This window comes from Scleropages formosus, chromosome 4 (genome assembly GCF_900964775.1).
Source record: "Scleropages formosus chromosome 4, fSclFor1.1, whole genome shotgun sequence".
NCBI classification, from domain to species: Eukaryota; Metazoa; Chordata; class Actinopteri; order Osteoglossiformes; family Osteoglossidae; genus Scleropages; species Scleropages formosus.
This window is the reverse complement of record NC_041809.1, coordinates 27,789,601-27,916,609: the sequence shown is the minus strand read 5'-3', so window position 1 is coordinate 27,916,609 and position 127,009 is coordinate 27,789,601. Positions and strand designations below refer to the sequence as shown.

The 127,009-nt window shown below is 43.4% G+C and overlaps 6 protein-coding genes across 13 annotated transcripts; 5 read left to right on the top strand and 1 right to left on the bottom strand.

Moving 5' to 3' along the window:
• The first annotated feature begins 7,758 nt into the window (after positions 1-7,758).
• Positions 7,759-9,427, top strand: LOC108934190 (endonuclease domain-containing 1 protein-like). The gene is made up of 2 exons (XM_018751718.1): positions 7,759-8,052; positions 8,740-9,427. The coding sequence occupies exons 1-2, from the start codon at positions 7,759-7,761 to the stop codon at positions 9,316-9,318; spliced, it is 873 nt and encodes a 290-aa protein (XP_018607234.1). The 3' UTR covers positions 9,319-9,427.
• A 3,309-nt stretch (positions 9,428-12,736) lies between these two features.
• On the top strand, positions 12,737-15,402 carry LOC108934286 (endonuclease domain-containing 1 protein). The gene is made up of 2 exons (XM_018751874.1): positions 12,737-13,106; positions 14,471-15,402. The coding sequence occupies exons 1-2, from the start codon at positions 12,819-12,821 to the stop codon at positions 15,077-15,079; spliced, it is 897 nt and encodes a 298-aa protein (XP_018607390.1). The 5' UTR covers positions 12,737-12,818; the 3' UTR covers positions 15,080-15,402.
• A 3,966-nt stretch (positions 15,403-19,368) lies between these two features.
• LOC108934275 (erythropoietin-like) lies at positions 19,369-24,548 on the top strand. 3 transcript variants are annotated; one of them, XM_018751861.1, is made up of 5 exons: positions 19,369-19,432; positions 21,097-21,227; positions 21,321-21,404; positions 21,509-21,673; positions 24,110-24,548. In XM_018751861.1, the coding sequence occupies exons 1-5, from the start codon at positions 19,417-19,419 to the stop codon at positions 24,260-24,262; spliced, it is 549 nt and encodes a 182-aa protein (XP_018607377.1). In that variant the 5' UTR covers positions 19,369-19,416; the 3' UTR covers positions 24,263-24,548. The 3 variants fall into 3 exon arrangements, with proteins under 3 accessions (XP_018607377.1, XP_018607376.1, XP_018607375.1); XM_018751860.1 differs by having other exon boundaries at positions 21,318-21,404; XM_018751859.1 differs by lacking the exon at positions 19,369-19,432 and having other exon boundaries at positions 21,075-21,227; positions 21,318-21,404.
• Positions 24,549-26,596: 2,048 nt separating this feature from the next.
• Positions 26,597-29,179, bottom strand: pop7 (POP7 homolog, ribonuclease P/MRP subunit). The gene is made up of 2 exons (XM_018751848.1): positions 29,071-29,179; positions 26,597-27,762 (listed from the first exon to the last, which is right to left on the bottom strand). The coding sequence occupies exon 2, from the start codon at positions 27,756-27,758 to the stop codon at positions 27,312-27,314; it is 447 nt and encodes a 148-aa protein (XP_018607364.1). The 5' UTR covers positions 27,759-27,762; positions 29,071-29,179; the 3' UTR covers positions 26,597-27,311.
• Positions 29,180-31,021: 1,842 nt separating this feature from the next.
• Positions 31,022-48,482, top strand: LOC108934057 (GRB10-interacting GYF protein 1-like). 5 transcript variants are annotated; one of them, XM_029251527.1, is made up of 26 exons: positions 31,022-31,272; positions 35,111-35,224; positions 35,368-35,477; positions 35,751-35,813; positions 37,500-37,629; positions 37,714-37,809; positions 37,908-38,022; positions 38,114-38,222; positions 38,552-38,745; positions 39,093-39,307; positions 40,208-40,313; positions 40,457-40,618; positions 40,726-40,877; positions 41,056-41,218; positions 41,362-41,528; positions 41,659-41,759; positions 41,981-42,069; positions 42,195-42,268; positions 42,408-42,521; positions 42,635-42,850; positions 42,929-43,113; positions 45,008-45,165; positions 45,298-45,461; positions 45,584-45,628; positions 45,732-45,876; positions 46,831-48,482. In XM_029251527.1, the coding sequence occupies exons 4-26, from the start codon at positions 35,779-35,781 to the stop codon at positions 46,896-46,898; spliced, it is 3,003 nt and encodes a 1,000-aa protein (XP_029107360.1). In that variant the 5' UTR covers positions 31,022-31,272; positions 35,111-35,224; positions 35,368-35,477; positions 35,751-35,778; the 3' UTR covers positions 46,899-48,482. The 5 variants fall into 5 exon arrangements, with proteins under 5 accessions (XP_029107360.1, XP_029107361.1, XP_029107359.1 ...); XM_029251528.1 differs by having other exon boundaries at positions 40,205-40,313; positions 42,414-42,521; XM_029251526.1 differs by having other exon boundaries at positions 40,205-40,313; positions 42,638-42,850.
• Positions 48,483-55,410: 6,928 nt separating this feature from the next.
• Positions 55,411-84,740, top strand: LOC108934191 (ephrin-B3-like). 2 transcript variants are annotated; one of them, XM_029251308.1, is made up of 5 exons: positions 55,411-55,700; positions 68,183-68,478; positions 80,717-80,809; positions 81,695-81,769; positions 82,406-84,740. In XM_029251308.1, exons 1-5 carry the CDS (start codon positions 55,519-55,521, stop codon positions 82,810-82,812), a joined length of 1,053 nt encoding a protein of 350 aa, XP_029107141.1. In that variant the 5' UTR covers positions 55,411-55,518; the 3' UTR covers positions 82,813-84,740. The 2 variants fall into 2 exon arrangements, with proteins under 2 accessions (XP_029107141.1, XP_029107142.1); XM_029251309.1 differs by lacking the exon at positions 55,411-55,700 and adding an exon at positions 66,378-66,415.
• Positions 84,741-127,009: the final 42,269 nt, after the last annotated feature.

Here is a 127,009-nt window from a genome sequence, read left to right as displayed (position 1 = left end):
TTGTAGCAGGGGTGTTTTGGGGAATCTCTTCATTTCTTAGGAACATGTTTTGTGCTGTCACATTCTGTCTGACTTTGCCATTATATCCACCGGCTGTTCCCCCGAAATTCTCTGACTGCAAAGCCCCCGACCCGTTTCCTAGGTGAGATGAAGGAACACGGCTCCAGACAGGTCTCCCTCGAGTGGCCATGAAGACAAGCATTTTTTTTTTTTTTGTGTACCTGAATGTGTGTGCAGACCAAATTGTGTGTGTTTGTGTTCTTTGGGTGTCTTAATTTTACCCATCTTGCTTATTAGTAAACGGCCTTCAGCCTTAAGATCTTGATTATGTAAAACGGTACTGTAATCTGATAAAGAACTTAATTTGTAATGAAGGTTGACATGTTAATGACATCTCAGACATTTTCTTTATCAGCACTTGTTGTCATGTGTATTGTTCACTTTTCAATCAAGCAGTTGCCAAAAAACACCCGTAGGCCATTTTTGGGGAGGTTTGTACCATTTGCGCTCATGTTTTCTTTACTGTATCAGAGTCCTCAGGACCCTCTGGCTAAAATCCAGTTGTACATACATTTTGAATTTGATTCGCTGACACATTACACCACGTGAAGGATGAGGGGTCAGGTCATCGCCGAGTGAGGAATTCATTTATGGGCTGAGAAAATGCGCAGGCAGAAGGGGGAATGATTCTTTCAACAGTATGAAGAAATGGACTAAGCTGTGTTTTAGTGGTTTCACGGAGCTGTTATTGTTCCCCTGAAGGTTTCAGAAGCCCAGTAGCACACACTCACTCAGCAACAGGCCTACCTAACATTCTTATAATGTTGTTCTAAATACAAATAATAGACGAGTAATATCAAAACTGGATATTTACAGTGGTAAGATTGGATTGCCAAAGATCCTTCCGCCAGTTGTGTTCATTCAATTTTCTTTTGTGAATTCAGAGAATCGAGACTTGAGACAAAGAAAAAACATGTCAATAAAGGATTTAAAACAATTGTAATGTATTGTAAAAAAAGGCATACATAAATGAGGTAATGATATTTCTGTTTATTACACACTGAATGCTGTGTAAGAGATTTGGAAACATTAAAGGACATTCATAGACTAACGCCTGTCTTCCATTGCATTCATTTTATTATCGGTGTGTTTCATTGCACATTTTACTGTTCCATTGTTCTTTATTCGTATTTAGAGCCATTTTGAAGGGCTGTAGACGTCTGAGTAATTAAGCAATAATGTAATCATTTTAACGTAAACTTTTGTATTGATCTTGTTAGTAACTGATAGAAAAGTGGACCATGCAACAAATATTTGATATATATGACTCATTGTACTGAGTATCCCTCACATATGGAGCCAAGAAAGAAGGTACCATGTCAAGATGAGTATTAAGTTATTTTATTATATTTTCTGCTTTTAATTGTTGTTCTGTCTCTGGCCAAGTTCAGGATGTGGAATGCTCACAGTGCAGCACTAGGTGGTACTAAATGTTTGCATTTAGGTGGTAGATGTCCTCAGAGAAGGGGGGTGCAGTGGCGCAGCGGGTTTGGCTGGGTCCCGTTCTCTGGTGGGTCTGGGGTTCGAGTCCTGCTTGGGGTACCTTGCAATGGACTGGCGTCCTGTCCTGGGTGTGTCCCCTCCCCCTCCAGCCTTCCACCCTACGCTACCAGGTTAGGCTCCAGCTCGCCACAACCCCACCGGGGACAAGCGGTTTCAGGCTGCGTGTGTGTATGTCACTTTTTAGAAAAGTCTCTGCTAAATGAATAAATATAAATTTAAATGTAAATGGGGTTGATTTGAACAGCTCAGCTTCAGTTCTAGACAGAAGGTGATACATTAGAGCACCCTTCTCTTTATTTGGAGTTTTGTAGAAGGAAATTTTAGGAGGTTAGCATTAGACAAAACCATCAAATCTGCAGGCATATATAAACACCCGCTAACCTGCAGGTGCCGTTTTCTGCACACTCACTGCTACCCCACGCAAAGAATCCCTTCCAGCGGATTCTAAGCCAAAGCGGCATTTTCGCAAACATAAAACTGCTCTCATTTTGCCCAAATAATCTGGGGTAAGCCCAATGTTGGCAAGCAGGCATGTCTGTCCACCAAATATTGATAATGTTGGTAATGTTTCATTCAATCTTTCATTATCAGTAACTAGCTGTTCTAATGCAGGGTCTCGACAATTACTGGTAATATTCAAGTTGTGAAGCACATCGCCCCTTTTGTAAAATGCATATCTCCTTTTCTTTAGCATTGTCAAGAATCTGCAGGTTACTGAATTTGAAGTTGTACGCACACCTCTCACAACACCACATCTGTCACCCTTCAAAGAGTCTTCAGATTTTAATGTGAACTGCAGAAATATAGCATCTGCTTACACTCAGCATTCTCTTCCCCTTTCAATTGTATGCTAGCAAAGGCACACAGCATGTATCTCAAGATTGCACTTGTGAGTGTGAGTGTTTGTGCGTATGCATGTCTGTATAATGACACCCAGTTTAGCTCAAGATAGCAAGTGCCATGGAAAAAGACGGAGCAAGATATTTGCCGTTTCTCCGTGTACCATGATTTATACAATATGTCATGAAAACAAGACTGATCAATGAATTTTGTTATGGTGGACTAAGATGTGGACACATTACAGGTTTACTAGTAATTATATTGTTATCAACAAAACAAGTTTACTAGACTTGCTTAAAAACAGCAAGCATCCGAATGTGATATAATGTCTCTGTTAAGCTCCGATCTTTCACCCCCGCAACTAGAATCCACATTCAAGCAAGTATAATGTGGGATGCAAGAGAGGTATCATCCTAAACTCAAGGCCCAGATTTACATAATTGTGACTCGTTGGCTGGAACTGATAAGAACATCTATTTGGAGCCCCGTACAGCAGAAGCTTGTTCGGCAGGTAAATGAGACTAGTGCCTCTGCCACTGTGGCAGCTTGGGAGAGAGGAGATATCAGCCACATGAATAATCAGCTACAAGCTCCCTGTTACTCCCTTTTGGTGCTTCTATTCACAGGAAGATCAGGCAAAATGAAAGTGAGAGCATAAACATGCCTTAGCAGCTAGAAAGGATTTGCATGACTATCACCTCACCTCACTTGCGTGAGTATTCTGGGCCTGGTTATATGGGCTTTCGAGAGAAGGTAAAGTTGGTTCTATTACTAATGTATGGGGCGTGCAATGGGGCGTGCAATGGGGCGTGCAATGGGGCAGCCGGTAGCGCGGTGGTTAGAGCTGCTACCTGTGAATGCAAAGGCTGCTGATTTGAATCTCACCTCTAGCTGTAGTACCCTTGAGCAAGGTACTTACCCTAAATTGCTTCAGTAAAATTACCTGGCTGTATAAATGGGAAAGTAATTCTAAATAGACTAGCACTGTAAGTCACTTTTAGAAAAGCATCAGCTAAATGAAGAAGTGTAAATGAAGTGTTGAAGCCAACAAAAGAATAGAGAGATGGGGAAAGACAGAGACAGTGGTGTTACCGGAGCAGCGGTGTCAGGCAGTTTGGATTCAGAGAGGAAAATTTTACAGTTTACGTTCTGTAGAAAAAAGGAGGATTCAGACAAAAGCAGGAATTGCACACAGCTATCCACCTCTCAAAAAGGAGTCCAAAAGGCACCAGATGCGATCCTGTTTCACTTATTACATATATAGGTGCTGCAGTATAGAGGTGCCTGGAGAGCACTGGGTGTAGACAGCTGGGTTAATTCTGCTGAAATCATTTTAAATATTGTTACCATACTCTTCTCAAAAATGTGATACAGCACTCTGAGCAATAGAGTATACAGGGTTGGCAAAAAATGACAACGAAAAGAAAGCAAAGGTACAATAAATATATGTTTGCTAAAGTACATGTGCTAATGTCATTCATTCATTCATTCATTCATTCATGTGATCGAAAACCACTTGTCCTAACGTAGGGTCTCAGTGAAAACAAAAAATTTGCAGGTCAAGAGCTTGTGAGACGAATAAAACTGTGGTTCCAAGCACCAGTGATGTCCCATTCTAGTGGATTAGAGGGAGGCTGTGTGGGGGGCTTTCTTTGGTATACATTATATATTAATCCCAGTTGACCTGAGTTCAACTGAGATTAATATATAATGTCTGGGATTATGCATTATATATCTCGGATTAGCAGACATGTTTTACCAAGGCAAAATTATAGATCCGTCTAAACAGACTTTGACGCATGTGCCAGAGCTATGCAGCCCCACTATGTCACCTTATATGACCCTGCCAGGAGGATCCCAATATACTACGCCTACACCTTTAAAAGGTCTGATGGGAAGAAGTGGGTCAGCACACCTTGGATGTATGGTCGCAGGTACACTAAATACATCCCAACTAAAGTGTTGGTTATTCATCTTTTAATCTGACACTTTTCTCCAAAGCGATTTCTAGTGTTAAGATACAATTATTCACCAGTTTTTACAGCTGGGTAATTTTTACTGGAGCAATTCAAAGTAAGTACCTTGCTCAAGTGTACTACAGTAGGAGTGAGATTTGAACCTGGGACCTTCAAGTGTGATATGGTGGCTCTGAAAACTACACTGCTCAGAGTGGCACTAGATATTGCAGTTAGGGTTTGGTGACATAAAGGAATGGCCTAGGAAGTCCAGGTAGTGAGGCACTACTCAAATTCCTCTTGTAAACTCATTATCAAGAGATGAATGGCTCTTGTTGACTTTGTGGCTCTCTGTCCAAGCTGGTTTTTGGGCTCTAGCAAGAGCGACATGGTGCCCCTCAGTCAAGGCCGCAATGGCTCACATATTGAGAACTCACAGGCAGTGTTGGAGGACTATGCCAATATTGTGTCATACAAGCGTGGTCAGCTCAATCCATAGAGACACATCAGCAGAGCCTTGAAGACAAGGCTGCCATCTATATCCTGACCAATGTGATGCGTCAGGATAAAGACTTCTACCACAATAATCAGTCTTATTATCAAGAGCAGATCCGCCTACAGCTGAACAACTGTTGCCGTGGGACAGCCTTCATGGTCACAGGCATCCCTACCTCTCGTAGCACTCTCCGCCGAAGCCATATGGATAGTGTGGCAGTACCCCGATACATGAGGTCAACCTACTGTTGCTCAGACTTTGACCTAGCATGTCCTTTGAGGTCCGTTACATGCTCCCCACATTTGCTGCCTACGGTCTAAATTATATAGTTGGTAACTCTGCTGGGGAACTTCAAGTTGATCGCCTTGAGGCTCTTATCAAACATGAACTGCCTGTGGAGTAGAACTTCCAATTCATCTACCAAGGCTGTGAGCCAGAGGTCTAAACCCTGCCAGAATTCAAGTGTGCACCTGAAGTCAAGTTTGTTTAATTATTTCTGTAATTATGAAGTAACTTTCAAGTAAGGATCAGACTTTGGGGGCTATGGATCCCAAGTTTCATCTCATAAATTCCTCTTAGCAAACTTCATGTAGTTATTTACACATCTGGCGTTCTCCTTTGGTTTAGTGGTCCCAAGCTACATGAGTAGTTAGTCCCTTCTCCTGAACTGTCCTTAGACTATTGTAACGATCCCGCATTACTGTTTTAGGAGGGAAACTCCTAAATGTAAATAGTTGCGTTGCGGGAAATAATGTTAAATGTGGGTGTGCAACCACTGGGGACACTTAGGGGGAAAGTGATGGGGTGACTGTGACTACCAGTGTGTTGGGGAGAGCATGGGGGCGCTAAACAGGCTGGGAAGGTTGGCTGTAGGTGCAGGTCCTAGAGGGAACGGGGTTCTTGGACCGAGAGCATTATTTCCCTGGTGATGGTGTTCAAATAAGTCGTTCGTGATGAACGATGCCTCTGCGTCCTTCTTCGCCCCATCCAAACCCACAGCACTGTGTGCCACAGTATTCTTCGGCCAAGGTGTCACCGGAGTGATGATGAGCCGTTACTGATTGCAGTTAAAACTTCTCACATTGTGATATTTCTTTTCACAGATTTCTCTTGTTCTTTTTTCATGGATTCAATGACTTACATAACACATACACACAAACACAGTGACAACCTGTAAAAGCTCTGCAACTAAGGTCCAAACACACAGCCCAGCACTTGTGAGGCAACAGAACTGCCCACTATGCCAATGTGGTGTCTAGAGGTAATGTCAGTTTTGATATATGCATTAAGCATGCAGCATGGTAACAAAGCGAGTAGCGCTGCTGTCTCACAGTGCCAAGGTGGTGTGATAGGACATGGGTTCGATCCCTGCTCAGTCTGTGTGGAGTTTGCATGTTCTCCCTGCATCTATGTGGGTTTCCTCTGGGTGCTCTGGTTTCCTCCCACAGTCCAAAGACAAGCTGTTCAGGTTCCCCCATAGTGTGTGTGTGTGACAGAGAGAGTGTGCTCCACTGATGTATGGATGAGTGACCCAGTGTAAGTTGTGTATCTAGCAGTGTAAGTCACCTTGGTAAATAAGATGTGTGGGCTGGTAACAATACATAGAGTTCACTGGAAGTCACTTTGAAGAAAAGCATCTGCTAAATAAATAAATGTAATTAATTATGTGATTTGGATATAGTGTGATGAGTAAATAGAGACACAGTTTACATAAAGCAAACTTTTGCAAGTGTGTTTTGGCAATAACACAATGAGTTTTCAGTAGGTACAGGGGGGCATGGTGGCACAGCGGGTTTGGCCGGGTCTTGCTCTCTGGCGGGTCTGGGGTTTAAGTCCTGCTTCGGGTGCTTTGCGATGGACTGGCATCCCGCCCTGGATGTGTCCCCTTGCACCCTGTGTTGCCAGGTTAGGCTCCAGCTCACTGCAACCCTGCTTTGGACAAGTGGCATCAGCAAATCTATGTGTGTGTATGTGTGTGTGTGTGTGTGTGTGTATGTGTGTGTGTGTGTGTCTGTGTGTGTGTCTGTGTTTTCAGTAGGTGATTATCGTACTTCATGTGCTCTGCCCCAACCTGTTTTTCCCACTGAAATTGTTATTTTTGCTTTGCAAAAAGGCATAATACATTTTCATAGAAACCCCACTATTGTTTTGCAGTAGAATTGACTATATGTATTCATGTGTGCACACATGAACAAAATAAAACGAATACTTAAATGTATATTCATACTGAGGACCTAATAAAGATAAAATCCACCCCTGAAGAAAAGCTTCCAGTTCTTAAAGGGATGAAGGAGCTGGAAAGCTGCTATTTCCATAATTTCAGTCACACTTTCTCACTTCCAGACTCCTGCAAGGTTAGGGTTCGACAAGGGATGAACCTGCCCGGAACATCTGAAGTGAAATTAATACCAAATGATCAGTAAATTAGCAAAAACTAATATTGCTGAATCAAAATGAACGTAAATCTAAAGTAAAATTGGTACTAGAACAATAGAGGAGTCTTCAGTGCTGAATGTGTCTACTGTAGTTTCTCATGGTGAATTACTCCTCCCAGTGATAAATGTGTGATGTGCTCCAGTGGGCCTGGAGTATCTTTCTCCTTCGGCTGATTTGCATGCCAGGCCCAGCAAACCAGGCTTTAGTAGGAGTTTATTGCTCAGAACAGGGACTATCACCAAGCGTGCCTCACGTCTCGTTCCCTTTCTCTCCCTGCAAGTATTCCTCACGTTTCTCTTTTGCTCCCTTCTCCAGTTCTCTAACTGCAAGTGTCTCTCCTCCTCCTTCTCTGCAGGTATCCCTTACATGTATCTTTCACGCACCCTGTAGGCTTCCCATCGTATTTCGCATTTGTTCTCTTTCTGGGAGTGACCTTTGTGCTGCTCCCTTGCTCTGCATTCCTTCATAATGGCTAAGCTGGCAGGCTTGCTCATTTGTCTGCAAGGCATACCCATCTTGCTGGTGGGGGCCAGTGTGTTGAGGTCCTTGCCTCCAGACTGCCAGGTGTTCCTCTTCAGGGGTGTTCCGCCGAAAGGCCTGCAGGATCCCACATTGAGGTACGTGTGCCAACAGTACCATGGCAAGCCACGCTTCCTCACTCTCTTTGACCCAATCGACCACATTCCTATCTACTCCGCATACATCTTCCAGAAGTCGGATGGCCTCAAGACGATGGACGCCCCCTGGATGTTCGAACCACAGGTACGCGCAAGGCCTTTTCTCGCGCTTGTGTTCACGCCTTCATTGAGTTTATACCCTCTGTGCTTCAGTTCTGCCGTGAAATTCATAAATCCGTGTAATTTTATTTGCACGTATACGTGAGATGTTTTATGATGCTACTTTACACTTTAACCCAGGGTGTCATGGGTAGCACTTTGCCACATGGTGTACCAAGCTGCTGTATTTCAAACTTCACAATGAGCTGTGTTGCAGAGGGTATCGTGTTGTACCACATTTACTTTACCAGTGACTTTCCTCAGCCTCTGTCATTTTCTGTACTGTATAGAGTAAACTGCAGTTTCCATTATTAAATAATAAATCAGTCAGACAGTCAGTCTATCTATCTATCTATCTATCTATCCAACATCCAGTGGAAGCAGTTCAACACTTGTGTCACTAATAATTATATACCCCTTTAGTTATGCATACATTTAGTCATGCTTTCACCTTCAGCCTTACATTTACAGCACTTTTTTTTTGAACACCTGAAGATTATCTGAGCATGGGTTGTTTTCATTTCCACAGGTTGTCGCTTTTATTATTCCACATTTTTCCATCTGACTGATCAGGTACACTCCCTCACCCAGCTTACTCTATGTGTCACCTCGACCCCATCCCCTAACTCCTACCCCTCTCCCACTGACCTTCATGAATCTTCCTGTGCTCCAGCTATCCTCCATCCTGGAGACAGCAGAGATGCAGCCCTTTGTGCAGGGCTACCATCACCAACTCCTGCATCGGACCCAGGCAGTGCTGGAGGACTATGCCAATGCTGTCGACTTTGAGCGTGGCCAGCTGAATCCCGACGAGCACCATAACAGCCCGGATGACAAGGCTGCCACTTACAGCCTGACCAATGTAGTGCCGGAGGCATCAGGCTTCCGAACCGGACCATGGCAGGAGTACGAGGACAACATTCGCCGGCGACTCAATAACTACTGCAGCGGCGTGTCCTATGTGGTGACGGGCATTACAGTGTCTGGTCGCATGATATGGCAAGATGGCAAGCCTCGCCTGGCAGTGCCAACACTCTTGTGGTCAGCCTACTGCTGCCCAGGCTACGATCACAACGCGCCGTCTGACGTGCACTACATGCTGCCTGCATATGCAGCATATATAGAGAACATGAAGAGCATCCACGGGGTAAAGGAGCTGTCCGTGCGAGAGCTGCAAGACTTCCTCAAGGACGTCACCTTTGTGGACAAAAGCTTCCAGATCTTCGTGGATGATTGTGACTCACCAGCTTAGGCTCCTGTACAGTCGACATCAGGGGCAAACCTATCTTAGGCATACCACAGTCAAATGCTCTCTGTACCTTATTTCTCTGAACCAGAATTATAGTTAATAACTGGTGTAAGCCCACACACAGCAGCACATCTATTCAAAGTAGGAGTACACTCTCCAGATTTGTGTAGCCTGAATCTGTGACCTGTGTTTTTCTTTAACAACAAGGGGAAGAACTGGCCTTTCTTTACCTGTTTCTTTTTCAGCAGCTTGCAATATGAAAATTAAAAAAAAAATGTATTATTTTTGTAGAACTAAAAGATTTTTCCAACTAAACTGCCCATTATGCTACATGTATTATTTGGCTCTTAAATGTTTTATCACTGTCACGTGTGTGAGGGATACAAATATTTGAGACAATCCTCCGTCCACTCATGTCCACTGACTGATAGTCAGTTGCCCCAGTTTCTCATTAATTTTATGTTTCTGCTACTTCAGAGGTAATCATTTTTTAAACCGGAAGATTTAAAGATTAAATCCAGCAGTTATAACATTCATTGCTGGTGATAGTGGGGCCTCGAGCAGAGAAGTCAGTATTCACTTTTTATCAAAGTTATGAAAATTTTTAATTAGATGGACATAAAATACTGTATATAATTAAACCCTAAGGGGGGCACTGTGGCGCAGTGGGTTTGATCAGGTCCTGCTCTTCAGTGGGTCTGGGCTTCAAGTCCTGCTTGGGGTCCCTTGCGAAGGACTGGTGTCCCATCCTCGGTGTGTCCCCTCCAGCCTTACGCCCTGTGTTGCCGGATTAGGCTCCAGCTCCCCGCAACCCCATACGGGACAAGCGGTTTCAGATGATGTGTGTGTGTCTGTAATTAAACACTTATTTTTCAACTGAAAATTGATACCAGACAATACCAAATAAACACAATATTAACAGAAGGAAGATGAGAATCAGACAATCTGTCATGGTAGCGCTGGATGAAGGATGGACTCAAGTGCAGAGTAAAGAGTTGCGAAGTTTAATAAATCCAAATCGTTATCCAAATTCAGGTCGTGGGACAGGCAATCGGCAAACGTCATACAGAGGACAAGACAAAGAGCGTGGTCAAGAACCAAAAGGCGAAGGTCGGTATCGGGCTGGGTTCACGGTAACTGCGTCATACTGGAAACAAGGGAGGCAAAACGAGGTTCCGCACCCTGGCTTCCTCGTTGTCCCTTTTTATGCTCGCTTCCATCAGGAAACGGCAGGTGTCGTCGATGAGTTGGGGGCGCAGGTCGTGACACAATCCTCAAAAGAATTTTACGTAAATTTAGGTAATAGAAAAATCCCAGCAACAATTTTAGAATCCATCCATCTATTCATGCAATTTCAAAAACCACTTGTTCTGGTCAAGGTCACGGTGATCCTGAGCGTATGACAGAAGTACTGGGTGAAGGACCGAGGGTGGTATACCCTGGACGGGACACCAGCCCATCACAAGGTAGCCACACACACAGTCAGTCACATGCAGTCACTCACCTATTAACACACTAAGGCTTTAATGCAAATTAGATTTAATTAAATCATTTGTGGCATACAGAAGCATAGGCCACACCCTCATCCTGGATTATCAGATGATCACCTTAGTGGGAGATGAGGCTCAAGTACAGCTAAAGAATTTAAAGGACTTGATGGGAAAAAAAAGAAGCAACTTGAGTGTGGAACCATGCAGAAGAAAAGTGTAGTTTATGTTTGATTAAGCTGTGGCTATCGCACTGTTTGTTTCAATAAACCCCCAGAAGTCCACTCTGAACCATCTCATGCCCAGTCATTGTCTTAACTCAGCACACAGCTGCATGTTACATAATTAACTTATTATAAGTTTTTTCTATTATGGAGTTTGTAGGATATATGAGGAGGTATTAATATGGAATATTATTGTGCTGTTTTTATACTGAGAGAACATATTGTATTTGTATTTGATGGGCTCCAGGAACTGACTGGAGTAGAGATCATAAGAAATGTTTATATACATTTTCTTTTTTTGATTAACAGAATAGCACTGGGTTACAGCAATACAGAGACAGATTCAATACATAAAAAACATAAATACATCCTCAAAACTCATACAGTATTTGATAGGTGTCATAGATGTGTTCACATATTACTACCTAAGGATCCAAAAAAACTGTCCAGATATTCTGATATTTTACTATCATCATGCAGATTAGACATTAATTATTTTTTGGTCATCAACATATTGCATTTACAGAGGGAACAACAGGTATAGACTGTATCAAAAAAATTCTTTTTCCTCGGCAACATTTGTATATTTTTTATTTCTTAAATGTTTACCATGGTCCATTTTGTTTGCACCTCCACTCCTTATATCGCTTTAGTCAATGCATCCCTTTGGTATTTGTACTTCTGCACAACCTGTCCTCATGAGTGCCTCCACCGGCCTCACAACCACCCTTTTTTCTCTTCACCTTCAGTGCTCTGTCACTCAGCAGGGACACTGGTCACACACTAACTCCTCTGTACCGATAAGGTCCACACCAGCACAGCCTTGCTCTCAGAACCTACCTCCCCAGCGCATTTCTGAAGAACCTTTGTTTCCTCCTGCACCACAGTGATTGATAAAGCCCTACTTTTCATAACCAGGCATCTGCCTAGGTGGAGCAGCAGGTATGTGAGCAGGCAGATAATGCAGGACAGTTTTGAAACCTTTTCAGTGTTAACACTTTGCTTTGGGGTGGGACGGTGTTTATTCGTCTCACATTGCTCAGCTCACATTGTTTCGCACGCACACACTCTGCACAACTACTGGCAAAAGCCACCATAACTCCATCCAATGATTTAACCATTTATACCGCTGGGTCTTTTTCACTGTATCAGTTCAGGTTAAGCATCTTGATCAAGGGTAATAGGAGAGGAGGGGGGATTCAAACCCAAAACTTTTCAATGGGAAGATGACAGCTCCAACTATTAAACAGCCTACTGCCCCCAAAAATGGTGGGAGGAATGATCCAAATGAGTCAGAGCTACTTGCATCCAGTTGTCTGAAAAGACCACCACACACACACTTGTCCCATACAGGGTCACAGGGAACTGGAGCCTACCCAGTAACACAGGGCATAAGGCCAGAGGGGGAGGGGACACACCCAGGACAGGATGGCAGTCCATCACAAGGCACCCCAAGCAGGGCTTGAACCCCAGACCTACCGGACAGTAGGACCATGGTCCAACCCACTGTGCCATCGCACCCCTCCACCAGAGACCACAATATTCATATTGAAGCCATGTCCCACAAACCCCCCTCATCCAGGTGCTGGGGTAGGTACCTCCTGTGTGCGGCCCATCTCCATGTGACCAGAACGAGCCACAGAGTACTTTGCATACACAGTCAGCAAGCCTTAAATTCACTTTGCAGGACAGCGCTGTCATTGTGCTGCATCTCCTTCAGCTGCTCACAGACACTCTTGAACGCTCGCTTTACCGTGTCCCAGATCCCGTGTCCTCCGTCGCACCGGTCACCATGCAGCCCTTGCTAGGCAGCCTGCTTCTCAGTGCAGTGGTGGTCCATGCCACTGTGGTGGAGGACTTCAACCATGTTGAGCGCTGCAAGGACTCACTATACATGGGCACACCACCCCGCGGCATCATTTCTACCACGCTGAAGAAGATCTGCCAGCGCTATGCTGACAAGCCTCGGTACGCAACGCTGTACGACTCAAAGCAGCGTATCCCCATCTACTCAGCTTACACCTTCAAGAAGACAGAGGGGGACCGCCGGGTTGACTACCCCTGGATGTATGAGCCGCAGGTGAAGTATCTTCAGTGGAGATTCAATTGCCTTTCTAAGTGCTTCTCTGAAGACTGCGCTGTAGACGTCACGCTATAGATTTATGACTGATTGTTGTTTTTGCTTTTTAAACGATTTCGCTGCGATACTTTGGTATCCTTTCTCAGTTATTGATAGTTAATTCAGATGTCAGTGCTGGTTCTGTCCCTGTAAATTGCTTTGGAAAAAGGCATCAGATAAAGAAAAAAGAGTAATAGGATGAATGTTGTATTAGATTATATCCAGAAAAGTCATTGTTATTGATGCCCTTGTTTTACTTCACCAACGTATCATGTAAGCTTGAGTATATCAGAACCAGCACTTAACACATCTGAAAAGGCATTTTGTTGAGGGCAAGCAGACAGGCAAAGATATGGTACTGTGCAAAAGTATTAAGCACTTAGACGTTTCACAAAAATATTTGTTTCAGACAGTTATTTAATGTTTTCTGCATTGGTGTCAATGGGAAAGAGCATATTTTAGATTTCCAAGCATTCGTTTTTGCAAAAAGTTACTGTATTACAGTAAGGGTTTTATATGTTGTTGAAGAAAGTAAAATAGTAATAAACCATTTAGCTGATGCTTTTCTCCAATGCAACTTACAATTATTACAATCAGTTACCCATTTATACAGCAGGGTAATAGTACCAGAGCAATTTAGGGTAAGTAGCTTGCAGAAGGGTACTACAGCCCAAGGTGGGGATTGAACCTGCAACCTTTAGGTCTAAAGGCAGGCACGCTAACCACCACACAACCAGCTGTGCCGAAGAAAGAACTTGGGGTGTTGGTATGGCACACTGATTAAGTGAGGCAGAAACAGCTGTATAGAGGCAATAAAATTGGGCGAGGGACAAAAGTACTGAAAATATGAGGTTTTGTCAAATGTAGCAGTTTAATTCACAGATCTTACACCATGGCAAGAGTGAGTATAGCAACAAGACACAAGGTGGTCATCCTCGGGACAAGCGTTTGTTGATGACGGATGGTTACTGAGCTTTGTAGGAAGTTTATTAATTAAGATAATAAATATATTATTACTATATATAATAATAATTAATAAAAATCATTATTTTGGAATCATTATCACTTTACAGCTTTTTTCTCCAAGTGCCTAAAACTTTTGCACAGTACTGTACATGTATACAGTGTCTTTATAACCAGAAAGATATGAGCAGAACCTGAAAATGTATCTTTGATCATTTCTCAGTTTCCATCCTGTACTTGCATTTTTTTGTCAAATTACTCCAGATCCTTTGTCCTTCTATAAGCTGTGAATGATTTTTTTATCCATGGCACGGTTCACTGACCCACCGCTCCCTGCACTGCTCCTGCTCTTTGTCCCTCAGCTCGCAGAAATTGATGGGGACGGGAACATGCAACCCTTCCCGCAGGGATATCTCCACATGAAGTTCGAGGACAGCCAGGCAGTCCTGGAGGACTACTCCAATGTTGTCATGTACGAACGTGGCCACCTGAACCCAGACCAGCACCAGTCCGATCCCCATGACAGAGCTGCTACCTACACGCTGACCAACGTGGTGCCCCAAGTCCGTGAGTTCAACATCGGCCCATGGAGGGAACACGAGGAGCGCATCCGTATCCGGCTCAATAACTACTGCCGCGGGGTGGCCTTCATCGTCACCGGAGTTACCACGGCAGGACACATGATCCGTCGGCATAACCAGGACCGAGTGGCAATCCCTGAGGAAATGTGGTCAGCCTACTGCTGTACCGAGTACGACCGCAATGCTCCTCATGATGTCCGCATATTCTTCCCCTCTCACGCAGCCCTGGCCAAGAATGCCAAGGAACAGAACGCCGTCCATGAGCTCTCAGTGCAGGACCTAGAGATCTACCTGAAGAACAAAATGGCAGTGGACCAGAACCTCCAGATCTTCTATGACAATTGCATCTCCCCCTCCCCTCTTCCACAGTACCTGCACCACACCATTTGAGGGAGTGCTCCAAACTGGCCCTTGCATTGCCCCGAAATTAGTTTTAATGCCTTTTGAAGCTCTTCTTCCTCCCTATTTAGCCAGCATGATATTTTAAACATTGTTTTGCTTTAGTGTGATGGAAATATCTTACTTTAAAATTGTCACATCTCCCAAGCTGTAAACATGGCATGACTTTGGTGCAGAAAAGAATTAAAACTTTTTTCTTTTCCGGAATAATAGTTTATAACAAGTTACCTGTATCCAGATATAGATGTAAGGCCACAATGTATGTCTAGAATACAAATGATGTGATGTCATCAACAAGACAATGTGCCAGTAAAGATGGAGTAAATAAAACAGAATGTACAATTAAATTATGATTCATTTAATTTCTTTTACTTGAAAAGAAACAGTCGTTTCAGAAATTCTGTTACTGAAAACGTCCCTGTTTCAGTTTTTACTGAATTCAGCAAAATTTTAACAGTAGTTTTTCATGCAGGTGCACAAGGAGGAGGGTATCACAATTCATAAACACACACAACAAACCACAAACCCACTTTGAGCTGGGCTGTGTGTGAAGATCTGACATTGATCCATAAGCCTGCTCTCTACTTCGCTTTCATAGCGGAGAGGAAATCTCTTATTGCACCGTGAAGGGCAAAGGGATTTAACGAGGGTGCATAATTAGCTTAAACGTCTTTTACAAACATTATAAATTAAAACTGAAAAACATTACTGAAGTCTTTTCTCCTTCAATTTGACTGCGACCTCAATTTGCATGTTTCATTTTTTTGCTTTCACTGATACTCTGGGTGAGCAAATGTTATCAGGTGTTCCTTTTGTCGGTAGCAGGAGGAGGGCTGTTGGGTTCATATCTTTTCCATTCAAACGACATGTGATCAGCAGTAGTGGCTGTGCAGCGCCTGAGCTGTTTCGCGTTGCACTCCACCAGCAAGCTGCATCACTGAGGGACACTAAGGCTCTGTGTCTTTGGATTACACTGGAAACAAGGTACTGCTACACCACTAATAAACTACATCAGTGCACTGCATCACCGACAGGTACATCCCTATCATGCTGGACCACTGGTTTAACAGTACTATCATGTACTACACATTTATTCATTTCGCAGATGCTTTTCTCCAGAACAACTTCCAGTGAACTCCATGTAGTGTTACCAGGCCACACACCTTATTGACCAAGGTGACTTACACTGCTAGATACACTACTTACACTGGGTCACTCATCCATACATCAGTGGAACACACACACACTCTCTGGGTGAACCTGAACAACATGTCTTTGGACAATGGGAGGAAACCCACACAGACACAGGGAGAACACATAAACTCCACACTGACCAAGCCAGAATTGAACCCATGTCCTCTCACACCACCCAGATGCTCTGAGAGAGCAGTGCTACTCACTGTGCCACCCACCACTAACCATTATACCACTACCAAGCTTCACTTGTGCTATACTAGTGCTCTACAGTAAACTGCATCACTGTGCAACATCACCAGCAAGCTTCTTTCACCCATCTGGTTACCCTCACTTGCTCATGTGACACATTTTCCTGCTGGATGTCTTAAACTATTCCCAACTGCACTGAGTGAGCTTCATCAGCGTATAGGACACAGGACAGCTGGGAGTGTAGTGGTTAGAGCTGCTGTTGCATTTGAACCTGAAGGTCGCAGGTTCAGATCACGCCTCTAGCTGTAGTACCCTTGAGCAAGTTACTTACCCTAAGTTGCTTTAGAAAATATACTCAGCTGCATGAAGGAAGGGGGTGCAGTGGCACAACAGGTTTGGCTGGGTCTTGCACCCTGGTGGGTCTGGGGTTCAAGTCCTGCTTGGGGTGCCTTGTGAGAGACTAGCACCCTGTTCTGGGTATGTCCCCTCCAGCCCCATGCCCTGTGTTGCCAGGTTGGGCTCTGGCTTGCCACAACTCTACTTGGAACAAGTGGTTTTAGTGTGTGTGTGTGTGTGTGTGTGTGTGTGTGTGTGTGTGTATGTATGAAAGGATAAATAATTGTAAGTAGCTTTAGAGAAAAGTGTCAGGTGAATGCAATGGATCCTCCTGTGTTTCCCAGCAGAGGGCAGAATAAACCCTTTCTTTACATGCATTTTTTTTCCCCCTTATGCTTTTTCTCCAAAGTAATTTAAATTTGCATTTATTCGCTTAGCTGAAACTTTTTTCTCAAAAATGGTTAACTCATTCATGCAGCTAGGCAAACTCCACACAGACTGAGCTGGGCTCAAACTCACAGCCTCCCACACCACCCAGGTGCTATGAGAAAAGAGCACTACTCGCCGTGCCACTATGCCACCAACGCTAGTAAAAAAATAACCACATGTTTACAAGCACTGCTGGAACACTGCGTATCAGTTAATTCTTCAATTCTTTGTGTATAACTACAGTATTAATGGATCCAGGTCACTGTAGGGCCACTCTAATACGAGCACAACCGAGCCAAAAGGCCAAGGGAGTTTCAGATTAGTGTTACAAAATGTGGTGATCCACTCCATCATAATTTCACTGAAGTTCTCATTGCTAAGGAAATATGGAAGCAGGTGACACAGCGATTAAGGACACAGTGGTCTCCATGTCCTTCACCTGCACACGTGTGTGTGGCATTATATGTGTCTTGTGAAGGCAAGCTGAGTTCATGTGGGGTATGAGGGGTACTATCTGTGTGGGGTCATGTGGACGCAAGATCCCGTTTGCAGCCTACAAGTTGTACCTTCACCTGCCTTCTACCCCACCCCCATCCCCGTTTGTTTGGGGTCATACTGCAATCTGATTTCCCCACACTCACTCCCATGGGGGTCACCACCCCTCCTGGTGGAGCTCAACGCGTGCTCTGCTGCACGTACCCATCTCTACACAGTTTTTCTTTGGCGTACGTACAAGCTGGCTCAGACAGAGTAAACAACTCCACACGCTTACACACAGGCTGGCCGAGGCAAACAGCTCCACAGACGCAGGCACGTGCACACAATGCACAACCACGGTGTCAGATGCACGCATACATGCAGTAGCATTAGAACAAAAATGAAGGTGCATAGGAAGCATGCAAGTATTTCTTCTAAAAATTAGGAGAATTACACTGTGTACCTCACACACACACACACACAGTCTGAAACTGCTCAGCCCGAGTGGGGTCGCAGCAAGCCAGAGCCTAACCGAGCAACACAGGGTGCAAGGCTGGAAGGGGAGGGACAGACCTAGGGGGGGACACGAGTCCACCACAGGGCACCCCAAGCAAGTCTCAAACCCCAGAGCAGGCCTTGAACCCCAGTGCAAGCCCCGGGCAAAATCCGCTGCGCTACCGCGCCCCCTACTGTGCACCTCTTGCCATGGTACTGTGGTATTGTATTTAGCGAGCTGAAGCAGCCTGCAGTTCCGCATCCAGCCACTAGTTAGCAGTAAAACGTACCCAAAGAGAAGAGGAGTGCGAAGCACCGTTGAATCATTTTTTTTATTTCAACACCAAAACAAAAATTTAAACATGACTACAGCAATAAAGAACAAAACTGTGAAAAGGCATGTATATAACTCTAATCACATTGTTGGTCAGGGTTAAATTCACGCATATTCCAAACAAGTTATACAATTCAATATAGCCTAATAAGATTTCAGTGGTTCATTTTGTAAAGTTTTAACATATATTGTTTCAATTCAGTTTTCAGAAGAGTAAGGTTTATCATTTGACCATATTTGCCAAAACTTATACGCAGGTTTACGAAAAAGCACATTTTTTGATTAATGCCGTTTCACTTAAACACAAGGAAAACATCTTATGTGAGAAATTCACATTTACTGTCAGGTGTATTGACAGTAAATTAACGCATAATTAAATTTCTTCTCAGAAATATGGATACCATTTAATGATGGGTCATGTGAAGCATTAAATTATATAGCTCACGCCTCTTGTTTTTGAGCGCAATCCAGAATATGAATATCGCATATCACGCTACTCATGCCATGGCATAAAATCAATGAATCGACTGTTTTAAACGAGCACAGCTTAGCGGATATATTTTATTTTCAGTGATTTAAGCTTTAATTTCAGCGTGGCTTGAAGTTAATAAAAATGCTGTTCCCGCCATCAGTTTGTCGCTGCCTCAATAAGGAGATAAACGGGCGATTATCTTTCAAAGTTTTGTGCGGGGATCGGCGACAGACACCCCCCCCCCCCCTTCCCCAAGTCGTCGTCCCCCCCCCCCCCCCCCCCGCGATCGCGCAGTGGCACGAGGTGCTCTTTTCTCCTCGCGCCGAGTCGGACCGAGACACGTGCCGGAACGATCAATATTCACGCCAAGTGTTTTAAAAATGCAGCTCCTCTTCGCGAATGTCTTCAGGTACAGGTGAGGCTGACTGCAACCCGGCGTTGACGGCTGAAGTCGCGTGTCGGCGCAGGTGGGAAGTGATTTATTGATCGGCGTCAGTACGGCTGTTCTGGTAACGGGACAGGGCTGAAAAAGAGCTGTAAATGACCGGAGACGTCTGCAAGTAGCGGGTTGTCAGGCGTGGTGTGGTGTCGGTGAGTGATCTGGAGATATTATGGGGATTTAAAAAAAAAAAAAAAAAAATCATTATGATAAATGTGACCATGTATCATGAAGGCATGAGATGTAATTGTGCAGTCATTGCGATGTTCAGTGCTCCACAGCAGCCATTCCTGCAAGTTTCAATGATGTTCAAAATACACCTCACATCAATACACATGAAAAAAAAACAAAAAAAAAAAAAAAAAACCACAGGATTTTGATTATGATTCATTGGGGGAACTTTAACTTCTGCTTCAGAATGTGTGTTATGCAGAGCATGTTTTGGATCAGTCTGATTTTAAATGCTCTTTGAAAGAGAAACTTTAGGTTTTTCATCAGTTGTGTTTTTCTGCGTTTTGGCACAAAGTTTTGCTACCCTACCACAGAAAGGTGCACCCAACACTTTTCTGACCGACTTCTCTTTGCTTGGCTGTTTCGAAGCAGTTCTGAAGGTTAGAATTCATTTTGAAGTAACTCGCCTTGGGCAAACGTGTCAGCGGAATGAATAAATTGTGTGGTTGTGGTTAAGCACTTTGATCACACAGCCAAAAAAAATCGAATACGCTAGATATATGCCACGTACCCCCATAAGAAGCTGCGTCTTGAGTGTCCACAGAGTACAGGTCCATGGCCACTCTGGGTTGTGCACTTGATAAGGTTTAAGGCAGTCTTCCAATAACCGTGCAATAAACTGCTGCTCTATAGGTCTGCATTGTCATATAGTTGGTCTAAGACCTGACGATGAGCCTCTTTACATTGCTGTTTGATGAGAATCATTCTACCCATGAGAAAAACACGAAAACCCTAAGAAAGTGTAGGCAAAGCACTAAGCTTCCAAGGTCCCTCAGCAGGATGTCACGTCACTTGTAGTCCGTGTTGATCAATGACTTTTGATATCTGGCAGCATCGGTGTTTCCTGTATGTGGAAAGGTATTCAGCAAGTACAAAGGTATTAGCAGCATCCTGTCAGCCAGTCTCCTGCGCAGGCTAACCAAGCTGACTGCCCAGGCTGGCTCTCCTCACAGTGTGATCTGTGTGGAACTCTCTACACCAAGCTTGCCAAGTTCACCCCTGGGGGTAGTCCAGCACAGAAATAGAGGACGGGAGGTGAGAAGGTAAATAAAAAATTGGCGGTTAGTACAGAAAACTGCCCTTTTACCTTTTAGTTTCAGCCAAGTTCCTTGTTTAGTCACACAGTGGCCTACAGTCTTGGGTTGCATTAGTGCATATACCATTCTCTGAGATTATCTCTGCATGGTAGTGTGCAGAACAGAAATAAAAATCATTGCCCCGTTCATGTGACCATGCATCGAGCACGCAGCATGCCTTTCTATGATTATATAGGACCGTAGTAAATTACCATGCATGTATCATCAATGTGTGTGACTCTCATGTATGTGACTTCCTGACCTGGGCACGAAATTTGATTTTAGAAATGTGCAGGACGTATAGGAACTAAATGCAGACATACGTTGTCATAGGACTTGTTGCTGTGCTGCTGATTGTGCTGGAGTGGACTCGCTCAGGAATGCCTTCAGTTCTGAAGCCTGTCTGCGACCCACGTGTCCTGGACCGCTTCATCAGGGAGGCTCAAGATACAGAAGTTGCCATGGTGAGGTTATGCCTAAGCTCCGTTATTGCCAGAGCACTTGACTGCAGTTGAATTTACATGCAATAAATCTCATCTGCCTTCTTGTCACAGCAGGCCTGCAGAAGAGAGTGTGCTCTGTCTCTGTCACTCACTGTTCCTCTGACAAGTGTTGACTTTGTTGCCTGGGATAAGAAAAATGTAAGTCAGCTCCTGCCAGAATATTTGAAAAGGGCCCTGATGTTGCATTGGTCATATGTGATAATCCATAGATGTGTATGCCATTTACTGTGGTGTATCCATAGGTCCAGGAGCAAGCTCAGGAGGTCCAGTCAGGTCTGTGGTTGCTGGGCAAGGCCATTGATGTGGTCCGGGCTTCGGTCTCAAACACAGCACTGCAAAGTATGCTGGATAACAGCTACAGTAACATACACAGCATCAGACAAGTGATTCGCACCCTTAACATACAGGTAAGCTGTGGGCAAGGCCTAGCTGGTCAATGGAGTAGACAAGGCATTTTGAACAAGTTGGCATACAGGGAATCTCAGGATGTGATCACAGTATAGAGAGTAATAGTTACAGTATGTGAAAGTGACATTCCTCATGCCTATTCAGCCTTAGTAAATGAATCTCTGCTAGAAAAAATGGTAGCAGATTATGAGAAGAAAGTTGCAGAGGCTGTGAAACTGTAATTCATGTTTATACATTTAGCTGATGCTTTTCTCCAAAGCAATGTGCAGTGTTAAGATACTTCCAGTTATTTACTCATTTATGCAGCTGGGTGGGGGGGGTGTGGTGGCACAGCAGGTTTGGCTCAGGACTGCTCTCTGGGGCATCTGGGGTTCGAGCCTTGCTTGGGGTGCCTTGCGGTGGACTGGCGTCCTGTCCGGGGTGCGTCCCCTCCCCCTCCAACCTTGTGCCCCATGTTGCCGTGACCTCACTCGGGACATGGGGTTGTACCCATTGCGTGCATAACTGGGTAATTTTCACTGGAGCAATCCGGGGTAAGTACCTTGCTCAAGGGTGCTACACCTGAAGGTGGGAATTGAATCTGTGACCCTTGGGTCCAAAGGCAGTAGCTCTATCCACTACACTACCAGCTGTCTGCCTGCAGTTAATACAGTCTCTGCCCACCTAACTTCAGGGTTAAGACCCAAAGTGCTGGTGGTAACTGCTCTTGTCTGCTACCCATACGATTGTTGGACATTCCCTCTCCTATGGATGGAAACATTTTACTTAGACAGTTGGGACATGGAAAAATACAGCTATTTTAATATAGAATGTTGAAATAACACATTACATATTGTGCCAGAGTTGTAAAATGAATTTAAAAGACTAAAATTTCAGTGGCACACAGGCACATGGCCACACACACATAGTTTGTATTGTACTGATGAAGGACAGGAGTCATTGCGCTGCGAAGCTCAGGCTGTTGTTGATGTGGTTGCCGCCAAAAGATCCTGTCTTGTGTTCCCTTATGTTCTTGTTGCACTATTTGTATTGTGTCTGTAATAAAAAATCTCCATAATTCCACCCCATATCTCACACCTGATCGCTCCCCAAATCCTGCATACCCAGTGTGTCACGATATTTTAAAATAAAATGGAATAATTTCTTTCCTTTATCCATGACATCATTTGATGCAGAACATACACAATATACAGTATTTGAGTATAATAAAATATATTATTGCAGTACCCACTATTATTTTGACTGCAGTTTTGTTTTCTGCCTACCAAAAATACCAAAAACTAGGAAAACTTACCATCTTTATTTAACATTAGGTATGCATTAATGGCAAATAATGTGCAATTGCAAATAATTAATAAAAATTGCTATTTATTCCTCATACAGATGTAAACAATGCCAATGCACAAGCCGTGCTGCATGCGTGGAGTCCCGTATTATTATTAGGTCATGGTTTGATACAAGGTGTAATTTTAATGAAAATGTGTCTATGAGCACAGTTCCTAAAGTGATCATTAGTGAACATGGTCCAAAGATGCATGGTCTAATGCAAAGATGCATGTCTATGTATAATAATGCATATGCGATGATTACCTGATTAGCACCATGATACCATGGTGCTAATCAGGTAATCATTACATATGTGTTATTAATTAGTTGCAGAACTAGGTACTTTACTGTTTAGTGATTGGAGTAATGAATCCCAAGTGAACCTTCTGTTGTACTTGTCGCATTCTTTTTTTAAATGCCCAGCTGTTGTATTACATATGTTGTAAAATTTGCTGTTTCAAACTATCAGCTGAGCCATAGATGCAGGAAGGGGAGAAATGGGAGGTAAGATACTCCCCCAGTGTTCAACAAGCCTGATTTTTCTCCTCTGTATTTTTGCACAACTCCATTGAGGACCATCGCTAATATTTTCGGTCCTCCGAACGCATTCTTACCCCACCAGGCTGAACATATGAAATACACGGTACAATCTGTACCTTCTGAGGTGTATCGGCTTGAGTCTTATCCCAGAAAGGTGTCCCAGACTATTACGCGATGACTGTAGACACCTGGCAACCCACTTGCGGAACTGGCTTACAGACGAAGGACGCGCTTAGGATACTTTGCGTTTACATTTGTTCGTTTTGCAGATGTTTTTCTCCAAAGCGACGTACATCTCAGAGTTCACGCTATGAGAAAAATGTGCCTGGTGCCCACAGAGGGGCCCACGCTGAGCAAACGACTGGAGCCACGTTAGCTATTAACAGACATGTCCACTAACCCCGCTACTCCATGCTGTTTGCTGAGTGGGCTACCAGTCAGCCTTCTTCTCAGTACTGTGTGCATTTCCAGGACCTTAGCGTTCACGGTCCACGTCTGGAACCGAGCGATAACGTGTGATTTATTCTGCCGCTGACTCTCTCTAAATCCAGTGTCCTCCTTGTCCCCAGGACTGGTCCCCTTCCCCTACTGAGTCAGCCAGTTTGGACACCCGGCAGGTATCATCCACACCCGAACTCTTCCGTGTCCAAACCAACTTCCTGAGGGGCAAAGTTCGCCTACTTCTGTCCCACGCACCAGCGTGCCACAGGAGCAGCAGCTGACCGGACCTGCAAGGTGTAGGAAGGGTTCTGATTACAGCAAACAATCCAGGGGAGAGGACACGGTGTACTGAACCTCACCATTATTACCTCGTATAACAAAACGGATCAAAGCCATAACTCGAAGGGGCGGGGGGACACGTCCCCTTGTGCTCCAGCAAGCCTGCATCTGACTATTGCACTACCTTCTATTGTAATTTTTTTGTTAACTGAATGGATTCCATCCACAGTTGACAATCCAGCCAAAACTGGAGGAAGCCAGAGACCAAACTCCCAAAATTCCATCAAACCTCACTTTCCCAAATGCATCTGCCACATCTAGTTGTGGGACATATACACACTACATACAGAGATGTCAGGAAAAAACCTTTTTCATACATGTGTGTCTGCCTTTGTAGTATGTTGTATGAGATTTCTGAAAAATTATTTTTATTTTTGTACATTTCAGTCTCCCTTTCTCATTGTGTAAAAGACTTAAATGTTTATTGATGTGAGTGTCTTTCATGGTCGAAGCCATACCTTTGGTGGATGTGAATAGGTGTGTGTGTGTGTGTCTGCATGTGTATGTGTCGAGTATTAACAAGAGGAATCAGAAGGGTAGAAACGAAGGGGTTAAGAAGCAGAATGTGGGTTCAAAATGTGTCAGATGCCAGTAAGTGCAGTAACCCTGCTGATGTACTAAAGATGTTTTACCTTTTCAGGATAAGTACAGCTACATGACTTCTTGAAATGTCTAAATAATGATGTTCCTTTAGATATGTCTTCTCAGTAGTTGGTTGTGAACAATAATAATTACAGGTAATGGTCTTCCTTAGAAGACAGTGTATGCCTGAGCTATATATCACATCAGCAATTGAGACCCTTCTACGCAATGTGCCACAGAAGGGAAACAAAGTAGGAAAAAAGGAAATGCTGTGTGGAGCAGGCTGTGGGCTTCAGTAGTTATAAACTGAAAAGCAGTGATTGAAATATTCAATGAGAAAGAGAGAATGCATGCAGGAGCCCTGAGAGGCACTGCTTATTCTGAAATGTTATCAGTGAGTGTTCTTTGCATGCACATGAAGGTCCATGTGCTTCTCTGTAAAACTTGTGCAAGAAAGGTAACAAACATTGATCAGTTTGTAGATGAACCCCAAGCCTTTTTCTCAGTAGCTAGAAAGGTCATCCACTTTCACATAAGGCGGCTTACGTTTAATGAAAATGAGTCTGTTTCAGCATTACTTTTTAAATGAGTGTTTTTACAGATGTGCACTTATTTAAGGATATTTATAGTTTAGTTATGGCAGGTTTTATATTACAATAAATACTCAGAAAATTGGACATCTTGTAATTATTCACATATTGCTCCACGTAGCAACATCACTCCTGTTTCCTCTGCAGCATGTTTTCAGCATACCACTTTTTACTTCTATTCATGGTGTTTGTTACCATTGCCCCTTTTCCCAATTACGTTACTTATGTAGCAAATCTTCCAGATATTTTTGTCTTATGTACATGCTCTTAAAAGTCAAGCATATTAAGTTCTATGGAACTAATTCAGTTTAACACTTGGGGGGAAAAAAATGCATTCAATGCATTAAACATAGTCAATGTATTTAACTTAAAAGTGCATAGATCTGTTTAAACTATAGAAAGCTAACTTTCTAATATTTGGTAGTTAATATTAGTGACATATGATTGCACTTTGACAACCACATACTGCATTAAACTGTAACAGACCCTCAACCTAACTCTTCTTGGACTTTCCTGCCATCTAAAGGGCAAATCAGCCACATCTCACCTGACGGTACAGTCTTCCCCATACAACCAGAACTCATAAAGAGAACTGGAACATACAAGAGAATATTCTGCACCCTAAATTTTGTAAAAAGAGCTAAAATAACACTACCATTCATTGTAAAAATGAGCCCTACAGCACAAACATTTAAAGAAAGTTGAAACGGCACAGGAAAGCCTTAACTATTTCAGATCTGAAGTGAAAACACAGAATTCTCTTGCAAGGCAAGAACATTATAAATGTCCAGCTGTGTGACTTCTACTCATTTATAAAAAAATGAGTTACAAAAAAGCAGAATGGGGTTACAAGTGATCACAGTAATTACATTACTAGAACTGTAATGTGAAGTAATGTTCTGATACTCTGGCTTTATCCAAAAATCTGGAATTTAGCAGGTTTAAAAAATAGAGGGGTGAACTTTTTGCTTGGAAACCTGTTATTTTCATTTATATTAATGGTAATGAAGATTTCATTTTACAAGAATGGACCCTACAAGAAAATTTTCATTATGTAAGGGAAGCCTGCATGTATATCACAAGAGTGATGGACTAAGCAAGTTAAAGAATTCACTTACACTTTATTAATGTACTTCTTGCAAAGCCACACCTATCACCCCATCAAAACATAAAAAAAAAATACATCCCAGGAAAAAGCTTCTCATTAGTGTTGGTATTGACCTGTTAATTTTATTAAAGACAGGATCTATGAAAGCTAAATAAACACCAATAAAATTTAGCTACCTAGACTGATTAAATTTTCAAACACTAAAATCCATACTCTGCATCAACATGCATGCATTTATGGCTCATTATATATTAAACTGCATCTAAGGGGGCTAGGGTGAAATTTTCATGAAGCTAAATTAGTTAAACCCTGAAAAACAGTCTCTTGTCTACAAACCAGTTGCAACTTTCTGGTTAAAAATAAACAGAGAAAACATTAAACTGCTCCTAAAGTTAAAAATCCCATAAACATTCAAAAACTTCACTGTGTTACAATCACTCTCTCAAGCATGCAACATCTAACAAAGATCAATGAGAAAAATTAAGACTTCACATCTTACATGTCAAACAGTAAAGGGCATGCAATGCCAGTGTGACAATTCCACATAACGCCACATTTCACCTGTTTATTACTTATTGACAGACAACTGCTGTCCATCCAGAAGAATTTGCATTGGGACTCTTCTTGGTGTATTCATATTTGCAGTAAAGGTTTATCAGTCTGAGGTCAGACAGGCCCAAGCAGTCTCCAGAATAATACCAGCCAGCAAACTCACTGTGGGTAGAACACCTTGATGTGGATGGCAGAGTTGTTACGAGTGCGAGTTAACGTCTCCCCTTCATCAGGGTCCTCAGGCTCCAGGTCATCCACAAGCTCTACAGTGGAGGTATTGGCAGCCAGCTGCAGCGCCCCCTGGCTGCATGCCTGAAGCTGCAAAGCAATATTTATGGCCCGACTGATCGCTAGCCCCAGTCCATGAATACAGATCTCTCTGGGGCCTGGTCCAGCTGAATCCAAGAGCTTCTGGCAGCGTGCCAGCTGGGCACGGAAGTCTGTTTTCATGTTAACGTAGACATCGTTACGGCGTCGAGGCAGCTTCCTGGGCAGCCGTTTGCGCAGGGTGAACTCCACAGGATCCATGTCCATTGCTGAGCCCCCTGCTACACCTGGCAGTGACTGAGACTGTGACAGGGACACAGCACCACAGGACTCTGACATTCTCCTGATGGAATGGGCACATAATGAAATGAAAACACATGAAAAAAGTATTTATCTGAATCAAGGTACAACATTTCAAGAGCTGGACATACACACTACATGCTAAGCTGCTCCTTAGGGTTACAGCATGGCATCACTTGGGACTCAGATCATAAATCAAGTCAAGCTCTTTGCACCTGCTGTCCTAGCTACAATAAAGATTTGTACAAAAACAGAAACATATATAGATAAGTACTCCAGACACTAGGTCAACACTAGAGGACTAAGTAGTTTGGATATGAAAAAGAACTGCATTGAGGTAAATTTGTTTTAAGAGTCGGTAGCATAGCAGTTAAGGATATGCACTCATACCCTGAAAGTTACCATTTCAAGCCACATTTACATTATTCAACACTTTTCTCCAAAGCCGCTAACAATGCTGAATTACTTTCAAGGTGCAAGATTTGTCTCACAGTGCCTCGGTGGTGCAAGAGGACATGGGTTCAATGCCCGCTCAGTCTATGTGGAGTTTGCATGTTCTCCCCATGTCTGCGTGGGTTTCTTCCAGGTGCTCTGGTTTCCTCCCACAGTCCAAAGACATGCTGTTCAGGTTCCCCCATAGTGTGTGAGACAGAGAGTGTGTTCCACTGATGTATGGATGAGTGACCCATTGTAAGCAGTGTATCCAGCAGTGTAAGTCACCTTGGTGAATAAGGTGTGTGGGCTGATAACACTAGTTAGTTGGAAGTCACTTTGGAGAAAAGCATGATGCATCTGCTAAATAAATGTAAATTTGAACCTGGTACGACATACCCTGAAATGCTCTATTAAAACTACCCAGTTGTATAAATGGCTAAATAATTCATATTTTATTATTGACACATTGACTAACACTAAATATGACTCAAAATACTGTCACTTTGAAAACGTGTCAGCTAACCAATACATTCATATGACAAATAGCTCAGGTAGAGTATCACTGTGTCTGAATGTGGAAAAACAGTGGCAGACAGAAAAGCAGGAAACTAGCTGAAGTACAAGAAGAAGTTGCTTCATTCGGTCTGAGCCTACATAAGAGCGAACAAAGTTATCATCGCCTTCACGGACAACTTTGCGCCACAAATTATACTTGACATTTAATTAGCCTTTGGCTAAGAGGCACTATTGGCTTTTCGACCGCCGAGTAACCGCTAACCCGTAGCGTAGGCAGCAGCCATGTCCCCCCCAGTGAGTGAGGTAAGCAAGAGTCAAGTCGGCCAACAAAACCAGCAGGACAAACAAGAAAACGTTGTGTAAGACTTAGCGTTCCACAATATTACGTTTAAACACTCACTTTATCACCTTGCTTCAGATGCTGGTCTTGGTACAGGTATAGGAATTGTAGTATCTCTGTCTCTCACTTTCACTCTAAACCTAAGGCCACCGCAGTGCAGGCTGACTACCGTGACCCGGAAGAAGAAGTGGGAACAGGAAGGGAGGGAAAGAAGAGGGAACAGGAAGGGAGAAGAGGAAGAGGAGGAGCTACACAGAGCGCGGGGACGGCGACGGCGACGGCGACGGCCCTTCCTCTTTGGTCCCACTGTTAGTGCGGAACAGTTACACTTGTCGAATTAAAGCCTATATTTAAATTCTGTGTAAATAATTTCGTCTCGTTGAAAACGACTCCACCAGTCTCAATTAGAGATATTCCAGCCATGTCACTAATAAATAACCCTAGTCGGTTACCTTACTTGAGGAGACTCAAGTCTGTTGGAGTCTGCAGGTCATTCACTGCATCTTGTGCTTCTATTCTGATGTAGTGGATGCAGTCTCCTACCAAAAGTACGTATATGTGTCATTTGTGCAGTAACTTACTGAGTAAGTGCTTTTCATTAGAGTGTGATGTATGGATGAGTGACCCATTTGTAAGTAGTGATCTAGTGGTGTAAGTCACCTTGGGGGAAATAAGGTGTGTGGGTTAGTGACACTACATAGTTTTGTAAGTCACTTTGGAGAAAAGTGTCTGTTAAGTGAATAAATGTAAATGGATGTAAGTTGGGGAAATGGTCTTTCTACAGGTGTTGCCTGCACACTGAATTATTTAATTGGGAAGGCAGGCTCAGTCCTGGATGTTAGACTGGACTCTCTGTAGGAAGTACAGTAGACTACAGACTGAGGACTCTAAAACTCTTGGCATTATGGACAGCAACTGTCACCATCTACATGCTACCATGACTAAGCAGAGGAGTACCTTCAGCAAAAGCCTAGTCCAGTTTTGTTTCTCCAAGCAGTACTTGCTGAGGTTATTCCTACCAACTGCTATTAGCCTGTTTAATGAGTCCTCACTGTCAGGGTGGCGCTGACCTGTCAGTGCTACTTAGTATTTGGCACACTTCTCTCAATGTGATATTTATTCATTCCAGTGTTTTTAGTCTTTTCTTTGTTGTGTGTTTTGCTTCTGTGACCTGAGGAAATTTGCTTTGGAATTAATGGGAGGTACCTTGAAGATTTTCATTCTTCGTATTGATCAATTTATCAATCAATCAATCAATCTATTAGAATACCAAGCTTGATATAATCATTCTGCTAATTAGAACCAAAATTTCACCGTGACAGAATTAAACAGTTTGTAAACAAAAGTAGGTTTAAAAAATTTTTATTCCCCCCCTTAGCTTAGTTTATCTTAGATCGGATCATTGGTGTTGTGTTAGATAAAACACTGGGACTCTGGAAAATAGGCTGTGTTGTTATGATATTGAGAATCTTACAAACTCTCAGACCCTTCTCCTCCTATTTTTCAGGAGGATCATCCAGTTCAGCTTCTCTACAGTATTTCCCCAGAAGGAGCAGTTTAAACATATACGTCTGGGCCCATTTCAGTTTTGACTGTCCCGTGTAAACATGGCTATAAGTATGATTTTAAAAATCAGTCTAATATGGTTATACAATACACTGTTCCCCATGAGATTTTGCTGCTTGAAAATGACCCAGACAAATTTAACAATAGAAATTTCTACACATGTAGAAATTTAAACTGTTATAAAATATGTGGCATATTTGCGATATGTACAAAGGAAATGAAAATCTTGAACTATGCAAGATGCATCGATATTGCCTCTGGTGTCCGCATGACCTCTGCGACTAATTTGCAAAGAAATAGTAATTGTACAGCTGGAGCGAGCGGTGCTGTGACGCGTGACCCCCCCCCCCCGCCCCCGTCACGTGATCAGAACAGTCAGGTTGCCTTTTTTTTAAAAAAAAAAAAAAAAAAAAAAAAAAAACACAAATAGGAGGAGCGAGCGATACTACGTATAAACACGTACTGAGCGCCGTTGAGTGTTGTAGTAGGAGTACAAAATAAACAAAATACAGCAAGGCAACGCTGTGACATAAAGTTGGAAAATACAGTTTATTAGATGCTGATGTTACGTAATGCGAAAGAATACCCATATTTTCACCTAGAAGAGGACAGTATATTTTAAAAAGACTGAACTTAAAGCAGCTTGCTAACGTTAGCTAGCTTTAAGCTTAGCTACCTAACGTTAGCAGTGCGAAGGTAAGCCCCGCGATCTCTCGTCGTGTTCTGCTAATTAATGTTAGAAGAAGGGTTTGCAGACACTTGTGCTGTTTTGGATGACTGTTTGCCGGAGCGGGGGAGGCGAAAGCAGTGGGTGGAAGTGTTTCCTGTGTGTTTGTCTTACACTGTGAGTTACAGGCCGCGGAGCCGCGGTGTCGCGCCGTAGTAGCGCCGTTACGCGGTAGCCGGCGGGGCTCCCAGCCCGTTCGCTTTACACGTCCCGCACAACTTTGAGACTTGAGGGCCTGTCTGTGTTGTTACGGAGCTGGGTGAAGGAACTTTTGCACATGGAGTCGTGTTGTGGTTGGTGGTAGTTTTTTTTTTTTTTTTTTTTTTTTTTTTTGCTGATGTGACACAACGGCCCGAGTCTGCTGCTTCATGCTTGGTTGTTCGCCTGACAGTTCGACAGACAGGTCGGTGATGGCAGCCAACACTGCGGAGCAGCTGGTGTTTCGCGGCAGGAGCTCTGCCATCAGAACACGGCAGTTAACAGACTAACTACTCGGGTTACACTTACTCGAGATCAGTAGCTGAATTGATGACAACTTGAACTTGTAACTGTGAGTGTTGTTGGAAACTTATTATTTGCTAGGTTTGAGCCAGGGGGAAACGACTGATCACAAACATAAGTAGAGGTATTTTGTGATATAGGAGTTTGTGTTTACGGCGGTGGGCTGATCACTCACTCACTGTGATCATATTATTTTCTCTAGATTAACAACAGTCGTGTGTGTTTAGCCTGAACTGAAGAATGAAACCACGTTGGCCTTCTCAGGCCTGTGTGTGTGAGGTGGGGTTTGGTTCAAGCTAGCATGATGGAGCTATGCAGTGGAAGGTGCTGGATGGTCCTTTAGGTACACACACCTGCTTCCTCTCTGACATTTTCCCAGGGCTCTCATGGATTTTCACACTAATTCTGACAATTTGGGATTTGCATTCCTGTGTTAAATGAAGTTTTAGATGTATATTTAGGATAGTAGGTAGCGTAGTGGTTAGAGCTCTTCTTGCTTTTGGACCCAAAGGTCGCAGGTTCGAATCTCACCTCTGGCTGTAGTACTTTTGAGCAAGGTACATACTCTGTACTACGCTAGTAAAAATTGCCTGCCTGTACGAATGGGTAACTGTAAGTAGATTAACATTGTAAGTCGCTTTGAAGAAAAGCAGTAGCTAAATGAATAAATGTACTAGGTGTTTTTTTTTTTTTTTTAGGGTTAAATTTATTAATTTAGCAGATGCTTTTCTACACAGCAACATACTTTTTGTGTTATTCTCCAAGATGTATGTCAACATAAGGAGAGATTTGGGTGCAGACATGAGTGATTAGTCTATTTGTCACTTATCAGATATGTGAACCAGTATATGTTGTGCAAATAGGTGCATGTAGGCTTTCAATTGGTAAACAAATTATAAACTTAAACATTAAGTCTTTCGTGCAACTGCTGCTTTACTTTGCAGTGTGAAGGTTCTCTGTTATGTTGTAGTGTTCTCGATCAAGGTATTTATCTTGAATTGATACTATAAGAACATATTGCTATATAACTTGGTGAACTATAAATTTTCTTGATAACATTCTTTTGCACAAAGGTCTCTGTAATAAAGATTAATAAACACTAATGTCATGTAAATTGTGTAACAGCGAGCTAGCATGAAATCATGCCCCCACCTCAAAAAAAAAAAAAAAATTTTGGTGGCCTTGGTTTTTTTTTTTTTTTTTTTTTAATTTTATTGAATAATATATTTGGCATTCCTGCTTTGGCTCAAAGAGGAATTATAAGTGTTTTGCAGAAGCTTCTGGGTTGGAATCAAGGCTTGCGATAGACCTCCAGCTCAGTCTGTGCAAATGAATGTGATTGTAAACAGGCTGTGCAAACTGCAAGTTGGAGAATTTCCCCCTGCACAACCTGTTCTGTGTTAATATGGATCACTGCTACTCTGCAAAAGTATGTGAGCCTCCTGTGGCATTTCCCTGAGGTGTCCTATGCTCACTTGGCTTTTCACATGAAAAGCGTGTTCCTGCATGGGTAATAACAGGAAAAAATGTGATCCCTGTCATCTCTGATGTTCAGTCTGGGCATGTGTTTAGCTGTACTTCAACTTTTTTTTAATAAGATTAAAAAAAACACTTGCATGTAGAAGGGAGTAATGTTTGCACTGTATTTGACAAGTGCGTGGTGTGAAGAGTTTTTCAGATGGTGCAGCTGCATGAAAAAACAGATTGCCTCATTGCAATATTTAAAATCCCTGCATCAAAATGCAGAACTGCTTAGTTTGAGTTCTGGGTGGAGAGCCAACTTTGAAAACTCAGGGAAGTATTTGGGTTGTTATACTTCTGACACATGCTTTGTATATGTAAACAGAAGGTTTTGCAGATGTATCATGAACTTTTTTTTATATATATATAGAGGCTTAATTATGTTGTGTACCTACCCAGTAAAGTTTTTAAATAACCTGCCCAATTCCAACCGTTTCACTAATATGCTGCAGTAGCAGAATTACTTGTCAATTCAGAATCATTTAAGATGGTGACTTCTGCTTTGTTTGTTGTGACTCTACCAGAACTGAACCAGTTGCTCATGCTTTGACTGCTGTTTTGAGCTATTATAAATTCATGCCATGAGTTTTTTTATTCATTCTTGTGAGCTGTCAGACTTTGTGTAAAAGAAATGTGTTAAAGTACCTTTTTATTTAAAATTAGGCAGCATGATGGCACAGCAAGTAGCATTGCTGTCTCACAGTGCCTGGGTGGTGTGAGAGGATGTGGATTCTATCCCCGCTCAGTATCTGTGGAGTTTGCATGTTCTCCCTGTATCTGCTTGGGTTTCCTCCTCCAGTCTAAAGACATGCTGTTCAAGTTCACCCATAGTGTGTGGGTGACAGAGAGTGTGTTCCACTGATGTATAGATGAGTGACCCATTGTAAGCAGTGTATCTAGCAGTGTAAGTCACCTTGGTGAATAAGGTGTGTGGGCTGGTAACACTACATAGTATCCATTGGAAGTCGCTTTTCTCCAAAGCGTCTCCTAAATAAATGTTCATGCCTCGTAACTTTATGATCATCCCCAGATAAGCCTTTACACAGCCGCTACTCCTGTATTGTATGTAAATGTTTGTGTACCTTTATAAAAAATTGTAGGAAGGTTATCAGGATAGGGCTGTTCTGCATTTTTCGTATCTACTTGAGCAATGAACATTGGTGCATCAGGTGGAAAGTAACAAACTAGGTTTACTTAATCTTATGTCTGCTGCTATGTCTTTCTCCTAATGTAATGCACAAATTTGTATTTTTGCTAAGATGTACGTCGCTTTGGAGAAAATAGTCTGCTCAGTGAATAAATGTAAAATTTATTAATTTGGCAAATGTTTTTTGACATGGCTTTACATTCAGTGGATACAATTATGTCATTTAATAAAATTTCTTCAGATAGCGACTCTCAAAAAGCAACTAAAGTCAAGTGTAACTTTTGGTATATGGTCAGTAGAGCTGGGCTAAGGTACTTTAGAAGAAGGATGGTTTTGAAGTCTTCCTTGAAGACTGTGAGGATTCCTTGAAGGCAAAGTTTGCTCCACCACACTGGTCTGGACCTCTCAGCATTTGTTAAGCTTTAGTGACTAGGTCAATCTGACTGCAGTACTGTGCTCCTGAATCCTGCAGCTGTATGAGCATTTTTAGTCTTGAGAGTAGTCTGAAATTAAAAATGATCTTTTCAGCTCATCAATACATGTTTCCTGTTTCTAGGCTGGATTTTGAATTTTTGATAGAATTGGGAAGACCAAACTACAGTATAGCTGTCAAAGGTGTTTGTCCTTCTGTTTTGCAGGAATTTGTGAAAAGGAAACTCCAAAGAACAGAACACTCACCTGCACAGAGGAAACGAGCAGAAGAAGCTTACCTCTGCTTATTTCAGCATTCTTCATTTGTTTGAATTTGATACGTCAGTATTGATGCCGTTTTATTATTGCCAGTAGTAGTGTTGTTATTCCTCACTTTTTTTGTGGAAGATTTTGGTTGAAGTTTATTTTTGATGTTAAGCAGCACCTCGCACACCGCAGTCCTCCTGTTCCTTCCCTATATCAGTATAGGCAGCTCTTCTTTCACTGTCAGGGAGACAGCGGTGTCTTCACACTTCACAACTAAGTCTGACACAGGCCTAGCCTAGGCCCACCTGATCACCTTCTCTGTCCAAAGTAAGTATGCCAGTAGGTCATTACTTTTGCAGCACAAAGGAGGATGTTTTGTATTTGTCAGTTGTGAGTTGGTGTGAATGGGTGAAATTTGGTTGGATACAGCAGTCATACCATTAAGAGGACTGTTGGCTTGATTGAGGATTTGATTGGATAACATGCTAGTAAGTGGGGAAAAGGTTGAACTATTAAGCATTTTAAAGAGAATGACACAATGTTTAATGTGAAATTTTATGAGGTATGCTACTCAGTGACGTTGGATATGTTTCTCTTTAGACATTAGGCACCTTACGGAGAAGAAAATATGACTGCTGAAACTCTGAACTTTGGCCCAGAATGGTAATTCACCTCAAATTTTATCCCCTCTTATTACCTCCTTTTTGTTTCTGTGAAGAATTTCTGTTATTGCCCCTCCTTCCTCTTGTCCTCTTTTTTTTTCTTTTTCCCAGCTTCAGGTTCTTTATGTCCTAAGGAAAGCTTTAGTTTTCCAACACATACAGGACAGACAAAATTTTGTTTTGGTTCAGTACTCATTTTAAGTGAAGCGAAAAAAGTGCAGACTGTTAGGTTTAGTTTGAGGGTATTTACGACTATATTGGGTGAACGGTGTAGGGAAGAAATGGACATAAAATTGCCATGTATAGTACTTGATTGTAAATCCTTTGCATTTGACTTTCTAAAGTCTACAATCCATAGACATAACCAGATGCTGGGTGTCTCTCCTGAGTATGCTTTGCCAGGCCTGTACTGACACCATTTTCTGTTCTTGCTTGTTTTTGGGGGTGTTTGTGTTTCATTTACTGAAGACAATTCTCGGTGGGATGCAGGTCAGGTGAATGATTTGGCCACTCAAGAACATTCCTCTTCTTGGCCCTGAAAAAAAAACCCATAGTTTCTCCAGCAGTATATTTTGGTTTGTTCAGTTACTATTTGCTAAGCTCACCAGCGTGTTCTTTCTTATCAACAGTGAACAAAACGGTTGATTTTGATGCTCTTAATATTTTGGCCAAGTCTGTGACTTACGCAGTATTTTTCAACCTCAAAATTGCTTGCTTTGCTGGCATTGACACTTCTTTGGTTGAGAGACAGCAGCAAGAGGTTCTAGGTGCAAATGCCACGGCTAGATGAGGATAAGACAGGTATTTTATTAATCTGTGAAAGGAAGTTCACACACAGCATCTAGACACAATGTGTAACACCAAAGTGCACAGTTATACCCACACAAAATAAATAACAAAAGTAGACAATGACAAATTACTTGCATTAGACAATTAAAGTTCAGTGCCTCTAAGGTCACAAGACACTTAACTGGTTCTCTGTGTTGAGGAGTTAATGGGCCTTTGAGTGGTGTTATAGCAGAGGATGGCTTTCGGTATGAAAAACCCCAAAAACACTTTGTTCACTGTAGTTGAAGAATCTTGTGGCTAAAGAGCTAATGGTGATCTTTTCATGGAGGGAATGTATTCAGTTTTCCGTAAAGGGTACTAGCTTACTCCACATCCAGGCCTCTGCCACTGCCTCTACTGAGTCAGGAGTCAAACCCATGACAGTAGCTAGTTTCTTTATGATTTGCTTGGTGAGTCCCACAGGTTCAGATGAGATGTACGGAACAGCATAAAACCAAACTCTGACTACAGTTTGGTAGAAATGTGAAGAATTTTCCTATTCATTGTAAAGGGCCTGTTCTGTCTTTCATAAAGTGACACACAGCTGGCAAAGGAACAGCTGAGCATCAAATTGTCCAGATATTTTGGTTGCTTAAAAAGGTGCTACTAGGTATAAAAAATGGCTGTATTTCTACACCCATTGTAGATGCTGCTTCATATCAAATTCCATATACTGGAGTACATGGCTAAAACAACAAAAATTCACTGTCCAAATACATACTGTACTGTATGGTTTACATTGTTGCTATTGTGTGATTTGTGGTGTTTTGAGGATAAAAGGTTGTTCGTTCTTTTTTTTTTTTCTTTTTCTTTTTTTTTTTTCCCCTCTCCTTTCTCCCTCTCTCCTCTCCCCCCCCAGGCTCCGTGCGCTGTCCGGTGGAGGCAGTGTGACATCCCCCCCTCCTTCCCCTGCTATGCCAAAGTATAAGCTGGCCGAGTACCGCTACGGCCGAGAGGAAATGTTAGCACTTTATATCAAAGACAACAAGGTGAACCTCTAATGTCTCAAAAGGCATGTTGTCAGCGCTACATGAGGTTGTGGTTAACAAGCTGTGTGTGTGTGTATTTGGCAGGTCCCAGAAGATATGCAGGACAAGGAATTTGCTGCTATTCTGCAGGAAGAACCTTTGCAACCCCTGGCCCTTGTACCTTTAACAGAAGAGGAACAGGTGAAATTAAAACCCTCAAGTCTTTAAGATTCTCTCTGTCTAGAGTTAGCTTGTATGCACAGAGTGCTCTTACCTCTCGTCTCCTTTCCTACCTCCAGAGGAACTTTTCAATGTCGGTGAACAGTGTGGCTGTGCTGAGGCTTATGGGAAAGGCAGGAGGTCCTATCCCAACAGCTATGGCCAGAGGCAGAGGCAGTACACGAGGCGGTAGAGGTGAGGATTGGTAATGGGTAGTCATGGGGGCCAAATGCCGGAGCTAATTCCATTGTTGTACCACTTGATGTAACTCCCATGTGCCTCTCAGGACGAGGAAGGGGTGAGAGTGCATTTTACCAAAGGAATGCTGAGGAAGGAGAGGTGGGCTTCAGTCGGAGCACCAGGGAGATCCACCGCAGCCAGAGCTGGGATGATAGGTATTCCCATATGCCTTTTTCTCTGGGTCTTTGCTGATTTGTTCATTCAGGAATTTTACTCATTCATTCACAGATTTGTTGCCTCAATCTGTTTCTACTGACATATCAAGGCATTTAGGTTTTGTAATTGTTTTTCTAGGGTATAGTGGAAGGAGGAGTTTTAGTTCACATTTTTATGGGCTGGCAGAATACAGGTGGTATTGTGTTGTCTGGCAGAACACAGCATGGAAATTTTACTTCTACAGTTAACTTTCATTACTTCTGTGTATATGTAAGAAGATTTGCAAAATTGTGTGAAACGCTTTGGCCTATCTTTCCTTGTCCCACAGAGGCGAGCGTCGTTTTGAGAAGCCCTTGCGGCGGGATGGGATACGTGTGGGGTTTGAAGAGGTGGGGCCTACTTCCCGGAAGGAGTACACTCGTTCAGACAGCGAGAACTGGCGCACTCTGAGAGAGGAGCAGATGGAGGATGAGGGGAGTGAGCCTGGTGGAAGCTGGAGGATGGCTGGTAGCCGGAGAGAAGGTATATTTTTAAAGGACTGCAGGACCAACAGTCTTGGTTCGTTTACTTTATACATAAATACACTGTGTGTGTGGGGTATAATGAACAGACTTTCATTAGTCCTCTTTTAGTTGCTTTATCGCTGTAGCTTTTAGGAGTAGTTATTTGACTGTGGACATCAGCTGTTTTTCTGCATTTTTTGAGTTCCATTGTAGAATGCTGTACATTTAAAGCTGTGAATACATTATAAGCCTAGGATTTCAGACCTTTACTCCAGGCTGCTGGCCCTTTACAGCATTTATAGTCAATACTGTCATGTGGTCATTATTACATGGCGGTATTTCATGAGCCTGCCACTCTGTTTACAGATGGAGGCCCTCGTTCAGCAGGCTGGAGAGAGCATGGTGAGGGTCGGCGCAGGAAGTTTGACTTTGATTTCCGGGAGCATCCAGAGGGAGGACGCCGGCGGGCATGTAGTGAGGGACTGGAGGAAGAACGAGATGGTCTGCCAGAATGGTGCACGGACGAGGAGGATGGGGAAATGGGCACCTTTGACTCGTCTGGGGCATTTCTTCCAATCAAGGTAATGTGCTTGTGGGGGTGTGTTTTATACCGCTGTTAACCACAGGATTCTACTTTCTTCTTGTTAACAGCTTGGAAACAAAGGAACAGCACCGAAATTTAGTCTTACCTATTGGGTAGTTGCTACCAAGATGTTTTGCATGGCTCCATGTCTTCCTTTATACCTCTCTCAACCACTCTTCTGCAGGGCTCTGTGCTGTACTCCATACTTGGCTCTGACATGACATTGTCCTTTATGGATTTGCTGCTATGCTGACGATACATAGCGCCTTTGTTTTATTCCTATCTGCAACAGACGTATCCTTATGCATTGCAGCTTGCTTTTTGGTAGTCTGTTTTGATGGCTGATCACTACCTGCTCAGTCTATGCAGAGCTGAGGTCTAGAATGATATGGCACAAGCTGTGTTTTACTTGGCAAAGCATTCCCATGTATCACCCCCCCCCCATCTGTCTCCACTGGTTTCCCATGGCTGTTGGTGTCAAGCTCAAGACATTGGTTACAGCCTACTAGATAGTAAAAGAATTTGTACCACAATATCTCCAAGACCTCATCATTCCCTTTACTCCAGCAAGGTTATTACGCTCCTCCATCTGTGGCTACGTGGTGACCCAACTCTCAAGCTCTCCAAAATTGAAAGTCTGAAGACTTTTTTTAAAAAAAAAAAAAAAGGGGGTTTTGGCTCCGATCTAGTGGAGTGGCCTCCCCTCTCTCTCAGAACTGCTAAAAGCGTTTCATCTAGTTTTTTAATGTAGTATTGAATAAACTGACTTCAATAATTGCATGTTCATATCTTCAACTCCATTAAAGCTTGTGAAAATCCAATTTATTCTGTGATCTAAGTGGCTTTGGAGAATTATAAAGGGCATCAATGTTTTAACTGCTCCCTTTCAATCTAGAAGGGCTCCAAGGATCCCATCCCTGAGGAACAAGAGCTGGAGTTCCAGGGGCTAGAGGAAGAGGAGGAGAGGAACAGTGAAAGCGAGAGAAAGAACAGTGATGAGAAAGGTGACAAATGTGCATAAACGCAGTCTAGGATGTTTTTGTCCAATGTGGCAAAGGAATGCATCGTCACACTGTAGTTTTTCAAAAAGAAGTACACTGGAACTAACCCATGACCAGTTTAATAATCTCTTTTTTTGTTCCTGCAGCAGAGGCAAAAGAAACTGCTGCAGTTTCTGGTGATGAAAGGAAATCTGTGACCCCACCTTCTCCCCGCATCACTTCTGCCCCAGAACAAGCCTCCAGTGAACCCCAAACAAAATCAATCCCAAACAGTCAACCCATGAACTCTAGTAGGGTGCCAGGTGAAGGTATGAAGTTTACTGTAGTGACATTCCAATTTTGAACAATAAGGGGTGTAATGAAATGGTCAGTCATCAGCATGATTTTTGAAACTTCCATTGCCATTCTTCTGCAGTGACTGCACCTGCCAGCCACATCAGCCAGCTGAGTCCTGGCACTTCCTCCAGTCTGTCCTCTTCCCCACCCTCCTCCTCCTCTGCTGCTATAGAGCTTCCTCTGCTAGGGGGTGACACTGAGGATGATGAGGGCATGAAGCACCTGCAACAGGTATGTCTTGTTTCTGTCACTCAGCAGAAAATTGGGTTCTGATGCTGTCGTGGTTATTGATATAACAGGTCTTCCTGGCAACATCTTTGAGATGTATATCTTATTCTGTGAATAGTCTTTATAGTGCTTTTTTTTTTAAAAGGTTTGTTAGTGGTTAATGTGTGCTTATGTGTTGCAGGAGGCAGAAAAGATGGTGGCATCGCTGCAGGACAGCACCCTGGAAGAAGAGAACAACTTCACAAACAGTCTGCATGAGACATGCAACACAGCTGCTGCCCTTCCTCTTTCCCATGAGGCTGCTATGAAGTGGTTCTACAAAGATCCACAGGGCGAGATCCAGGGTGGGGCTCACGTGCAGCATAGTAACACTACCCACAAACTCTTCCACAGTTAATTTTGTCTTTAACATGAGAGTATCTGGTGGTAAGAGGCAGCTGTTACACCAACAGTAGATGAAGGACTCAACCCCATTCTTGTCAACCAGGTCCTTTCACCACACTGGAGATGTCAGAATGGTTTCAGGCAGGCTACTTCAGCATGACCCTGCTGGTGAAGCGTGGCTGCGATGAGGGATTCCAGCCTCTGGGGGATGTTATCAAGATGTGGGGTCGTGTGCCTTTTGCTCCAGGGCCGTCCCCCCCACCTTTGCTGGTGAGCCACCTTAGCTACCCATGGTGCCTGCTGTTAACAAGAGCATTTTGGACTATAGCATTCATGTAATCTTGACACATTACTTGTGTGTACCTACTGTCCCAGAAGAGTCATCATGCTTCTCTTGCAGGGTAACATGGACCAAGACCGGCTAAAGAAACAGCAGGAACTGGCGGCAGCAGCTCTTTACCAGCAGCTCCAGCAACAACAACTGTTTCAGCTTATCAACAGGTAGAAGCATCTAGGCATTTTGTGCACCCTGATACTGCAGTAAAGCATCTCCCATTTAGATATTAAGATGGATCAGTCACTTGTGTTATAATATATTTCATCTGTATTTCTGTGGTGTGTGACACTTATTTTATCCTAATATACTCAACCCAGGGAGTGTCTTGGTTTGTAGTTAAATAGTGAAGTTAGGATATCTGTGCATTTCTGATACACCCCCGCAGGTGTGGCGATCAGGGTATGAACAGGTCCATGTCAGTGCCAGACACAGGGTCCATGTGGGACATGCATACCTCAGCTTCACAGCAGTCAGGTACTGTTTGTGTATGCTCATGCCTGCTTTCCTGCAAAGGCAAACATCCAAAAGGGTCTGATAAAGTCCTTAGATGTATACTTTCTATAGTCCCAGCCTAATGTTCTACTGGTCTATCCTTACAGGCAGTGAAGCCAGTTTATGGGACTTAACAATGAATTCTTCAACTCAGGGTCCAACTCTTGAACAGCTGCAGAAGGTGAGCCATAGTGTGACAGACTGGAAATAGTATTTTGAAAAGCTACCACTAAGTTCCTCACTGTCTGGATTATCCTTAGTATGTTTTGAGTGTTTGGGCTCAGGTGTGTGCCTGTGTGCATACTTGTGTTTACTATTAGCTTCAGCAGGAAAGGCGGGAAGCAGAGCTCAGGGCGAAGCATGAGGAGGACGAGCGCAAACGCAGAGAAGAGAAGAAAAGGCGTGAGGAAGAGGAGATCTTCCGGCGCAAGCAGGTGAATATGAGCAGTGTGCTTATCTTTAAACATTTACTCTTGCATAGCTGTATGTGCAGAGGTGTGTGTTTGAAACAATATATATGCACTTGAATTCTGTTCCCCCTCCCTAGCAGTGCCGGCAGCAGCAGGAACTCATTCTCAAGCTGCTACAACAAACGCAGCAGCAGGCAATGCCCAGCTGGGGTGTGGCAGCTGCCACGCTGTCCAAACAGCTGCAGCAAGAGACAGTGCCAGGGTGGGGCATTGGCATGGGGGCAACTACACTCTCCAAACAGCTGCAACAGGAGGCAGAGCGCCAGCTACAGAAGCAGCAGCAGCGAGACCGGGTGAGCAGCCGAGAAAGAGACCATACAGATGCTGTTGGTCATGCTTCATTGTTTGACCCAGATCTTTTCACCCAGCAGCATGGAAGCCTCTCCATGGGCAGCTCAGGCATGTCAGGACTGGGAGGACAGTGGAATGATAGCACCAGGACCTCTTGGGTTGGGCCTCCTGACAGTGGAATTGGTGTGTGGGATGAAGCCATGAAGAACCAGGCTGGCCTTCGCAATATTGCTCTGAAAAACAACCATAGTAGTCCTCCTATAAGGTATGGCCCAAGAGCCCATCAGGTACCTGTGCACCATGGACAACTTGTATACATGTAAATTGTATGTGCTTTTGTGCTGTATAAACATAATATCGATCTCACATTAGTCTCCTAGCCAAGGGTGATTGTGATTTATTTTTATATATTTTTATATATATAATATCTCCCCCCTCCCCCCCCCCCAAGAGCTTTATAGAGTACACTAGTTCCTGGTATTACAAACACACTGGAAAATGTAAATCAGCTGTTTGTTTTTTAAATGACATTTTCTTTACATATCCATAACATTTCAGCAAGAACAAGGTGCATATAGAATAACATAGCAGTTAGAGCTGCCACCTTGTATTCTAAGAACCTGGGTTTAAATACCACTTCTTGCTGCAGTACCCCAGAGTAAGGTACTTACCCCTGATTGTTCCAGGAAAAATTGCCCAGCTGCCTAAAATGGTGAATAACTGCCAGTAGCTTAATGTTATGTGCTGTTTTAGAGAAAAGCATCAGTAACATAAAATCAGATGTACATTACAGCTTGAAGCAGAATAAATACAACCTTTTTATGTGGCCAGCTAACACATATTAGCAGGATGTACTCCAGTGTAATAGGCTTTGGGAGCAGTGTAATATAATTCACTTCTGTGGTATTTACAGCTGGTGTTTGTGACTTCTGGTGATCAATAACTAGATAAGGAACATTGCACCTTTATAGTAGGTCAGTTAGCACTGATGGGAAGTTTGTGGCAACAGTGTGTTTTTAATGAGCCTCATTTAAAAAAGGCTTGGAGCATTTCCATTTATTATGGTGGGCAAGATCTTTTTTTAAAGAATTTATCTAGTAAATAAATTGGGGACATCTGTATTAACAAATTTTATTAATGTGACTTAGGTGTAAAATTGCCTTGAATTATAAACAAATGTGCAGTTTCAGTTGTGTTTTGAGAAAGCAGTACAGACATGCGTCGCTTAACAACGGGTATACATTCTGAGAAATGTCGTAGGCAATTTCGTTGTGCGAACATCATAGAGTACTTATACAAACCTGGATGATACTGCCTTAATGCAGTCAGATGCAGTAAACACGGGATTTATGATGCTGCTATCGGCATACCACGGCATTCTGTTTTACAGTACTTCTTTTTTTTTTTTTTTATAAGTCGAAAGCGTACACTAAGTAAATACATAAGCCAGTAACAGATGTATATCAAAGTGTTATGTATTGTACGTAATAGTATGTACTATACTTTTATGACTGGCAGTGCAGTAAGTTTGTTTACACCAGCACTACCAAGACCAAGTAACATGATACATTACGATGGCTACAATATGGCTCATTGATAAGAATTTTTCAGCTCCATTATAATCTTGTGGGACCACCGTCATATATGCAGTCAGCCATTAAGCAAAACAACATTAACCGGCGCGTAACTATACAGGTGGTCCCCGATTTACGATGGTTCGACTTGCATTTTTTTTCCGACTTTACAATGGTGAGCTGGCAATAGACATTCAGTAGATACCGTACTTCTGATTTCCCCCCCCCCCTTTGTCCCACCGGGCAAGCGATACGTGGAGTGATACTCTCTCGCGATGCTGGGCAGTGGCAGCGATCCGCATGTCCCATTCTGTCACACAGATGTCTATTGGGTATATTTAATGCATTTTCGACTTACGATGTTTTCAACTTATGGGTTTCAGGGAACGTAACACCATTATAAATCAAGGACCACCTGTACATTTTCCAAAGTGAATCCAAAAAAATTGGGAATAAGGAGTGATCCAAAAATTAATTCCCTGATCAAGTCTTGTCTACTGACCTGTGCTTAAAAACAGATTTCTCTTTAGATTGCATATGTGGGGAAAAAAAATTGCCATGTCTGCTTGTGTGTGTCGTCCACAGTGAGCCATATCTGCTGAACCGAAGGAAACGCACTGATGAGGAAGACCGGCTGCTGAAGCTACTGCAGGGCATGAAGCCACAGGATGGGTTCACCACATGGTGTGAGCAGATGCTTCACACACTAAACACCTCCAACAACTCTTCCTCCTCACTTGATGGTAATGCTCATCCTTGGCTGTTTCCTCCCAGTCTCTCATCTTGCATGTTCACGTTGATCGCTGTCCTAGCGTTAGGACCCTTTTACCAGTCCCTTTTCTCAGATTCTTGTAATTCTGGGCTCCTCTCTTTAGTGGCCACCATAGTGGCATACCTGAAGGAGGTGGACTCTCCCTACGAGGTACATGACTTCATTCGCTCCTACCTTGGAGACACCGTGGAAGCCAAAGAATTTGCTAAACAGTTTTTGGAGCGCCGTGCCAAACAGAAAGCCAGCCTTCAGAGGCAGCAGCAACAGGTGGGTGAGACTGCAGGTCAGGTCGTGAGCTCCTGTGGTAAGGAGGATGTTTCCGGTCTTGTTTATGTGCTGTGAAAACTGGCTGCATTAAGCTGTGAGTAAGCCTTGTTTTTTATCCTCAGCTATCAAAAGAGGTTGCTGGGATGGCTTTGAACATCCCGCTGCAGGCAAGTGATATTCACTGGTTTGGCCAAAAGGAATGGGAATGCAGAAGGGTTCTGGCAGCTCTCTATATGTGCACCATTGCTTTAATAAATGTGTCCCCCCCAGGACTCCATGCGGGGCATCCATTCTAGCACCTTGCAGTCAGTGTTCCAGTCAACCCATATGGGGAAGATGGGGCTGCCTGACTGCCAAGGAGCCAAGATGAGAAAGAAGCAGCCTATGATGCTGCACTCTGATCCCAGCATCTTAGGTAGGACAGAGTCCAGATCTTTCATCCCAGTTTGACTTTTGTGTCCTTTTAGTGTGTCTATAGTTTCCCTGCTTACTGGTTTTTGTCTGAGTTTCTTGTCCCTAAATGAGCCCTGACAAAAAGTGCATTTACATTTATTCATGTAGCTGATAATTTTCTCCAAAGTGACTTACAATGTTGTTACCTACAATTATTTACCCATTTATACAGCTGGGTAATTTTACTGGAGCAATTTAGGGTAAGTACCTTGCTTAAGGGTACTACAGCTGGAGGTGGAATCAGTTTTGTTGCACTGATGACTTCATAGTTTGTCATGTAAGAAAAGTCAGTCTGTTTCAAAGTTCCCTTACAATGCAACAAAATTGTTCTCCTTGGCTTCAGTAATTACACTAAGCATAGTTAACAGATTGTACTGCAAATAAAAACAGAGGGAGAATTGGCCTTTTAAAAGTTAGATCTGAAATTTCTCAAGTAGCTAATCTTTTGTTTTTCAGATTTGTGTTCAACTGTGTCACAAGCATTATTACACGGAACTATAGCCAATTCTTCAGCAAAGATGCAATCTTTATGTTCCTGGAAGTTTGTCTAGATAACTTGTACATTAACTGAGACATCTGATTTTGCACTTAATTGGCTCTATTGTAGGTTCTGCTCTGTGTATGTCATAGTGAGACATTGAAAGCTCTGTTTTTAACCAATACAACTTCAATGACAGTCATAGCAAGGCATTCCCACACTTGTATTTCATGAGAATTCTATGTGTAGGTGTTCTTAACATGTCCTTATCTTATTTTAAACTCATGTTTTACAGATTGAAATTGTCCAGTATTTTTAATCATTCAGGGTGATGGAACCTTGTAGCAGCTATGTCTTTCATGAACGAGGGCTTTGCTGTTACTTGTCCATTGTTGGTGTGGCTGTGAATACTCACGACAAGGCTGTTGCCCCCTGCAGGATACTCATTCCATAGCGCCAGGGAGAAGTTGAGCCTGGGCAAGATGGAGCCGCTGGAGGAGTACTGATCCACAGCAATAGCTACATGAGGCCTTCATGATACAACCACACCCTTTTGGGAATGTGCACTACTGAGGGAGGACTGCACACTCTCGTGCCCCTCGAGGAGAGGGTGGTGTCAAGCAGCTCCCTCATTGTTCTTGAGGGGTGGGGCAGAGTTGGGGGGAGGGATTATCCTCTGGCACTTAATACAGTAAGCACTTTAAACTAATGCACTTTATAGGGTTTTGGAATATTTGAGTAGGGGCTTTATTTTTGAGATCACAGAACCTGTGTGGTTTGTTTTGGTAAATATATACAAGTGTGTGGACATGCACACAAACACATGGATGTAACACATGTGCGTGTGCGCTACACACTTACAAACGCACACATGCAAATGAATCTGCACACAATTTGTAGGACCTGGAAGGTTACATTTTTGATTAGTGTGGTGGGGAGTTACATGGGTGGGGTTTTTTGTACTTATCAACACTGTTCTTTTAAAAAAAAAAAAAAAAGAAAAAAAAATACAAAAAGTTAGAAGAAACTGAAATTGAAAACTTGGTTTGCACTTGTGAAACTTAAAAGCTAAAAACAAAATCTGAACTTACTAGGAGTAGAAGGTTTTTTTTTTTTTTTTTTTTTTTTTGTCTGTACATTTACCAGAAAGTTTGTTTGGAAACACCCCCCCCCCCCCCAATTATTTTCCAAGATGTATTTGAAGCAGGCAGTTTGTATGAGTGAGTTTTATTTTTTTTAAATGCATGTGTATGGGAGCAAGTGGGCGGATAGCCGTGATTGCAGTCTGCAGTGTCTGTTTTCTTTCCAGCCAGTCCTGCCCAACATCCTAATGGTCGTGTTTCAACATTGGTGGCAAAAACAGTGTTAACCGTTGCTTTTTTTTCTGGTGCTGTAGTGTTTGGTGCAGGCCAGTTGAGGGTGCTGTGCTTGTATTCTGTGTTCTACTTTGACTGCCACTCCAGGTACATACTTTTTTGTTTTGTCTTCTCAGAAGATTGGATGGTTGTCTCATGTATGTGTGTGTCTGAAAGAGTGAGAAATGTGAATAAATGATTGCATGGAGATAATTACTGGGTAAACAAAAGTAGCAGAGGAGATTTCTGGATGTGAGTTGCTGTCCCTGTCCTGTTTTTTGCTGCATGTGTGCACAGTGGCATCGTGCCCTATGGGATGCTCTTCTGCTGTGTTACATGTCTTAGGTATTGCTGTTGACTGGTGCGATGTACCCTTCCTCATGTTGTAATTCAAAGTGAAGTTGGGCTTTGAGGCTGCTACCTTTTAATTTTTCATTTTGTTGCCTTTTTTTTTTTAAATATTGAATGTATTCCAAAAAAATAGTTCTTGGCATCAAGCTAGGAACTTATTGGGAAAGAAATCAACAAGATGGACACATACCTTTTCAAGATGAGGAGATGGCGAAGTCCTGGTGTTATAGTCTCTACATATACAGAAGAGTCAGACTATAACAATCATGCTGCAACTGCTGAATACACTGCCTGTTCATCCTTGTCATGAATGATAATTAGAAAAATGAAAAGTTTACAGAGATTGTCTTCTGAGGGAAGGATTGAAGAAATGGAGGTGTGACAGACATGCAGTCTCACCATGGAATTAGGCAGAGGAAAAGGGTGCACCATCTTTATACTTCATCTCTTAGTTATGAACTTAATCTCTCCAGTGCTCATTGCATGGGCTAAGATGTGACTTTTTTTTTTTTTTTTTTTTTTTTCTTTTTGTGTCTCCCCCCAACCCCTCAGTTAATTTCTTGAATTGAGGCTCTACAGATAATGTGCATTTATGATGTGGCTTATTTATTTGGTTTATTTTTCCCACATTTGCATTTACATGTTATGATTTGAGTGAGCTGAGGAGATTTTTTTTTTTTTTTTTTTTTTTAACGAAAGAAGGGGAATGCTCGGTACAGTGTCAACTTTTTTTTTTTTTTTTTTTTCTTTTTAGAATTTAAAAAACCTACTTTTTTCTTTCCTCCTTTTACTATAACTAAGGAAGCTTTGTCTTGGGATTTTTGCAGTGGGAAAGCAAAGCATTACCTTTGTCTGATTATGCAGGCTTTGGCTTCTCACTTCCTGAAGGGAAAGAGGAATCCAGGATCTTGTCCCAGGGCCTTTTCAGAAACACAGGAGTACAGGCCCCAACCTCTGTCCTGCTGCCACAAGCCAAATGAAAGTGGTTGTACAGAAAGGGAGGGAGGCATTCAGTGTTCTTTCCTCAAGCAATTTCTGTAATGGACTGAACTCTAAACCTCACCTCCACCTCTGAAATCCAAACAACATTTTAACCCCCTGCTGCCTCAGTCTTTAAGCAGGGCAGTTACTGGCAGAAAGAAACGGGCAAGGAGACCATAAATCCTTCTGAAGTTGTGGATTTGCAAAGAAATATGCAACTTCCTTTTAAAAAGTGATGGGTGGGGCATCATGTGAATGTCCAGAGGAGACAGTGGGATCACTAAAGGACTATACCCCTACCCCCAACCCCCCACCTTGTATGTATCACATTGCTGCCTGGACATCAGAAGGCCTCCTTGACAGAGCAGCCAAACGTGTCCTACAAGTTCAGTGAGGAAAGGAGGTCTGCAAGGTGGTCTCCAAGGGAAGGGATGAGAGCAGGTAAGACTCGTCCTCCACAGGTTATGCAGAAAAGTTTCTTCCACTTCCAGTTATTTAAAGCAACTGACACAAGTAGAAGTGTGTTTTTAATCTCCATACAGCTGAATGTTAGGTTGTAGCAGGTTAAGATCCAGCAATATCTGTGAAGGTCAGGCCCATGTTGAACAGTCATGTAGTGAAGATTAATGCATCGTTTGTGAAGTCACAAAAAATCTTTCTTTCCTCAGTCAGTTTTGTTCTTTTCTGCAGACCTCTACCACTGTAGCAGCACTGCTTTCTGCTCCTGTGTGGAGTGGCTGGGCAGTGTCTTGTGTTCTCTAGTCAGGATGTGGAGGCTGTGGGACAGACTGTTCTTCACTGCCATACTGTGGGAACTTGAGAGACTGCATCACACAGACACAGCCCACTCTGCCCAGCAAGCAGTGAGCTTCTCCCCATGGACCAGTGGGGTCGCCGTCTAGCTGAGACGAATACATTTCTGCTGTACTGGATATGCAGGCATCCGCAGCACGTGCGCACGCTTACTTCCTGCCTAGCGTGTCACTTGCACACCAAGGCAGTAGGTGCTGCCTCATTCAAAGCCTGTATTGTAAATAATGTAACTTTTCTGTTTTTGCTGGGGCTGCTGGATTATTATTTGACTTGCCTTATCAATACAGAACAGTTCTTGAGTGCCAATGAACCTTGACATAAATATATGGACAATGTTCCCCACACACACAAACGGATGGACATGCAACAATGTAAGTGCTTGGCAATGCAAGTACCTACTCTGCAACTGATAACGTGTGTCTGCTTTTATAGAATGGCCTGGTTTTGTTCGGAGTCTGAAGAGAAGCTGTCCGGGTCATGAGCTATTTTGAAGTGTTTAATGCCTGTGCACATCACCGGTTTTCATGTCTCTACATGTAGCTAACCTCAACTGTTGAGCTGAGCTGACTGACACCTGTCAAATCTTTTGTGGTTTCTGTGACGCTCCTGCACATCATCAGTGAGACTGCAGTGAAGTCGGGCACAGTGCCTAGCTCTGTCTTGGCTATTAATCGCCAGCCATAAAAACTTCTCTGTGTGGAACATAATGGCCTTTCCCAGTTGCTCCGACTACATGATTCCACAGTTACCAGTGTTGGAATCGCAACCAAATTTGTCAAAATTCCTGACTGCCCAGCATTCACAGTGGAGCATTGGGAGTTCCACAGACAGGAAGCTGTGTTTTTGATTCTGTAGGTCAGGCCGGAGTGTTGGATTATTGAGGCAAAGCATTTACATTAGGTCACGAGGCATGGGGAACTGCTGAACGAGAGCATGTCCGTGGGAGCTCTGTGGCTTGTGTGGGTACTCAGGCTCTTGGAGCAGTTTTCTAGGCAGAAGAAAAGCTGGGACACTGTTGAGGGAATGCGGAGAGGTGACTGGAAGAACACAATATAGCAACCTTTGTGCCACGTGTGTGTGTGTGTGTGTGTGTGTGTGTGTGTGTGTGTGTAATGGTAAGTTGTGCCTAGGGCTTTACATGTGGGTTTGAAAGGAGTTGCCTTACAGCTTTAAACCTGTTTGACCTGTCATGAGTCTTTGTATCCTATTTGTGGCTCCCTGTGATTGTACAGACTACACAGCTTGGGCTGGAGGGTCGCATTTTATTCTTGCAGGCTGTAGCCATTCATTGCAGATTACCTCAGTAACATGCTTTGGTACTGTGTGTATGTCTGGGTCTGTCAGGCTTTTGGCCAAATAATTTTATCATTACCTGATGTGAATTTTATTTTTCCCCCCCCTCAGATGTCCTAGAAGTTTTGGGAAGTTTTTGTTCATTTTAAGCATCTGTCTATTGTATAGTTGAGGATCTTTAATGTTATCAGCAGTTTTTAGAAGTAGAGCAGTGTTGTCTGTCACAGGATGCAGCCTGAGCTGGAGATTGTCTTAGGGGTTTACTTTGAGCTGCAGGGAGCAGCCTGCGGTGGAGTTGAACCTCCTACTGGCTCAGTGACAGGGAGCAGTGTCTCCTGGGGGATTCGTCCCTCTGGGGCTTTGGCATCATATGCAGGACAGGTCACGTGCTTTGTGGTCCTTAGTCATCTCTGTTCTCTTGGATTCCTGAAATATTTGGGAGATTTTTTGAACTTAAGATTTTGCTGTTGGTTTGCATTACTTTGTAGCTTTTTTTGCTGTTGTGCTGCTTCTGAGTTTCCTTTTAGGGAAGCATCAAAATTACATTTTATTGAAAATGAGTGAATTCTGTAAGATTTGTTTTTTTTTTCCAAATGGAATCAGCTCATCTCCATGGTGTTGTCATTTGAATGTTTCCAAGGTTATGGAACACCAACAAAACAAAGATTTAATAACTGAAATACTATGTAAATAGTTAAATTTTTCTTTAAATTCAACAAAAAAAAAAATAAAAAAAAAAAAATACATGGAACTTAATCTGAGTTGTCTCTTTTTGAACCTATTTTATCAGTCAGGTGAATACCACAGAGAGATCAGTATTAATCTTTTCAACAGATGTTTTGTGCCTTGATTAAGCCTGACACTAACTCTGATACACAAAATGGTACAAATAGTAAACACTTTCTGAAAGGTTATAATTTTAGCAAAGTAAATATTCATTGCTATGCTGAATTTAACTAAAATTTACCAGTGAAATGCAGGCAAAGTGTTTTATTGCATGTAATTTAGTACCAGTCAAAAGTTTGTGTCTTTGTTCCACACAAGGCATCCAGTTACAATTTCAGCTTTTTTTAAAAAAAAAAAAAAATCACTCATCTTTGAAACAGCACTCCAACATGTAGGACAGTTTTGGTTTGAATTGCTTTGACTACTCTGTCCACTTTGTGCTGCATGAGTATTGCCCAGATGTACTCGGATTTCTTTACTGGTATTATAGATCTCTGTGGTGTTTAGTTTGTGTTGGTCAAAGAGTCCAGTCAAGAGAGGCTTTGTCGCTTCAACCTTATACGGCTGGTACAGGACACAGTGAAACAAAACAACGTTTCTCCAGGATCACGGTGCTACGTAAAAGTTACCGACACAGACGACAAAGTACACGTGTGCAAGTCTTGTGCAAACAGTGCTAGGCATTACAACAATTACTAAAACAGTACAATAGTTCCAGTGTCAGTCCAGTCCCTGAGTATTGGAGGAGTCTGATGGCTGGGGGGAAGAAACTTGCACAGTCTGGCCGTGAGGCCCGAGGGTTAAGGAGACTGGTTATGTTTAAAAATTGTGAAGGTTTAACAGCAGCTGAACCAATGCCACTGTTACAGTTTGCCTCTTGGAAGATACTGCTGATCAATTCCAGGATATCTAAAACTCCTGCTCTGTCATTGACCTGCATCCCTTTAGATGTTCCATAAGAAGTGCCTCTTTACTCTCATTTACTTACATATTGATGATACTGTGGTGGACAGCACGAGCAGGGTTAATGTAATGGGATAAATAGCCTATGGGTCTACTGGCCACTCACATGGTGTCATGACATCTAACAACTGTCATACCTTCTCAACTAGGTCTGTGGGTGATTCTGCCAATGGAATGTGTAGTGGCAGCAGACCTGGGACTCTATAAACAAAGTGTGTGGTCCTCCAGTCTCCTTATTGTCACAGTTGAGCTGTACTGTGTCAAAGTCCTGACTCCCACAGCGACTGTCTAAACCATTATTACTGCTGTCATTATTCCAACTGGAGTGTGCTCTGTACGCACCCGCACACACACACCTCACATAATGACGGAGACCATGAAGGCATGCCCTTAGTACACAACTGCAGCTATGCTTGTGCCGGTCTTTAAACGGCTGTCCAATGAAGGAATGTCTCGTTGAGAATACAGTCTGTTATCCATTATCTATAACTGATTGACCAAGATGGGGTCAGCAGGTCAGGGTCAGTAGTCTGGAGCCTATCCTGCAACCTCAGGATGTGAATGAAGGAGGGTACACCCTGGAGGACAGCTGTCCATTGAAGGGCAGTAGCGCAGTAGGGGCAAATTAAAGTGATCGGTTTTCCTGAAACATGTCTCTACAGGCGGGGAGGAACCAGGAGCTTTAAGAGGAAAACCACGTGATCGCAAGATACATGCAGATATTACACAGACTGAGCTGCGCTGGAACAGTCGGCCCAGGAGCTGTGATGCACCAGAGCTCCCCGCTGCGCCGCGAACCACTGTTTTCATCATTTCTTATTACACATCCTTAAACTTGGACGGGATCGATAAACTGAAACGCTGAAAAAAAATAACCAGCTGTATAAATGGGTAAATAACTTTGGAGAAAAGCATCAGCGAAAGGAATGTGTGTATATATATATGTGTGTGTGTGTGTGTGTGTGTGTGTGTGTGTGTGTGTGTGTATATATATATATATATATATATATATATATATATATCCCCCTAACCCTAAGCGTCAGGGTAGAGCGACGGTTTTACGAGGTGGTGCCACGTGGGGGCGCAAAAGTCTTTTTTTTTTTTTTTTTTTGGTCCCCTCTGTCTTTCTTTTCCCTCTAAAAATGTTGACCGCGACGTGTGCGAGTCGGAGCGGAGGGGAGCGAATCCACACCGAGGTTTCCTATGAGCCGCTCCCGGTCCGAGGAACACTTGGCCCTTGTGTGCCTCTATTGTAGGGAGGTAGCAGGGAGCGAGAGTGGAATGTATACATCGCGCATCCATTATTATATAAACTACGGGGCAGAGCGGCCTTAAAGTGAATGCGCCGCTCATATCGGCTTCTGTCAGCGCGGGGATGGAAATCGGATTTGACTTGATTTGATTTTTTTTTTTTTTTCCCTCCTTTAAAATCTGACGGCTCCCCTAAGCGCCCTTGTGCGTCCGTGCCCCCCCCCCCCACCTCCCTCCTCATCCTCATCCTCCTCTTCTGCCTCCGCCCCCCCACCCCTTGGACGGGCAGCCCGTCTGGCGTGGAGCGCGATCGCTCTGGAGCCACGGACGGGGCAGGAGGAGGGCAGACAGAAGGACCCACTTCGGGAGCTCTTTTTATCGGAGCGGGTGGCAGAGCCCATCGCGGGCTGTCAGTGAGCTTTTGTAGCACATCACTGGTCGCACTGCGCTCTCCTTTGTCACAGCATCACTTCGGCATCGTGGGTGGCTTTGCAACAACTTCATAAATGCTTTTTTTTTTTTTTTTTTTTTTTGCTGTAGTTTTCAGTTGTCGTCTTCTGTTTGACTTCTGCGATACGTCTTTTCTCCATTTTTTAAAAATAATCGATTATTTTTGTCGGCACTGATTAAATTAAAAGAATGAGCGGACTGCTCAGCAAAGGGAATTAATTGGGGGGGGGGAAAAAAAACTAAATACGTCGAGACAAAAGAGTGGTAAAAGCAGACCTGGCGATACTGGGGAAAAAAGGAAGCGTAGTATAACCTTGATGATGGGATCGTTTAGAGGAGCGCAGCAGATGCCAACGTGAGTGTGCCGACCGAGTGTCCGTCGGTAGCCGGGGGAGCGGAGCGGAGCGGAGCGGAGCGGCTGGACGCGCAATGGCGGAGAAGCGCAGGAGATGCCGAGCGGGCAGCCGGCTGCTGCACTTTGGCCAACACTGTCAATAGAAGAAAGGAGGAAGAACAGAACATATAATATTGCTTTTATTGTGCAAGACTCGGGCCCACATCAGCCACGAAAAAAAGTCACACAGAGCTCTCTCTGTCGACCTGATGAGTTTTTACCGGTAGAACTAGGAGAAGAGCGAAAAAGGGGGCAAAAAAATTAAATGCGAAAGACAATCGAATCGCGCCGTTACGTTAGCGGCTCTGTTGACATTGACCTTTTTAAAAACCCTTGAAAGCGATTGAAAGGTCTTTGTGCAAACAACTGCACTTCCTTGTGGATTGCAGGTTGTTTAACTTTTTCCTTTTTTTTTTTACATTTTATACTTTTTTTCCTGCGACGCACACAGTGTCTGGATGCATTGATCAGTGCATTGATTGAACTTCGCTACCTGTGTGCTGTGTGTGTGCGGTTCGGATCGGCCCGGCCCCGCTCCCCACTGCCCGGATGGCAGGGCAGAGGCCGGACCCGGAGGTGCGGATGGCGGCGGCGGCGGCGGCGGCGGCGCCGGGTCGGTGCGGCACTAGTAGGAGCCGGAGCGGGAACCTCCTGCTGCTCCTGCTCATACATGTGCCGGGCATCGCGGCCACCAACATGGAGCCCATTTACTGGAATTCCTTAAACAAAAGGTGAGCGGTTCGCCGGCCGGGCCACGATCGTTCCGCGCAGTCAGTCAGTGGGCATCGGCACGCAATCGTGCGCGAGTTAAGACGTCGTCGCCTTTTGGAAATCCATCCATCATCCTCTTTCCGAAATGTATCCCTACGTGAATGGACTTTTTTGAGAACGTCGGAACAATCGTGAGTGGAGACTGAGAGATTCGCTGATACGTGTCCACACTCGGTACTTCCTTCAGCGCGCAGTAACGATGTCGGATTACTTATTCGCACAGTAAGGATACACACTTTTACCGTTCCCACGCAGGGGTTGTTGTACCTCGAACCTGCTGCAGGAGACTGAGTGGGACTCAAACTAAAAAACTCTCAGAGAGGGATGCGATCGCCCTAATCGCTACACCACCTTCTACCTGCTTGGCTGGATATAATGCAGTGAAACAAAGTAAAGCGATGTAAGCGGCAAGTCGGGACCACGATATAGTTATTGATGAGGAGGTGCTTCTTTGAGCGTTTCATTGGTTTATACGTGTCAGTCAGAGAGTTTACGTGTATTAAAAAAAAAAAACACATTACTTCCAGTCGCTTTTTACTGAGTTGCCACGCGCAGACAAAGAGCCGCTTTATTCCGATTGTTCGCTCGCTCTGAAGTTGACCTCTGTGTGTGTGTGTGTGTGTGTGTGTGTGTGTGTGTGTGTGTGTCGCGGCCGCGATCGCGGTCACTTGGCCCAAGGGGTGTCGCTTCCCCGAGCGGTGAGACACGCGGCTTGCGACGCCTCGAGGTGCTTCTCGCGGTGACAGGCAGCCGAGGCAAAGCGGGACCCGAAACGGGTCTCACACACACACACACACACACACACACACACACCCAGCCAGCCACCCCTCGCGCGTCGCTTTCCTCGTCTTACATCACTTAACACGCCACGCTGTAAATCCCAGCGTTTCTCTCACTGTACAGAGTGACCGGGATCTACTTGATTCGCGCAGTGAATCTCAATGATCACTGTGTGTCTTTTTGAGTTTTGCGCCGCTGCCGACGATGCGATGGGCAAGACGAAGACGACATCAGGTGCTCGTGTGTTGCACAAATAAAGTACGGTGTGTGTGTGTGTGTGTGTGTGTGTGTGTGTGTGTGTGTGTGTGTGTGTGTGTGTGTGTGTGTGTGTGTTAAGGGGTGATCCCCCCCTGTCCCGCGAAAGGACGGACACTTTCCATCACAATGTGTGGTGGTGATGTTTGGAGGCTTTGCTGTCACCTGTGTAACGGGTTCAAACAGCAGTGAGTAAAACAAGGTATACAGAGTCACCATCTGCAATATTTGCCCTTGACAAGGCGGTTGCTTGGCTCATGTCCTCAAGTGTCACTGTGCCTAGTTACAATAAACGGTTGACACAATGGACACATTTCCCCTGTTTCTCTACTTAGTATTAGGCTTTTTCATAAGAGATCTTTCCTCCAACGCCACGCACAACTCAGTGTAAACAGAAGTGCATTTCAACAGCAGATCTTTTTTAATCACACATAGTTAATTTCATCATTGTCCTTCTTCTTGATTCACCAGTATTCACTTGATCCCAGATCCTGCTGCTAGTATAGGGGTTAGAACTGCTGCCTTGGGATCCAAAAGTCCTAGGTTTGATCCCCACTTATGGTTAAAAAACTCTTGAGCAAGGTACTTACCCTCAGTTGTTCCAGTAAAAAATTACCCAGCTGTGTAAATGGGTGAGTAATTATAACCTTAACATTGCAAGTTGTTTTGGAGAAAAGTGTCAACTAAATGAATAAATATAAGTATCAAATAGCTATTTGTGCAGAAAAGTGGGAGAAAAAATGTAATTAAAAGGGAAATGAACACCCCTAGCAAACATCTGAAATTTTCTAGGCTCCCTACATGGAAGCATTTCAAAATCTGGGTGATGCCACTTCCAGTGACCAGAGAGGCTGGAACAGCCTTGGTGGCTGAACTCAGACAGTGTGGCTCGAGCTAAAACCATGGAGACAGAATTTGGAAGTAATGTTTGTAGATTTATTTATTTCTCTTTTTTTTTGTTGTTAACTTGTGCCCCAACCCACATGGTAATACTTTTTTTTTTTTTTTCTTCAAAACCACCGGGGAAGTTGGAGGATGAGAGTTTGTTTTATTCCTGTTATGGTCTATCTCCACATCCTGACCAAATGGTACTTTATAAACTCATTTTGAAATCTCCCAAAGCTCCCACTCATCCAGACTGATGTTCTTGTTGACAGAAAATCAAATGCACACCCACTCCCAGTTGTCCTGTGGCATGTAGCCAGGAACACACATACCCAAAAAATCCACATATAATCCATAATGGAGCTGGGGGATGATTAAGGGGAGGGGGGAGGACAGCGGGCTGGCCCAGGGTTCTTCCATCTGGACAGCCGGTGGTTCCAGCAGTTTTCTTAGGTTCTTACTCGTAGTGGAGCCGGTAATTATTCTGTGTTTGAATCTTTGGCCTTTTGATGGAGCGGGCTTTGAATTGCGCCCCTAATACCTGCACCAGTCTCAAAATGCACTTGTTTTCTAAGCAAAATCATTGTTAGCTGTCTGGCAAATGCCTTGATTGAAAATAATTCAGAATTACACATCACACTTTACCCATTCAATCTTCTCGATATTTTCTGATGCAATTTGGGTGAAGTGCTTTTCTCAGGGGTATTACAGCAAGGCTCCCCTTGGATGTTTTGATACACTTCCAATGCTATCTGCTGTTCATGCTGAAATATTTCCATTTTCTCTTAGCTCATCAGTAAAGCAGATTACTTTGCCACAAAAGGATTTCAAAAGGTTGGAGGTTCAAGTCCCAGGAGAGGAGCTGCTGCTGTAGGAAATTAGTGTATTTAACTTGATTTGTGTAAATAAGAACATCCCTCTCTTAAATGGCTAAAGCTAGAAAATTATGACATATATTGGCTGTGTCGAATAAAAGCAGCGGATTTACAGTGTTTTAAGACACATGATTGGTTCCCGCCATATATCTTTCTATTTAACCATTTAGAAGGCATTTGCTCCAGTAAAAATTCAGCTGTTGTAAGTGGGTGTTGCTTTAAATCACTTTACATGAAAGCCTCTGCTCAGAAAATAATGAAATGTACGGGGCTGCTGCACTAACCAAACCATTACATTAGTGAAACTGAACCCGTTTCAAAGCCCAGTGGCAGCCTCAGTGGTTGTAGCGCCAAAAGCACTTGATCGCTACCCTGTGTCCTCTTACCGACAACAAAAGACACGGCCAGTTAAACGCACTCATCTTTGACACCTGGACAGCTTGGATAGTGATCAACGGAGCAATTAATATATATTGGCAATTGGATATGGACAAGTAAAAAGAGATTGTTTTCGGCAACCTTCGTATTTCCAGACTTGTTAAATTGGTAGATACACACAAGGATATAACTGGTAGACACAAGCTCGGTCACATGTTTGGACTCAAAGTGCTTTGCGCTGCGAGGTGGCCTGTGCTGCTAAGTGACTTGCAGCAGGAGTGCCGCCAAGCTGCTCTGCTGGGCCACGCGAGCACTTTGAGTCTCTGCTCAGCACCATGGGCAAAACTGTAGTACAACTCTCCCCCACCAACACCCATTAAAAATGAATCTCCAGCATTTCAATAATTAATGGACCAGACGCTAATTGGCTGAAGATAAAAGCCTGATTAAATAGGCTAAGTGTTTCAAATTAAAACATTTTACAAATCAAAAGAAGGAAGAAGGCAATTGCTGCTGCCCAGGGCGGTGAAAAGCTGTGAGTAAGGAAGTGGGAGAAGTCTTGTGTCTTCGGAGTGACCCCGTTCGCTCGACTCTGTGTAGATGCGTCTCCGAAAAGGGCAGCCAAAGTGGGGTGGCACCAGGGGGCACTGCTCAAGTGTCTTTGGCCCCACACAGATGTGCACACATCTGGGATGTTGAAGATATGTAAGTTGGTTGTGGCCGAAGTTCTCATGCTGCGGTCGTTATATGGCAGTGTAGTCCAATGTAATGTGTACACCGTGTAAATATTCACCCAGGTTGGACATAGACACTCCGGTGTTCGGTAAATACGTTTTGCATTGTGCCAAAAGTATACCAGCAGGAACATCAGGTCTGTATGACTTGTTTTTGTCAGTAGATGTTTTGGTTGGTTGAAAATGATGTGTTTTTTCCATAATAGAAACACACAAAGCTTAAGTCATGGTGGCAAAGCAAGGCATGCTGGTACCTTATAGCTCCTGGGCTCCGGGTTTGAGGCCAGCTCTGTTTTTATGCAGTTTTTGTGGCTTTGTGTGTGGGGAGAGCTGGTGGTCTACTGGTATGACCTGCTGCCTTTAGGTTAGCTGGTTGCTGGTTCAAAAAGCACCTACTGCTATAGAGCTATAGAGCCATGGAGCAAGGTACTTACCCTGAAATTACACTGCTCTATAAATGGGTAAGTAATTGTAGGTAGCTTAACATCATAAGTTGGTTTGGAGAAAAGTGTTGGCTACATGAATACATATAAATCTTAAATGTACATGGGTTTGCACTCACAGTCCAAGGAGGTGTTTCTGGTGGACTGTCCTTTTCGTGTGTGCTTACCAGTCTAGGCTGTATGTTAACTTGTGGCCTATATTTCCAGGGACTGTCCTTGCACCTCTGTGATCCTGAACTGGATAAGCAGTTACTGAAGTAGATGGATGGATAAAGCCTAAGAACAGCTTAGGGAAGCTGGTCAGACATCTGAACCCAAGTTTTACCCCAGAAAGCCACTGGTGGAGAAAGGACACAAAAGTTAAATGTTCCCCTGCTACGGAACAATGACCAGGCATTTTTAACAACTTTCCCTCCTTGCTTAAATGCAGTTAAATGTTTCATGGGAACTCTGAACAAGGCAGTGAGGCAGTGACTCATCACTCTCAGTCAAACACCTCCTTCTGGACAGGGTGCACCCCTCTCTCTTCCCTTATTGCATGAATTTTTTGGCTTCATCGTTCCGCTGCTTTGACTCAGTGTCCGTAGCCTGGCGCAGAGTTAACATTTTTATTACATGTCTGTTTTTATTCCCTCTGCATAAAACGGCAGAAAAAATGTCCTGGGAGTGTGATTTTATTACAATATCAGGGGCTGCATGTTGTTGCTCCAGCTTGATCTCTTTCCTTCCAAGGCCTCGTGTACCTGTAGTCCCACACTACTGAGTTGTTGCTGCCAAGTTGGGGCAGAGTACCCTTTTTCTCACTCTTATCTCTGCCAGCACCCACACCCACCCACACAACGCTGGTCCGCCGTTCGAGCAGCAGGCTCACATTTGAGCCTGTAACTGAGCTGTCCGGGTCGCTGGTGCCGCATAGGTCAGTGATGCAGTGGAATCAGTCACAGAGCCAAGCGATTGGGTCCCACATGATGCCCTGCTGACAGAGAAGCCGGTGGGTTGTCCTCAAATTAGTGACAACGGACATATCAGTCATATATTTACTTCTTCAGCTGTGAGTAGCAAAGTAAAAAGTTTTAGCACAACTCAGCTAAATGCTCCCCGCAAAGCAAAGCAAATGGAAGCAACACACAACTGGACTTGGATAGAAACTGTAGTCAGTGTTATAAAGTGATATTGGGCTGAACCACCGAACTTAGAATTTCTCTGTCTCTTTGAAGTAGACAAGCACTGTAATTTTCAGTGAGTATCGTGAGCACGAATATGATTCCGTAATAATGTATTCTTTCGGAGGGGGGCGCAGTGGGTTGGACCGGGTCCTGCTCTCCAGTGGGTCTGGGGTTCGAGTCCCGCTTGGGGTGCCTTGCGACGGACTGGCGTCCCGTCCTGGGTGTGTCCCCTCCCCCTCCAGCCTTACGCCCTGAGTTGCCGGGTTCAGCTCCGGTTCCCCGTGACCCCGTATGGGACAAGCGGTTCAGAAAATGTGTGTGTGTGTGTGTGTGTGTGTATTCTTTCGGAGCATTTGTGATCAAAAATAAACTTGCAAATTCCAAATTTTCAAAAATAAGTCTGAAATGCACGCAATGTCTACAACCGCTTGTCCTGAGCAGTGTCGCGGAGAGCCATAGCCTAACCTGGCAACACCAGCCGCAGGGCTGGAGGGTGAGGGGACACACCCAGGACGGGAAGCCAGTCCATCACAAGGCACCCCTGGCAGGACTTGAACCCCAGACCCACCACAGAGCAGCCGTTGGCCAAATTCACTGCATCACCACACCCCCGCACTCTGAGAATATACTTTCAATATTTGCAAATTTAATTTTTGCTACCACTTTTAATGCTGAAGATTGCATTTTACTAATTTCCCGTCTACATGGTTTCAAAAAGTAATATTTTTTTTACCGGATTCTTTGTTTATATCTTTTAATCACAGATGTATTCTTCATGCTTGCCTTGCTCCCTGCCTACTTCACTGAGTTGCTAACTCTTTACATTCCAGTCCTCCTATCTTCCTGCTTTGTTTTGTCCCTACCTCTTTATCGATTAAACCGCACTGTCTCTGATGGGCTCCAACTGCCAGATGCCTGGTACTAGACAACTAGTATTCTGGGAGCTGATTGTCTGTCTTTTTTACACATTAAACTTCCAGCACACCTCAAGTGTGAACTTCTGCAACATCTTAACCAGCCCCCTTCCACACCTTCATGCTCAGGCACCCTAAACCTCGCTGAATACATTTTGACTCCTTCTTAATGGGAATGATTGCAGTTGCTTTACTTACTGGATGAACCCCTGTCCCCTCTAAAATACCTTCTTATTGTACTATTGAAACACCAACCAGTGATATACCAACTAGTACATTGCATGCATTTGCTATAGTGCTGTTCAGACACAACTCCTTCCCAATGTTGGTCTTCTAACGTACAAGATAAGTTTTGGTTCTCTGTGCAGTTCACCCCATCTCACAAGCTGACTGCAAATGCTTTGTTTGAGTGTGAGGACTGCATGTCTTAAAAAGAAGGAAAATCACAACTACGGGCCACTTGGATTCTGCAGAGTTCCATAGGACTGTACGTACCTAGAGTTCTGCCGCTCATTGACCCTGACTGACGTTATCAGTATGTTCATGGTAGTGAACACAGTTTAAATTATGCTTTTCTCCAAAGAAAGTTAACAGTGTTAATGTCTTTTAGATTATATACCCACGTATACAGCTGGGTAATTTTTACTGGAGCAATTTAGAATTATTTCCTTGCTCAAGGGTACTATAGCAAGTTTCTCTGTGCACTTTTTGCCAATTACAGCCTCTCCACCTTCAGTGTCTACTGCCCTACCTCCCTTTCTCATTTCCCATTTTAATCAGGGGTCTTGCTGTGCTTTCTCTCTCAGGGAATCGTCCATTCGGGGGTAGTGGAGCAGTGTTTGGGCCACTCTGGCTGTTTACTGGAGAGGGGGGAGATGAGGTCTTGGCCCAAACCCTCTATCAGACTGTCATTGTGAGCAGGAGATGCTACTGGTTGCATGCAGCAGTGAGGTGCCTGTTCCTGCGTCATTAAACCCAACGGGCTCCTGTGCTACCAGCGCCTTCCAAATATTCATTAGCGCGGGGACCATTTCATGTTTGGCTCTGATTCTAATCACTTACTATTGTTGTAGCTGCCAATCACTCTAAAAGAAAACCCATCACCAGAGGCCTGCACTTGTGAATATTCATGAGCGTAGCCAGTGACTGGAGCTATTTTAGCTCCAACCGGAACAGTTTACCAGAGATGGTGGCGAACATAAAATCCAGTGTCTGTAGGACATGGCAGACTCTGCTGGTGATGTTTTTCTAAATTTGCTGTTTGTTTCAGAGAACGGCTGGGATAGATGTTGGATTGAGGTGTTTCGCTGATTTGATGAAGCTTACATGAGAACAAAAGTGAGAGTGTGTTTGCAAGCCAACACAATCCCAAAAGATGATACCAATTAGATTCAGATTCAAATCAATGATGTGTAGCCTGGCAACGGCCGACACGCCTGTAGCAATGATGGAATACCATTGCTATTAAACAGTAGAACAGTAGAGTATGTTTTAGAGAGGGCACATGGAAATGGGGCCAATTAATTGTACAGCTGCATTTGTGGGATCATTTTTTGAGTCAATAGTTGCCAAAGTGAAGAAGGGTAGAACAGAGCCAACTAGCCTGTGGACCCTATATCCTATTTTACTGTTTCTGAACCAAACCGAAAGACTAACATGGCCATGAATCATGGCCATATGAATTCTTCATTTTTACACCAATATTAACCTTGAGCAATATTAAAACTAAATCTAGCCTGAAAATGAAGAAATTAAAATATGTTGTGCAGGGGGCACAGTGGCGCAGCGGGTTTTGCCGGGGCCTGCTCTGTGGTGGGTCCTGCTTGGGGTGCCTTGCAGTGGACTGGCGTCCTGTCCTTGGTGTGTCCCCTCCAGCCTTGTGCCCTCTGTTGCTGGGTTATGCTCCGGTTTCCCCGACCCCACTAGGGACAAGTGGTTGTAGACCTTGTCTGTATAATATGTTGCCTCCAACATACTATGTAATTTTGATTCTTGGCCAGTTCATTCCCTGAACTTGATCAGGGTTTGTCGTCTTGTTACTGATCACCAACACTAGATATGATGTGTAAACACTAAAATAAGGTAGTTCTACACTCCTATTCTGTCTGGCTGTGTTTTACCACCATTTATGAGCTTGGCGGGTAAACATAGGACCCATTCGCTCCCTAAGAAACATAAATTTTAGAAATCATAAAAGTAGAGAAAATGTAATAAAAATACATACTTTCTGAACCGCTTGTCCCATACGGGGTCGCAGGGAACAGAGCCTACCCGGCAACGCAGGGCATAAGGCCAGAGGGGGAGGGGACACACCCAGGACGGGACGCCAGTCCATCGCAAGGCACCCCGAGCGGGACTCGAACCCCAGATCCATTGGAGAGCAGGACCCGGTCCAACCCACTGCGCCACCGCACCCCCTTAAAAATAAATAAATAAACCAAAACTTTGAAAACATGTTACTTCAGTACTTGCAATACAAGCCAGCAGTGTACTTGTTTTACAAATTGAAAGAATACAAAAGTATTTGTTCTAGGGAGGAAGGGGGTGCGCACGAGAGGTATAAAGTACACTGGATTAGGAGGAGCATAAGAGGGTATGCAGAATAGTTTTTTTTCTGCTCTGTCTAGTGAACTGTTTTTTTTTTGCCCAAACAAATCCTATTTTTGGACCTTTTCATTTTTAATTACGACAGCGATTTGTGTTGAGTCTCGTGTGTGTGCCCGTGGGTAGTTTCTTCTCCCTCAGGTGGTATTTAGGTTGTTCACAACATTTGTTTAGTGTTTTGATCATTCTTGCTTTGCCTTTTGAGTTGTTTATGCGTTTTATAACACAAATAAAGGGCTTCCAGTAATTTAAAGTCATGAGGCTCCATAGCGCCGTGGTGATGTTGCATGTCAGCGGAGAGGGGAATATAGAATACAATGTACTGACAGACCTGGCTTGTGCACTGGGTTTATCAATCCATCCATTCATCCATTGCCTTTCAGTAACTGCTTGTCCAGTTCAGGGTCATGGTGCTCCAGAGCCTAATTCGGAAGCCTAGGGCAGAGACCAGACCATTACAGAGTACTCATACGGCTATTCATAGAGGCATACCCAGATGATTAACTAGAGCTTTAGGTTCTCCAATTCACTGGATGCTAAACACATAAACTTTAAATTGAGTGAATTTACTAGAGGATAATTTACCTGTATAATCTTCAGCTGTGATTTGAAGAAGTAGCATCCCTGTGTCTATTGAACAGGGCCTCTTCATTTTATCCTTTTCTTAAGATTCACTAAGAAACTCCTTAAACTGAAGTGAGTGATTACCCCAATGACTGATATAACCTAATAGAACAGGCTTCCACGTGTTAGTTCCTGGACCTACGGCGTTCTGCGCTGGGCGGCTCTCGTAGGGTTGGGCCTAGCAGCGGAAACCATCTCAGCTGGATCTCTTCTTGTGTGTACTTTATTTATTTATTTTTATTTTTATAGAGCGCTCTTCTCACGCAGTGACACAGAGCGTTTTAACACAGGCATAAAGCAAGAAAAATTGATACGAACAAAGTCAACTAATCAGTCAACTAATGGCTACCATAATGAAGAACTTATTATAGAGCTATAAGTATACCTACTGGCCACCGGGGAAAGGAACAAAAACTCCCAACTGAAGGTTTAGGGAGAAAAAAAACCTCCAGGGGTCCATGGGCCAGTGGTTGCCCACCCCTCCTGGGCATTCTAGAAAGTAACAATTTGTGAGCCAGCGTGTAACAAGTAATAATGATGATGTTGGTAAATGGCATCTTGGATCCCCAGCTCGGCATGGAACGTCTCGATCGTCACGGCAGATGGACATCATCCTCTGTCAGCACGGGATTCGTCCGTCACCCCTGGCCGGCCTCCTCAGGTCTTATGTAGCGAGGTTGTGCTCAACGAGAAGATAGAACAGAGTTAGTAATTTGTTACTTAAGTAAATTTAATATGCATTTTTATAAAGGTGATGAAAAACAACGAAGGCCGGTGGAATTACATTACAAGGTGGAATGCCTGAGTGAGCATGTAAGTCTTTAGTCTGGATTTGAAGACTGAGACAGACGGGGCATTTCTGACAGTAACTGGTAGACTATTCCACAGTTTAGGTGCTCTGTAAGTAAAGGCGCAACCTCCTACTGAGGTCTTATTGATCACAGGTACTTTCAGGCAACCTGCATCTAATGAACGGAGATATCGTCCTGGGATATAAAAATGAATGATCTCACAAAGGTAAGTCGGAGCAATGCCATGTATTGCCTTATAGGTCAGAAGTAGGATTTTATAATCAACTCTATATGCGACCGGGAGCCAATGCAACGATTTAAGTACCGGTGTTATATGGTCAAACTTCCTAGTTCTAGTGACAATTCTCGCAGCAGCATTTTGTACCAACTGTAGCCTGGATACAGTCTGGTATGGACAACCCGACAATAAAGTATTACAGTAATCCAGCCTGCTGGAAACAAAATCGTAAAAGCGTATGTGTGTCTGTGCAATGTGTGTGCTCCCTTTGTGTAATTAGTTGCTTGTTTAAACTGTTTTTTTTTTTTTTCACCGTGATGCTCATTCTTCTCTGAAGGGAGTCACATTTTGCTAGAGTTCACAAAAAGAGTGGGAACGACCATGAGCTTGTGCTTAAACAAACCCCTTGTTGGTTTCGCCCTCATCCACAAGGTGCACCTTCTCTTGGGTCAGTTCATCTCTCCGTGCTTGTGCTGGAAGAGAAACTGCCGGTTTTGTCTGCTAATCTCTCTTTCTTTTTCTCAGGTATGAACGCGTGTTGGAGTTTGTGGTCACTAAAGCTCATTCCTTTACAAGCAACTGTCTAATTTATCTTTAATTCTTCTCATTTGCTCCTGCTTTGGGACCTCCTGTCTTTTGGACCGCTACTTCTGTTCTTTGCATAAACCCCTGTGTCTCTCCGTCACAAACTCACCGGCTATGCACCCACCCCCATCTTGCCGCCCGCCTTTTAGGTGGAAGCCTCAGGAATGTTGGAAGTTTCCTTCAGTCACAGGAGACTGACATTCAACAAAAGGAGCTTTCTGAGAGCTGCCATTCGGAAAGAGCTTGTCCGCGTCTGTCTATATTCGCCTGTGCGTGTGTGATGCTACGCGACTGCTGTGTCTTGTTCCTTCTGGCAGAGAGATTTACTCCGGTCAGATTTTCTCTCTCATTTGTTGGTCTTGTGTAGTTTTGAAGAAATGGAACTATATGCAGTGGTCATCTTCCGTTCGGCGAGCTTTGATAAGTTGCGTGTCTGTACGTGCAGTATGTAGGCGTGCATGTGTATACGTGTGCTTGCGTGTGTCTGCATGCACGCATTTTATTGCATGCATGGAGGCTCTGTCTGCAAAAAGAATTTACACAAGGTAAATCATGTTTAGTTTTCTTGAAAGCTAGAAGAATATAACTGGGTAAAAACCAGCCCAGTCTTTTCTAGCTGTGTTAGAATGAGAACGTTGCTCACTACACCCCAACCATCTGCTACACTCCTCCACCTCTGAGTGGTCCAAAATCAAAAGCACAGAGGTTTTTGGTTCTGGCTCCAATGTGGTGGAATGACCTCCCCGTCTCACTCAGAACTGCTGAATCTTCATGAACATTCAAGAAGGGTCTCAAAACTTAACTCTTTTGGACTCACTTCTCCTGTGATCTCTTAATTGCTTTATAAACACGTACATGTATCTTCTTAATAATAAAAAAAACTCTATACAGCTATCCGTGATGTATGCTGGTTTATACGGTCGAAAGTGACTAATTGACTGTGCTCAGTAATCACGTGTCTACATCCAAATCTCTCCCTCTGTTGGTGTAATGCACTTTTTGTGCTGAGATGTAGGTCACGTTGGAGAAAAGCATCTGCTAAATGAACACATGTCAATTTAAATAGCAGATTTTCAGACCACTGCCACACTTCTGGTTTCCAAAGAGGTTAAGCCCAGGATGAATATCAACTCATGGGTTTCCGTGTACTAACGATTCGATTCTCTCCAGGTTCGGGGACAGCAGAGGCTACATTCTCTACCCCCAGATTGGTGACAGGCTGGACCTCATCTGCCCAGGTTCGGATCATCCCAGCCCCCAAGCTCCCGCTGAATATGAGTACTACAAGCTTTACCTAGTGTCATCGCGAGAGCAGGCGGACAGGTGTGAGGTGACAGGCACACCCAATCTGCTACTTACGTGCGATAAACCCACCAGCGACATGCGCTTCACCATCAAGTTCCAGGAGTTCTCACCCAACCTGTGGGGACATGAGTTCAAAACCATGCATGACTACTACATCATTGGTAAGTGTGTGTTCCGTGTGCTGTCTGACATACGCAAGAGTATCAATGCTGGTGCGTTTCATATTCTCACTCTGAACTGGACTCCCAGAAAGCTTGCTGTACTGTGTATTTCATTGCTTTCTTTACATTGCATTGCTCTTGCTTTCATTGGGTATTGAAAAATTGAATGGTTGTGTGAAGGTGATGGTAAAGGTGAGCCCAGATGTTGCATTGTTTATTTGATGAGGACTAACCATTTGAAATGTAAAGTGGTTTGATCTACAATATAGGTCCTGGAGAGTAGTTTTCTATACCCTGGGTTGGCAACAGGATTTTGAGCTCAGCCACAGGTGTGCTGAGAAAAGCATGAAATTTGTCGCACTTAATTAAAAGAATCCTAATTTTCTTGATTAAAGGTAAAAAATATCAGATTCTTCATTCAAACAATGTTCTCTGTGTTGGGTCTAACATAAAGGCATGAAGGATTTTTAATGATCCAGAACAAGTAATTGTGAAATCTGGCAGATTTTCCACCTGATCAACATTTGGCAGGGAATCAGACCTCAGTCCACATCTCTGCTCTTCCTCCAAGTTCATGTCCAGACCTGGAGGTCTTTGCTTTTGTTATCAAAGAAAATGTTGACTCACAGAGAAACATCATACCAAACATCAAAAATAATTTGGAAATGGCTCGTTTCAAATTAGGAAGTCTATCAGAGGAATGTGATCAATAAATATCATTTAAAAATTATTTTTTAAAAATCCCAAATATGTGGCAAAACATTCTGCATTATTAGTTATATTGCTGATATTATTCTGGCCCCTTCAGTATTTGATATATTTTCAAACCACTGCTCTACAGTCACTGAAACTTACAACATCAGACACTAAGTTACTACATAGTACACGTTCATCTTTTCCTGTTGTTGCATCCTAACGCTGAACTTCTGTACACTTACAGCAATGGCACAATTTCCTTTGGTCATGCTTGTGAACTGTGATGGCTTTGAGAGATGCTCTGCCAGTTATTTCCCTCAGGAGGGTTTATCTAGTCCTGCCCAAAAAAGACATTAATAAGAGAAAATGTTCAAGTATCAAAAAATTGTTTTTTAATCAAAGCGAGCAAACATCTATGGTGAATAATTCATATGACTGCGCAGTGGGTCATGAGTCATGTGTATGCCCATAATTGTCTATTTGTGATGGCAAATAATTTTCTGTGTGTGTGTGTGTGTGTGTGTGTGTGTGTGTGTGGATGAGAGTGAGGTGGGGTTGTCTTTATCACGCTGCGTTTCATGTTTGCTATTTAGAGGAATCCAGAAGGTTTCAATAATTCAGGAGCAGCTGATATTTTATTTATCAAGGTTAAGTTGAAATGACAGTGGGAGGGAGACAGTCTCTGGGGTCTGTGTGAGGTGCATGTGTGTGTGTGTGTGTTTGTGGTTTATATTGACAGAGGAAGACTCTTGTTATGGGTGTCAAGCTTATGTTCTCCAAAAGCCGTACAGGAGCTTGCGTGTAACCAAACGGAATTGAAGGTTTGTAGCAAGACGAACAAGTAGTACATGTAATTGAATGTGCATGTCAGTTTGTCCCTTTTCATTAAAATTTTCTTCGGTAAATATTCAACTGTATTAACAATAATGTTAAACTAAATAAATAAGAAATCAAACAAGGACTTAAAAATTTAGCCATATTATATGGCATTAAGCCTTCGTGCTGAAGGAGCAGTGCTTGGGGTCAGTTGGGGTGGGTGGCTGGAGAATGGAGCAGCTTTCCCACAGTACCCTGTACTTATTCAGACACAGAGGCACTTTGTGGGACTGTGCAGACTAGCAATGCTTTTGTTACAGTTGGGTAGACAATGCGCTCCGGACTTTATCCGCTTTAGTTTAACGTATCTGTGTATTAATCCGGAGTGATTTGTGTTCCTTTTTTTGTCGGTGTGTGTTTGTGTGTGCATGCATGCATTCGTGCGTGCATGTGTGTGTGTGTGTGTGTGTGTGTGTGTGTGTTTGTCTGAGCTGCTCGTATGAATAGAGAAGCAAAGAACAAGGACGGGGAACAAAACGGTTAGTGAGAGAGATGGAGGGAGAGGGATGCGGACAGCAGGGCCAGCTACTGGCAGCACTCTGGTTGCTGTGGGGAGTGAGCTGTGTGGATAAGAGGAAGTGACAGGTTGCTTTGCAATCTGGGTCAGCAATCTGAACTTTACTGCTGTTCGTGTGTATGGTTTGTCAGCATGCGTAATTGTGTGTGTGTATGTGCATGTCTCTAAGCTCCCTCACTAAAGGTCATACAGTAAGTCTAAAACTAATTGGACAAGGGGGGCTTAACACTGTATTAGTTGCCTGCCTTCCTAGCTCAGCCACACACCCGTGCTGCTTGAACTCAGTGACCTGAGCGACCTGTGTGAGAGCCTTCATCTGCATTGACAAGTGTGCCCCTTGTAGCTGTGCATGTAACGCGGTGTGATTAGAAATATTAGGACGCGTGACACCCGGAACACACAAGTGCAGCACGTGAGCGTACATGGAGTGAAATAAAATTGTGAGAAAAAGTTTTTGAACTATCTAGAATTACCAGGATTTTTTTGCATGAATGGCTCCTAAAATGTGATTCCATTTTCATCTAATTCAAAATAAAGACTGTCTTATTTAGCTAACGCAGCATTTTGCATTTCTATATCTTCATCGAAAAAACAGAGTGGTGCTCATGGCCTGTGACCTCAAAGGAAACCGCTGCTATCTGAAAAAAATATTGCTTTAATTTTAAGTTTGCTGAAAACCAATTGAATGTATAGCTTTGGAGAAAAGCATCTGCCAAATGAATAAATGTAAGAAGAAACAAAAGAACTTTTTTGGTAAATATACATAGCATATATCTATTTGGAGGAAAAAACACTGCATTCCAACATCAAAACCTCATCTTGATTTTGAAGCATGGTGGAGGGAGAATAATGCCATGGGGCTTCTTTGCTGCCTCTGGGCTAGGGTGACTTGCAATCGTTGAGGGACCAAATTGTACAGCAGAGTGTCAGGGTGTCTGTCTGTGATCTAAAACTCAAAAGAAGCTGGGTCACACACCTGACAAGGATCCAAAACACAGGAGCATATCAACAACAGAGTGACTCAAGCAGAGGAAAATCCATGTTTAGAATGGTCAAGTGAAAGTCCTGACCTCATTCTGATTGAAATGCTGTGGTGTGATCTGGAGCAGGCCATTTAAGCAAGACATACCACAATAAATAACTGAAAGAGTTTCTTTATAGAGGAATTTGCCAAAATACCTCCTAACTGCTCTGCAAGTCTGGTCAGAAGCTACAGAAGGGTTTGATTGAGATTATTGTCAGTAAAGAAGGGTCCATTACTTGCTCAATGTAAGAGTTCCCATACTTTTTTCTGTAAATGACCTTGAGTGTTCAAACCATGTTGAGCCACAATGTTGTTTGTTCTGATCCCACAAGAACAGAAGCTGTTGTACTCATTACAAAGCTAATTTGTTATTGTTAACCATTATTCGGCCGACAGCTTTGTCGAAGGTAACTTGCAGCGTTTGTATGCTCAACCTCTTAGCAGAGCAGACTTTGCATAAGAAAGGGACGTGATACAATGTAGGTTAACAAAGCAGTGATGATTTTGAAATAATGTTGCGTAGCTACACCGAAGGCACTAAACTCATCTTTCTAGTTTCTGTGTTTCAGAGAAAAAAAAAAAAAACAGAAATTATGTCCACAATGTATCTAGCAATGCAGAGGTACAATGAAAAGCCTGTAAGCTTCCTGCTTACATAGACATGCACATTCTGCCCCCTTGGTCTCTCTCTCTCTCTCTCTCTCTCTCTCTCTCTCTCCCGTTCTCATCTCCCTCTCCTTGTCTTCCCCCCTCCTTCCTTCTCCTCTCTCCCCTCCCTGGGGCAGTGTTCAGACACAAATGTCAAAATGAGTTACTTTGACTGGCTGCCTCTCCATGATGGCTCCTTTTCTGTTATTTGCTGGTTGGAAGTGGGGTTACAGCAGGGAGGCAGGATTCATCTGTGGGGGTGGGGTTATGCGAGCATGTTTTCAATTTGTATCGCATCTCTAAAATACTGGTGTACTTGTTTAAATACTCAAGATGCTACAAATGTATTCATCCCTCAGAGGAATTCGTATCTTCATCAGTTGCAGTGCTGAATCTGATTGTCCAGACTGCATTCTGTTGTCAGATCCCCATTTGACAGGCCAGTCGACAATACGTAAAATGCTTGTAGCTTTAGAGAATTTAAAGTAGCTGTGTCAGGGATGTGACCCCAGCACAGCAATTTATGCAGCAATTTACACTGCATGATTTTAACGCCTCCACAAATACCACTTCTCCAGCTTTAGAGCCAGGTGCTTGTAATACTGCTGTTTCATTGACAGGTGCGTGGATTTGCTGAAATTGTGATGCAAAGAGACTAGTTGGCTGACCCCATTTATCCAGCGAACAATTCAATTTCATGTATGTCACCAGGAACACCACAAAAGCAAAAATGTACATGGACAAAATTACTTGTAGCATTTTTTTTTTTGCCACGCGTACACTTCGTCTAGTCAAAAGTCGTCACAGCAGACGTTTCCCTTTTAAACTGTAAATGTTATTTTAAACTCTAAGAATTGCTAGCACCTGGTATCATAGTGGTTAACGTTGCTTCCTTGATCCAAAGGTTGTAGGTTCAAATTCCACCTCTAGCTGTAGTAGCCTTGAGGAAACTGCTTACCCTAAATTGCACCAGTAAAATTACCCAGCTGTGTAAATGGGTGCTGAATTGTAAGTAGCTTAACATTGCGAGTCGCTTTGCGGGAAAGTACTGGAAAATGAATAAATGCAATGCCAAGATTCCCCAGCCATGAGCGTACCCCTCAGTGTAGGCGCAGCTGGCTAATAGTGGCACATTAGCAATTCCCTTCAGTAGCAACACCTGTAATCTTCTCTGTAGTCTTGTGTGGTACAGTAGTGGAAGGCATTGTGAGCCTGTGAAGAAGAAAAGCATGAGATGAAAATGTAGCCTTGCCAAAAAAATGTGGTGTTTGAACTCTCTTAGCTGAGTGTCGGCTAGCAAGCGGCAAGTCCTGTGGATGTCAGGTGACATTTGCAGAAACGCACTGGCACGGGCAGACATGAAGCGAGGAAGGTCGGTCCACAGCGGCACAGGGAGGTGTTCACTGATGGTTTGATTTCATTGGATATGGGAACGTAATGAATTCTGCAGCTGCAATCAAGCGATCTGTTCATATTATTGCATTAACTCTGGGTGGTTGATATAATCAGTCTCATGAAAAATGCCAAGATGTTTTTGACAGCACTTTAAATGCGTCAAGCAGCCAGTGAGTTTGCCATACTTTGAAATCCAGCAGACAGCTGTCATACATATCATTTATTTATGCCTTGCCTACATGTCCGTATCACAGAGGAAGCACAAAAAATATGCATTAAGAGAGAGGTAGAAACTGTCCTGGGCAGGTAGGCAGTTATTCAAAGGTGCGCAATGACGTAGACGTGTACAGAGAGGTACGCGTGCTTTTTTAAATGCCTGTGAGCGAACTTATGGTGACCGCTTATGGAAGCGGTTTCACACTGTTGCCTTTTCTTGCAATCGAAAGTGGCAAAACAACCGCGGAAATTAATACAGTGAGGATGCACACACAGTTATTTATTGCCTGTAAAACTGCAGAACCAAACGACCGCCCTGGTTGCGTTTCAAGTGTTCAGGTGTCAAGACTTATAGAACTCATTGTGTCACAATGCCCAGCAGTAACGTGTAGAAATACAGGTATAGGCAATATGCTGACTTGTCTTCCAGGAAGAAAGGTATCGGCCAGATTTGACCCAGGGTTGGCCAGTGTGACGCAGGCTGCCACCACATGCTCTGCAGCCACCGGACGCCAACGTCATCTGTGGTTGTGACATCTGAAATAGACAGTGTGCGATACTATAGTAAGCCACTTCACCTCTTTCCTGCACTTCGCACATTTGCCTCTCCTACATCTTTAAGGAGTTTGGTGCGGGAGTATAACATGCCTGAGACGTGAAATCCCCTCTCGTTTCAGCTGGAGATTTGTGTCTCTCGTGGCATCACGTAGCCTCCCTTGACTTAGCCTCTTCCCCCTCCTGCTGTCTCCAGTCATTTTACACTCTGGTGTTTCCGAATTTAGACTCAGTTGCCCACCCTCCCTCACTTTTCATCCCTGAACACTGCCTGTCCCTCTCTCCACCTTCCTCTCCTTGCCACTTGTGTCGCTCCCTCTCTCCTCATCTCTCAGAACGATGTTTCCCTCCTTTTTTCCTCATCTCTCCCGAAACCCTGTCTCCGTCCCTCTCTGTAAATCCCTCTGCTGAAACGCTCTCACCCAGGCTCTCCCATCACACGCGGACTCACTGATTCTCCAGAAAGACTGTCTTTCGCTCCTGACTTTTCTCTTTAGTTTTAAATAACATGTTTCATTCTGGGGGGGCGCGGTGGCGCAGTGGCGCAGTGGGTTGGACCAGGATCCTGCTCTCCGGTGGGTCTGGGGTTCGAGTCCCACTTGGGGTGCCTTGTGATGGACTGGCGTCCCATCCTGGGTGTGTCCCCTCCCCCTCCGTCCTTACACCCTGTGTTACCGGGTTGGCTCCGGTTCCCCGCGACCCCGTATGGGACAAGCGGTTCCGAAAATGTGTGTGTGTGTTTCGTTCTGGGTAGCCTTTGTTTTAATGCCAAAGGCTTGGAGCAAACAGGTGTCTGTGCTGTTAATAGGAGCCCTTCAGCCCTGACTGATGTAAGTCCTCGCGGGCTCCAGGAGACATGTGAAGTGGAGCTGGGGACTGATCAAAGCTGGCATCGTTCCGCCTGGCGTTAATTGTTGAAAAATACCGGTAGTGCTCGACTCACGACACGTGTGACTTATGACAAGCCGGACTTACTACAGCTTACAGCTGTGCCATCTTCCTTACTATATTGTTTTTGAGTCCTGACATTTGGTTGTAACTCCTAGCGACGACCGCTCCATCTGCTGTACAATAGCAACGTCTGGCCGCGCCGCCACAAGGCACCGTGTTTCTTACCGACTCAGGCAGCGTGTCTCTCGGCGGTTCCATTTTATTTACAAAAAAAAAAAAAAAATGTTGTTTTATTTACGGAGCATTTTGTTTGCGATTGCGTTCAAGTGGCGTTTCTTCTTTTTCTTTTTATTTTTTTTAACAAAGGCTAGCAAGTGAAAACATGAGCGTTCTGGTGGTGCAGAGAAGACAAAAACAAGAGAAAACCGATTCAGAGAAATAAATGAAAATGTGCAACACAAAAAACAATTGTAGTACACTACTCATACACACATTGTCTGAAACTGCTTGTCCCAAATGGGGTCGCAGTGAACCAGAGCCTAACCCAGCAATACAGGGTAAAAGGCTGGAGGGGGAGGGGACGCACCCAGGACGGGACGCCAGTCCATCGCAAGGCACCCCAAGCAGGACTCGAACCCCAGACCCACCGGAGAGCAGGACCTGGTCCAACCCACTGCACCACCACATGCCCCTCTTATATATTATTTTAAAGTGAATAATATGTAAAACACACAGGGAAAATGTAACACCCTATTTTAGCATTCATGCATCTTTACATTTACATTTATTCATTTAGCAGGCTATTTTCTCCCAAGCAACATACAGAAAAATATATTGAGTGCTTTACATCAACAGAAAGAGAGATTTAGATGCAGACGCACGACTCTTAGCACAGTTAATTTGTTACATTCCACCACATGGACCAATGTACATCTCACAAGCACAGTAGCTGCATAAAGGTTTATCCATTATTCAGAAGTTATAATGAAAAGATTATTGAGCATAAACAATTACACATCAACATGCACTTAAGAGAACAGGGGAGAAGTGAGTCCAGAAGAAGCGAGTTTTAAGACTCAACTTAAATGTAGCGAGAGATGTTAACTGTTAACTTTTTGGTTTATATAATACAGTATAAGGAGTTTGTGACTTCGTTCTTTTCCGATGACCTTTTTATTCTCGTAAGTCAAGGATTTCCTGTAGTTTTTCATACGAACGGACACCGTCTTCAGTTTTCTTAAATAAAGAAATCCTCCTTCAGAAGAAATTGATTTGATCTTGTATTAATCATCATGGGAAAAAATGTCAAAAAGCAAAGTCTTAAAAAATGTGCTCAAAGCATAAAACATGGTCAAAGCACTGCCAAGCTTTTCCTAAGGCATTTGTTACTGTGGTCCTTAGTATGTGAATTATTTACACCATGGCACAGTTATGTCTGTTTAAATGGTTTAACATTTTATATAAATATTTTTAGTTCAACAGTGCTCTCAAGTACCTCTAAAGATGTTTCTCGTTTTCGTGTGTTGATTCAGTTAATCAAATCTAAACTGTAGCCAATATTTTAGGTTTTTTAAGTGAGAAATCTGTTTATTTCTAGATTGTTTAAAAAAAAAATGTGTCTTTTGAAATCATGGCTTCTGTTGCAGCAACCCAAGAACTGCTGATTCATTAAAAGAGTCTACTTAACTTGTTAACCTTATCACAAAACAATCCTAACCCTAAAGCATGTCCAGATTGGGGTCAAATCCACCATGCATACACCTGCCTTACATACATTTTATAAATGAGACTCATGATGTGCTGTGATTTGATATTGTGCTATTACAGAATCTCTCTTTGTTTGCTGGGTTACAGACACTAAATGTTGCTACTGGTGTGTCTATAGTACCTAGTAGCAAAATATCACATTTTAGCCATCAAGAAGAATCACATCGGCTAGGTATGAGGAATTGGCTAAGGGGAGGGACCACAGCACGTAGCTCTGTGGAAGAACAGAAGGGAGCCGTTTTCTCTTTTTTCCTTCTACTTGGGAATGGGGAGCCTGAGGAAAAACTATAAGACAAAGAGAGAGATGGATTGAGAAGACAGGCAAAGATGAGAACTAGAGAAAGAAAGTGGACAGACTACTTGAAAATGCATTTATTTATTTAGCTAATGCTCTTCTCCAAAGCAACTTTCAGTGTTAAGCTACTTACAGTGATTTACTCTATTGTATAACTGGGTCATTTTTACTGGTTCAGTTCAGGGTAAGTACCTCGCTCAAGGGTCTTACGGCCGAAAGCAGGATCCGGACCTCGGCCCTTCAAGTGCAAGGCGGCATCAATGCTACCTGCTTCCGCAGGTTTGATTCCCCACCGCTGTCCATGTGTCTTTTTAGCCGATTTCTTTTGCGTTCTCCTTATGATTGGTCTTGGACAAACAGCCGCACATTTCGGAATAAACCCATGTTTGAAAATATCTCCCTTGTGGTGGTTCAGCTGCTTGAGAAATGTCCAGGTTCTTTTCAGCAGTGTACGAATAGAGCCGGAGACTGACATCTAAGACGGAGATGAGCGTGCGCTGAAGGTGAAGGTGCCGCGCTGTGCTGTGGCTGTACCTGCTTCGGCCGGCAGGGGGAACAGAAGAACAGATGTGAGCTACCTTGTGGGAGTGACCTGCGTGCTCCTTCCAGCCTCCCACTAACGCTTCACCGCACACCGTTCTCATGCAGAGCCCGTGGTGTCGGAGCGAGAGCCTGTAGTGGTCACATGACCTGTTGAAACAGTCTGCAAATCGGACTTGGGCTGCTCACCACATGTGCCGCGTCTGATCTAGGATGGAGTGCGCGGGGACACAGCATATGGTACCCGTACGGTATTTCGGCCGATACGCTCCATGAGCGCTGGACCCCAGGTGCAGCTCGGGGATGATCACCTGGGTGTGAGTATGTGTGAAAGCCCCCTCTTACTGGCAGCGAGAGCACCTTCCTTTCCTTCAGTCTGCATTGATCCCCCCCCCCTGGATTATTTAGGAGGAAGGAATAAAAAGCACAGATTCTGTGAACTTTCAACAAAAAACATCCTTCTGGATAAGAGTCGGTCGGGTGAATGAATGGGAAGAAATAATTCACTTTTCAAATTCAAATTCAGGAAAAAAAAATTATTAGGAATAAGAATTGCATGTGTACTATTAACACAGAATATTGCCTTTTAGCAGACTATAATAATAATAGAGCAACTGAAAGAGCAACAAACATTGTTTTTCTTAATACTGGCAGTCAGGTACCCTCTGGCAATTTTAGTCTGAAACATTTTTTGCTGCCTGTTTTAAAGCTTTTCTTGGCTACATAAGATTTTGATGGTATGGGTCATGTATGGGTCGCTGATTTTTTTTTTAATCCATGTTGTAAGAAATTGCAGCTCTGTTTCAGTTTATTGTGGCTGGAACACTGGGAGTCTTTCTTCTTCGAATAGCCAGGTTTTCGCTGTCTGTGTCTCTGGCCTGACTGCAATCACACAGTCTGGACTTCATCAAAATAGTTTCCAAACCCTTTTTTTTTTTGTCTCTCACATGGTATTCTAGTGGGTTGCGTTGTTTTTTTAGAGTCTCACAACACTTTGCTTTGTGCTCCTGTTTGTGTGTCCCACTTCATCTGTCGCTTTCTTTTTGGCATCTCGTAATTTGGTTGCCTATTTTAATTGAATTGCTGGTGTTCAGGTCCTGCGGCTGTAAAGTATTAGTAGATGTTTGCGAACTGAGCTTCAGGACTTACTGAGTAAGGGGATTGTTATCTTTCCTCAACACCTGGAATTTCTGGGCCTTTCCTGATATTTCCGGGTAATTCTTTCACCCACACATACTTGCTCCCTGCTCCTCTTTGCCTTGCATTATGTTTCCATCACATCCTCTCCCACCAGGCTCATATATGTGTGTGTGTGTGTGTGTGTGTGTTACAGCACGCTGTCCTGTCCGCATGCAGACCCTCATTCTGTGCTTTCCACTGCACCCTGTTCATCATGACCATTTCAGCTCTGCTCCTGTCTTGCCCACATTTCTTTGTCTCTTAGTTTCTGTTTTTGTCGCAGGTTTGACGCTCTTGTCTCATTCATGTCAGTAGCAGCTCATTACAGACGATAAGCATTGGCATTTTTCTCTATAGTTTTCTCCTTTCGTTTCATACGGTCTCAAGAGGAGCAACTGGGAGTTGCACGGAGGCACTGAGTCTTTAGCACTCCGGTATTCATCTGTAGGTTATGGGTTTGAACCCCACGTTGGTTACTGCTGCCTTTCAGCTGGGCAGTGTGTTGTACCCCAGTCTCAGCGGTAAAACACAGCTGTTTCAGTATAGTGAGAGCTTCAACCTTCTCACACTCTTTGTGCTCCTCGTCCTGAAAGAAAAGTAAAATATTCCAGGAGTCAGAACAATTGTTAGGTGGGGAGAGGATAGCTGCTAGTTTAGTGGTTAGAGCTGCTGCTGCTTTTGGATTCAAAGGCTGCAGGTTCAATCCCACCTCCAGGTGTAGTACCCTTGAGCAATGTACTTATCTTAAATTGCTCTGGTAAAATTACCCAGCTGTGTAAATGGGTAAATAATTGTTAGTCATTTAACATTATAAATCACTTTGGAGAGAAGCGTCACCTAAATGAATGAACGTGACCTCGATCCTCTAGACATCACCTTGTGGAGCCTATTGTAACTTTTGGCTTTGCAAATACAATTTATGTTCACAGCCTAAATATTCCTTCAGTGCACCACGTGCATCTAGATCCCGTTTATGAATGTATTTTATTAAAGCCACTCAGGTTTATCTCTGCTTGCAGCCATGTGTAATTTGTAATTTCCCTGTGTCACGACAATTCTGAGGAGGATGTGGCTACCGCACCGCTGTTTGTTCTAGTTGCCCTGGGCTCTTGTATTGCTGTAATGCTGCATGTCAAATGAGGTTTGTTTTATTGTTTTTTTTCCCCCCCTTCTTCTTTATGATTACTTACAGTGTGCATAACATTGTTTGTTTAAGATATGCTATCAAATACACATAAATGCAACATTTCAGATCTTTCCATATCATTCCTGCGATAGATGTTAATGTTACATTTAACGTTCCCCTTCTGAGTGCTGAAATGAGCCGGTGATTTCTATGAAAAAGATAAACTGGTAGGGGACTCACTAAACTGAAAAGCGGTGCCGTTTTCAAATCTGTAACGCAGAGAAAATCATGAAAAAAACCAACGGCCCGCCGTAACAAGCCGATTCGGTAAGAGCGATAAACAATAATTCGTTTTGGTAACATTAATATGCTGCCGACGGAGCCCTTTTGTGAGTTCAGTATGTGTATCTTGCACTAAACTCAGTGGTTCAGTCGGGTTGAGTGTATTTATATTGACCCAAAGGTGGCTGTCGACTGCGGCGTGTGTTCATTCCTCTCTCTCTTCTCTCCTAGCCACCTCTGACGGGACACGGCAGGGCCTGGAGAGCATGAGAGGGGGGGTGTGTGTTACTCGAGGGATGAAGGTGGTCCTCAAAGTGGGACAGAGTGAGTTTTTCTGTCATCGTCATTATCATTATTATTCTGATCATGAATAACGACACATGCTGTCTTTCTCTCTCTTTCGGCTCTCTGGCTCTCTCTCTCACACACACACACACACACACACACACACACACACACACACACAAACACGCGAGTTACGTGGCAAGGCACAACCATTTGCAGTCAACTCAACCACCAAAGTCTGACTGAACTGTCAGGAAAAGTGAGAAAGTGGGAGTTTTCCCCTCCTCAACCGTTGTGTCTCTCTCACACGCGCAGACGTAAACTCCGTTGCGTTGCGCTCTTATCTGAGGTCTGCCGCTGCTGTAGCAGAGCTTATCGGATGAGAGATCACTTTGTCAGCGGGAGTGTGTAGACGGCAGCTTTCCGCAGATAAACGCTTCGGCTCGATGCGATGTCACACGCTACAGTGAGGATGTCACTGTACCCGTCTTGCATTCTCTCTGGATTTTTCCGTCACATCCGTGAGATAACGTTCAGCAGGTGCTACTCGAATCCTGCGATATGCTCACCTGTGTAGCAGCATCCTTCTCCCTCTGTTCACAGGGTGGTGGTAGATTAACTGTTGCACCGATAGATGGAAGTTTAAGCCATCACGGTCAGTTATGGGTCAGATTTTATTTTTCCCTTTCAAGTAACAATTGGTGGCATTTTCAAGTATGTATTGTTTTGTATGAACGGATTTAAGAGGATATGGGGTGTTGGTATGGCAGATGATTATGTTTACTCACGTCTTCTGTACGTGTGACATCCACCAGAGCGGTGAAATTCCCCAGGGACTCGGATGCAGATTGCTCCCAGATCAAACAAGAGCGGCTAAAATCGAGCTTATTATGACCGCGTATTCCTCTTTCTGACCTCTCACAGATCCTTACGGTTTGCCACCCAAATCTGCAAGACCAGACTCGGGTCAAACCAACAGCAAGACTCCCAGTATAACAGGTAGGGTGTCGGGAGGTGGGAGTGTTCTCTGGGGGTAACGTATGGGGTAACCGAGAGGGGCGTGCAGTAAGATGATCCAAGGCTTCGGGCCGCCTAGCTTTTGTCTTCCTCACTCCTTTCTCCTGTGCTTTTTCTCTTATTCATGTTCTTCCTTGGTGGGTCTCAACTCTTCTAGTGTACTTATCTCAGTGCACCCCTTGTACATCGTTCTTGCTCCTTCACTTTCCCTCGCTCTGGGGTTCCCTGTGGATGCCCAGATAGGGACAGGAATATGACTACTGTTATGCAGTGCTCAAGCCCCCATATCATCTGATGAAGCTGTGTGGCACAACATGACTATGAAGCAGCAGATAGGGTGGCACCTAGGGAAATAAAGTTGTGGATAAGAGGTTATAGGTTTAAGTCTTTCGAGCCTTGAGCAATGAGCAGCATCTGAAGCGCTCGCGTAACATATAACACTGTATAAATTTCCAAACTGGGAAATCAAACGTAGCGGTGGGTTAAAGGGTCGGCAAACCGATAATTAATGTTGGCTAGCCGGCAATTAAACAGGTGCCATCATTTACTCGAAGCACCAGGTGCCAAACAGAAAGTAATTGTTCTTTTCAGGTCAATGACCTTGCGCTTTTTCTCCAGGAATTTCAAGGAATAGCACCCTGCCCGGGGGGCTGGCCGAGGGTGAGAATGGACCCCTACCCCCCTCCAACTTGGCCCTGATTGCCGGTGCGGCCGGTGGCTCGGCTTTCCTGCTGCTGGTGTCAGCCGTGGTATGCGTGGTGTGCTACCGACACCACCGTAGCAAGCCATCCGATTCACGCCACCCACCACTGTCCTTGTCCTCTCTCACAAGTCCCAAGCGCAGCAGCGGAGGAGCTGGCAACAACAATGGCTCTGAGCCCAGTGACATCATCATCCCGCTGCGGCCTTCAGACTCGGCCTTCTGCCCGCATTATGAGAAGGTTAGCGGTGACTACGGTCATCCCGTCTACATAGTGCAGGAGATGCCTCCTCAAAACCCAGCCAATATTTACTACAAAGTATGAGGACATGCTGACTTCACCCCTTCGTGCCACATGTTCTCCCAGCCCTCTGTGCCCTGCCCCTCTTCCCTGGGGTCTGGTCCTTTGGTGTTTGAGTACCGAAAGCTGCCTGCTTGCTGAGCTGCCAACCTGTTGGCTGTTTGGGCCTCTCATTTCTGACTGAAGAGTCCCAACAGCTGTCTGGCCAAGACCGGAACCAAGTCTGAAACAGCGCTGAGCTCACATTGGTACCAAGACTCTGCTAAGACCTTCCGTGGGTCCATACCAGGACTTTGCTCCAGACTGCTCTAAACAGTTACCGGGTCGAGAGAACCACTGGGTAAAACCAGACTAGTACTGGGAATATACTGCAGATCTGTACTGGAATTCTGACATATACACCAGCTCAACACCATATTTGTATGGCAAAGACTTTCTTTAAGGGAGCGAGCGCCTGGGGTGTGTTAGGGTCAGGCCAGCGGGAGTGTTGGTGATCCATTGGTTCTCTTGAGCCAATCTGCTGTCTGTATTTCTGTGAGTAGTCGTCGTTGTAATACTGATCACCTCGGCTGCACAAAAAGGCTGTGCAGTTTAAAGAGTGTCCACGTGTGAAACGGTTAGTTTAAAACCAAAACAATGAGAAAAAGTGACAAGCAAACCTTCAAAGTGAGACGGAGATTTTTAACCGCAGCCCGCACAAATTTCACTCTTAAAACTCCAGCGCAAGTAACACTTAATTGTGTTTGCTTTCATTGTTAATTTTACTGTTAGACTAATTACATGTTTGTGTTTCATCCGTGTTTCTCGGCTGAGGTTTACTGCTGCAGTTCATAGGCCCCTGAGCATTATGATTTAATTTTTTTTCTTGGTGTGTTTTTGATAAATTTTCCTCCTTTTCACCTTGTGTATGTTCACTTGTTCTTTGTACAATGCTGTAGTTCTAAAAATGATGCTTTATCAATGGTGATGTTAAGAACGGGAAGAGAAATTGTGCGTGACAGTTTGAAAATAAATAGACTTAAGGGTTCTTTGGACAGGAAGGTTTGTGCACAAAGCACAGCTGTACTGGTCATAACAGCAAAGGAAGGAAAGAAGGAAGTGGGAGCCGTAAGACAGGTGGGAGGACAGAGGTTAAATGCCGCTAAGAGCATGTGCTACAGAGGGATGCAAACGAGGTCCAGAAGAGCCTCTTCAGATGGACCAACCCTGGGATAAAGAAACTCATGGACATGCAAACTGATGTAGGTTTTGGGGCGAAGGTAATACAATTATGTGGCACACATACCCAAACACAATTGTACATGGCTATAAAACACATCAACTGAGCACACACTCATTATCCTCCGAGATGGGCCCGTAAGAGGACGAATCTGGAGATGAACGGCCGAAGAGAGCAGAGCTGCATATGCCTTGTTCTGTTCTCTGTTACTCCTGTGTCTGAGTGTTTTTTTTAGACCCTAGATGACTCAACCTGTTAAAGAAGCCATATATTACCTTTCAGGGTTGCCCAGGCTTCGGGGACACAATTGGGTTGGGATGAAAGCCTGGGGGTCTTTTGGGCAGTCATAAACACACCAAGATGAGAGCAAGTACGAAGAATAACGGATGAAGAGTCTTTGGATGGTTTGCTTCATAGCCGTTTTCCCTAAGTTGTACATGTCGGAGGAAGACGCTGTCTTGGAGAGTCGACATTTAGGCGTATTTTACTCTGACTGTTTCACTCTTGTGTTCTCTACTGAGTAAGAAAGGATTGAAAAGCCTGCCATCTTTCTCACCCACACGTGTTGTCTGTGATTGTGCTAATAGCTGGCAAATCAAATGTCATGAAACACTGCCTTTTCACACTGGTGCGAAGTTGAGATGCTGTTAGACACCTTAAGATGTTTTTATGTCCCATGTAACTGCCTGTTTTCTCTATCTAACGTACCCTAAAAAAGAAAAAAGCTAGTGCATTCCTGGAAAAAAAAAAAATTACAAAAAACTTGTTTGAAACAACACCTTTGGTCTAAGATTGGTTTATTCCTGTGTGTGCCCACATGAATGTGTTTAGCTATCTATTTTTTCGCCAGGTTGCTGTATGCTATTGCAGAGGAGTCTTTGTGGAGAGACGCTATCTGGAACACTAGTTGTTTGTTGATTATGTTCTTCTTTCTCTCAAAGGTCTCCCATTATTTCTCCTGGGCCCATTCAGAGGCTGTTATTTGGAAATGTATAAAAGACCACTGCCACTTATCTCCTACCTCCTAATCTCATCTTCTCTTTCATCCATTTTATCAACTGACCATCTCTCTAGATTAGTGTTTGTGGTTGCTAAGCAACAGGTGACATCATAACTGTCAGCTGTAAGACACCTCACTCTCTCTTATTCCTGCCCTGAGGACTCCATACATTTTTCTTATCCATCTCGCTCTTCTCCTGTCCTCACACTGTCACACCCCACTCACTGGTATGGCAGCAGACAACCAGTCTTTTTTTCCATTCTTCCCATTTCCTCTAATTTTTCATCTCCGAGGTGATGCTGGCCAGTCTGTTGTGGCAAACTGCAGCACATTAAGTGTTGTAACAATGGATCAAAATGACAGTTCATTTTCTTTAAAGATGGTCATGAAAAGAAACCACTGACTTGGCCACATGGCAGGTGTACCAACCAACAGTGGTCTGTTAAGGTAGGGACAACAACTACCTTTTACACCATGGGATTCAGCCTGCTGATGACAGTTATTATGATGCATAAGCTTTTTTAGTTGCATGATGATATTACAATTTGATGCTTCTCACATATTTGCAAATGGATCTTGACCTAAAGCAACAAATATCCGGGGCTTAGGAAATGTTCTTGAAGTTTGAGAATGAAAGTGAGGAATTTACAGGAATGACTGTCCACGTGCGCGAGGAGATGTCATCTTTTACAATTAGGTACTGTAACTGCATCTTCACCAACTCCAGGGACCTATGATGGTGAGTCTGATCCTTCAAGCTGTCTGCTAGCCCTGATTCTCTGCCCCCCTGGGCTGTCTTCTAGCGCTGATCAACTGCACCCGTGGGCTGGCTTCCAATACTGATCCCCTGCCCTCACAAGCTGTCTCGAAATACTGATCTTCTGTCCCCTCGGGCTGTCTGCAAGCACTGATTTTCTAGTCCCCCAGTTGAGGTTCAACACATGAGTAATGCATGTCAGCTATTATAACCGTGAAACTGCTGTACAATAGCTCCACCATGCATGGCTGGTCGCAAAGTTTTCATCAACACCTGTCCTCTTTCTCCTGGAGGATTACGTGTATAGTGGAATGACAGAGTTGTCTTGTAGCAGGTGCTGTCAGTACTTGTGTGGCCTATGACCAGTGAAAACTAGTTTCTCACCACAAAAATCCCCCTTACCGCTGTCCTTCCTGCTTCTTCATAAGGCAGGTAATGACTTATATATGAAAGAATTAACCCCTATTGCCTCGCCCACACATACCCACCTTCCCCATTTGTCTAATTTGACAGCAGTGATTTTTGTAGGTGAGAAAGTACAAAAGGTGAAGAGAGGGGTGTTGGAGTTGAGGGGGAGGGTCAAGTAGTCTCGGAACAACAAAAGCTGCCAAACAGATAATAAAAACAGAGATGAGACAGTCAGGTGTGTGTGTGTGTGTGTGTGTGTGTGGGAGGGAGAGAGTGAGAGAAATGGGCTGGCTGTGCTATTTGTTTTGTCTAGATTTATTTAAGTATACATTTGTCAGTTAGAGGCAAACCTTATTGTTTGCCACCTTGATCATCAGGTGTAAAACCTGTTATATGGAGAGCGTGATCCACGCGATGAGGAAGCGCGTGGAAAATAACCACAGTGCTCAAACTGGAGAGGCTGACTGGCTAATCGACAGCTCGGAGTACTCATGGAGGATGAGATGTGCCTGTTATACACGAAACAACTGCTCAGATCACACCTTCCCTGTAGGAGGTGAAACTCTGGGTATTCATAAAAGGATCCATTTCTCCCGCTTATAAATGTGTTGCTTTGTAAATTCCTTCTGTTTTTCTGTCACCATACAAATGTTTAAGAAGGTGCACAGCTGTCGAGATGTTACAAAAAAGGGTTTTCACTTTTCCCTCCATATCCAGGGTACCACTTGCAGTTCATCTGAAGGGCTGAGCCGTTGTCTGGGCTGTGTGAGCAAGTAGTGGTGTTCGTAAAGTTTCTCTTGTCTCATACACACAGCAGGTGACCCAAAATATATTTTCAGACATATGCAGATGGTGCGCAAAGTGGGAAAAAGTGTGAAACGATTAATGTTTTGAAGATGGTGACAGACCTGGCACTAAGCGAGAACCAATGAAGCAACAGCAGTTTAAAAAGTTTCAATACAAATGTGATCCCATTATTTTGGTAATAAAGCAAATTAAAAAGCTCACATGAATGAGCTCGGTGGCTGGTGGGTCGACCCATGCAGCCCGCTTTCTATCCCCATTAAGGATATGTGCTCCAGTGCCACAAAGGCCACATGACAGTCACGTTCATCTCCACTGGCACTTCGTACCCCCAGCCCCCCGGGAAAAGGGCAGTCATGTCAACAATGCTACCGCTGGATGTCCAAATAACAAGGAGTGTATTCTTAGCATAAGTAAAATGTATCTATCATTGACACGCAATTCTGTTTTTCTTTTTTTTTTTTCCCATTTTTTTTCTGACAGATTTGAGGCCCAACAGACGGAAACAACATTTGATTGCTCAGGTTAAAAAACATTTGCCAACGTTCACCAGTTCCCACCTTGCAGTTAAGATCTGCTTAGTCTCCGTCTCTGATTTTATTGACCCCGACAGATTGTACATCATACAACCCTATATAAAGGATGTTCATGCTGAATTAACCTTACGGTCCACTAAACCTCCAGTCCCAGGACTGCTGTGTTGTGGCATTACAGGAGATTTTGGGCTAAAGCATCTAATTTTCCGAACTGCCACTTATTTCGCTGCTGTCTGTGTGGTCCCTTCATCTCATTTGCTTCGTCAGGCTGAGAAATTCCACAGCTGGTAACCATTGCTTTCATTTGCCAAGGCTTGGCAGGTGATAAGTTTCTAGGGTAAAAAAAGAGTGCTTCTGCCACAGTCAAGTAGGTTAGGACTGCAATATATCTGTGTTTCATGCAAGAGGAGAGATGAATAGCCAAGCATCTTTGTTGTGCATGTATATTTACATTACATTATTCATCTGGCAGGTGCAGTTCTCCAAAGAGATCTACAACTTGGAGTAAACAAAACAGTCGGCGAAATGGATATTCAGACACGCAATTCATGAAGTAGTCAATTAGTGTAATGCCCGTTTCTATTTATAGTTCGTAACAAATGCAACTGTGTTTATCGTTGCTGTTCAAACAAGCAACGTCATGTAAATTCTTACACCTTTTCAGTACCGCTGTGAAATCTTCAAGGTTGGGCACAGCGATGACCCATCAAGATCATCTGTGCAGTTAGGGCTACACCAACCCTGACAAAGGTGTACTGATTATGCATTGTGCCTGTGATTGTGTGGGTTTGAGAGAGAGAAAAAGGCAGAAACAGAATGACAGGTAGTCTTGGCAGAGTGCTATCCTATTGTGCATCACCTGGGCATCAAGCATTCTGTCAGTGTCAGCCTACAACCCCGAGCTTTGCTGTCAGAGGGTGGGCTGAGATTTGAAAATGCAAGTGTGACTAGATGTACCAGTGCGGTAGATTTTCATGGATAAGCTGTAGGGGAGGGTAAGTGCCATTGAGTCAAAGTCAAATCTCTGCGACTACTGCCGTGGTTTTCAAAGTAGGAGAAGGTTAAGTGTTTTTGTCACTGCCTTCTTTAACACATCTTTGGAATGTAGAAACCCACAGGGACATAGTGGAGAACATGCACATTCCACACAGATAGAGCCACATTCAAACCCCCATTGTATTAACTTTGGCAGCTGGTAGCATAGTGGTTACAGCTGCCACCTTTGGATCCACAGGTTCGAATCCCACCTTCACCTGCTGTACCCTTGAGCAGGACCTTACATTATTCCAGTAAAATTACCCAGCTGTATGAATGGGTAAGTAGCTTAACATTTAAGTTGCTTTGGAGAAAAGTGTCAGCTGAATGAATAAATGTAAATTCGTGTTTAGCTGACACCTTTTGTCCAAAGTGACTTACACCGCTAGGTACACTACAACAAGCTTCTTAAAGGTATCTAGCTATCCACATAAAAGCAATATTGCAAACACACTCACGGATTCAAATCCTATAGGCAATCTAGAGTCACCAATTCACCTGAGATACATGTCTTTGGACTGTGGGAGGAAACCAGAGCACCAAGGGGAAATCCATCTTAACACGGTGAGAACATGCAAACTCCACACGGACTGAGCAACGTCCGTGCTATGGAGCTATGTCCCACTGTGCAACTCAGACGCTGCAAAGCAGAAGTTGCACAGTGGTATTAGTGTAGTGATAACTGTTACCGTGTGAGCGTATCGTAATCAGTCATTATCAGCCTAGGGTTCCTCCAACAACAGAAGCCCTTGCCGATGTATCCCTGTAATTAACTAGTGGAGGAGCAATTGGCAATGGCCTTAGGCCTACAGATAATTATAACCATCAGGAGTGATTAGCTTACCTCGGCTGAACCGGATTGAGATGTCAGAGCTCCCCGCTCACCCAGGAATGCTCCGAGGGGCGTTGAGTCCTGGATAGCAAAGGGAAACGGAACAAAGAAGGGGCAGGAAGGGAGAAGATACACACAATGATGCACTGACAAAAGAACTACAAGACAGTGCGGGGTCATAAAAACTACAAATCGATTTTGTACATTATTCAGGCACTGCAAAGTCACCACAGGTTGTATGAATGTGCTACAGTGGGTTAGGGTTAGCTGTTCATTGAAGGGAAGGGATACGCACAGACAGCACCCAACTGATTATCGGGACTTTATATATGCCGCATTCATCCCTCAAATAAAAGCTCCCCATAAAATGAAAAACCACAAAAATGGCTTATGGAAGTATATACCCACTTTCATTTAATGCGCTTATCAATTTGTTACAACAGCTTTTCCACCTATTGTTCAGTTCTGCTTCCGTGAACGTTCTGCATGGAACCGAAGGCACATCGGGAAATACAAACACAGATGACTGCAGTCAGTGGCACACAGGTGAGTCCCAGCAGCAGAATTCCCATCCCCGTTATCAGTTCAGTCGGAGTTATTGGTTAAGGTAGGTGGCAGGTGTGGCATGGAGGGAGGAGGAGGACTGGAAACACACAGGAAAACGACGAACCCAGTAGAACTCAGTGTCTGCTTTATCCTCCCTCGGTTTGGCAGGGCAGAAACGAAGCACACGGCAAATCCTTCTGACTTCACACACCTTCATCTCACCCAGCTACATCCCCTTAACCCTCCCGTGCACGCAGTCCACAGCGAAAGCAAGTTCACCTTTTTTGAGTTTCCTGCCTTGTCCTGTCCGCTGACCACACATCTTTCCGCAATGGAAATCTAACACGACAACTGAAATAGCAGATTCGGTCCTATAATTATTTTTCAATCGTTTAGCTGATGCTTTTCTCCAAAGTGACTTACACTGCTAAGCTGCTTATGATTGTGCATCCATTTATAAAGCAGGGTATTTATTAGTGTATTAATTTTGGGTAAGTACCTTGCTCAAGGGTGCTCAGCAGGAGCAGGATTAAAACCTGAATTCTTGTAGAAATAAAGTGTAAACATGCAGCTATTAGGTCAGTTATTCAAATCACATAAACAGCTTTTTTACCACGCTACCCACATACTATTGTAAATAAAGGCTTAATCTTGCGATCAAATGAAGATCTTCTAAGAGCGCAGTCTACATGCTTGAGAGTGAAAGACAGCAATGATCTCATTAACTTCTTATCTGTAAGCCAAATTATCAAAATGCCTCACGCCCTGTACTCGTGGGGACGGCTCTGGGACACCAGCCTCTTGCACTGGACAAGTGGACACTGCTAATGAAGCAATGAGCAAAAATATAATATTAAAAGACGAGGTAGAAATATTTTTTGTTAACAATATTGTAAAATATGTTGGTGTCATTGTCATGCACGTGTCATGCGTTATTTTAATTCATTTTAGGTGACAAGTTTTGTCCAAAGAATTTTTTCCATTATAGAGAGTGGAAATTCAGATCCCTTGCGATGGGAATTTCCATAATGAGGTGATTTTATGGAAACGAATGAACCCTTTTATTTGAGGGATGAGTGTATGTAGTATTCTAGAACTGTGCACTTTACTGAGGAGTCAGTACCTACTATCCAGAAAGCAGTTTATACAGTACATTTATTCATTCGGTCAATGCTTTTCTCCAAAGAGACTTAGAGTGTTAAGTTATTACATGCTTACAATCATTTACACAGCTGGGTGATTTTACTGGAGCAACTTTAGGGTAAGTACCTTGCTTAAGGGTAGTACAGCTGGAGGTTGGGATTGAACCTGCAACCTTTGGGTCCAAAGTCAATAGTTCAAACCACTATGTTACCAGCTGGCTCCTGTAGTTTCTTCTAGGTAAAGCAGTATATCAGGATGACCCCTTGTGACCAGAGGTATCCCAGCACTGTCCTTCTTCTCTGCAATCCGTCTTGGAGACAACCACACTGGCAGTAGGGAAAACTGGCCTGCCACCAACAGCTTCCTTGGCCTGTAGCCCCCTCTTTCCCACCTTTTTCGAGAGTGACCATTAGGAACCCAACCACAAACCTGACCCCAAGAGTTGTCCCTGGACTGATTGTGTGGGTTTCTCTGGTTGCGTGCTTAAGTATTTTTGTGTTCATAGGTATGACTAAGTGTGTGTGAACTGAGTGGAGTGTGCGATGGTGTGTTTCAATCACCTAACTCAAAGTCTCACTTATGTTTATCGTGCCCTCCTCCACTCTGGATGGGAGGCTCTCGCCCCTTGCCATAAATAACTCTTCCCCATCACCGCCAGCAACTCCACCATTCAGGCACAAGCCCGGCACCTTGAATCATATTTCCCTTTCCCTGTCGACAGGCAGTCCGGCTCCCCTCCGCTCTGCCAAGCTGCCCCCTCTCCAATCAGATATTCGTGTTTTTAAATGTCATGGCCTGTTGAAAGGCCGGTGAAGTTCAACAACAAATCAATTGACATTAGCTGTTCTATTGACTTTGGCGTCCTCTCCTGCTCTCTCCCGCACCCTTTTTTCTTTCTCCCTTAGCCTCCGTCGGCCAAATCTTTCTTTTTATCTCCATTTTGAAGAAGAAAATAAATGAAGCATGAATGTGCCCATTCCACGACTTTGAACAGTTATTTGACATCAGTCCCGGTCAAAATTTTCACTTCTTGTTGCTGATAGCACGCCTGGCATCTTTAATGTCACAGTTACTGACAGGGAATCCATATATAGCACACCCTAACACACATGTGGCTGGGTTTCTGGAGGCCACTGGACCTGGTCAGTGCCTGGTGTGGCAATTTAATGTGAGCCACTGGAAGTACAGGACTCCTCCCTGCAATACATGCACAATATTAAGTTTTCACTTAGCTGACACTTTTACCCAAAGTGACCTCAAGTACTTCACACATTGGTAGCGCTGCACATTTCGCCCGAGCGGCTCAGGGTCAGCATTTCGCTCGAGGCTACGACAACACTAGGATGGAGTGGGGCTCGAGCCGGCAACCTTCACGCTGCGAGCCCTTGAACTTTCTGCCATGCCGCTCCTCGAATACCGTACCACTGAGTTCCCGTGCTTGAGCAGTGGTGCGTGTGGTGTATGCGCTTCTGAATGTGTGTGTAGATGTGTCAGACTAATGTTTTCTGTCTGCATGAGACTCTGTAGCTCTGTGTCTGTTAATACAGATGGAAGTGTTTTGACCGCATAATGTTGGTCTCACTGTCTCTGTATTCATGTCAGATTCATATTCAAGCTGTAATATGCTTTATTGGCACGACGCAGCCATTGCTGCCAACGCATATTTAATATAAAACGGCATGAATAGCCGAGCTCAGGCCGTTATGAATCAAGAGGGAAACAGCGAATGACAAAACGAGAAAGGCTGAGTCTTCTTTCCGCAGCCTCTCTTGCTGTATCTTAACGTCTGCATCTGGACGTGCCCGTTTGTTCGTCCGCCCCCCCTCCCGTTTGGTCTCACACGGTTTGCGGGCTTTTCAGCATCCATCACATGCATATCACTCTGCCAGCACACACACACACACACACACACACTAAGTGAGAGGACACAGCTAGTGGGGGTCATCACTTTATCAGCCCCACCAAGCCAACAACCAAGGTAGATAACACTCATGTGGGAAGAAGCATTTATTTCCCTTCCCTTAACCCCTTTCCACCCCCCCCCCGTTTTTTTCTGTGACATTCAGAACTGTGTTTGCAGTCAGCAGGTCAGCAAAGCAGTCGCCATGTCAGCAGTTCAGCTTCCATGTTGGGTGCTGGGATGTCTCGCTGTGTTAGCGAGAGCTCCATTTTGTGTGTGTACGTTATCTAGACTGTTATGCCGAGTACCCCTGTGTCCTACATGTCTCCTAGCCCTAACCCAGTTCAGTCATCTGGAGTCCACAAACACATTGCTTAGTTAATGAGGTGAACTCACTCAACTGAGTAGAGCACATAATGGAACTGTGTCATCTGGGGCTAGTCCGTATCTCCGGCCGAATGCGTGTGCACGCATACGCGTGTGTGTGTGTGTGTGTGTGTGTGTGTGTGTGTGTGTGTGTGTGTGTGTGTGTGTGTGTGTGTGTGTGTGTGTGTGTGTGTGCGAAATTGCTGCCCCGAGCCCTCGTCCCTTCCGGCTCAGCCGTCAGGAGACTCAAAATCAACAGAAATTTGAAGGTGTCCGTTTATTGTGTGAAAGATACATTCAATTTTTGCCGATAAATACATCGTAAAATCCCTTGACAAAACAACTAAATTAAGAATCTGATAAATAAGCAAATGATTTTTTTAGAGAAAGATGGTAGGAAAATTTATCCGGTATGGGTCATTAATAGGCAGGGGGGTGCAGTGGTGCAGTGGGTTGGACTGGGTCCTGCTCTCGGGTGGGTCTGGGGTTCAAGCCCGCTTGGGGTGCCTTGCGACGGACTGGTGTCCCGTCCTGGGTGTGCCCCCTCCCCCTCCGGCCTTACGCCCTGTGTTGCCGGGTTAGGCTCTGGTTCCCCGCAACCCCATATGGGACAAGCGGGTCAGAAAGTGTGTGTGTGTGTGTGGGAGTCAGGTGTTGTTGCTTGTGTTGTGGATGTGACACCCAGGAGGGGATGCCAGTCTGTCACAAGGCACACCAAGCAGGACTTGAACCTCAGACCCCTCAGCAGGCACAGGCCAAACCTGCTGCACCACTGTGCCCCTACATATTAATAGCAGGTTCTCCATATTCAAGGAAGTTGGTGGACTTTGCACTTAAGCATCTGATTGCCCTAATGGAATGAGGGGCCTCTCTCTGCAAGGCAAGTAGGTTCGGTTTATAGAGCGCTGGAAACCCTGGGTGCATGGAGTTGACGATAGGCCATTCTGATTCCTAGCAGCCTAGTGTGGCGTGTGTGTGTGTATGAGTGTGTGTGAGTGAGTGAGTGAGTGTGTTTCCTTGTGGCCCTCTACTGGCCAGATGTGATTCCGCATCACTTGTTGCCTCGTACCGCCGGTGCCAGTTGAGGGGAAGATGCTGTTGTATTATTACACTTAATGTTTGCCCTCCATTCCCTTCAGCCCAATCAGACTGTGTGTCGAAACTCCTCGGCTGTGTTAGGGTCTAATACAAGTTTAATTTTGTAAGAAGCAGCCTGAACGTTCACATCTGGAGGAATGTTTTGCAAATCACTTTACCGGGGATGTAACGAAATGCTAATATATGGATGATATTCCATATCTTTCCCCAGCCGATCTCCTGCGTGTCAGTGGCGCTGCCTCTCCTGGTGAGCGACTGCCGTAAACTGCTCACTGTAAGGCACATGCAAGCGTTCTGTCGTGTCCCAGGAAACGAGCGCGGCTGCTGTCCCACTTCCTCCCATTGTTCCAGCCGGGTCCCCAGAGATAGAGTGCCTCCCGTTATAGCACGGAAAAAAGGGGGTCATCGTATCGCTAATCAGGCCTGGGCCCTGGGTACCTACAAGCTGGGGAGAAGCAGGCAGAGGGAAAGAAAGGAAGAGGAGGAAGGAAGGGTAAAAGATGTGAGGTGCAAGAAGGTTTGGAGAATGTTACGGTGTGCTATAAGTCTGGGCGGCACCTTTGATTTTGTAGCCGTGTTTCCTTTGCGCTTTTGTAGGAAATCGGTGCTGCTTGGTCTGGGTCTCCAAGAGGTGTGTGCTTCTTTCCTCGTGCTGCTTTCCCAGCTCTCTCTTGTGAGACATCGAAGTGGCAGGGAATGGGTGTGAAAAAAGAATTTCATACTGAATGTAATGAAGGAACTGGAACATGTGTGCTTGTGTGAACGGGACCACCCCTTTCAGTATGCGTATGCCTTTCGTTCTTTCTTTCTTTCTTTCTTTCTTTCGATCATGCATAACTTAGCACCCTGTGCTTCTGGGATATGCGCCGAATCACCCTGATCCTGCATTGGGACAAGCAGCTACCAACAGTGTGTGATTTAGGAAATAATAACAGTTATTATTATTATACACACACACATTTTCTGAAACCACTTGTCCCATGCAGGGTCATGGTGAGCCAGAGCATAACCCAGCTGTCACGTCCACGCCCACAACACAAGGAACAACACCTGACTCCGCACTAGCTCATGAGTAATCGCTCACCCTATAAAGATCCTCTTCAGCTCCCATACCGTTGCGGAATCTCGTTTGAGACAACCGACTTTCCTCGTGTTACTACACTCTTGCTCTGTCCACGATCTCCGGTTTTTTTCACTCCTTGCTTCGTTCTCCGACCACGTCCACGGATCCTTGTTCCTGTCCTGTTCGCCGATCGACCGACCCTTCGCCTGCCCCTGGTTTTGAGACCTTGCCTCTTCCCTCAACGTCTAACGAACAACGCTGCACTTGGGTTCAGCCGTCTTGGCTCCCTGTGTTCCGCGTGACACCAGCAACACAGGGTGTAAGGCTGGAGGGGGAAGGGACACACCCAGGACAGGACGCCACTCTGTTGCAAGACACCCCAAGCGGGACTTGAACCCCAGACCCACCAGAGATCAGGACCCAGTCAAACCCGCTGCACCACCACACACCCTCATTGTTATTATTATAACAGTCAGTGCTCATAATGAGGTACCGTAACAAAACAAAACACAGCCACAATGGTCTATGATGATATAGACCCTTTCTCATACAACAGGCTTGTTATTCAGAACAACAGTGTTGTTGCCTGTTATATGGTCTTTTTACTTCCACAAATATTTACCTGTGTATGGCCTGAATCCACTTTTTGGGACAGTGATACACACTTGGTGTCTCAAACCTAAAAGGTTTTGCTGTCCCCAACTGGTGTCAGTCTAGCTATTTTCAGGTTAAATATAACACTAACCTCTGCGTTACCTTGAAAACGATGAGCATTAGGGTACATATATGGTCTAGATGATGGTGGCTGAACTCCTCAGAGTTGATCTGTGGCAGAACTGTTTTAATGGAAGCACTGGATGGAGACAGAGATTCATCTCAGCACTTTATTAACACAGTCACACTTTCTTAACAATTCCAGCTATATACGTCCTTGACAATCTGAATCACAGCCATCAATTAAGGTAAATATGATGTATGGATGAGTGACCCATTATAAGTAGTGTATCTAACAGTGTAAGTGACCTTGGTGAATAAGGTGTGTGGGCCGATAACACTACATAGTATCCATTGTAAGTTGCTTTGGAAAAAAGCATCTGCTAAGTGAATAAATGTAATAAATGTAATAAATGTAATGTAAATGTAAATATAAATCACAACTGAAACAGCAGATTCAATATTAATAAATCATTTAACTGACACTTTTTTCTAACACAGCTTACAATGTTAGACAACTTATAATTATTCATCCATTTCACAGCTGGGTAATTTTTACTCCATCAATTTAGGGTAAGTACCTCGATCAAGTGGACCACAGCAGGAGCAGGGATTAAAACCCAAGATATCACAGAGCAAGGTGGCACCTCCAAAGACTTCATCACCCGCTCCCATTTAATACTAACTTTTCGAAATAACGTAACTATGATTCAATTTCATTTCAAAATTTTAAACTTTTAATATCATGAACACCCTTATGTTCGGGTAAATAAAGCCTGAATCTTGCAATCAGATGGAGATCAGCTAATGTCAAACATTTGTTTATAATGCTTCACAACATATCTAATGACATAGCGTCTGCGTGCTTTCCAATTCTAAATACAGGCAATGATCTTGTGAACTTTTCCAGTTTATTTTTGCACTGAACAAGCGGTTGATAACCGATAAATGAAATTTAACATTAAAAAGCAAGCCAAAAACAATAACTTTTATACAAATATTAAATATATTGCTGTTATAGTCATGTGTAAGAATATTGTTTACTTGGGTATTTTAATCAGTTTTAAATGACATATTTGTAGCTCATGAACAAATCTTTTGTCCTTAAGAAATCATGGTAATTTAATACCCCTGCAGTGGCAGTTCACCTGTTGGGGTGATTTCATGTAATGAATTAACCCCATATGTGAGAAATGGGTTTTTATTTGATATGCTACTTGTTGCCCATCTCTGTCCCTCAGACAACTGACTTGAAGGGAATATCACAGTTTCCTGCTCCTCCTGCTTTACCTCTTGTCCATTTCAGCTTGAAAGGGGCTGAAAAAGGACTGCAACCTGGTACCATCACTAGGGCAATTTACTCTGTTACTGTCTCTAATGACTCTCTTCTTCTCTTCTCTGTCTTTCAACTTACATTTCTTATATTTGCTCTTTAGTATTCAGGTATGTTATATCTAACTAAGGGGGTGCGGCGGCGCAGTGGGTTGGACCACGGTCCTGCTCTCCGGTGGGTCTGGGGTTCGAGTTCCGCTTGGGGTGCCTTGTGATGGACCGGCGTCCCGTCCTGGGTGTGTCCCCTCCCCCTCCTGCCTTACGCCCTGTGTTGCCAGGTAAGCTCCGGTTCCCCGTGACCCTGTATGGGACGAGCGGTTCTGAAAGTGTATGTGTGTGTCTAACTATAATCACTAATACATAACCAGTTTTTGTATGTGTAAATATTTACATTGATTCATTTCTGTCTTTTCAAACATCACGTTTTTTGCTTCATTCAGCAATTTTGTCTATTAGAGCGAACAAGATATTGACTGTCATAATGGAGAACAAACAAAAGGTGTGATATCCAGGACCCTCCACAGAACTACGGTCGGTCTCTGCGTGTCTGGTTTTCATTTTATATTAGTAAGCAGTCCGATTCAGCCGAGCCTTTGAGGAACTGACTACCCCAAGGAGTTCTTCTGCTGATGACTAGTAGGGAAGTCTCTGAAATACCATGAAGCGCAGACTCCACAGAAGAGCAAACAAAGCAGATGGAAGACCATGCAAGGAGAGAGAAGCCAGGAAGCAAGACACTTGGCAAGGAGGCAAGAGCCAGGGAAAGCTGAAGGACGTTAAAAACCGGGTGCTTCACCGAAGCAAGCAGTAAAACAGAAAGCAAAGGATCTGACTAAAGATGAGGACCAGTGGAGGGAAAATAAATTCGGTAACTAGGAAACCTCACTAATCGTGGAGAAAGCTTTGAATCGACATACCAGGAAAATTTCGTTCCTGAGCAACAAGTCCTTACTGCTCGTTTTAATACTTCTCCGTAAAGCACCGACATCCTCCATTTCATAGGCTTCCCAGTGTGTGAATCAGAGGGTGTGTCCAGGGTAACACGTGGATGTGGATACTGGAAACCCTCTGTTGGCTTTCAGGGATCATGACAGAATGAGGGAACAAGCACATACATCTTTATCAAAATAATATGCTAAAAAGCTTGGCCCGGCATTGTCAAAAACCACATGCCTACATGTCTCACGCCCTATGTGTCCTACACGCACCTTCTTCAAGCGGAAAAATTGGATATATGTTCATGTTAAGGAAAGGCAATTTGTTGTTGCTGGAAAGTAAAGGTCTTTAATGCCTTTCCATTTTTTGAGGTGTGTGAAGGAAATTTCTCTCCCGGGTTTGTTCGCTGCTGAAATTCCTTCTTCGAAAGATGGAAGGCAGAGCGAGCGAGAGATTTATATCAGATACTCAATGCTTCTACCACAATCAGTCACCTGGCAACAGGACAAACAATGGATTGGTAGCCTTGGCAACTGTCTGTCTCTCTGTCTGAGAGAAGAGGTCCTCTCTCTGACAATCCTTTCCGTTGCAATCAGCTGCAGCTGGCCCATAAAACAGCAGGACTTGGGCTTTGTCGGGACTGGAAAATACTCCATATGGTTACTGAGGTACAAATACACTATGCAATATAGAGGTAAGCGTACTTCATTGATGCTGAATGAGCAACGGCACAATATAGCACAAGTGAGTACTCAGTAATGTGCTCTAAAACAAAGCACAGCGGAATATGCAAATTTCTCTGCCCTGCATGAAAACTGCAGAGGAATGATATCATACAGAACTGTGTAAGCACTTACACGCATACAAAATGCACTCACACCAATAAGAAAACACAGTCGCCCTTCCTTAAACTGTAAAGCGAAACAGGGAAACACACAACTTTGGGGGGAATGGAGAAAACACAACAGGTGAGGTAACAGATCTACCAGCAGAACATGAGGGGGTTGTTTCGTAACCATGGGGTTGCAGGAAAACACACGCACGTTTTCTGAGCCGCTTGTTCCATCCGGGGTCGCGGGGAGACGGAGCCTACCCGGCAACACAGGGCGTAAGGCCGGAGGGGGAGGGGACACACCCAGGGCGGGACGCCAGTCCATCGCAAGGCACCCCAAGCGGGACTCGAACCCCAGACCCACCAGAGAGCAGGACCCGGTCCAACCCACTGCGCCACCACACCCCCTGCAAGAAAATAACATTGTCAAATTCTAAGTATGGAGGGAAAGTACACCATTGCCAGGACTACTTGTTCCAAACACACAGACACAGAGGCACTGAGAGAAGGAGCAACAATACATGTAGGTCCTCAAAGCAAAGAAAGGAGCATAAGTGGACTCCATAAAATGCATTTGATAGGACATGAAGCTCACAGGGAAAATAAAGGGCTGAATTGATGTTGTGGGTAGAAGTAAGGATGAATCTGGATTTAGGAATTTCTTAAATATTGACAGAGTTGTGTTGGGTCGCACAAGGCTGGCAATTCTCCAACCTTTGCCAAAGATCCACAACTTAGATCCAGATGGGTCAGGTGGCCTAGGTCAAGGGTGGAACGCGGGTCGAGCCACCGAAACACTACCCTGATGAAAATGAGCACGGGGGGCTTCCTCTTGGTACCGCAGACAACGCCAAAGACAGATCTGCTGTCTGACACGTAGGAAAACAACTCCGTACTGCAACGTTTTCACACTAAGGGAAATACTTTGCAAGAGACTAAGAAAAATATACTGGATGAGGATTGGGACTCATGTCCCTACTGGCTGGTTCTATATGTAGCAGCCTGTCATCGCCTAAAGCTGCAAGCCCTGTGTTTCTGTTGATGTGTTTGAAACGTGATGTTTTTTTTCTGTGCCTGATTGCGTGGGTTGCTTCTTATGGGGGCCTCGCTGTGAATCATTTGCACTTCATGTGTTCTATTAATGACTTATTAATTTTGTGTTTTTGTACATTTTGTGTCTTTGGGTACCGTCGTTGGTTTACTGACATATCGTTGTGAGTACGCTTGAATCTCCCTCAGTCTGTATGATTTGTACAGTGGCGCACAGAATACGTGCTCTGGTATATTATGGTAGTCTCAATCATTTGTGCACATTGTGCCATTCTCATTCACTCCACCGATAGAGGCAGTCTCAGAAGCTCTAACACATTATAATAGTGTCAGCTATTGCGACACATTGTGGTAATCTCAGTCTCACATACTGCGACTATGTCACTCACTCCAACTCACTGTAGTAATCTTAGCAATTCCCACACACAGTTTATAGTTTTGATCATTCTACTACACAGAGGTGTGCTGGTTCTCAAAGATCACAGGCAGTTTTAGAGGCTGTTAGAGGGATGCTGCGGCAATAGCCAGCAATACCGTTGCTCATTCTCTCGGGACTTGGACAGTAAAGTGAAATGCCATGATTGAGTCAACACATCTGAGTCACTTGTTTGAATAACAGAGGAAGGTCCTATAGAGTCACTGAGTAAAGGTGTCTGAATGCCCTCTGGAAACTCTGTGGTTTCATTAGGGGTTTTTGTGTGTGTCTGTGTGAATATATAATGTGAGCTAGCAAGTGGTAGAACCATGACATAGTGCAGGACACACCATGATGGACAGTTCCTCTCTGCCTGGCGATCAGCCTAATGAAGGCCAGCTGCTGACAATTAAAGGGACAATTAAGCCAGAAGATTTAAGACAGCTGGTCAAACAGAGTAATAAATGTGGGGCAGCTATAAAGCAGTGTGGCTGTCTATGGTTTGTGGCTGTGTTGTGGTCAGTTCTGTAGTTGGGTGATTTTGGGCCTTTTTGTTTACGAGTTTCCCTTCCATAGAGCTCATTCCTACTTTTGGTTTGCTTGTATTGTAATAAAGGGTGTCTTTCACTTAGGAAATGCGGTAGGACAGAAGCCCTGGACAACAAATATGTCCACTTTATGAATGGTCATGTGTAGTATATGCAACAAAACAGAGCAAAAGAACTGTAGGTTTTGGACTGTGTCTTTTTCTTGGATGTTTCTATCGTAGCATCATGAATGATGAGCCTTTGGACTCTGGCCTTTGTTCCTAATGCAAAAGTGATTTTAATTTTCCAAAAGGACTGTATGATTGAAATTATTGTGGCTTATTACTATAATGGAACAAATATAGGTTGGCTATAGGTTGAGATCCCACCTCTGAATATGGTACTTTGCCTTAGCAGCCCATTGAGCACAAAAGGTGTGTCGTGCTACAATGGTTCTATTCAGCTACCAGTTGGCCAGCTAATGGGAGCATCACTTACCAGCTCCAGCTAATGGCATGATTATTGCTAAAGGCTGCTTTGCTTTTCTATTTTTCCATGGATGACTTGTTCACCTAAGCAAATGCAACAATGAAATTATCATAATTATCGCTTTTATCATCACCTCTGTCACCATGAACTCTACCCTAATGAGAACAGCAGTCAAAAGGGTTGTACAGATTTGCCTGCAGTTTGAATAATTACATTAATTAGGCAATTAGGTAAATAGCCATGGAGATGGTAGCGGCACCCTCAACGTGTGCCTTCGGTGTTACCGTGACGAAATCGTTTGAACTGCTTGTATCACAACCATGTACTTATCTTGAGGCACACACCACAGATACACACTTTCAACTCATACAGATGCCCCGGATGGCAGACGGGTTGGCTACGATGGTGGCTGCTTGTTCGCTTGTAGCTGGTAAATTATTAATGAGACAAATCTATAGCATGAATATTAGATGCAGAATAGGAATCTGCTTGACAAGTTCACTGGCTTTGTCACAGGATTATGGAGAGACAGGAACCTCCAAATGATTGCCTGTGTTTGTCTGCCTGTCCACTAAGCGGTTTCTCCATTCGTTTCTGTGTCTGTCTCATGTTCTTGCCATTTGACTACTCTTCAGTGTCTGTGGATTCCAAAGGCTGCGCTCTCATATTTCTTCACGGCACATTGTCACTAAAGCAGGTAGGTAAAGAAAGCAGGCAAGTTCCTTTAGGCTATGGGGGGCAGTCTGACAGGGACTGTATTGCCTCTATCCTCAATACCATGTGGCTGTGCCATACAGTCATACCCCAAGAAATGCCCATTCAATTTATGAGGATTCAACTTTTCAAGGAGTTTCACTTAATACCATTCCTTCATCTTATGAAGACATTTCTATGAACAAAATTTGCATTTCACGCACCTCGCAGGTGAGCAAAAGATTTACACCGATTCATTTAGCAGATGTTTTTGTCCAAGTGTCATACAATGATTATTATGTAGTATTTAGCATTTATCCAAGGTCACTCCTGATGCTAGATAACACTGCAGTAAATTCCCTACAATCATTGACTCATTTATACAGTACTGTACAGCAATGTAACAGACTCACCCACAGTCATGCACTAAGGGCAATTTAGAGTCACCAGTGCACATAAAACCTGTCTTTTGACTGTGGGAGGAAATTGGGACACCTGGAAGAAACTCATGTGAACTCAAAGAGATGCAGGTGGGATTTATTCATGGATAGAGTTTATATATGTTAATTTATTCTGTTAATTTTAGTGTTTTTTTTAATAAGCAACTATAATAGACACACACACACACCGCTTGTCCCGAGCGGGGTCGCGGTGAGCCGGAGCCTAACCTGGCAACACAGGACGCAAGGCCAGAGAGGGAGGGGACACACCCAGGACGGGACGCCAGTCCGTCACAAGGCACCCCAAGCGGGACTTGAACCCTAGATCCACCAGAGAGCAGGCACAGGCCAAACCTGCTGCATCACCGCAACCCCTATGCAACTACAATATATTTTATAAATATTTTCTATTGTATATTAATTTTTAATAAAATTTTTTCTAAGCACAAGTTTACTGTAGCACGTCCCTCACAGATTTTTTTTAGTAACAAGGTTAGATCCAAGTTTTGGCTTTATGTTTGGTAGCAGTACAGAAATGTAATACGTACAAAAAAATGTTCACACCCAACAGAGTCACTTATTCAACTGAAAATCATGTCTTTGAACTGTAGGGGAAATTGCAGCACCAGAAGGAAACCCATCCTTTGTTAAGTAGATGGTAACAGTAGTACAGTAATACAGAGTAATTAATGAAGGGAAACTGCATTGTTGTGTTTTGTTGTTAGTCTTGCTTACTAATGTTAACTATTGAAGCAAATGTGTTAATTTTAATGGGATTTGGTGGTTTTTTGCACAAATTGGTGTCAATTTTGGGGCTCAGAAACATTAAAAAAAAAAATTATTGCAACAAATAGTATTTACATCTTGGAGTTATGAGAATTCACCTTATGATAGGCTTTTCAGAAATGCTTTACATTTGTAAGGTGGAGGAAGACCGTATCTTCTCTGTATCCAAAATAATTGGTTTACGAGTTTTTTTTTTATCTCCTTCACTCCAAAACTGCGAGTCTGTGAGTGCTTACGCCTTGCCCTCTGCCAGGTGCCCTAGCTAATCAAAGGAGCACCATCAGCAACAGGATGGTGCAGTTATGCTGACCCAAAGAGCAACACCAAAAGTCATTCCTGCCAACAGTCAATAGGTTCTATAATGCTGTCAGGGTGGGACCAACATCGTACTATTGGGCCGCACGGTGATACAGCGAGTAGCGCTGTTGTCTCACACCACCTGGGTTTAATCTCCAATCAATCTGGGTGGAGTTTGCATGTTCCCCCCCCATCTGCATGGGTTTCCTCCGGGTGCTCTGGTTTCCTCCCACACTCCAAAGACATGGTGTTCAGGTTCACCCAAAGTGTGTGAGTGACAGAGAGAGTGTGTTTCACTGATGTATAGATGAGTGACCCAGTGTAAGTAGTGTATCTAGCAGTGTAAGTCACCACGGTGAATAAGGTGTGTGGGCTGGTAACACTGCATAGAGTTCATTTGAAGTCACTTTTGGAGAAAAGCGTCTGCTAAATAAATAAATAAATGTATTGGCCAAGTGATACTTAAGCTGTTAGTACTACTGTTTACTTATTTGCACGCTGTCTCTTCTTGCACTATTTATTGCAGTATTTACACAATTAGTGACAGAAGACACTCAAATAACACTGGAGTAAATACCAGTCTGTCACCTGTCTGTCCTTCCATATGTCCCTTGTCTGTGAGATATCTCCTCTATTCCCGGTAACGTATGTCTCCGAGTGCTGTATCTGTTCTGTCACCAATACTGCATCTGAGTGAGCACTGCTATCTCCTCTATTCCCAAAAAACACAAAAAAAGCAGTTTATGTGCACCAGTGGTCCTGTGTGATGTGTATGTGGAAGCGAAGGTGGGGCGAAAAGGTGCGAGTCTTTTTGTCACACCTACAGTGTTAAACCCTTCCCTCGTCTCTGGGGAAACGTCTCACATTTTTAACTCGGATCAGCTGCGCTTTACTGACGTGAGCAGAGTGTTAGCTTTTTGCCAAAGCGATTTCCATGCATATCTTAATTATATGTGTATATGTTCATTTGTGCATCTGCATTTAAAGTGTTGAATGTTTTATCTCTTTTCAGATTCAACAAGCTTTTACCGAAATTGCAATTCATTAAAATGCTAAAGCACTTATGATAATGTGACTGTACATTTCACAATAAACTTGATAAAGGAGCGCGCAGACAATGTTTTATGCTTTGCTGTGGAGCCTGTGTGAGCCCCTGTTTCTCCAGACGCTGTTGTTCCGCTCCCCCACGAAGTGTCTCACGCCAGCAAGGCCTCACATGGTTGGCATACGTGGGCACCTCACTAATATTTTCAAGACGGTATCACTCTGAGTCTCCTTATATTGGTGTGGAGAGTTTCAGTAGAAGTGCGTGAAGGGTGAATGACTGATTGATTGTGTGTGTACTTTTAGGGAATCCAGAAAACTGAGACTGTGTGCAGGAACAAGGGAAAAAGAGGAAAAAAAAAAAAAAAAAACGTACTCAAGGCTGAAGGAGTAAGTTGAAATTTAGAGGCTTGTCAAATTTATTGATTGAAGTTTGTTTTTTTTTTTTTTTTTTCTTTGCTGCGCAAGGTTTTCTTCCCCTATATCTCTGGTTTATTTTTAAACTGCTGTCGTCGTCGTCGTGCCGGCGAGGGAGAGGGGGCAGAGAGGGAGACGAGGCGGGAGTAAGGAGGTAGAGGGCATGGAAACCAAGGGGAAAGAGTGGGGGGGGGGGGAACAACGGTAAAGGTAAAGAGGGAGAGATGGAAAGACAAAAGGTGATAATGAAGAGAAAACGGGAGAAATGAAATTAGCAAGGTGGAAGGTGAGCGGAACAGAGGGTTGCGCGACACACAGGCAGAGCAGCGTACGCAGCGGTTTGATTCAAACACTCCCCTCTCTTTCCTCCTTGTTATCTTAATTAGCACCTGCTGTGCTAATGAGGGGAGGGGGGCTCAGTCACCATGGCAACAACCTTATACCCCTTCTCTTTCTCCAGGTAATGGCAAGCAAAGATAAGTGTGCGAGCCCCATCCTGCACTCTCTCTTTGTTTGCTGTGCTGCAGAACGGCGATAGAGCTTTCCACCATCACTGCAGCCTGTTCCCTCAGGGACCCTCAGCCTAAGACCCCCCCAAACCAGTCTCACGATGGACTCCTCTCACTATGGACCTTAGCCCCTTTCCGGTTACAGACCGCTCCCAGTGCAGGCCTTTCGCTCTGGCGTACATCTAAAGTGGTGGCCCTGGGACCGGCTCATCACCACAATGCTGGATTGCAACCTGACTGATTAACCTGTGCTCTCACACTTTATTTTATTAGCTGGAGCTCCTACAAGCCATCCTGACAACATCCGACGGGCTTGGATAATACAACAAAGGTCTTACTATGCTGGCTACTACAAAGTTATGCTAATCCAGCCTATCGTACGAGATAGGACATGGTTCAAGGGTGGCATGATGGTAGCGCTGGTGTCTCAGAACTCCTGAGTTGTGGGTTCAAATTCAGCTCGATCTGTGTGTAGTTTGTATGTTCTTTCAGTCCCTAGAGATGCACTAGTTTCTTCCCGGTGTCCGAAGATGTGTTTCAAGTGAATCGGTGACTCTAAATGGCCTACTGTGTGTGAATGAATGAGTGAGCGTGATCGCACTGGCACCCAGGTCAGAGTGTAACCTGCATGGTACCCTATGGGATCGGCTCCAGAGCACTGCAACTTTGCATTAGCCGTATGGTTACTGATAGTGGGTGGAGAAATGAATGCACATGATTCAAACACAATTTAAGTGGATTATAATTATAAATTGATTTTTGAATTCTGTTTTTAGAAAACAAATGAGAAATGTTTAAAAAAAAAAAAAAGAGAGTGACGTTAAAGGGGGGTGCTCTCTGGCCGGTCTGGGTTTCGAGTCTTGCTTGGGGTGCCTTGTGATGGACTGGCATCTCGTCCTGGGTGTGTCCCTTCTCCCTCCAGCCCTGCGCCCTGTGTTGCCGAGTTAGGCTCCGGTTCGCCGCAACCCCACTCAAGACAAGCAGTTTCAGCCAGCGTGTGTATGAGTGAAGTTAACATTTAGTTTTAAGGAAGCTCCATCGAAGTCATTAAAATTGTTTTGTCAGGGGGGATTGGACAAGATAATCCATGCATGTATGTATTTATTTGCTTTATCTTTTCATGCATTTATTTGACGGCGCTTCCTTTTACATGCAGGCCTTCTACTGGAATTGGCGGAGTTTAAATAAGAACATGAACTTGACATGCTGTTTGAGATAACCCTCCTTCCAAAGGTATTTCCTCTTTCTCCCAAGTTATCTTATCAAGATCCCCAAGAAAGGAGACCTTCGTAATTGTTCTAACTATAGAATAATCACACTTCTGTCAGTACCTGCAAAAAATCTTTAACTGGGTCATAGTAGAGAAGATGAAAGATGCTTGTCAACTCACAGCTTAGGAGGATCAGGTAGGTTTCTGGCAAAATCTGGCAAAATAGATCTTGCTTGGATCAGACAGTTATATTCTGTGTAATAGTAGAACAGTCCTTTTTTTTCTTTTTACTACAAAAAGGGATTTGACAGTGTGGATAGGAAGACCCTTTGGAAAATCCTCCACAGAATTACCAAGTTTGTAAACCTAATCAAAAACTTGTATGATGGAATGTTGTGCAGAGTGGTTCATGAAGGACGGATCACCAACAGCTTCCAAGTAAGGACAAGCATTAGACAAAGATGTTTGCCGTCCTCTTTTCTATTCCTCCTTGTTATTAAGCGGATTATGAAAGCAACCACCAACATGAGGCGAAATGGAATTCTGTGGATCCAACTCAGTAATCTAGACTTTGCCAATGATTTAGTATCCCATAGCCAACAGCAAATGCTGGCTAAAACTAATAAACTTGCAGCCATAAAAATGTTTTTTTTTTTTTTTTTTTTGGCTAATGCATTCTTCCAAGATATCATAATATCTGGAGACACGCATGTGTTATTATTTACTAAGTGCCACAGAGTATAAGCGGAGTTGAGAATCTCTTAATATTAACAGTTAAATCCAGAAATTGGCCTTTGGGAAACAAGAAATTACTGCAGAGAAAATAATAACCTTTGTGCTTTTACATATTCACTTTACATGTGAAATGTGACCTTACACATTTCCGGTGCAAGATCGCATTCTCTTAACCTGCCTCCCACCCTTCTGCCTCTTTGGTTATAATTCCTGTCATTGCTCTCTCACGGTGGAAGGGAGGTGCACTGGATTTTGGGGAGGCAAACATCTACATGGAAACCCCAGCAGACATGACAGATGGAACCAAAGAAGCGCAGTCACAGACGTCAATATTGACTTTTTGCAAATGCAGGGATTGCGACAGATAGTGTAGACACAGCGACTCGCTGTAAGACCATCCAGCCTAGCAGGTCCCCGCCACACAGTTAAGGGGTTCAGTCAGAAAGGGGGAGGTATAGAGCAGGAGGATGGCTAAGATTATTTAGGATAACTGAGTTTTTTTTCTTTCTTTCTTTCTTTTTTTTTTTCCCCCTGTGCATTTTTATGTTTGGTGTAAAGCGGTGAACATTAGAAGCATCTGTCTAAAGCACAAGCCAAAACTTGTACTTAATGAGAGCTACGTTACCCAGGAAGGCTTCGTGTAAGGCTTTCTCCCTTCAAAGTGCCATATTGGACAGGGCATACGCTTCACTTGGTATAAATGCAGAATAATTGCACTTACGCTGATGTGTTTATGTACTTGTGCTCTTACAGTAATGTCATTTGAAATTATTTCTTGATCAGACTAATGTGCACTTTCCTTTTATTACTGTTTTTGGCATTAGCTAAATGCCCGCCATCTCTCTTGCCTCCATGCCCTGTTCTGTTTTGTTTCCCTGCCAAGCCCCACGCATGAAACATCTACTGCTATGGTGTATGTCTGCGGTAATTAAACATGCAGGCTGCGTCTTGTTTGTTGCACATGCTTAACAGAACCGCAGGCAGACAGGCACCTCTGTCACCTCCCTGAGCAGCTGGAGCTGAGAGGAAGAGTGATGATGTATGAAGTGAAGGTGGAATCTTCTGCAAAGACAGCTAAATAATACTGATTTGTTGGGATGATAACGTGAAGAACGCTGAGCTAAACCAAGTCCCCACTGTTCCGGTACTCGCATGGACTCCACTGAGCACTCCTCCTCACCTCTCCATCACCTCTCCACTCCATGTTCCCTGTAGCTGGGAGAGCTGAGCTCATGGACTGCGACCAAAGTGTTCCTCCCTAACCTTCCGAACAAACAGCCCTTAACTCAACAAACTGTCCGGCAAGACTTGTCGCGTCACGATTACGATTCAGTGTGACGCATCCACCAATATAGAACTAGTAAAGATCTCTCGTGTAGCCCTCGCTCACCTTGCAAGAAGAAAGCAGGTGGTCGATGGCCTTTTTCCAAAAGAAGCATTTAAAACTTCTCCATTCTCACAAGTGTGAGAGGTGAGTTGTTTCAGACAGTTGTTTCTGAGGTCTTTGTCCGTAAGAATGAGGACGAGAAGTAAACATTTGTGTTTTTAGTTTGCTGTTTTAATTCTCGTCTTGAATAAATTCACGTAATCTTGAATTACCTTTTCTTGTCACATATTTTAAACATCCTAAAATAAACCACAAATGCTATTTCATCACACTTCACATTTACATTTAGTCATTTAGCAGATTTTCTCCATTTACAACTCAGAGTAAACAGCAGTGCTCTCCTCAACAGGTAAAGAGCCTAAAAAACACATAAGTGTTTGCTGAAGAACAAGTAGTTTGTCCTGTGTTTGCCCAAAAAGCTCAACTAGCTGGATATAAAACTGAGTTTGATATGAAATACAAATGTGATCATGACAGATGGTGTGATTCAAATTCATGTGGCTGTTAGGAGACCAGGAGAGAGGTGGGGCTAAAAGGAAGTTGTTTTGATACTCTTTTTTTGATGCTGAACAGGATTCAGCAGTTCTGAGGGAGAGGGGGAACTCATTCCACTACACTGAAGCCCAAACAAGAACCTACAAACCTTCAGTTTTGCACCTGTCATAAGTGGGATCACCAAATGGTCAAAGGTAGCGTTGCGCTTTCAATGACCTATAGGAAATGGTGTGGTATTTTACGTGTAGGGGTGACCATCTTGGAGGCTCTAACCACAGTTTTGAACGTTCGGTCTGACACTGCTTGAATATTTTGCCAAACATTCACAAAAGTAGATTATTAGTAACATCTATTTATGTATTTAATAGCTTTACAATATCGGCAGTTAAATTTTTATTTTTTACTATGTAAATTATTTTCATTTTGTTTCTTCCAATATTTTGTTTTCCTTGTTTTCCTTGTTGTGCTTGCTTTGGTTTGATTACCCACCATCCCTCTGGCTATGGTAAGCATTTACATAATGACTCTCACTCTGTCGAGATTCATCATTTATTGTTCTTCTCAGCATGGCTACATCATCTGTCACACCCCAGCCATCCTAACACAGATCTGTTTGTCAAGATACAATTTAAGATATATGCCTCACAGTGAGAACTATTTTTCCAGATGCTGCTAACATCCGTCCCAGCCAGCTTGTTTGTTCATTTATTCATTTAGAAGACACTTTCTCAAAACGACATACAGCTCAGAGTCAGCAAAAGTGCATTTCACCAACGTTCGGAGAAACAGAAAAGCAAACGTTTGATTTACAACGTACAGTCAATTAGTCCAATAACACTGTTTGCCAGCGTACATTAAATTATGAGTATGAGTTATGAGTACATAGAACTAATAGGGAGATTTTTTGACACAATTTAGTGAAAGTTCAAGTTCAACTGGGTTTTATTGTCATTCCTTTATATAGCTTGTATACAGCGGAACGAAATGTTGTTTTTCCGGGACCGTGGAGCAACACAGAACAATATGCAAGACTACATAAAGTGCAAATACACAACAGTGTGAGACGAGTGCAGGACAATAAATATGCAGAACAGAACAGTAGATACAGAGGACAATAAATAAACAGGACATGGGCTGTAAATGGGCTTCAGGAAGCAGACAGGACATTGGGAGAAAAGTAGCTATGAAAGAAATAAGACTTTTCTTGAATGCCGAGAGGGATTCGGCAGCTTAGAGGGGAAGAGGGCGCTTATTCCACCACAGTGGTGTTAGAACCAAAAACCTTCAGGCTTTTGATTGTGGACCTTTTGTGCAGCCAGAGGAGTGGAGCATAGTGTTCTTGTTAGGGCGTAGGAAGCGATCAGGTCTTGCAGGTATCAGGGAGCAGGTCAACTAATGGTCCTGTAGGCTGTAACCAGTCTTGAGTCCTTGTAAGGTCAAATTCTCCTAAATATAATAGTATATCTAGAGGTATGACTGCAATTATTTATGAGCAGCTTCAAGCTGATTTTTTTAGGAAAACAAGGAGAAGACAAGGTTCATTTTGAAAAACTGAGAGATACAACCTTACCTTCATCACTTACTGTTACTGTCATACTCATAATTTCCCCAAGCATTACTTTTCTAATTAATGCCCCACCCGCAGTGAGAATAATGAGCCAGCATCAGCTCTGACTGCATTGTATGCTTAGCTTACACAAATCCTGATGCTCTCCTATTGACCTCTATGAAATTGGGGGCAGATAAGACAACCTGGCAGGTAAAAAAGCCCCTAAGAAAGGCCACAAAGGACAACAGCAACACCCAGTTGAATGTATCAGTATTTGTGCTATACTTTGTCTACACTGGGGCGTACAGTCATGCAGTCTGTGGCACCGATGCCTCACAGCTCCTGAGCTATGGGTTTGGATATGGATTCGAAGCTGGCTCAATGTATGTAGAGTTTGCATGTTTTCCCTGTGTTCACACACATTTCCTCTGGGTGATCTGGTCTCCTTCCACAGTCTAAAGACATGCCATTCAGATAAATTGGTCACGCTAGATTACCTGTAATGTAATCTTGGGAGTCAAAAAAAGCTACCTCCTCGCGGTGACCCCCGGGTAACGTCCCTGACGGCTAAGCGCTCTTCAAACTCATCAAACTGGTCGATCATACGATAAATAAAAATAAATAACCTGTAATGTGTGTATATGAGACAGAATGAGTATATGGTTTATAGTACCTGTAACTAGCTGGTGTCCCATAAAGGATGTATCCTGCTACAAGCCCCATATTTCCAGTTTAGGCTCTGGATCACCGCAACGCTGCGTTAGACAATCCGTTATTCATAATGGTTGGATGGATGTGTCTGTATGTGCGAAGGCACAATCTTCTCAAGGATCTGATCAATTTCATGTGGGGAAAATAGTGCTGCTGATTTCTTAAAAAACTTCTTTTTCCTTTTCATGCATAAAACGTCTAGCAATTTAGTAATAAGTATTTTTCATTTGTCACCTTTTTTCAGTAGCTGCTTAATTGATTTTATTGAGGGGATTTACAAATATAACATTTTTCTACAGCCAACACATAAGGAAGGAAGCAGCAGTACTGTAGGGATGAATCTATTGATGGACAGTAAAGCTAAAATGATTCATGTCTTTAACTTTAGTGACACAAAAAACAAGCCATTAATGTTTGATAGTCAGGCGAGAATCGTCTTTCCGAGTATCGTGCTGATGTGCAATGCTGCGCTAAACTTTTACCAGTGACCTTCAAGCTAATATCAAAGCTGTTTTTTAATGCAACTATTAAATCATTTACTGTTAGATCATTTATTAACAGTTGTTTCAAGGAACAAATCTTGTGGTTCACATCCCAGATGTGTAAACCCTGAATAAATTTATCTTGTATTTGGGGGCTGTTGCCTTTCTCCTCTCCTCTGCTTAGACAGATTTAAAATATTGTAAATTTATAAAGGCTTCTCCTTTAGTGTATTATTCATAAAAAAACGTTCCGTTGATGTTGTGGGAAGGCAGTATGCATTTACCAACCACAGAGTAGCACATGGTCTTGGTTGACATAAATTATGAGAAGAGACAGTATGTCAGAGCAAGTAATATAGCAGAGTCGGAGAGGAAGGACAAGGAGTGAACTTGTGGACAGTTTACGGCTAACGAAAATTATTTCTCCTCCTCATAGACCACATCGGGACGTTTGTCATACTTGACAGGGCCAAACCACTGCTTCCACTCCCATAATTCATGTGTAGAACGGAAGAGGTAGGTTGTAGTGATTTACATTTATTCTTTTACTTGTACTTACACCTACAATGTGACTTTTTATTTGTTTTGCATTTCTTAACTGATCAGTCTAACTGACAATATCTAATTTAATTAGATATAAAAGCTAATTTATAAAAGTAAATAGATATATAGAGCAAATTCACATTATTGATGTAATTTGTTAAACTCTGTGTTGAACCTGTTAACGTCAGGAATGATTCATAACATTAAAAGGCCACAAAGTAATTTGACACTTGTGTTTATGACCTGGTGCAATTATACTTTGCCAAAATTTTAGATGGGTACTTTCTCATCTATTTTTTAAAGTATCTCCTTTTTTTTTGATGATTTTTAACTCATCTACCCATCTCGGCTCAATAGATTTTCTACTACTGTGCAACATACACCACGTGCCCATTAAGTCAGTTAAGTTTTACTTAAGCAACTCAGGTGGAGTACCTTGTTCAAGCATACAACAGCAGGCATCTCCCTGTAGATGTGCTTTTGTCTGCTCAAAACCAGTGCCAAAATCTGTGGTCAAGATCATACTCCCTTCACATCTCTTTTGAATCCCCATTTCTTTCCCATCTCGTCGCCATTTCTATGAAAAGCTGAGTCACAGCCCTGTTACATCCAGCCTCAACCTTCCTGTCATTCTTTTTACATTCTCCTCACAAATTGTCTCATCATGACTGATCTGCCATCTTCAGCATAGCCATGTTAGAGTCGCCCATTCCATTTCATACCATGTCCATTTCCTTCCACATTTCCATTTCTTTTTATTAATTTAGCAGACGCGTTTCTCCAAAACAACATACATCTCAGAGAAAATACGAGTGCATTACATCAACAGAAAGAGACTTGGATGCAGACACACGATTCTAAAGCGCAGTTACGTTGTTACATTCCACAACATGAATCAATGTACATCACACAAGTAGTTGCATAAAGGTTTATCCAAATAATTGACAATTCCTAATCACATTCCTTTTTTAAATTAAATGTTTGTATTACAGGGTTAGCTGTGTGAAAATGTATCCGCTAATCAACAGTTATGATCTCAGAGTTCTAGAGCATGAACATTTACACGTTACATGTACGTAAGAGATCATGAGAGAAGTGAGTTCAGAAGATATGAGTTTTAAGACCTTTTTTTAAATGAAGACAGAGATTCAGCAGTTCTGAGTGAGAGGGGGAGGTTGTTCCACCACATCGGAGCCAGAGCTGAGAACCTTTGTACTTTTGATTTTGGACCTTTTGTGCGTGGGACCACCAAGCAGACAGAGGTGGAAGAGCATAGCAGTCTGGTTGGGGTGTGGCAGATGATCAGGTCTTGTAGATATCTGGGAGCAATCCCATTTATTCTTTTGTAGGCCATAACCAGAGTCTTGAATTTGATCTGGGCAGCTATAGGAAGCCAATGCAGAGAAACGAGAAGGGGAGATACTTAGGAACGCTTCAGTAGGTCAAACACAATTTTAATCGTGACTGTCCTTCCATTCCTTTTCTTTTTTGCTCTTTGGGGCTGCTGCAGTTTTTGTACTGTATCCCTGTCCATGCAGTTGCGATCAATATATTTTGTTCTACCTAAACTGCCGTTGCCCGCATCCCACTTCTGGACTGTGTGGGTTGAAGACGGAATTTGGTAGGAGACATAGCCACTTCTTACTGATGCAAGCCCTCTTTTTTGTGTAAACTCCACGGCATCCATCCAGAATGGCAGGGTGGAGAAATAATAGAAAAGACAAGTGTTGGCACCAGAAAGTGTGGTGCTGAGAGAGGGGGTGGAAGGGAGCACCTCACTGATGTAAATGACAGGGTTGTTAGCTCTTTCTCCTTCAGCCCTTCCCTAAAGGAATCATGCCTGTATAACGTTTAAGATGTTATATTTAAGTCACATGCAAATTTATTTAATGCATAATTTCAGCCTTACAATGAAGGGGAGTTGTGGTCATATGAAGAATGTTACCAAAAATTTGGACACAGGACAAATACAACAATCAGTCAAGCCGGTATCTCGATCATAGGTTAAGGTTTAAGGATTAGGACAGTCCACTGGGAGTGAAGAGAGTATCTCACAACAGTGTAAATATGATGCCACCCTGAGGAAAACACTTGAACTCTCCTAACTACATCCAAGAGCTTACTGAGACAGAACTGTCTGGAGAAGTGTGATATTAGCTCTGCTGGAAAGAGTCTCATATCCACAGTGAAACAATGTGGGAAACATCATACACATAGAGAGTGCCCCGATCAAACACGCTGTACACAGGCTACATAGCTGAATATATATATGGATAAATAAATGGATTCCTCGTGTTCATAAACCAAATATACTAAAGCACTTACCCCCCTTTGGTTTTTCTCACTCCACTCAAGCTTCTTTTAGGATTTTACCTCGCATAGGCAAGAGAGACAGAAAGAGTGCATGCCCTTTGGTCTGTTTACCCATGACTCAACCTAAGGGGTGCAGCTATCTCCAAAGGCTGCTCTCAAGTCAGACAATCCTGTGACAGAGGGGGGCTGATAAGCAGCAGGAGAATCATAACCAATAGGAATAAATAAAAATAAAAGGGGTAAAAAAAATACAATGGCATGGGGATAGTGATGCATCATGCCTAACAGCAAAACTAAAGGCTTTGCTGATTTCAGGATGGTCCAAGTACAAGTATCTGCAATCATGAAGACAAGATTGAATTCCTCGGTAGTTATTTACAGCCAGGAAAGTCAAATACAATCGACGATCAAAATATTACATTTACATTTATTCATTTAGCAGACGCCTTTGTCCAAAGCGACGTACATCTCAGCAAAAGTACAATTTATGCATTACGTTAAGAGAAAGAGACATAGCTGCAGATATGAAAGTCTCATGCAAACCTAATCTGTTACCTACCACTTGCTGCACCGAGGTTCATCATTCGAGTAGGTGCATAAAACACAGGATAGACAAATCCCGATACCCTCCCACCAATTTTTTTTCTTTTTGTAAATATTATAAGATACACAAATAAGTAAGTACAATGCCAGAGTAGTGGCTGAATAAAGGTTGTACCTGCGGATGCTTATGGAGTTACGATGCGTGAACAGTTACACTGTAAATGAGCTGGAGAAATCTTGGGCGAAGTGAATCTGGAAAAGGTGAGTTTTCAGACCCTTCTTGAATATCGACAGAGTTTCCGCAGTTCTGAGTGACAGGAGAAGGTCATTCCACCACAATGGACCCAGAACCGAGAAATTCACTATTATTAATTCACTATTATGAAATAGTGGCTAGATATGTGGCAAATATGGCTCGATACACCAAAAATTCACTTTATCACTTGAGCATAATTCTAATGCTTGTTTTTCAACTGTGCCATGTACGACTTGTCACTGCACTGACTGGTTTTCTACATAGAACCTGCATCCAACCAGCACATGGCACTGTGACACCAAAATGATCTTAGGAGGAGCACGCGGAGTGGCAATACAGGAAATACTCTGATCAATTTACACTCCCATTTAATTGCCACTGACCAGCTCCACATATTCACAATTAATTATCATAATCGCTTGTAGATCTGTGCTCCAGCTGTAGGTCTCAGCTGTCATTATGGATAAACATCTTCACCAGCTAGGCCATTTGGGACCCACTGACCTTCATTTTCATAGCCGAAAGGTTGTCATGGAAGTTGTTGCTTTTCAAGTCAAAAATAACGAAAATGGATTAAGAGTCAGTTCCTTGGGGGTTTCTCTAAAGATCATGGGTTGTGTATTTAGTTGAATTTATTTAGCAATGGAGTAGATTACACCAGCTGTTTTTGTAATGGTCCTGCAGTCAAGTCTTAAGAGCCATAGCACATTCTTAATTTAGTTCTCCTCATGGTCATTGCTACAGTTAGCAAAAAACTTGATAGTTAAGAGCATCCTGTTGGTGTGCCATTGGGTTTTTTTCTCTCCCAACTCTACACACAAGGACTTAACATCTTCACCGTACTCCATGTTTGCTTGATCACCCCAAGAGCCATGTTGTAATTACTCAACATGTTCCCTGGAATGGTGATGGAGGTAACAGAGTGGCTGTTGTCCCAGGAGCCATGCCAGCTGTACTCCCAATCCATCATGCTTCACAGCACTCCTCCTGTCATGGCTGAAAACCTTCCCTATTCCCTGCCAGCTGTTGTTGAGTACACTGATGACTCTTCATCAAGAATTCTGGACTATCTAGCCTTATACTGCCCCATCCTACTTTCACATGAACCACTACGTTTATTTTCTTGCATTCTTTTGGTTTAGAGGATGCAAAAGTGTATTCAGCAGCAAACAATGGCTACATGGGAGAAAGCAATAACACTGCAAATAAATTAATCTACCAAACACACAAAATTCCTGTCTTGTGTTTCAACAGGGAAAAGTCTCATTCAAAACCAAGTCCAGAATATTAAAATTACTCTTGACACTTTTTAATCCAGACTTTAAATCCACTGTTTAATCCACAACCTCATATTTCATAAACAGTTATAAGTTATGAACAGATTCTGTTTGTCTTTTATTGCGATAATCTTTTGATTCTGATATTTATTGAAAATTTGTTTTACACCTGTGGTGCTGAATGTTGCCAAGGCATATATTGTTTGCTTTGAATGGAATTTTTTGTTCTCCTTAGGCATTTCTCGGCCATGTGAGTTGATTGTTTTGCAAATTTCACACTACAAATTACATTTTGATCATATGTCAGAATTCTTGTACATTTAAATTTACATTTATTCATTTAGTAGATGGTTTTCTGCAAAATGAGCACATCACTGAAAATAATACAGCAGTTCCTTACACTAACTGAGAGGTTTGGAAGGAAACATATGAATTGACTACAGTCAATTTGTCCCATACCACCGTATAAACCAGCATATATTACATACCTCAAGATTCTGAGGGAACATGAACATAAAAGGCCAAATATAACAACTTTCCTGCTTAAAATATCTAAAACGAGTTCCTGATTGTTCTTTCTTTGGAAATATTCAGAACAGACAATAGTCCTCGGGCGTTTGCACATTTGTATCTGCGTTGCATGAAAAGTTCAGATTCAGTGCAGATCGGCGGAGTTTTCTGAAACTGGGGAGCTGTGAGATTAAGTAACAACTGACCCCCAGCAAGGACTGGGATGTTTTTGCAGTCATTCAGTACTCAATGACATCATCGAAATAGAATGGAACACTAAGAGAACCCACTTAAGATCGGTGTACTACACGGTACAGGTGAGACCTACAGCGGAGTGCTGAAGGGAAGTTTTGCAGATGAGATCTAAGATGTTCTTCCAATCATTAGCCCAGGGTTGGGGAGTTATTTGTTCAATCATGAGATTTCTGCCGGAATGCATCCAGCAGAGGGTGCACATTAAGCGATAACAAATCACGCATGACCAGCAACGGTGCTGGAGAGCACGCCAAGGACATGGCTTCGGTGGTCCTGCAGCTCACCATGTGATAGACTCTCTAACTGGCAGTAGCTTGACAGAATTAGTTCACCAGCAGCATGTGGTTACTTTCACACCACCATGCTGAGCCAGAACATTCTGCTGCACACAGATGGGGTGCTTGAAACATTAAGAAGAACCATATCCTCTACCACTACACAGCTGTGAGGCTGGCCTCATAGGGGGTAATGACCATTTGTAAAAGATCTGCAAGTTCGTGCTGCAGGAGCAATCCATCTTCAGTGCCATTCACAAAGGCAGGTGAAGGACAATCACTGAGCTCTTGCAGGTTGAAAATGACAAGTAACTAAGCTTTGTTAGGGAAAAATTCCTTGCTACTATGTAACTCACTAAAAATACAAACATGTGCTTTATAATGGCTTAGCTGAATTAATATACTGATTGCTTGAACTCACTGCTAAGCCAAAGAGCTATATGTGACATTACCCCTGCTAGGGATGCACCCTACAGACATTCTGGACATGTGCAGTATTAGCAAAATGGTATAAGATAAAGACAAATTAAGCAAAGTGTTTAATTTTGCTTACGGTATAACTGTATACTGACACTCTATCTTGAATATATTATGTCAATCACAGAGCAATCACATACACTCATGCGCTCATACACTCACATACTGCAAGCAATTTGGAGTCGTAAAATCACCTCATAGGTCTTTGCACTGCGGGAAGCAATCAGAGCACCAAGAGGAAACCCACGTAAACCCAGGGAGAGCATGAGAAATTCATACAGACTGAGTTGGGTTTAAACCCACTCCTGAACACACAGCCCAGGCACTGTGAGGCACCAATGCCACCTGCTGCACCACCATGCGACCCATTCAAACAAACAAGCTGCCTTTTAACAACCATGGATTTCTGTCTAAACTTATTTCTCTTTTGCGGTGTCCTTCTGTTTCCGCAGAACTGCATGTCAATTTGTGGCTGCCAACAAATTATTGTAAATATGATGATATTCTGTAGCATGTTTGTTCCAGAGAGTGACCAGGAGTGAGGCAGAAATGGGAGGATTTAAATTATTTATTATTTGTCCCCATGAGCCCGTAATACTGCAACTGCAAATTAATGCAATCCAAATATGTACTAAAAGAATAATGCCTGCTGGCTCATATACAGACGAAATCTAAAACAGAAACACCCTATCAGGTGACAACGACGACATATGAAATATATATCACATATGGCAGCACACGAAAAGGCTCAAAAGAAAACCAGCTTTCACATTCACACAAAAACTCCCCATTCTCAGGCATGGTCTGCTTTTAATAGAATTACATAAAGTTTAAATTGTGCTTGAATGGTGCACATCTTCTGCTTGTTTCTTCATGTCTGTTGCCATTTTTAGAGCTGGGGGTGTGCTCAAGGCTACCGCCCGCTGTATATATCAACAGCAGTATAATCTGATTTTTTTGTTTATTATATATTTGGTTTAATAAATTTCTTTCATAATTTAGTAAACTTTGAAGGACTTTGGGGGCGTGGTGGCGCAGTGGGTTGGACCACAGTCCTGCTCTCCAGTGGGTCTGGGGTTCGAGTCCCGCTTGGGGTGCCTTGCGACGGACTGGCGTCCCGTCCTGGGTGTGTCCCCTCCCCCTCCAGCCTTGCGCCCTGAGTTGCCGGGTTAGGCTCCGGTTCCCCGTGACCCCGTATGGGACAAGCGGTTCTGAAAATGTGTGTGTGTGTGTGTGGTTTAATAAATTTCTTTCATAATTTAGTAAACTTTGAAGGACTTTGGGGGCGTGGTGGTGCAGTGGGTTTGGCTTGTGCCTGCTCTTTGAGTCCCGCTTGGGGTGCCTTGCGATGGACTGGCTTCCCGTCCTGGGTGTGTCCCCTCCCCCTCCAGTCTTGCACCCTGTGTTGCAGGGTTAGGCTCCGGTTCGCCGCGACCCCGTATGGGACAAGTGGTTCAGACAATGTGTGTGTGTGTGTGTGTGTGTGTGTGTGTGTGTGTGTGTGTGTGTGTGTGTGAAGTGACTTTGTACTCACATGAGCAGAATGAACTACAGACTGAATGTAGACTGCACATGCTTTTTTTTTCAAATTACATTGCATTCTGCCTAATACAAAACACTTGAAAAAAATTGTTTCAAAGCTATTTTTATCTGAAATCACATTTTAATAGTTTTATATAAGTCCTTTAGAAATCGTTCCTTTCTGACAAAGTGTTTCGTGACACTATGTCATTTTTTTTTAATCCTTTCAAAGATTAAGCTTCACTGGATCAAGACTGCATCAAATGTCAATAAACTCATAAGCCAAAACATGCTCTCGGGTGAGTTGCCTTTATTATTGAAGCTATTGATTTGCTCTTGGTATTTCCTCGTCACAAACATTGAATTGTTCTACACCTTCACCCTCAGACTCACACATGCATCACGCACTGTCACCACCTAGTGACCAAAACGGCGGCCCCAGCAGATTCCTTTGCCATCTTCCCTTGCCGAAGACTGCAGGAGTAGCAGGAGAATGCATGCAAGCCTTGGCCATCTGGCACAGATTAGAGCTAAATCCCAGAGACACAAACACATCTGGATGAACTCCTGGTCAAATTACAAAAGAGGAGTGCGGGGATGGTGCTGGATTTAGTCACATGTACTGTACAACAACATTCAGTGCACCGTTCACACGCTGTTTTGCTCATATATCTTGTGATGTTCAAATCACAGCAGTCTACAGCACTATGCTGCAAAACAAAAAAAAAAAAATGACAAGAGAACAGAATTACATTTTCTACCATTTGGTCCCAGTTCAGCCTGTGAAGTGCCTGAGCACAACAGACAAATAGGTCACGAATTTAGGAAGTGTGATCACAGGAGTCTGCAAAGATCCCAGAACTGTGCTTCTAGAAAAACACCAGAACATCTACACGCAAGTGGAAAGAAGAACAGGATTTGGCGTATAAATCTGATTTAGCTTTTGACATGTGTCGTCCTTAGTTTTGGACACTATTTTTATCCCATCTTTGTCCTTTTACTGTCTGAGGTTTCTTCATTCTATGGGTTTCTGTGGGAGTGAGAGAGTGAGACAACGAGAGTGTGCGACACGCACACAGCTACATCCTGTACTCTGTCTCCACCGGAGGTCAAGTGCGTGTTTGTGAACAGCTCCTCCAGCTCAAGGGGCTTTTCTTCTGATTCATTAAATGTTTGCTGTTTGCTGCCATGGCAACTCCTCCTTCTCCTCTGAAAGGATGCTCTTTGTGTCCAGGCACATCATAGTCCTGACATTGCAGTACTACGCTAGAAAAAAAAAACGCTAGACATGTAAATGCACATAATACGCTGTAGGAGTAAGCAACTGGTCATTTGGCTCAGTCGACAGTAATGCCCTTGAGAAACCTACTTTGACCTTGGTGTTCTTGTTGCAGCGGTACTTTTCACAGCCAGTGATACTTTTTTGGAAACACCATTATTGATTCTGCTCACACAACCAGATGTGAATTTTAATTACCGGCCAATTGGGAACTGTAGCAAGAATGCGGGGGGCAAGGGCAGTGGATTTTACTTCTGATAGCCATTCGAGTCCTAAGCGAGCTCATACTGCTGCTCCTTCCAGGAAGTTCCAGTTACTCCAGTAAAAATCTGGGTTCTGTGGATAAGCCATAAATTTGGGCTGCTCGGGGAACTCTGAAGCTGTGAAGGTCTCTGGCAGAAGAACTGAGAGCACATGCAGAAGGGTACAAAAGGAGCCTATTGCATCTCACCTATATTGCACTCGACCGTGTGAGCAACCAGCTAAGTTTAGATCCGTCGACTCGGCTGGGTGCCGTCGGCATGGTAACACCAAAGCAGCGCTGCCATGGTTACATGGAGTGTGGCTACAGCTCTCCAGCTGTCCGTGTTCCTCATGCTACCATGGAAAAACAAGGCAGAGACTAGACTGTGCCAATGGATAAGCAAAGTTCTCCAGCTACCATTACTAGTTACCTTATTTCTTTTCATTCACATTCATAATATTGTTTTACTTTTCAGTTTCATTGAAGAACCTTCAACTGATGTCCTGCCATGCCATGGCAGTGCTCCCCCTTCGGCTTCTGCACCATTGATATCTTCACGTTGTACTAATATCTTCATGATGTAAAACCTAATCAGGAGTTGCATCAGAGCTCTTTAAGAGTCCAGACATTTAGCAATGCAGATTCATCAGAGAATGCTGATACCATCTTGTTTGCTGTAGCTGTAACACCTTCAAATTGTTATCGCAAATTTGTTAATATTTTATAGCCATCAAAGGCTGTTTTAACTGTAACGCAGCACTTTCCGGGGCTGCTGTGAGATTCCCCAACTTAATCAACATCATGACAGTACAGACCAGCTTATAAAAATCTGTCAGGTATTCCACATTGGGTTAAACAAGTGTTTCAAAAGAACTATAATGCAAAAAAAAAAGCTGAGCAGATGATGATGATTCTCATGGCCACAAAAAAAGGAATAGGGAATAGGTAAAAAAGACTTTACCTTATATACCCCCACTCAGTGCCCCTCACAGAGCCAAATGAGGTCAAATGAAGTCTGATCACAACCATAGAAAACTGTCATCATGCACAGCAAACAGGTTTTGCCTGCTGCATTGATTAATTTCATTCACATATTGCAATAAGAGCTGTTAAAACCTCTGCAATAAATATGTTCAGTCTGCGCCAATAAAGCAACAAGGGTAACTGTTGTTTAATAATACTATAGTAATTGTTATTATACTTTATTAAGCCCTGTGAGAATTAATTAACTTGCGATAATGTAAATTTATATTTACATTTACATTTATTCAATTATCAAACATTTTTCTCCAAAGCAATGTTTCTCCGCTGAGAGCAGACTAAAGTACATTTCACTACAGGCAATGAGCTTTAGACGGAGATATGCAGTCGCTGAAGTGTTGTTGGTTTTTCTGACACCACCATTTTTGCAAACACTCATTACGTAAGTAGTTGCCTATAGCACTAAGTTTAATAGAACGTACAAAAGTGGTTGTGACAGATGGTGTGATGCATATTTATGGAGCGGCTAGGATGGGGGGAAGTAGGTCTTAAGGAGATGCATTCTTCTTGAAAGGTATTCAGCAGTTCTGAGGGAAACAGGGAGTCCGTTTCACCACATCAAAAACCACAGGAAGCAAATGGAAAGAAACGAGGATGGGAGACACATGGGAACACTTTGACACACAATTCATGGCACAGTTTCTGGATTACCTAAAGAAGCCTGATGGCAAATACCAGAGAGGAGGTATTTTTAGGAGGTAGGATCCAGTGGTTACACACACACACACATTATCAGAACCGCTTGTCCCTTACAGGGTCACGGGGAACCGGAGCCTACCCGGCAACACAGGGCGTAAGGCCGGAGGGGGAAGGGGACACACCCAGGACGGGACGCCAGTCCGTCGCAAGGTACCCCAAGCGGGACTTGAACCCCAGACCCACTGGACAGCAGGACTGCGGTCCAACCCACTGCGCCACCGCACCCCCTACCGGATCCAGTGGTTAATTATGTCAAATAATGTTCTTTCATTGACTTCATTTTAGGCTTGCCTGGATTGTTAAAATAAAAAAGGCTAAAAATATTTCAAACATGTAAATATAGCCCGAACAGATTTTCTGCTCTTCTGTCCATGTAGGTTTATGTCTGAAATTCACAATGTTTTTTTTTCAGTTTTTTTGTTTGTAACTTTAAAGATTTATGCGAAAGTACATGCACAATATGTGTCTGATGTCACATGAAAGTGGCACCGACGCATTTATTTTTGCTTGCTGACGTACACTAAAAACACGCCGCGTGCCTCTTCTTTTCCCAGAGCAAGATATTCGCACAGGTATATGTGTTTGCATAAGTGCACCTGTGGAAGTAAATCTACATGTCTGTGTGTGGCCATACCTGTGGTCAGGATCTGAGGTGTGTGGGTGTATATATTTGTAGTCTGGCGCTCCTGCTCCTATCCTGGCCCCTATTGACCCCCACCCTGACCTTACCAGCACTCTGAGCACTGCATATTTTAGTTTCTCATCTTCACACCTTTTACAGCAGCTCCTTCACATTTCCCTCTCCCTGTCATCTCCTCTCATGTCATACATTAGACTCCAGCTTACATTTTTTTCCCCTTTCCGTCCTTTCGGATCACTGGCTCACCACACTTCCAGCTTATTGGTTTGCTCTGAGATTTTCCTGTGTTCTTGCACATCCATTCATATCCTGTATGTCCCCCTTGCCTGCACTTACATATCCGCTATGTCCGTGTGGTGGTTCCACTTTGCTCATGTCGAGGTCACCCTTGTGCGTCACCCCTCAATACCTCTCACATCACTCTTCAGAAAACAACAAAAAATCTTTTGTCCTCACACCTTTTGCATTTCCTCACTCTCTCTGTGACTAAAACAATACTCCCCTTGTGACTTTGCTTCTATTTAAGGCAAGTAGTTGGTGTGATGCGCATATGTTCTTTGTTTTCCACTATGCAGTGTGTGGATTTGCAGTGGTACACCACCTCCATCTAGTGGTCTTCTTTTCTCTGTAATCGATCAGTGTTTGTTTTTCAGCATTCTTCCACTTCATGTGAGTACTTTAGCCTTATATGAGCGGTTGCTCTTGCCGATGGCTGTTGCTCTACATCAGGAATATCAAAAATTCAAAAGGGACAGGAATGAATATAGAGGCCTCTTAGCAGGATGAGGTTTCTTCCTCCATCCTAGATTGGAAATAATCAGCCATTAAATGCTTGCTTGGTTACTCTTCGTCACTCTTGGTATCTGTTTTCCAGTATCACATTATTTTCTTACTCAAGGAAGCATGCTCATATCATCTGGACCAGCCACTGCCTCGTCAATTCTAGCGCCTCTCTAGACGCTCACAATATTGATTTTATTCTCACCCTATATCAATTCTAAGATGACTCTAATAAGGAATATCCTATTTCTTTCTATGGCATGTAGATTTTGCCCACAGATACACCACCGGTGCACCTGACCTGAATGTCCCCTGAGAATCAAACTGGTTTCTACTCTTTGATAAGGAAGACATCTCAAGAGCTGCACTGAAGAAATGTGGGATCACCTTTGGAGGTTCCAGTCTGCAATTCTGTCCCAATATACCAGCTTCTGTCCTACAAAGACTACATGAGGTTACTGCTGTATTCGTATCCAAGCCCAACACAACATATAGTGTACTGTGGCTATGCTTATCCTGCATAGCACTGATGTGTTTTTGAAGGGAAGATGTGACTGTTTGACAGCTTAGGGTCAGCAAGAGCTTTTCTGGCAGCTTTGGAGAACTGGGAAAGGTTCGTAGCAGCTTTGGAGAACTGGGAAAGGTTCGTAGCAGCTGGGATTCCACTTGGATCATCCAAGTCCAAGGCAGCAGTGCTAACCGCTACTCTACCTAATGCACCATATGTTGTAATTTTTTGAAACATGTGACTTTCTATCCACTTCTCTTTCCCTTTTTAAAGGGCTTTACTAACACACACACACAATGTCTACAACCGTTTGTCCCAACCGGAGTTGTGACAACAATAACCCAGCAATACAGGGCGCAAGGCTGAAGGGGAGGGGACACACCAGGACGCCAGTCTATCGCAAAGCACCCCAAGCAGGACTCAAACCCCAGACCCACCACACAGCGGCATCCTACTGGAGTACCGTTAATTGAAGTATTGAAAAGACCTTTAACAAAATGTTGGATTTGTTCCCCACTGATCTACACCAGAAGCTCCTTTCAGGCATATGTAGTTGACTCAGTTGTCTAACTTTTTTCCACTGGAAAAGCTGACACTCAGCCTGTATGCAATGTGAATATGTTTGCAGTATGAATGAATTTTGGAATTTCTGGTCACCTTTTGGGAAAAGAGTGGGTTGCTCTCTCTAGCTGAGAAGAGAACAATTGCCCCTAATCCAGGCATTCACATAACTTGGGTTTTATTCACGTGTGATAGAAGAAAGCAGTGGGAGATTGAAAGACATATTACTGTAGTCCTACAGGTACTGTACCAATCTGTACTGTAACCCTTTGCCTTTCAGTTCTATTATGTACCTGTACATATTTGCAATTTCTTATTATATTGGCACTGTCGCTGTCTTGTTGTGACCCTGTTCTGTTCTGTCGTGCTAAGCATATAAAAAAAGCAAACATTTAGTTCTTAAATTTCAAATCACCCTTTGAGAGAGAAATATTAAAGGTCTCTTTGTTTCTATGGTCCATAGTCATATATCTTTATCCGATCTACATTCATATGTGTATTTGTAAAGGTAAATGTAAATTTATTGTTCATACATTTGCATACAAAGTCCATTTTTTATTATGATTATATTTTTCTTAAGGATTCTACACTTTGTCAACACAATTACTGAAACTAAATCAAATGTTTATCAAAATTTATACATGTAATTGTAGATATTGTTACACATAGCAAGAGATCATATTTGTTACTGCTGTATTTATAAGAGAGAGGGCGAGAGAGAGGAGAGAATATGTGTGTGTAG

Excerpts from the sequence above, each read along its gene's own strand:
- pop7 (XM_018751848.1), bottom strand. The coding sequence starts at position 27,758 with ATGTCAGAGTCCTGTGGTGCTGTGTCCCTGTCACAGTCTCAGTCACTG.
- LOC108934275 (XM_018751859.1), top strand. The coding sequence starts at position 21,075 with ATGCAGACATACGTTGTCATAGGACTTGTTGCTGTGCTGCTGATTGTG. Across the intron at positions 21,228-21,317 it reads AAGATACAGAAGTTGCCATG|CAGGCCTGCAGAAGAGAGTG; the intron begins GTGAGGTTATGC and ends TTCTTGTCACAG. Across the intron at positions 21,674-24,109 it reads TTCGCACCCTTAACATACAG|GACTGGTCCCCTTCCCCTAC; the intron begins GTAAGCTGTGGG and ends CCTTGTCCCCAG.
- LOC108934191 (XM_029251308.1), top strand. The coding sequence starts at position 55,519 with ATGGCAGGGCAGAGGCCGGACCCGGAGGTGCGGATGGCGGCGGCGGCG. Across the intron at positions 68,479-80,716 it reads GCATGACTACTACATCATTG|CCACCTCTGACGGGACACGG; the intron begins GTAAGTGTGTGT and ends CTTCTCTCCTAG. Across the intron at positions 80,810-81,694 it reads GGTCCTCAAAGTGGGACAGA|ATCCTTACGGTTTGCCACCC; the intron begins GTGAGTTTTTCT and ends GACCTCTCACAG.
- LOC108934190 (XM_018751718.1), top strand. The coding sequence starts at position 7,759 with ATGGCTAAGCTGGCAGGCTTGCTCATTTGTCTGCAAGGCATACCCATC. Across the intron at positions 8,053-8,739 it reads CCTGGATGTTCGAACCACAG|CTATCCTCCATCCTGGAGAC; the intron begins GTACGCGCAAGG and ends CCTGTGCTCCAG.
- LOC108934286 (XM_018751874.1), top strand. The coding sequence starts at position 12,819 with ATGCAGCCCTTGCTAGGCAGCCTGCTTCTCAGTGCAGTGGTGGTCCAT. Across the intron at positions 13,107-14,470 it reads CCTGGATGTATGAGCCGCAG|CTCGCAGAAATTGATGGGGA; the intron begins GTGAAGTATCTT and ends TTTGTCCCTCAG.
- LOC108934057 (XM_018751545.2), top strand. The coding sequence starts at position 35,779 with ATGACTGCTGAAACTCTGAACTTTGGCCCAGAATG. Across the intron at positions 38,223-38,551 it reads AGCCAGAGCTGGGATGATAG|AGGCGAGCGTCGTTTTGAGA; the intron begins GTATTCCCATAT and ends CTTGTCCCACAG. Across the intron at positions 42,522-42,634 it reads AGATCTTCCGGCGCAAGCAG|CAGTGCCGGCAGCAGCAGGA; the intron begins GTGAATATGAGC and ends CCCCCTCCCTAG.